The sequence below is a fragment of the Hemicordylus capensis genome, chromosome 3 (genome assembly GCF_027244095.1).
Source record: "Hemicordylus capensis ecotype Gifberg chromosome 3, rHemCap1.1.pri, whole genome shotgun sequence".
NCBI lineage: Eukaryota > Metazoa > Chordata > Lepidosauria > Squamata > Cordylidae > Hemicordylus > Hemicordylus capensis.
Genome location: NC_069659.1, coordinates 88,227,683 through 88,364,268, shown reverse-complemented (window position 1 = coordinate 88,364,268; position 136,586 = coordinate 88,227,683). Strand labels below are relative to the sequence as shown.

Sequence of the window (136,586 nt, the reverse complement as noted above, 5' to 3'; positions counted from 1 at the left end):
CAGCTTCAGTTTATTCTCCCTCATCCAGCCCATTACTGCTTCCAGGCAGGCATTTAGGGAGGATAGGCCATCACCTGAAGAAGATGACATGGAGAAGTAGATCTGGGTGTCATCAGCATACTGATAACACCCAGCTCCAAATCCCCTGATGATCTCTCCCAGCGGTTTCATGTAGATGTTAAAAAGCATTGGAGAGAGTATGGAGCCTTGAGGGACACCATACTTAAGCTCAGATTTTGAAGAGCAACAATCTTCAGTCGACACCATCTGGAACCTGTCCAAGAGGTAGGAGTAGAACCACTGTAAAACAGTGCCTCCCAACCCCAACCCCTCAGACGCTCCAGAAGGATACTATGGTCGATAGTATAGAAAGCCGCCAAGAGGTTCAAAAGGACCAACAGAGTCACACTCCCTCTATCAATTCCCAATTGGAGATCATCCATCAGGCCGACCAAGGTAGTCTCCACTCCATAGCCCGCCTGAAAACCAGTTTGAAATGAGTCTAGATAATCAGTTTCCTCCAAGATCATCTGGAGCTGAGAGGCCCCCTTGCCCAGCCACAGTTACCTTGCCCAGCCACAGGAGGTTGGAGACAGGCCTATAACTGCTCAGCTCTGAGGGATCTAGTGCAGGCTTCTTTAGAAGAGGTCTAATAATTGTTTCCTTAAGACAAGGAGGCATCCTGCCCTCCCTCAGAGGAGCATTTATGATTTCTACCAGGCCGCCTACAACAGCCTCCCTGCTAGATAGAATAAGCCATGTTGGACAAGGGTCAAGAGAAGAAGTGGTAGGCCTCACCGATCCAAGCAGCTTGTCCACATCCTCAGGAGTCACAAACTGAAGTTGATCTCGTTGAATCGTATAAGAGGAATTATTGGACACCTCCAGTTCAGACATCAAATTAATTGTGGAGTCTCCATCTAGGTCGGCCCGAATCCGAGAGATTTTGTTTGCAAAAAATTCATTAAACACATCACAGTGGGTGACTGATGCTTCCAAATTCTGGTTCGGGGGGGGGGGATACTAGCCCCCTCACAACCCTTGACAACTCCGCCGGACGTGAACTCGTAGAAGCAATATGGGCAGAGAAGAATTGCTTCATTGCCGCACGTATTGCCTGAGCATAGATCTTTAAGTGTGCTCTATGTCGTAATCTGTTGGATTCGAGTCGAGTCTTTCTCCACTTGCACTCCAATTGAACCTTGTCGCTTTAGCCCCCGTAGATCTTCTGTATACCAAGGGGCCAATTTTGAAGCAGGTCAGAGGGGACGCTTAGAAGCAATCGTGTCTACTGCCCTGGTGAGCAAGTTGTTCCAGTTCTCAACCAGGGCATCAACAAGATCACCGGCAAAACCAGCATTAAATCCTTCCAAGGCTTCCTGGAATCCTGCTGGATCCAATAACCTCTTCAGGCGGACCATTCTAATAGGTCCCTCACCCCTGCGGAGGTGGGAAGTGGTTGTAATCCCAACTTTAACCAGATGGTGGTCCATCCACGACAATGGGGAAATCACAGGAGTCCCTACCCACGGAACACCACCCTGATCAGAGTAAAAGACCAAATCAAGCGTGTGACCTGCGGTGTGCATCGGTCCAGAGACCACTTGGGATAGGCCCATAGTTGTCATGGCCGCTATGAACTCCTCAGCTGCCTTGGACGGATTGGTCCTGAAATGAACATTGAAGTCCCCCAGCACCAAAAGTCTGTGAGACTCCAACACAAGTCCTGCGACCAAGTCCATGAGCTCAGTAAGGGACTCAGTTGGGCAGTGGGGCGATCGGTACACCAACAAAAGTCCCAATCTATCCCTGGTCCCCAAACTCAAGTACACACATTCAATATGGTCCAATACCCTAACAGGGACTCTGGTGAGGGAGATGTTATAGACCACAGCTAATCCACCTCCCCGCCCATGTCCCTTCACCTGTTCCTCTACAGAATATCCTGGAGGGAGAAGCTGGGACCAAACTGGACCACTAGCTTCCCCCAGCCAAGTCTCAGTAATACATATCAGGTTGGCCCCTTCATCCATAATCAAATCTTGGATGAGCTCTGGCTTATTTTGGACCGACCTGGCATTGCAGAGAAGCAAGGTGAGGCTATATGGGTTGTTGGCAATGCTCCCCGAGGTCAAAGAGCACACAGGAGAGCCAGAAGGGGAGACAGCTATTAAATTTCTGACTACCCTTCCCCTGGAACGGCCTGCTGACCTGCCAGCTTCTATTCCCCACCACCACCGGAATAGCTTCCCCACGTTCAATGAAGGTGCCCCCTGTCTCCCCATCTCCAGGCAGACCCAAACACGTTACCCAATCTCAGTGACAAAGCTGGCACACTTACTGCTGCAACTCCTCAAACAGTTAAACTGAATAGAGTGCAGCCCAACCCTCAGCCCTACACCGAAGGCCGGCACCAAAGGCCAGCCCCCTTTGGCCCCAATTGGCATGGGAGCAGATGTTCCTTCAGGACCCAGATTCCAAGCTGCAAAGAAAAGTACCTGCACTTGCACTGTATGCTTTATAGTTGAGAAAATGGATGCAAGGACAAAGTGCCTCTAACATATGCAGTGGTGCACTATCTTTCTGTGAACACTCAACTGTGGAAGATGACCACTGCTCCTTAAGGTTGCCATTTTGCTTTTGGACAGAAGGTCTGTGCCCTTAAGAATGACATAACCGGCACAAGGAAAACTTGTTTTAACCCGCACCCCCCCATAAAATGCACCTGTTCTATCAGGCTTTTATTTAAATGTTAAATTGTCTTGCTTTACTGAGTGTGTCTTTAGCTGTTTCCTCTATTTTAAATGTTATGTAAATTGCCTAGAGATTTCTGTATTAGGTGGTGTAAAATGTGAGAAATAAACCAATTTCCCCCGATGATACATCCTCTTGCTGTTTCGCACAGGAGGTGATGTGACATATGGGTATCTTACCACTTCAGTATATCAATAACATAACAGGAAAAGAAACCTGCTACTGTGTTGAAATAGAAACTCAGACAATTCAAAAAGTCCCCCTGCAGTAGGTTGGGAGAAACTCACAAGATACAGATACACAAATACAGTACCCCCAGAGAAGCAGGGATGGAACATACAGTTAGATGATAAATTACCCTCTAGAAGATCTAAAATGGCCAGTCATCAGCACTTAACAATTTGGGTGCTTTCTAAGTGATTAAAACAATATGGTGTTTTAGCAAATCCCTAGGGGCAGTTGGTCCTCCAAAAACTGGGGGCTACAAGCCACCCATCTAAATATCCTTCTACCTGTTTTGTACCAACTCTTGTCAATGGAAGCACCTCCATTTAGCCCTGATAGAATGAACCTCTATGTTTAGAAGCAGCGTACCTCTAAGTATAAATGTCTGGGGATTAGAACATTTTTAAAAAACCCTCTGCTGGATCCAACAAAAGGTTCATCTGATTGAGCATCTCATTTCCTATACTGGCTAGTCAGGGACGGGGCCATAGCACAGTGGCAGAGCATCTGCTTAGCATGCGGAAAGTCCTAGGTTCAGTCCCTGGCATCTCCAGATAGGGCTGAATTCTTGCCTGAAGCCCTGCCAATCAGGGCAGACAATATTGAGCAAGATGGACCAATGGGTTGTTGGCAATGCTCCCTGAGGTCAAAGAGCTGGCAGGACAGCCAGAAGGGGAGACAGCTCTTAAATTTATTACTACCCTTCCCCTAGAATGGCCTGCTGACCTGCCAACGTTACTACTTCTATTCCCCATCACTGACTCAGACAGCAGCTTCCTATGTTCTTATAATCCAGGTTGCATTTAATGAATAGTTTCCTCTTCTCAGCTGCTGGGTGAGGACATTTCACATGGGTTATCCTCCCCAGCATGCTCCAAAGGGGTAGGACATATTTAAATTAGTCAAAGAGCCTTTAAGAGGCCTGGGAGGATAGCCCCTCCCAGTTTAGTTTGTCCTGCAGAGCTCCCGACGCTGCCTTGCTTCTATTCCACTCTACTTCTACTCTCCTTTTTTCTCTTCACCTCCACCCTTCCATACTTTGCCATTCTACACGTTTAATAACAACAAACAAAAACCTCCTCTGCCTTTTTCATTCTCTTCCCCACTCTCCCTCCTTCCCTGCCCATGGAGACTAAGAGATGGGGCATACTTCATGTGCTGATGCCAAAGGGGAAGAAATTAGTGGACTCATTCCAGCCCATTAAGCCCCATCACCACCATGTGATGGTGCACACTGTCCAAAACACTCCACCACGGACCACTGTGTCTTCGTCGGGTGTGATGGGGGAAGCAAAGGCCACAACCAACGGCCAGGACACCAGGGGCCCCACCTCATGGTGATCCGGCACGCCACTCGACCTCTCACCTCAACAGGCCTGTAAGCCCCAACCTCATGGTCTTAGAGGAGGCCATCTTCAGCATTCCGGAGACTTCGCAGTCTTTGCCGCTTCCGGCCAAAATCCTTGGTTCCCTAGGAATGGATGCTGGCGTGCCTACCCCAACAAAAGGGAAACCATCGCCAGGAAAAGTGTCGGGCGAGTTAGCCATGGGTTCCTTCCTGCCGGTGAACCCTGCAGGGTCCCCAGAATCTCTGGAGCAGAGAGAAACGCCTTCTCCCCAACCCGTTGAGGAGGGTATGGGCAGAGGAGCTCTGAATGCGATGCCACTCCACCAAACACCCACTTAACCGCAGAGTGCACAGACAGAGGTCCTGACATTGCCTGCCAGCCCTCTTCAGCTGGATCTGGTGAGTCCAGGGCCTTTTGGGCCAGTAGCCCCTAGCATCCCCAGCCTCCCGCAGGCCCCACCATTCCTGCCCCACCCCCCATGGGGGAAGTAGCTGAGCCCCGGCATCTTTGGTTTTCCTCCTTATTGAGCCAGATGCTTGAGAAGCATCGCCTTGATAAAAAGTGCAGCAAGTGCAGGGGTCAGTCTACCTCCTCCTCCTCCTCACAGGATTTGGACTCCTCTGTAGCATCCTCTGAACCCTCTCCTAAAAGGAGAAAAAGGAGCCATAAGCATAAATACTCCTGTAAGTCCAAGGGAAAGAAATATAAGGTGTCAAATCGAAAGCACAAGCAATCCTCCTCTGAGCATTCATCACGGATATCTGACTATGACTCCCCTGACCCTTACCCCAGGCAGGCCTACGGAACCCCTGCAGCCACATGGCTCATCGACTATCCCAGATGGGCCCTTGGATCAGGGCAGAACCCCATGGAACCAGACCCAGAACCTGAGTTCAGAGAACAGGGAGAATGATCAGATGGCCAACAGGTGGAGTCCTCCCTCCACTCCCGCAAGCTTTCCCCATCCAAAGACTTTTCTAACCTGATTGTGAAAGCCTTACAGACTCTAGGCCTGAATATTGATCACTTACAGGGTAATGCTGTTCCTTCCAGGGAATCTTTGGTCCTGCCTACCACATCTTCCCCGGATCTGTTGTTTCCACTACCAGAAATCTTTGCAGAAGTACTAAGACAGGAATGGCAGACTCCTTCCTGGCAGCAACAACTCTATTTCACCTCCTGTCGATGCTCATGTGGCCGTTCTCACATCTGGTGCCATACTGCCCCAAGACGGAGAATCCGTGCTCAAAGACCTCACTGAAAAGAAGCTTGAATTCAAACTCAAGAAAAACAATGAATGCATTTCATTGTCCATACGGGCCTCCATAGCAGCTTCTATCCTTTCTAGGGCATCACTACTTTGTACGGACGAACTCCTTCAATCGCCACCGCCTGATCCACCCAGACAGAGAGAGATTCTATTGAAAACTCAAAAGGCCTAAGCATTCATAGTGGATGCAACACTGGATTCAGTACATTTCGGGGCATGCGCCATGGCAAACAACATTGTGGCCAGACGCACCTTATGGCTTAAACATTTGCAGGTCAACACAGCCTCCCGCTCCAACCTGCCTTCAGTCACGTTTACAGCTAATACACTTTTTGGGGACAAAGCTTTACAAGATATCTTAGTGGAAACGAAGGATAAGAAAAAAATCACTCCCTTCGTCTACTCGCAAGGAGGACAAACGACCTAATAGAAGATTCAATCAGCTCTTTCGGCCCTCTTTTCGGCCCAGAGACAGGGATGCCAGACCACAGTGCACCAACTGGAACAGGCCTCACTTCAACCCCAGAGCTATGGCTGCAAAGCAACAATTTGGACAACAATCCAAACCTTGACAGTCATCCTGATTTGCCAAGCATGGGAGGCTGTCTGTCTCGCTATTTCCACTCCTGGGAGGCCTCCATCTCCAGCAAATGGGACCTGGACACAATCCTTCATGATTGCAAGATAGAGTTGATCTCCTGTCCCAGGGACAGATTCCTACCCACACCCTGCTCCAAATCTCACCTGAAACATATGGCACTGCAACAAGCAATCAACCACCTTCTTACCATTTCAGCAATAGAACCAGTTCCTCCTCATCAACTCCAGTGGGGCATCTACTCTATCTTGTTACCGTGCCCCCCCCAATGGTTCCTCCAGAGCCGTTTTAGATTTTGAATACCTCAACAAGTGGGTCAGACGCAGAAAATTCCGAATGGAAATGCTCTGCTCCATAGCAAGAGACCTTTTTACATTGATTGACCTCCCAGAGGCGTATCTTCATATACCAATCCACCAACACTCCCGCTGCCTCTTCCGCTTCTCCTACCAGGGATGCCATTACCAGTACACAGCGCTGTTATTCGGCCTCTCATTGTCCCCAAGGATCTTTACCAAAATGATGGCCCTCATGGTGGCCCACCTCAGACTCCAAAAGGTCAGACCTTTTGCCTCACTTGATGATGTTCTCATATAATACAGAGAATCTGCAACACAGGACGTGAACACCACCCTTGCCACACTATCCTCTCACGGTTTTCTAATAAACACTGCCAAGAGCCAGCTTGACCCCCTCAGGCAACTTCTACACCTAGCGGTGGTCATAGATACTTTGCAAAACAGACTCTTCCTCCCCAAGGAGAGAAGGGACAAGATAATGGTCTTAACCCAATCCGTATTGTCTCTCAGGAAGGTATTGGTCATGACCCTAGCCCAGCTACTGGGTCTCATGGTGTCGACTTTGGAAGCCATCCCCTGGGCACCGTTCCATCTCCGCCCTCTACAATGATTCCTCCTACCACACCAATTTGAGATCGCACAGAAGCGTCACATGAAGATCACTCTACCTTCTTCAGTCATGGAATCTCTATGTTGGTGGATAGAGCCTTCCCATCTGAGTCAGGGCAGACCACCCTTCCTGGAGTCCCCCCCAGGATAATTGTCATGACAGATGCCAGCCTCTATGGCTGGGGAGCACATTGTCTTTCGCACTCAGCACAGGACACCACAGGAAAAGTGCCACAAAATGAACTGGCTGGAACTGAGGGCCATTTGTTTAGCACTTCTGGCCTTCAAAGAACAGGTCCAAGTCAAGGCTGTCCTGATACGCACAGACAACATGACAGCAAAAGCTCACGTAAATCGCCAGGGAGGGACCCGCTCCCTCCACCAGGAATCGGCTCTACTAATGCACTGGGTGGAAACACACCTGTCCTCCATCATAGTGCACCACGTCAGCAGCTCCCTCAACACTCAAGCAGACTGGCTGAGTCATCAAGAGTTGCACTCAGTGGAATGGAAACTCAACTCTCAGGCCTTCCATCGCCTCACCAGAGCCTTGGGTCATCTTTCGGTGGACCTCTTCGCATCTCCCCTGACTGCCCAACTGTCTCATTTCTTCTCCCGCTTTCTGTGCCAGCAGGCAGAAGGGGTGGATGCCATGTCAGCTCCATGGCCCCGAGAACTACTGTACAGCTTCCTGCTAGTCCCACTCCTCAGCAGACTTCTACACCACATTCGCTTGCTGGGAGCACAGGTGATTCTAGTGGCCCCACACTGGCCTCACTGCCCGTGGTTCACATAAATTCTTCACTTGGCGGTGGATGGCCCGTGGTTCCTCCCAACATGCAGCGATCTCCTCAGTCAGGGTCTAGTCCTCCATCACGACCCAGCCTGGTTCAGGCTTGCCACCTGGCGACTGAATGCAACATACTCAGCCGTCTTGGATATGACAGACGAGTCCTATATACCCTCTTGATATCCAGAAGGTCCTCCACCAACCAAATCTATCAATCCACCTGCCGCATTTTTCTTCGATGGTGCTGGCAACACAAACTTTCAGCAATCACATGCGGATTTCCTGAACTTCTGCTGTTCCTCCAAGATGATCTAACAAAGGCCTACAGTAAGTGCCAACATTATCAAGTGACATGCAGCAGCCCTGGGATCGCTTCTCTCATCATTCAAAGGGAAAGTCCTGACCTCACACCCTCACCTGAAGCGCTTCCTGAGAGGGGCCACACAGTCATCCCCTCCGGTAGTTCACATGCACCTCCATTTGAACCATTGCATTCTGTCTCTCTCTGCATTCTGTCCATGAAGCTAGCCTTCCTGATAGCTATTACATCTGCTAGGTGAGTTTTCAAACTCAGGTCCCTATCTGCCAATCCCAGATTCTGCATCTTCTCCTCAGATTTGGTGACTCTGGTACTGGACCCCTCGGTACTACCAAAGGTGGCTTCAATATTCCACAGATCTCAGAACCTAGTTCTACCCTCCTTCTACCCTAACCCCTATCACCCAAGAGAGAAGGAGTGGCATAAACTAGATGTTTGCCGCTGCCTGAAAACCTACCTGCCTTGGACCTCTTCATTCCGTTCCACAGAAGCATTGTTCGTATCCTTCCTTCCATCCACAATGGGACAACAAGTCTCGTTCTCCACTCTGTCCAGATGGACCAAGGCCTGTATTTCCCTGGCTTATGAAGTCCAGCACCTTCCTACTCCACTGAAGCTTACGGCTCACTCCACCTGCTCAGCAGCCACCTCGGCGGCCTTCTCCACGAACGCTCCCTTGGAAGATCTCTGCAGAGTGGTAACGTGGTCATCTCCATCCACCTTTACGAGGCATTACAAGTTAGACTTAATGCAGTCATCTCAGGCTGCCTTTGGCAGGCGTGTACTTCAACACGTTCTTCCTCCCCAGTAGCCAGGGTCGCCCTCCCTCCCAGGGTCTTGTTAGCTGTGGCATGTCCCACGTGAGATGTCCTCACCCAGCAGCTGAGAAAGGTGCATTGGTCACTCACCTTGAAGGCTACTTCTTGCTGCTGGTGTTGAGGACATCTCGACCCACCTGGGGCGTTCGTGGCTACTGGTCTGTATCTTGTTTACCTGTGTTTTTCCCCCATTGCTAACATCTTTTATGGATTTTTTCCTTCCTTTCTAGAAGTTTGGCTTGACTAACTAAACTGGGAGGGGCTATCCTCCCGGGCCTCTTAAAGGCTCTTTGACTAATTTAAATATGTCCTGCCCCCCTGGAGCATGCTGGGGAGGATAACCCACATGAGATGTCCTCAACACCAGCAGCAAGAAGAAGAAGCCTTCACGGTGAGTGACCAATGCTCCTTTTCACTGCAATCAACATCTAATTAGATTGCAATTCACAGCAACTTATTGTTCAATTTGTTGTCGGCCACATGAACAAAGTTTGTTACATGTACTTAATGATAGTGTATATGAAAATTTGCCTTGCACTCTGTTCACACTAGTATAAACACATACTAGTTGCAAGAAAATGAGCAATTGAGAGGGAACACCTTAAACAACAGCAGCAGCAATCTTTTATATAACCAACACTTTTCAGTGTACTATTTTTTTCAAGGGCTCTTATTGCTCACTGAAGTAAATGACATACATCTAGATAAGGTTTAATCCTTTTTTTGTTTTTTGACGACGTCGATAAAGAGCCCTTGAAATGAAAGAAGTACACCAAAATGTGCTGGGCATATACAAGGGATTTTAAAAAATGGTTATTCCTATTTGTTCAATTCCTGTTTAATTACCCATTTTTTATTTTACTTTTGAGAAGAGCCTCCTCCATAATGGTTCCCAGCAGCTTCAACTGACAACAAGCTCATTGTGAGCATCTACCAACATCCTCAAAATCCAGCTTTTGGCAAGTGTATACAAATCCCATCACCGTCCCAGCGAATACTGTGCAGTCAGTGGCAGATATACACAACCAGTTTGTTACAGGTTGAAGCAGCAAGGAGCCAATACAGTCTACCTCAAATCAGCAGTTGGGTACAGCTGCTGGATATGACACACCTCTCATACTCAGTTGCTGCTTCCCACACAGTCACTTCCTCTGGTAATAGTATCTGTATCTGGTTAATCTTAATAACTTCTTTAGTAGTAATATTGCTTTAATCAAATCTCTTCTGCTGTACCCCTAAACCCTCAAATAAAACCTTATTTTATTGTGAACTTCAACCTTTCTGTCAGAGAGGTTCATTTTCCCAGGACCAGAACTTTACACAAAATTATTCTGACATGGGACTGCTCCACTCCAGCTTGCAAATTCCCTCACAGAAGCCCAAATGCATTTAGGGGTGTTCACCAATCACCCCGGAGGAGTTCCATTAACACATAGGACATAGGGCAAATGCATGTGGGGATTTACAGACAGTCCTTACAGACAGACAGACTACAGAACACAAACAGAGGTGCACCTAGGGAATTTTGGAGCCTGGACCTAAAGGCCTTTGGAGGCTCCCCTCCCTGCAAATTAAGCATCATCATGCTCTGCTGGGCAACCACACCACCCGGAACAGACTAAAGAGGATTTGGGGCCCCCCAGGGGCAGTGGAGGACCTGGACTTCGGCCCCGAAGTCCTGGGGTAAGAGCACCTATGAATAAAAATGTTCAAAAATAATAGCAACTGATAACCCTTCAGCATAATGAGCATTAGAAGCCATGCACTCACAATTCACAATATGAAAGGACCCAGAGTTCAACTCCCTATACTAAGACAACAATACTCTTCATATTCATCTTTTCCCCCTGTGTTGGAGCTCATCAGATAGGGTTGTGTACTGAGCATGCTTGAGACAGAACTGGATCACATGACATAATTTCCTGCTGTAAGCCACTTCCCAACCCCAGTTCCAGTTCTGTCTTGCTCGAGCTGGCATGTCTTTGAGAGAGCTCTTCTCTGGATAGCATTTTTTGCCTTCTTCCTCCAATTTGGCGCTCTATCTCCTCCTCTCACTATCTAGATTGTGCGAAAGTGGGAGGAGAGCTAGTTTCTTGAGTTACCCCTGCTAACTGGGCAAAGAGGCACCTTTTACCGTGGTGATTCTCCTTATTTAGCAGGGGGAGAGTAACTGGCCCTATCCACCCCCAGCACAGGACCTCCAGTGACTGTTGCTGATGTCTTTCTTATGTTTCTTTTTAGAATGTGAGCCCTTTGGGGACAGGGAGCCATCTTATTTGTTGTTTATCTGTGTAAACCGCCCTGAGCCATTTTTGGAAGGCTGGTATAGAAAATGAATTAATAATAATAATAATAATAATAATAATAATAATAATAATAATAAAAGCAACTTTACTGGGAACAGCTTATATTCTGCGACGATATCTATAATTACAGCAACAACATTGATAATAAAATTCATCCATCCCAGGTCCTTGGGAAGGACTCGATGTCTGGATAAAACAAACCAGTCAATAACACCTGTCTGACTGTGTAAACAAGAAATGATAATAATAATTGGCTATTCAAATTATCTCTGTTTTCAACAACGTTTTTTCTTTATAATTCAGCTAATTGGACCCTAAAAGACTTATTTTTCTTTGATTGATTGGTGGCAAATTCTGATGGAGCTGGCTCACGCCAAAGAGCTCCTGCAGGGCTCTCTTTCAGAGGGTTCCCAACTGCCTCAGGACCTGGGCAGCTTGGCACCTATGGCCACAGCTCCACTCCAACAGCCGGACTCGGCTTTTCTTGCACCTTCCATTTTAGTACAGGAAGCACAAACTTCAGAGCTGATTTTCTGCAAAGCTCTGAAGAAGACTAAACACAGTGGGGATCACCCCCCCTCCAAGAAAAAGAAGTGCCATAAATAGTGCCTCCAGAGGCGGATGACCAGTGCCCTTTGGGTGATCCCCTGGCGTCCTTGGCCTCACCCAGGATGGGCCCACTGGCTGAGGGGGAACCAGCTAGCCTGTGCATTCCCTCCGCACTGCCAACTGTTGGGGGCACCCCAACATATTAGACCTAGAGGTACCGGCCCAGAAGTATATGGAATTCAGGCCTGTGTCTGATTTCATTTTATATTAAGAGTTCAATTAAATGCCTGGACTCAGGGTGAACTGACACCCAGATCTCAAATGCTTTGTGAAGGAAGAGGCGATCCAGCATTGTATTGTGAAATGGGTACTCAAGGAAGCACAAAAGCCAGGCCAGAACAATCCAAATGCTAAAATGTAACTCACTAGCCGATAATGTCTGTGGAAGAGGCCAGGGGCTGATCTCCCCTTTCCTGTTGCAAGAAATCTATGTTAATCTTTGTCAATGATTGCTCTGCTATACTCAATTGCTCTCTATAGAAATTCAACATAGGTAAATGCACACAAAGAAAACACCTATAGACTTTAATTCTGACTTTACTAACACCTTAACACCTCATGGGATGAGGCTGGCAAATCTGGGACAAGAGAAGATGCCCATTTGCAGCTCGGACATGCAGATTTGCCTTGGGCAATGTCCCCTCCTCAAGATAGCAGGTAACAGAAGATGAGATTAAGATCTGTCTGGACTGGCCAATATCCCGAATAATTAAAAGACATTATCCAGAAGGTAACAGCATTGTCACCCTTTTGGGGACCCAGGAAAAGATGAGGAGATTTGAATAGACTCTATGAGAGATCAAAGGAAAATACAACTATAAAGAATGAGGCTTACTGGACAGAGAACTAGCAGTCTTGTGCCTACACGCAATCTTCTGCCTACAAGCAAGACTTGCTCATGAGCAATCCCAGAGTTTGCTGCTAAGCCACAGGGCAACAAGCAGGAACTCTGTCCATGGACAGGAGCTGTCTGTGACTTCCACTGCACAGTGAGAAGTCAAGACTTCCCCAGCCATGGTACCTTCACTCTCTGCCTCGCTCTGAGCAAACTGTCTGCTTGATCACCAGAAGCCAGACCACCGCTCCCAAGTTGCTGTTCCCAGCTACAGCCTCTCTCCTTCAGCTGAAAGCCCCTACCGCTCTCAAGCCTCTGATCCTGGTAATATGCTGCCTCCACAAGCCTTGGATCCCTCCATCCTTTCCCTTCCTTCTCCTCCCCCCCCACTAATCTCTGATATCCCCAACCCATGCCAGTCCTCAACCTTCCTCCCCCCCCCCGCCACTTTTCCCATCTATATCTGAATTATATTAGGCTCTAGGAAGATTTAACACACACACATATGTTAGTTAGGAACACTGGGTGAATATTGGTGCTGGCTAGTGTTGAAATACTGTTAGTAATATTGATAGAATGTTCTGCTTTCTGCTCAGCTAGATTGATGTTGTTATTCTTTTATACTCAATAAAGCCCATTGAATCATTTAGGATTGGTTTGATCTCCTTTCTTCCTTGCGTCCAGATCCTATATGGCCACTATATAAAAGAACTTGATCACTTGGTGACACTATGAGACAGGCCTAATTTTGTATGCTAGCTAATGAGCATATTTAGTATACAAATCAGGCCTGGACCACAACACAACACAGACTCCACTGGCCGCTGTTCCTTCGGACATATCACCAGCTGCACCACCGATCCCTCCAGTGCCTGTAAGTACCTCCATCCCTCCCTTCCCACTGAGGGTTATGCATTGGCTGAAGGAATTCTTTAGGAGCACGTATTTGACTGGCAATCTGCCTGTCGAGCCACCTGTGGCTCCAATTAATATGCCTCCAGCCCCTGCTCTGCCATTAGGGCTCCTGTCTCTAATGCACCCCGGCACACTCCTAGAAGGGACAGTGAGTGGCTATCATCCTCCTCCCCGGACTCTAGCCCCCACAGGTGCACCTTCCTTCTCTCTGAACGGGGTCTTTTCAGTCCCAGAGCCTTGCCCCTCAGGCGCAGAAGAAGATACAGACGCTGCTCCTCCTCTCAGAAGGAAATGAGACCAAAATGGCACCTCCCCCCCAGTGCCTATTGTTCTTGTCCTGCCTCCTCATGTCCCATCTCCTGTTCTGGCTCCACAGGTTTCCCCTTCTACCCCCTGACTGTTCCTCCACTTTCCCAAGCAGACCCTCCATCCCCGCTTCTGCCTCTGACTCCTCGCACTGAACCAGGAAACCTGCTGAACCTATTGACTCTTAACGAGGAGGATGGAGAATCGGTTGAGGTGGTGCCCCCCCCCCATCCCTAGCTCATCTAGACTTCTCTTCAGTGGATTTCGACCCTTCACAGTAAGCCAATGTTCTTCCCCCCCGTGTTGGAGCTCATCAGATAGGGACTTGCCCAAGCGGAGAGAAGTAGATACGAAGGGAAGAATGTATTAGACCACCTGTTGGAGGACCATGTGGCAGAAGGCAGCCTGGGGGGTGGAAAAGATCTTGTAGTGTCGAATGAAAGGTAACCGAGGACCCTATCTGATGAGCTCTGAACACAGAGAAAAAGAACCCTTCACAGTAAGTCAATGTCCTTTTCTCAATTGATTAGTTCCTGCCTTCCCCATTAAGTATTATGTGCCACCAGAAAAATGTAGAAATTATCAGAGTATTATGCCTTAAACCACCTTAAGTAGTGACGTGGGGAAATGCTTGACTAAAAAGCAGAAGGTTGTCAGTTCGAATCCCTGCTGGTATGTTTCCCAGACTATGGGAGACACCAGTATTGGGCAGTAGCAATACAGGAAAATGCTGAAAGACATCATCTCATACTGCGCAGGAGATGGCAATGGTAAACCCCTCCTGTATTCTACCAAAGACAACCACAGGGCTCTGTGGTCGCCAGGAGTCAACACCAACTCGACAGCACACTTTATTATGCCTTAGATGCCTATTTAGTAAAACACATCTGATGACAAATATGCAATCTGATGAGTGAGTAGTTCATACATTTATTGTGTTTTAAAGAGTACAAAATTCTGTACAGTTGATAAAAATGTAAAAAACCAAAAATACTGAGCAGTGAGAATCCTCACTGCTCACAAACATCATTTATCCTTAGTTCCACTATTGAAAATATGTTGACAGTACAGGAAGATTTCTTGTTTTGATTGGGAAGCTCCAGTCTGCCATTCCCAGTGGCAGGCTGGAAACCTTCCTGCCTTATTCCCAAGGAAGTGGGCAATTGTTCTTGCAGTGTCTATTCAGAAATCACATAGAATGGTGCAAGGAGGTGACTTCACCTACAATGAAGTCACTTCCCCACAATAAATTCAACAACAGAGCACTAATCAGCAATACTACTAGGATGACTAGTTTAAGCTAGTCTTTCACCTGTTGCAGGTGGGGTGGGAAATTTTTTTTTTACAATGCTTCACAAACATGTCATTGCTGGCTGTACCAATGGGAGCATCGAAATGTAGAAATGTGTGTGTACCATTCTAGAAACAATATATAAGGCTTAGAGAAATCTTATTTGGCAGTCCTAATGGCTCTACAAACTGTGTTACTCCAGTTTGTACAATTAAAGCAGACATAGAAGCCGTAAGAATGCTATTGTAAAAAGTGGTGGCTCTCTCAAATGGTACTCTTAGGAACTAACTTCACATTACATGCAAATACATTTACAGAAGCCCTTATGTTGTTTTTTAAATGAAAAATTAGACAAGTTTTTGGAATCTCATTAAGGGGCAATGGAAAATGACAGGCAACCAAAAAAAAAAAAAGTAATCCCGTTTCTGAAGTAGCTTTACATTTTTAAAAATAGTATTGGGGCTCAGTTATGCCAGTTTGTATGTAATGTGTAGTTATCCCATAAACAAAATAGCTCTCATATAATAGGTGTAATATGCTTCTAGGACCAAACAAGTGTAGCAGATGGACACAGCATTGATCAAGTGTTATTTCTGTGTGTAAAAAAAAAAATGGACTCAAAAAATATTGCTAAAATTCCAGATCATTGTTTCTCTAGAACGAGAAACTGATTATTCCACGGTTACGGGCAGAAAAGAGCTCACACTCATCTAATTTTAGCTTCTTCTCCAACTATTTCACCAGAGACTTTGTCACAAAAGGATGCCAAAGAAGTAATTTGAAGGCTGCCAGCAATATAAGGCAATCAGACAGACAATCAGACTGAAGGAAAAAAAAATAGACATAGGTTTGACTCGAGTCTAGGAGCACTGAAGTGCATTTACCTTGGCTAGTTCACATACAGTAGAGGTGATGTCACACTGAGTACTCCACTCTTCCAGAATAAAATGAGGTAGAGATAAGCAATAGGATAGGAAACATTTTCTGGCTGTAACTGGGTACAGAAAAGAGATACCATTCTAAAGCAATTCCAAAGTGCTTCAGGTTGTTTAAAAACATTTTATGATGAACTGTACTAGAAGTGGCAGAGATCCAACCTTGATAGGTTTTAAAACCTGAAGGGTTATTGGTATGCAGTTATACTTGGTCCAGTACACCAGTCTGTGGTCCACAGAACCACCCTGAAAACTGGCCTTCTATTGATGCATTCAGAACAGCACTGCATTTTCATGCCTACTTGAATAGTAATGGAAGAAAGCATATGCTACTCAGACATTCTTTAACATAGGAATAAATTGTCACATTGTACAGAATGAGTGGTAACTCATCTTCTCATGTAGTCACCAACACAGTCTGTTTCTGAATCGGATGACTCACTTTGTCCGGATCCATTAGAGTTTTGCCATGCACAGGAGAGGTTATGAACACTGGAGCTCTGCATATCTGTTGTGTCAGTGAAATGTTTTGGTTCAGATGTTTCAGAAATGCATGGCTCTTGTATGTCTGCTGCATCCTCTTGGTAGGGGGTTAGTGTTGCAGAGGCAACCCAGGTTTTTGTAGGTATTCCTAACGTCACAGTACTTAAATTTACATTTAAACAGTCACTGTTTTCTGGCTCAGGTATGGAAGTGGCGTTCGTTTCAGAAGCAATGCAAAGTACTTGACATGTTGTGGTTTCTTCTTTATTATCATATGGCAGGTTGTCTACTTCAGCATCTAAAGGCTCAATTATTTGACAGTCACTTTTAGTGGATGAACAATCTGTTGACAGCTGTATGTTGTCTCCATTGGAGCAGGACTTTGAAATCTTGCTCAAGAGACGGTGCTTAGTATATCCAACATCACCTTCACTACCATCATCTTCATCATCGTCATCTTCATCATCATCATCAATGCATTCCCACACTTTTTTTTTACGTTTCTGGAAAACCTGGATGGTGTTCACTTCTTCTGGACATGATTCAAACAATGAATAGTCTAACTGAGTTGTGATTTCCTGAAAAGAAAATAATTTTGAGATTTACAAACAGATACATAGAATACCATCAGAACATGACTGTATGTAATAAAAAAATATAATAGGTCACCTTTGGTATCAACAGTTTGATGGGCCCTAATCCCCAAACTTCAAACATGCATGAAAATCCCATGAATTTCAATGGGATCTGCTTGCCATTAAGGGTCTTGAAAACTGGGGTCTTAGTGAATAAGCCATGGCAATCCAGAATACTTTCTTCCTCATCCACTCAATCCTCTATTGCATTGTCTTTGTACACATATGGGTACATAGGGTTAAACTGGAAGTTGCAATGCAATGGTGAATAATCATAATTTATATTCAGAATCTTAAGCGGCACATTTAGACATCTTCAATACAAAACATAATTTAACGTTTAGCAGCCTCAGTTCAACTCATTATGAGACTTGATCCTGAACTCTTACGTCTGTTATGTCAAGGCTGTTGTGGATTGCTTCTAGTCACAGATACTGGGATAAAATCACCCCTCCTTTGCTTTATTTGTGGCAAGGCTACCCTCTCTCTCTCATCCCTTTCCCCTCCGCTTGCAACTATAATAGCAAGATGATCTGTGCACCCTCTCTCCTCCCCTGTCCGTTGTGCACTAGAATCCCAGGATGTGAATTTAGGAACCTTCATCAGGAAGGCCTGCATCTAAATCTCACTTCAGCCATTGACTTGCTGGGTGACCCTGGACAAGACCAGTCTCACAGGCTCAATGTGGGAATATTGTTGAGAGGATAAACTACTGCAAACATGCTACAGAAGTTAATTAGCAAAACAACTCTGCTATACAAAAGTGAAAAGAAAAGGAAGGCATGACTGACCCATTGCTCTGTGTCACTGTATTATACCACTATGTGAATAGACCTCTGGTCCACAATAGCATTGCTTACATGACATGACCCACTTGCACCACTGTACTTAGAGCTGCTCTTCAGGGTTTCAGACAAGGGTATTTCTCAGTCCTACAGAGATGCCAGGAATGGAACCCAAGACCTTTTGTATGCAAAGCACGTGCTCTTCCGCTGAGCTCTGATCCTTATTTGTCTGGTTAATTGCCCAGTTTTGTGAAATCCTAACTTGGTTGCTTGTGATGTCATTTGGTGAAGTGAATGAGTCTACTACCTATTGTGCAACTTCCAGCCCAGCTGGGAGAGTTGAGCTGATTCCTACAACTTCAAAAGACTCACTTCCTGTTGTTCTGGGCCCTTTCACAAACCCAACAGTTATTTCCTCTGTAAAGGCCATAATTAGTTTGACACCCCCAGGCTAAGGATTTTGCTTGGCCAGTGTATATTCTAGGAAAAGGCGACAGATTATATAATGCCTTTTTTTGGAGTGGCCATCATAAGAGAATTACTCCCTTTTACAGATTAGCCCCAGGGAAAAGGTTCAGTGCTTTTCATTAATAGGCCTATGTAATCCAAGATCTAACTTTTATTTATTTTATTTTATTTATTTATTTAAAACATTTTTACCCACCCCTCCAGTACATTACTGCTCGGGGCAGCTTACAACATTTATAAAACAGTTACAATATAAAATCAGACTAATAAAATTAACCAAATTAAATAAGTTAAAAATCCAAGTTAAAATCAAAATTACCTTTTATAATTCCAGATTAAAATCTTAAGAATTATAAAAACTAAAGACTAAAGACCCTACCAGATATACACAACAGGTGAAATATTAAAAAGCCTCTTTAAAAAGATGTGTTTATAGTTGTTTCTTAAAAACACAGAGCATGGCGAAGCTCTTCAGGGAGAGCGTTCCAAAGCCGAGGGGCCACAACCGAAAAGGCCCTGTCTCTAGTCCCCGCCAATCAGATCTCTGTTGGTAGCGGGGCCATGAGCAGGGCCTGAGATGATGAGCGGAGGGCCCTGGCAGGTTCATATGGGCACAGGTACCCCAGCCCCAAGCTGTTTAGGACTTTAAAGGTCAATACTAGCACCTTGAATCTAGCCCAGAAGTGGACCGGTAGCCAATGAAGCCTCTTTAAAAAGATGTGTTTATAGTTGTTTCTTAAAAACACAGAGCATGGCGAAGATCTTCAGGGAGAGCGTTCCAAAGCCGAGGGGCCACAACCGAAAAGGCCCTGTCTCTAGTCCCCGCCAATCAGATCTCTGTTGGTAGCGGGGCCATGAGCAGGGCCCGAGATGATGAGCGGAGGGCCCTGGCAGGTTCATATGGGCACAGGTACCCCAGCCCCAAGCTGTTTAGGACTTTAAAGGTCAATACTAGCACCTTGAATCTAGCCCGGAAGTGGACCGGTAGCCAATGAAGCTGACGCAGGATGGGTGTAATACTGATGAAGTGATTCGCACCCATGAGCATCCTTGCGGCAGCATTCTGAACCAGCTGAAGCTTCTGAACAGTCTTCAAGGGCAGCCCTACGTAGAGTGCATTGCAGTAGTCCAATCTGGATGTTACCAAAGCATGAGTGACTGAGGTCAGGTTTGATGTCTCCAAGTAGGGTCACAGCTGGTAAGAGGCACTTCTGCACACCGTTGCCACCTGTGCCTCCAAGGACAGAGTTGGGCCCAGAAGCACCCCCAAACTGCGGACTTTGTCTTTGAGGGAGTGTGATTCCGTCCAAGACCAGATTTACCTCACTACTTGGATAATCAGATTAGCTTTCCTGTCAAGTCATGATGTCATTACATCAGATTCCTAGATCAAATTTCTTTAACATGGTAAACCTAAAAGGGGGCAGGGAACAGGGTGGGACATTGCTCCTGTTTACAGTATACATTCTTCATTTCTGCTTCAGCAAATAATTGATCTAATACCAGAGGCATGGATTTTGTGGAGCTTGAAGGTAGCATGATGTGTTCAGTGTGGGGAAGTATTCTTAATGCTATGTAACTACTATGTGAATGTTTGGGTGAGAATAATAATAAGTGTAACAATTTGATATTTCTTTTATAATCCAATGTTGTTCTTATGTGCGCAATGTAACTATACAGGGACATAAGAAGCTGCCATATACCAAGTCAGACCACTGGTCCATCTAGCTCAGTATTGTATACACAGACTGGCAGCTTCTCCAAGGTTGCAGGCAGGCAATCTCTCTCAGCCCTATTTTGGAGATGCCAGGGAGGGAATTTGGAACCTTCTGCTCCTACCCAGAGTGGCCCCATCCCCTAAGCTGTTCAACTTCGGCCCTCCTGCAGATGTTGGCCTACAATTCCCATAATTCCTGGCTATTGGCCACTGTGGCTGGGGATTATGGGAGTTGTAGTCCAAAAATAGCTGGAGGCCCTAAGTTGAGCAGGCCTGCCCTAAGGGGTTAATCTTATAGTGTTCATATGTAGTTTCCCATTCAAATGCAAGCAGGGCAGACCTTGCTTAGAAGAGGGGACAATTCATGCTTGCTACCACAAGACCAGCTCTCTAATTTTTGTATGGACAGAATCTCAGCTCTCCATTCTAGATGAAAGATAAACTGCCCTGAGCCATTTTTGGAGGGCAGTATAGAAATCAAATGAATAATAAATATTTTGAACCTGGGCATTTTTCCACACTGGGCTTTTAGCTCACATTTCCTGTGGAATGGAGCGTGTGTGTCCACATATCAGCCAGACTTACTCCAAAGTCCCTGTGAGCTATCGGGGAGTACTTCACACACAATTCGGGTTTTTTTATTGCATGTTTTTATTGCATATAGCCTGATTTATATCCAGGGTAAAAAAAATCCACTTTTTGTGTCAGTTTCTTTGGGCAACTTCAAACTCACAGTAAACTCATGGTAAAGCCTGCTATGTGAAAGACACCCAAGTGGCTCCCAGAAAGACAGGAGCCAGTAACCTTTAGAAGTGGGGTGCCCAGTGCCCAGCTGCTGGAGCAGGTGGCTACTTCAGAGATTGTTTCTGGGGCCCTCATACACAAAGCCTGAGGAGACAGTCTCAGCAGTGCCTGCAACTGCTCTCACTGTGGGATAAGGAGGAAGAGTCCTGTTCCTGTATCGCTGCTCTTCCTCCTCTGCCACCCTCTCTTCCATCCTCTTCACCTCCATCACCGATGTGCTCTGAATCCCTGATAGCAGCAGGGGTGGTGGCAGCATCAAGCCTCTACTGCACTCTAAGAATGGAGAGAGCAGAGCAAGGGCTCAGTACTTCCACTGCTGCTCCTATAAGGGAGTTCGAGCACATCAGTGGTGGAAGCGAAGAAGATGGAGGAGGAGGTGGCAGAGGGTAGCGCAGGAGATGGTGGCAGGGACCCTTCCTCCTATAGAAGGAGCAGCAGCCACCACCACGACTGCCCCATTCAGCCTTGTGTGGGTTCCATAAGGGGGCACACCTTGAGGCTCCATGCTGCAGCTGGCACAGTGCCATAGGTTACTGATCCCTGGGGTAAGATAAACTTTTTTAAAAAGGGACTATATTGCCATGTACAGTCCAAGTCTTGAGGCTCCAAGTACAGTGCTGCAAGTGGGTGGCAGATTATCAGTTTTAAGGTGTTTCAAGGTCTTTATTTATATTGATAAACTGAACCCCTCTGAGTGGCTTGTGTTACACCTATTTCTTTCACTGGAAATTTGGTAGTGTGGGCATAAATGAGACTCCAAGACAAAATCCAAAGGCCAAGAAGTGAATTTCAGGAAAGAAAAGCCTTCTCCTTGTGTGCTGGTTCACACATTAAATCAATATGTGGAAGGGAGTGTGGTTGTGCCTGCTAGCCTTGCCTTGTGGTTGTGCCTGCTAGCCTTGCCTCCATGCATTAGGCAGAATGGGAGAACAGGTTCTGTGGGTGTGCAACAAAAGAATACCCCTTGCTGGTTATCTAGTTCAGTATCCTGCTTCCCACAGTGGCCCACTAGATGGTTCTGGAAGCAGGAGATGAAGGCATAACCCCCTCTCCTGCTGTTACTTCCCTGTGACTGGTATTCAAAAGGCATTATGCCTCTGAACCGGGCGGCAGATATAATGAGACTAGTAGCCACTGATAGACTAGTCCTCCATAAATTTATCTAATTCCCTCTTTAAAAGATCTAAGCTAGTGGCCATAGCCACATCTAGTAGCAATAAATTCCATAGATTAATTATGCACTGTATGAAGAAGCGCTTCAATTTGTCCATCCTAAATCTCCTGATCCGTTTCATTAGATGACCCCTGGTTCTTGTGTTGTGAGAGGAGGAAGGCAAAACTCTATCCACTTTCTCCACACTATGCATAATTTTATAAGCCTCGAACAAGTCTCTCCTTAGTTGCTTTTTTCCTAAAGTAAAAAGCTGCAAACACTGCAGTCTTTTCTGATAAAGAAGCACTCTGGTCGTTTTGGTTGCTCTCTATTGAAAATTTTTGAGCTCTGCAATATCCTTTGTGAGATGCAGCAAACAGAACTCTACACAGTATTCCAAATGTGGACACACTATAGATTTCTATAAGGCATAATATTATTAGAAGTTTTATTTTCAATCAATTTCCTAACGATCCCTGGCATGAAATTTGTCTTTTTCACAGCTGCCAAACACTAGGTCAACATTTCCATTGAATTATCCTTCATGACCTAAATATCTCTTTTTTGGTTGTCACTGACAACTCAGATCCCATCAGTAGATGGATGCAGACACTTGGGACTTTCTACCCCAATGTGCACCACTTTACACTGACTTGCATTTGCCATTTTGGTGCCCATTCACTCAGTTTGCTTTTGGAGCATTTTGCAATCTGTTATGTTTTTTGCCACTCTGAATAGCCTGGAATTACCCACAAACATGGCCACCTCACTGCTTAACCCTGGAGACCCCTCTTCTTACATAGTATATAGAGTCTGTGCTTATGAGTGGGAAGCTTAGTCAAGCCAGGGTTTCCAACTGCATATACAGGTCATATGTATAAACAGTTGAATGCCAAGTAGAGCCTTTTTACCAGTTTCTTCCAATGCGCAAAAGCTAGGTTGGGGCCAGCAGACCTAAATAAGAATGTGTGAAGCCAAACACAAGAAGAGTTAGTTACGTTAAAAGCAACAGGCACATTGGACACACACATACGTCAGGTGCCCACACAATGTGCATACCCCCCCAACGTGTGCACATGCACAGGCTACTTCTGGTCCAAGAAGAGGATTGGGGTGGCAGGGAAGTACACTGCCGCCCCTCTGGACCGCCCCTGCTGGTTCTATGCACATCCCTAATTCTAATTTGGATGAAGGAGGTTAGAAATGTGGAACTCAGCAGGGGGCTTTTTCATATGTGAAGGGAATGGTCAGTGGCAAGGGAATATTGGCTATAAATCAGGCACGCAATGGGAGTAGTAATATTGTAAAGTCAGAGATTGATCAATTGTTTGTGTATTATGTTGTATAAAAGTTCTGTCCAAGAGAACTGAAGGGATTAACATTGTATATAACTGTGGCATGAATATGTTATGCAAAACATTGTAGATTGAAAATACCACAAAAACTGTTATTAAAGCTATGGGAATATGCCTCTTTGGCTAAAGTTACTGTTTACTTACGGAATACTTCAGATGAAGCATTTGTTTCAATTTGGGAACCTTTCATAATTTACAATTTAGCACAGAGTCAACACCCTCATCCAAGATTTGGTTTTTCTTTCTAGAATAGACGGCCAATTAAAGTGTTATCTCTGGGGTTTTTTTTACAATTCTTGGCAAGGGTGGTTGTGTGTGTGTGTGTGTGTGTGTGTGTGTGTTTTGGAGGGTGGAGAACAGAGGACTGCTGAATCCCTGATTGATGTATGTAATTATGAGATGTCCAAGAGATGTTAATTGTAAAGTTACTTTTATCTTTCTTCTTTTTCTATGTTCCTTTCCTATTTCTGTTATCTTGTTGGAAAAATAATTAAAAGATATTTTAAAATTCCACAAAAACGTGATTGGGGAAAGGATTCAGTAATCAGGGGTGGAGCTACAATAAGCTGGATGGGTTGAAAGAACCTGCACCCTCCTGCCTCCGGAGCCAGCTCGCCCTGCCAAGGGGCTGCCTTGCTTGCCTTCCCCTCTCCCACTGGCCAGCATGCCAGCTGCCCTGCTGTTCTCTACAGTGCTGCCATGTTGCCCATCCTTAGCACAGCAGCAGCACTCCTGCAGCTTGCTGCTCGGGGTTAGAGCCAGCTGGAGTGTAGGCCGTAGAAGCATGGCTTTGCCTGGAGGCAGAGAGGCCACCCCACTGTGCCTACGCCATTGCCGAGGACCACCAGGGTAGAGAGCCCACCACTACTGCCACTGCCACTGCCACTGGTGGGCTGTGAGAACATTGGCTGCTCATGCCCTCCCTATATCACTGGCAGTAATGTCTAAAATAACAAACTGCATGCAGATTAGAGATGGAAGTCAATTAGTAGATAGGTTTGTAAATAAACAGTTGCCTTTTATAGTATATTGGAGAAATAAGCCAACTCCCTTTGGATAGAGGGTATATTTTTTAATATGTTGTGTCAGTCATAGAGTTCATATAGCTTGAAATATCTGATAAATTCAATATATTGTAATATTTAACAACGTATATGAACAGATTAATCATGGATAATAGGTGCATATATTGTTTGGTGGGATGTATTTTAAGTAAGATTGTAGAGAATAATGTGTGTGTATACACACACACACACACACACACACACACACACACACACACACACAGCAAGTCAGGATTATTTTGTCCCAGCCTTGCATCTGAAGGGAGAATGCAAGGAGAAGAGGGTATGCAGGTTCAGTGCTCATTCTGTATACATTCATGATCCAATAAACCATGGTTTGTTGGATTATCTGAAGCAGCCCAGAGACTAAACCAACTTAAGTCTATAAAAGCTGAAGGAATGAACTGGTTGGAGTCTTCAGTGGGATGTAGGGAGCATACATTTCTTTCTGAGGACTCTCCCTCACCATCACCATCACAGTGCTGAACATCTTCCTACACAGATAAAATTTTTGGATCAGTTGAGCTATCTATATTTGATGAAAAATTGATAGATTTTTTTCAGAGTACATACCAACACTTCTGGCCATTGTTCCTTTAGGCAAAACCCCCCTGCCATATATAGAAGAAGCAGAACAAGTGCCACTCCCAGTGATATAATTACGCCACCTAAAGCTGGAAATGTAACATGACCTGCAGGTTAAAAAGATACTTGATTAGACAATGCATGTGTTCTTAATAACTATAAGACAATATAGTAACAATGATATACACATTCTCTCTTACTCCAGATAAGATATTAAGATCACTTTAATGCATGAGTAAAACAATTTAAAAAACCAAAAAACAAAGATCTTAACAAGCTAGAGCAAACACATTTTTCAATGTTAAAACATCATTCTCAATGCTCTATCTCAAACAGCTGGAAACTCTTGAGCTTAAATACAGCAACTGAAACTAAATAACCAAGGAAAAAACAAGGAGTGGGGGAAGAGGTGATGACACTACAGAACTTTTTAACAAACCTTTTTATAGACCAATGAATTTCATTGCCTCTTTCATTTCCTCCCTAACATTAATAGTTGGTTGCAGCTGTTCAATATTAAAAAGGGAACCTCAATTCCCATACTCAAAAGGCGGTCCAGAAGGATATCATGGTTGATGGTATCGAATGCTCCTGAGAGGTCCAGCAGAACCAACAGGGACGCATTCCCGCTGTCTAGTTCCTAGCGAAGGTAATTCACTACAGCGATCAAGGCAGTTTCAGTCCCATATCCGGTGCGGAAGCCAGATTGAAAAGGGTGCAGATAATCCATATCATCCAAGACCCTCTGCAGCTGGAATGCCACCACACACTCTACCACCTTGCCCCCAAAGGGAAGGTTAGATAGAGGTCTATAGTTGTTTAGGTTGGAGGAATCAAGGGAGGGCTTACCACCGCCACCTTAAGACACTATGGCATCCTGCTGCCCTCCCTTAATGAAGCATTAATGATCACCTCCAACCAACTGCCTGTACCCTCCCTGGCAGCTTTAATTAGCCATGAAGGGCAAGGGTCAAGAGCGCACGATGTCACCCGCACACTTTGCAGGATCTTGTCCACATCCTCAGGCTGTACCAACTGAAAAGAATCCAACACAACAGGACGAGATGGTACCAGAGGCACATCTGCCGGAACTGCCAAAACTCTGGAGTCCTGGTCAGCACGGATGCGAGCGACTTTATCTGCAAAGTGGCAACCAACCTTATCACAATGGGCTGTAGATGTTTCCTCCTCCATTACCTGGGGCGATGCGTGGAGCAATGTCTTTGCTACATGAAACAGCTCCACTGGTCTGCACTGAGCAGATGCAATGGAAGCAGAGAAAAAACATTTCTTCATGGCCCCCACTGCCACAGAGTAGTCCCTAAAATGGGCTCTAGCCCATGTTCGGTCGGATTTGTCATGACTCTTCCTCCAGTGTTGTTCTAGCCGTCGCCCAAGTTGTTTCATCGCACTAAGCTCTGAGGAAAACCAGGGAGCCAAACGGGCTCCACCAAGCCGGAGAGGGCATTTAGGAGCAACTGTGTCAACAGCTCGGGCCGTCTCTCCATTCCAAAGATCAACCAGGGCCTCGACAGGATCAGGAGCTCTAGACACTGGACACTCCCTGAGGGCCATCTGGAATCCAAGTGGATCCATAAGCCTCCAGGGGTGGACCATTCTAATCGATCCACCACCCCTGCAGAGGGCAGACGGAGCAGTCAAACTAAACCCCACCAGATGATGATCTGTCCATGACAAGGGAGTTATCTCAAATCCCCACCTCCAGATCACTTATTCCCCGGTCGGCAAAAACCAGATCCAGAGTGTGTCCTGCCATGTGGGTAGGGCCCGATACCAACTGAGATAGGCCCATGGTTGCCATGGAGGCCATGAAATCCTGAGCTGCACCTACTAGGGGGGCCTCAGTGTGGGCATTGAAATCCCCCCAAACAATAAGTTTGGGGGAACCCAAGTCCACCTCTGAGACCACCCCACCAGCTCAGGTAGGGAGACTGAAGTGCAGCGGGGTGGTCAATACACCAACAGAATTCCCAGCCTATCTTGAAGGCCCACCCTCAAGGACAAACACTCAAAATTCTGAGATTGCCTGACTGGGTAGCTGCAAATGGGGAGTATCTCTTGATAGATGACCGCAACGCCCCTCCCCGACCCTCCAGGCGGGGCTGCTGCACACTCAGGAAACCTGGAGGACAGAGCTGAGAGAGACCAACCCCGCCCAGTTCATCCAACCAGGTCTCCGTCACACATACCAGGTCAGTATGCTCATCCACAATCAAATCGTGGATGAGAGATGTTTTAGCATTTACCGACCTGGCATTCAGCAGCAGCACCCTCAACCTCGAGGGAGTGTTCTCAGAGCTCCCTGGGGTCCCAGGGCTGGGAGAAGAGCTGGAAAAAGGAACAGGTCTCAGTTTGCCTGGACCGTTTCCCCCTGTAACTGTCAGTCTAACTCCCACCGCCATATCTCCCTCTGCCTGCTCCCTGCGATGTTGCTGCCCCCACACCAGCCCCATTGTAAAGCACTACAGTTGTGTCAGTCGTACAGCGCACAAACGACAAAATGCAAAGGAGAACTTATTACCTGAATTACTTTAAAAGAAAAGCCATTGTAGGACATCCTTTTTGGCAATTGATCCCCTTGCCCCACAAATCCCATCCTCTTCCCTTTCTTCTCTTTCCCATATAATTCATAGTACCTGATTTATCCTTGGAGCCAATGGTAATGCATTTTGGGGGAGATTGAGTACACTGTCCAACTGAAGCAGATGAAGTCACATCAACAGAGATGCAATAATTTGTATTCAGACTCATATTTTCAAGAACTTCGTAGAAACTATCAATTTTGGTTGAATTACGAATGCGCTGCAAATGACAGACAGTTTAACTTGAAAAATGCTTTGAAATGTACTGCAAAGGGCAGACATAAACTTTAGAGCTGGTGTAGTGCATAAGAGTATGAGTTGTGAACTAGAATGTCTTGCCATAAACTCAACAGATAGCCTCAAGCAAGCCACTCTTTCTCACCCTATCTGCAACATGGAGATAATACTAATCTACCACATAGGCAGCTGAAAGGATGACTGAGATGATGAATGAGAAGTGCATTGCATAAAAAAAGAATACTGTAAACATATATTTTATCATTACTACTCTGACTGTATTTCCATTCATTTGCTAAATATGTGTTGTCATTTCTGCCTGTGAGAACAAAATGTCATGCAGCGCTAGAGAAGCATCATCTTTTTTATATTCTGTTGAATTCGCAGCTGGTGTGCCTTATCTTATGCCTTCAGGTACAGGCGGTCCTCCTTTTTTGCAGGGGTTCTGTTTCTGCCTATTTCTGTTGATAATGAAATAATGAATAAAGAGTGGGGGGAGGTGTTTGGTTCCTAAGCATAATGAAGTGTGCTGAAAATCACAAGCAAGAAAGAAGGCGGGGGAGAGCAGAAATAAGCACAGTACCCTGGTCTCCAGCAATGCCCCCCAAACAAAAAAATGATTTCACCATTCATTTCAGCACCAATGAATTTATGTGTTGAGTTTCCCTCTTCTTTGAATGAGGGGCACCTGCCTTCATAGGAACGCCATGAATGTGCCAAAGCACAAACATAACTGTGGGTCAGGGAGCAATACTATTAAGTATAAGATATACTAGAGCTGAAAGGCTAGTGGCCTTCTTGACTATGAAGGAAGACCCAGCTAGAATATTAGATTAGGATCAGGGATATCCAAGTTCAAATCCCCATTCAGACATGAAACTCATTAGGTGACTCTGGACCACTAATCTCTCATCCTAACCTACCTCACAGACTTCTTGTGAGGATAAACATAACTATGTACAAAATCTTCAGAGGAGGAATGGGATATAAATGGAGGTAAAATAAAAAAACTTAAGCAAGTTTACTTTGATGCATTTTAAGATTTTATCTTTTAAATAATAATCTACTTACTTTTTCCAGGAAATTTGTTGTTGCCACTGATACTGTATAATCAAGTTCTTGGTATAATTTAAGTAGTGAGGATGAAAGTTTCACTGTCACATTTATGCAGTTTGAACAAGCAGAAATATTGAATTGAGGTGTTATGCATGCTGTTTAACAAAGAAAGAACAAATTACTTTTGCTACCAGATCCATTTCTGGCCTAGATCATGATATGCTGATTAATGAAGTTACAAGCCAAATAATAACTCAAAACCAAAGTCAAATGAAGTCAGTTTGACTTAAATAAGGGTACATTAGTAAAATGGGGATTAGTGATTGGCTTCAAAGCGGACCTTTATGCCCTTTTACTTCAGGACCTGGGAGTCTGGCGTACCTTGCTCTGATCTGCAATCTAAACTCCTATTCTGAAAGCCAACACTTAAGTTAAACTCCTGGTCCTGTGTGCTGGTTTTAACTTCTAACTTAACTGTTTGATCTTTGTGGCTGTGTGTCAGGACTCACCTGACTCTACCTGGAGAAAAGCCTCTTGAAGGAGGAGCACACCTCAGCTGACACCTCAGGCCCCTATGAAAGCCCCCTAGATCTGACAAACCCAGAGCTGTAGCCAGCCCCTCAGAGGGGCCCTGGAACTCTGGCAACCTGATGCTACTCTGCTAGGCTCCTGTGTCCTATCCCTGGAATCTCCTCTATTGCCCCCGGGACTCCAGGAGCAGAGGCAATGCTGTTCCAGAGCCGAATTTCAACACTCGAGGCAAAGTGCTTGCCTGGCTGCTCAGGGCCTCACTCCCAAATGGCCTGCTCAGAAGGAGATGGACACTGGCTCAGACAGGATCAGACTGAGCTCTAGGAAATGATGGGGTTCTTGGCTCCTCCATAACCCCTCCATATGTAGACTGGAACTTCTGTTGGTGTACCAATCAACTTGCTGCCCAAGAGTCCCTAACTGAGCTGAAGGACCTGGTTGCAGAGCTGGCATTGGAGTTTCCCAGGCTGCTGGTGGTGGTGGACTTCATTTTGGGACCGGTTATCAAGAGCGGCTCAGGACCAACACATGATGCTGGTCACATGCTCGATTTGGTCTTTTGCTCCGATCATAGTGGTGTTCCATGGGTAGGGACTGCTGTCATCTCCCCACTGTTATGGATAGACCACTATCTGGTTAAGGTGGGACTTGCAATCACAACCCAGGTCTGCAGGGGTGAAGGACCTATTAGGTTGATCCACCCAAGAATTATTGGATCCACTAGGAGCCTTGAAAGGGTTTAGTTGGGTTCCAAGGAGCCTTGAAAGGGTTTTGTTGGCTCTGCCAGTGATTCTCTTGATGCTCTGGTGCAAACATGTGTCACGTATCCTACTACGTGTCACAGCCCAGACTAAACCAGTCCTATGATTATTAAGTTTTAACCACTGCAGCCAAGTAAACGTTTAGGCTTTCTTTGGCTCAGTCTACTGCCACTTCTACTTCTACTTCTGTTGTACTGAAAACTAGGTAGTGTGATAAAGGCTTTAGGTGTAGGGTGGAGCAAACCGAAAGAAACTAAATATTTTAAATATAAATAAGAAATTCAATTTAAAACAATAGTTCCTTTGAAAAATGTAATACCAAAACAGCAACCCAGTGAGCATAAGGAAGAAATAAAATGTGATCCAAACGCATCCAAACTGAACTAACTCTGGACCCTAATTTCAGAGTCCTAACCCAGAGTCTTCTGCAATCGCTTCAACTTCTCCAGAAAACCTAGCTTGTCCCTTGTTCAGCCTTAGGTTCTCCTCTCTCTTAAGAGTTCTGGGGTTCAATCCCAGATTGTTCCTAGGATTGATCTATGATCCGTTTGGTTGTTTTTCTGGCTGTTGATGGTATCCTCAAAAGTCTTCTCCAGCACCAAGGTTCAAAAGTGACAATGCTTTTTCTGTCTTGCTTCTTCAAAGTCCAGCTTTTGCATCCATAGAGTGAAGGGAAAAACCATTGTCCAAACGATTCTAATCTTTGTAGGTATAGACACGTCACAGCATCTAAATATCCTTTCCAAGGCCTTCATTGCAACCCTACCAAGTGCTAGTCTGCGGCGTATTTCGATCCTAAAAGGTAGAAGCTATCCACCACTTCAATGTCTTCATTAACAATTCTGAGGCTGGTTGCTGTACCCATTGTCATTTGTTTAGTCTTCTTTACATTTAGTCATAGTCCCATTTTTTCACTGTGCTCCTTGTCTTTCATTACTAGAATGTGCAGATCATCCGCATTCATAGCTATCAGAGTGGTGTCATCAGCGTAGTGCAGGTTATTGATGTTTCTTCCTCCAACTTTAAAACCACGCTCATCTTCCAATCCAGCTTCTCTCAGTATATGTTCAGCATATAAATTGAATAAAGAAGGAGAGTATACGTACAGCCTTGTTTTACTCCTTTGCCGATATGGAACCAGTCTGTTTCACCTTGTTCTGTCTGGACTGTGGCTTCCTGTCCTGTGTGTCGGTTTCTCATGAGAACAATAAAGTATTCTGGGACGCCCACTTTCCTAAAGATATTCCACAACTTGACATGGTTGGCGCAATTGAAGGTTTTTCTGTAGTCAATAAAGCACAGATTGACTTCTTTCTGATATTCTTTGGCAGAGTTCGACAGCCACCTGAAGTGGCAAGATTTGAGTACCATTAAGGAACAATTATTTAATGTATTGTTGCCAATGATTTGGCTTAATATTTTTTATGGGAGGCACAATTTGTCTTTGGAGCCCAAAATGTCTTGGTCTGGCTATGGTGGTCTGGCAAAGGTTCCGTTGACTATCCTCCTCCTCCTCCCCAAGGGACTGTGTAGCAAGGGACTGAGTGTGTGTACATCACACACTGTCCATACCTAGATCTAGCAAAGCAGCAGCTGGAGGCAGAGCTTGAAGGGGCTGTATTATTTATTTATTTTATTTCTGTTTGTTTGTCTATCATATTTATATACTCCCTAATGTGTATCTCTAGGGTACACAATTTAACACACAAATACCTCAATCAATCAATTTAATTATTTCGGTCATAGACCAGTACAATAAAATAATAAACTAATAAAAACAGTAATAAAAATTCATTACACCATGTAAGTCCTCATTTGACATATTATATAGCAAAATTTAGCCACTGTATATACAAAATCAAAGTTTGGATTGGTAAGCAAATAATTTAAATAAAATTCATCTTGATGACCAGGGAAATTATTCACAAATATAAAATGGAGTAAAAACAATTAAAAACAATTTCACAGAATAAAGACAGTTAAACAGTTCAAAATTAATTTTAATTAAAAGCCTGAGAAAACTTGATTAAAAAGCAATCAGAAATGGAGATGCTCTTATTTTGACAGGGAGCATATTCCAAAGCCCTGCAACCGCCACAAGGAAAACCTGGTCCCGAGTCATCACCAAATGAGCAGGTGGCAACTGTAGCTGAACCTTCCCAGATGATCTTAATAGGCAGCAGGGTTCATGACAAAGTAGGTGCTTTCTTAAGTACCCTGGACCCAGGCTGTTGAGGGCTTTGTAGGTAATAACCAGCACTTTTGCTTGGAAACTTATCGGCAGCCAGTGCAGTTCTTTAAAATCACTGTTTTATGTATGTATGTAACATATTTTTATACCGCCCAAAACTTATGTCTCTGGGCGGTTTACAAAGATTAAAAAGTAAAACATTAATTAAAAACGAAAACAGAAAATTTAAAAGCAAGAAATTTAGAACACAGTTTAAAAATTTAAAACAATATTCTAAAAACAACACTAAAACAATCAAAACAATATCTGTTAAAAGCCTGCATGAACAGATGTGTCTTTAAAGACTTTTAAAAAGTTGTCAGAGATGGGGAGGCTCTTATTTCACTAGGGAGTGCATTCCAAAGCCTTGGGGCAGCAACAGAGAAGGCCTGTCTCTGAGTAGCCACCAGACGAGCCAGTGGCAAATGCAGACGGACCTCTCCTGATGATCTCAATGGGCGGTGGGGTTCATAACGAAGAACACGTTCTAGTAAATACCCAGGGCCCAAGCTGTTTAGGGCTTTATAGGTTATGACCAACACCTTGTATTTTGCCCGGAAACGTATTGGCAGCTAGTGTAACTCCTTCAATACGGGAGTAATATGGTCTCTCCTAGATGATCCAGAGACCAGCCTGGCTGCCACATTCTGAACCAACTGTAGTTTCTGGACTACATACAAGGGCAGCCCCACATAGAGCGCATTGCAGTAATCCAGTGTGGAGGTTACCAGCATATGTACCACTGTTTTAAGGTCGCCTATCTCAAGAAATGGACGCAGCTGACGTATCAGCCGAAGCTGATAGAAGGCACTTCTGGCCACTGCCTCAACCTGGGACACCAAGGAGAGACTTGGATCCAGAAGCACCCCATGACTGCGTACTCGTTCCTTCCGGGGAAGTGTGACCCCATCCAGAACAGGCAGATCAAAATTGTCTCGAGTTCCGACCCCGCACAATGAGTACCTCCGTCTTAGCTGGATTCAGTCTCAGTTTGTTATCCCTCATCCAGCCCATTACCGCCTCCAGGCAGGCATTTAGGGAGGTTATGCCTTCTCCCTATGATGCTGACATGGAGAAATAGATTTGGGTGTCATCAGCATACTGATAGCACCCTGTACCAAATCTCCTGATGATCTCTCCTAGCGGTTTCATGTAGCTGTTAAACAACATTGGAGACAATACGGAGCCCTGAGGGACACCATACAGAAGTTCAGATTTTGAAGAACAACAGTCTCCAAGGGACACCATCTGGAACCTGCCCAAGAGGTAGGAGCGGAACCACTGCAAAGCAGTGCCTCCCACCCCCAACCCCTTTAGACACTCCAGAAGGATACTACGGTCGATAGTATCGAAAGCCGCCGAGAGGTCCAAATGGACCAACAGAGTCACACTTCCACTGTCCATTCCCAATTGGAGATCATCCATCAGGCCGACCAAGGCAGTCTCCACCCCATAGCCAGCCCGGAAGCCAGTTTAAAATGTGGCTAGATCAGGGATTCTCAAACTTGGGTCCTCAGGTGTTATTGGACTTCAACTCCCATAATCCCCAGCCTCAGTGGCCTTTGGTTGGGGATTATGGGAGTTGAAGTCCAATAACACCTGAGGACCCAAGTTTGAGAATCACTGGTCTAGATAATCCGTTTCCTCCAAGACTGTCTGGAGCTGGGAGGCCACCACCCTCTCAATTACCTTGCTCAGCCACAGAAGGTTGGAGACAGGCCTGTAGTTACTCAGCTCTGAGGGATCCAAGGCAGGCTTCTTTAGAAGCAGTCTAATAATTGCCTCCTTAAGACTAGGAGGCATCCTACCTTCCTACCTAAATGGTCCCTTCAGGTTGTTCCAGAGACCAGTCTGGCTGCTGCATTCTGTACCAATTGTAGTTTCCGCACAATGTACAAAGGCAGCCCCATCTACAGTGCGTTACAGTAGCCAAGCCTGGAGGTTACCTGTATATGTACTACTGTTTTAAAGGTCATTTGCCTACAGAAATGGGCGTAGCTGACATATCAGCTGAAGCTGATGAGAAGTGCTCCTGGCCACTGCCTCAACTTGAGAAACCAGAGTTTTGGATCCAGGAGCACTCCCAAGCTATGTACATTTGGGGGCAGTATAACCCCATCCAGGACAGGCATATCTAAACCATCTCGCAGATCCTGACCACCGCCCCAGCCGCCCAATCAGTGTAGCCATCTTATTTGGATTAAACTTCAGTTTGTTATCCCTCATCCAGCCCATTACCATCTCAAGGCAGGCATTTAGGGAAGTTATGCCATTTCCTGGTGAGGTTGATATGGAGAAATACTGGGGAGACCCGAGTTCAAATCCCCATTCAGCCATGATACTAGCTTGGTGACTCTGGGCCAGTCACTTCTCTCTCAGCCTAACCTACTTCACAGGGCTGTTGTGAGGAGAAACTTAAGTATGTAGTATACCGTTCTGGGCTCCTTGGAGGAAGAGCGGGATATAAAATGTAAAAATGTAAAAATAATAAATAAATATTGATAACACCATGCATCAAATCTCCTGATGATCTCTCCCAGCAGTTTAATATAGAGCACTGGAGACAGTATGGAGCCTTGTGGAACTCCATGCATTAGTTCTCACTTCGCAGAGCAACAGTCTTCAAGTGACAATATATGGAATCTACCGGAGAGGTAAGAATGGAACCACTGTAAAATAGAGCCATCCAATCCCATTTCCCTCAGGTGACCCAGATGGATACTGTGATCGATCGTATTGAAAGCTGCTGAGAGATCCAAAAGTATCAGTAGAGTCACACTCCGTCTGTCAATACCTAGGTGCAGATAATCTATCAGGCTGACCAAGGCAGTCCCAAGCCCATAGTTTGCTCGAGAGTGGTTTGAAGTGGATCTAAATAATCTGTATCATCCAAAACTGCCTGGAGCCGAGAGGCCACCACCAATTCAGTCACCTTGCCCAAACATGGAAGATTGGAAACAAGATCTGTAATTGGCTATCTCTGAGGGAGCCAATGCAGGTTTCTTTAAGTAAGGTCTAATAATAGCCTCCTTAGGACAAGAATGCATTCTGCCCTACCTCAGAGAAGCAATATTTACCAGACCCTCTCTGTTATTGTAATTACCAGATGAAATAAGCAAAACTGGGCGTGGGCCAAGAAAACAGGTTGTAGGACATACAGTTCGAAGCAGTCTGACCACAACCTCAGGAGTCACAAACTGAAAGTGATTTAATCTAATCCTGTAAGAGGAGTTGGCTGGACACCTCCCTAGTAAACTCTGCAATAACCACGGAATCCATTTCAGCCAATATAAATAAGAGAGATTTTATCTGTAAAAAATGCCATTAAAAGATGTCACAGCAAGTGACTGATGGTTCCAAGTTTAAATTTGGTGGTGGTGGGGCATGTACTAGCCCACTCACAACCCTAGACAACTCTGCTGGATGTAATTTGTGGAAGCAATATTTGCAGGCAGAAAAGAACTGCTTCTTTGTTGCCCACACTGCCAGAACATAGATATTCAAATATGCTCAATGCTGTGCTGTGATCTGTCAGATTCTCAAGTCTTCTCTTGCTTGCACTCTTGTTGTCCACCTTACCACTTCAGCTCCCGTAGTTCTTTTGAACACTAGAGGCTAATTTTGAAACAGGTTGGAGAGAAAGCTTAGGAGCAATTGGGTCTACTGCTCTAGTGAGTTAATTGTTCCATGTTTTGAAGGAATGAGCCCTATTCTCTCTTGTGTACTGTATAAGATTTTATTTCCTAATAGCCTTGCATATTCCCTGTGTTAAGAAAGCTGTGCGGGGGACAAATGTTCACGGTTCCTGTTCCACAGCTTGGTTTTGGAGGGAGAAGAGTCTGGCAGATAAATTTTTTGAGTGAAGTGGTGGTTTGATTTAATTGGGCTTGTTTTGAAAAATGGAGGGAACTTAAGTTGTGTTGATTGGATGGTTTGGAAAAATGGGAGGGAAGCTAGAGTATAAGGAGACTGCCTTCCCCAGAGTTTTAGTGCTAGAAAAGAGTTCAAGGATTGCAATGCAAGTCAGAGTGAAAGTCAGTGGACCCTGAAAATGAAAATAATTGCAGAGCTGAAGTGGAAAAGAAGGACTGAAAAGAACTGCTGAGAATAAGGGCTGGAAAAAAATCACTAAGAAAGAGCAAATCTCTCTGGTTACATATCGGCAAAGGAGTAAAACAAGGCTGTATACTCTCTCCTTCTTTATTTAATTTATATGCTGAACATATACTGAACATACACTGAGAGAATCTGGATTGGAAGATGAGTGTGGTTTTAAAGTTGGAGGACAAAACATCAATAACCTGCACTACGCTGATGACACCACTCTGATAGCTAAGAATGCGGATGATCTGCACATTCGAGTAATGAAAGACAAGGAGCACAGTGAAAAAATGGGACTATGACTAAATGTAAAGAAGACTAAACAAATGACAATGGGTACAGCAACCAGCCTCAGAATTGTTAATGAAGACATTGAAGTGGTGGATAGCTTCTACCTTTTAGGATCGAAATACGCCGCAGACTAGCACTTGGTAGGGTTGCAATGAAGGCCTTGGAAAGGATATTTAGATGCTGTGACGTGTCTATACCTACAAAGATTAGAATCGTTTGGACAATGGTTTTTCCCTTCACTCCATGGATGCAAAAGCTGGACTTTGAAGAAGCAAGACAGAAAAAGCATTGTCACTTTTGAACCTTGGTGCTGGAGAAGACTTTTTGAGGATACCATCAACAGCCAGAAAAACAACCAAACGGATCACAGAACAAATCAATCCAGAATTTTCACTTGAGGCTCAAACTATCATACTTTGGACACATTATGCAAAGATCTAGCTCCTTTGAGAAGTTCATAATACTGGGGAAAGTTTAAAGCAAGTGAAGAAGAGGACGGCCAGCAGCAAGGTGGGTGGACTCGATTACAACAGCAATGAATGTACTAGTGAGAGACCTTAAAGGCCAAGTTGAAGACAGGTCATCCTGGAGAGAATCTATCTATGTGGTCGCTAAGAGTCTACACTGACTTGACGGTACTTAATCAATCAATCATCAATCTTACTCTTTCTAGTGGTAGGGCATTCCTTTGTAGTCTGTGTGACTGAATACAAAAGCAGGACTCTGCAAGTGCTTAACAAATGAATAAAGAAAAAAATTACTTACTATCGCCGTAGGGAGTGAACAATAATGTCTCATTTGTTCCATTTCTGGTGGACGGTTGAACTAGTATTATATACAAACTGCAGAAATCTAACTCCTCTGTCAGGTTGCAGAACAAACGTGTTATATTGGAGCATTCCTCAACCATCTTCCATTCTGAACTTTAAATAGAAATAAAAATTAAAGAAACATTTTCCAATTGCATCTAATGTGCTAGGCTCCAGGCTGGATGGCTGCCCCTTTAAGCTCTCTACTGCACAGCAAGTGGTAGGAGCCTGAGAGAAATAGCCATAGCCAGGGAGTATATTGGAGGTATGCATGAATGCTTTGTGTCAAACTGGTTTGCCTAGAACCAGAGACAATTTGGAAGTTCAATCATGGACCGAACCGTACCTGGCATGGTAAAGGGTGGCTGGGCAGGGGTGGTGAGAGAGGTAATAAGCTGCTTACCTAGCCGGCGTGGCTGCTGGCATGGCTCGCCCTCCCTGGCGTGGCCCCAAGTGCACTCCCCTCATCTTTACCAAGCTGCCAGCTTGGTGGTAGGTTCTGGCCTCCACGTATGTGCAGAGACCATTTGTGTGGCGTCCATGCATGCAGAAGCCATTTGCATGGTCACACAATTTGCATGGCTACGCAAATGGAGTCTGCGCATGCACAAAGGTGAGAACCAAGCTGCTGGTGGCTTAGTAAAGTAGTGGGAAGAACACTTGGGTTCCTGCTGTTGGAGAGTGAGCACCAGCACCCGCAGCTGCATCAGCTGGGTAAGCAGCTTTTCCCCTCTCTTGTTGCTCCCACCTGGTCACCCCTTACCTTTTTAGAGGATCCCTCCCTCACCAGATTCCCCTTTAAAAGCATATTGGCAGCACAAACTGCCTGAACCGGTTTGATCTAACTGACTGGCCAGTCGGTTCGACTGGACCGGTAAGGAGCAATGTGATGTGGTTCGAATTGGTTCAAATTCAAATCGAACCACATTTTTTGGTTTGTGCACACCCCTAGAATATATAAAACTCCAAGAAGTTGTAGGAAGAAGTCATCATCTGTCTCTGACCATGCTTGTTTTCTGATTCTGAGAAAAAAGTCACTTGACTTTTGAGTGACTATGCAGATAACTCTCCCTGTTGGTTTTTTGCTCCTACTGTCTGCTTCACTACTACCAGATCTGTTTCTTCCAAACCCCAAGGAGGTTTGAGTGGGCTAAGCCTTGCCAGGACTGGACACTTAGGGCTAGTTGTGGGGCTTGCCCAATGATTTGAGAGCCTAGGCACTAAGGGGGTATAGGTGACTTCTCGGTTGGAGAACTCTCTTCCCCTGAACACTCAACAAAGCACATGCATTTTAAATACATCCTGTAAGATTTTATATACTTGATCTAATCAGAGTGTAGAAATAGCATCATGCTTTGCATTGTAGAGGGCTGTCTCAAGCCCTCAAAATAGTGCAGGCTTCAAATCTAAACAAATAATATGAATCCCAACTTTCAAGTTCATGACGAATGCAGAAAATGGTCCACACAAATTTATTCATTCTAATATGCTTTATAAGCCCACCTTATCTTGAACGCTCAAGGCAGACAACAGTAATAATAAAGAAATTTATAATAAATAAATAAATAGTTTTTTTAAAATGATAGCGTGGAATAGATGGCTAAAAATTATCCACTGGATGCTCTGATTTGGAATAATACAAGGTCAGACACTAACATGTATTGGAACAGCAACTTCTGAAAGACCCCTGACTTACCTGGACTTGTCTAATGAAGCACTTTTTACTTGGTCTTTCTGACTTGATTTTGATTGTTGTATCTTTGGACTTGTCTGACAAACGGGGCTTTCAGAATAAAAAGAGGAAAAGGTATATTATTGATCCGCTTGTTCGAAAGAGTCGTATTACTTACTTTTAAAAAACCAAAAACCTTTGACTCTCCCCATCTGTATGCTTATACAAATTAGGCACTTCCTTACTCAGTCCCAAATCAACCACACAGCTAGCTGTTTGCTTCTTTCTTTGAAAATCTATGCTGATGCTGCCACTTCACCTAGCTCATCTCTATTATCCATCGGCTCCTTCTAGTATTACTTGCAGAACAGAATCCCTCCTATGTTTGCACCAGAGAGATGGATTTGGGCAAAACCTTGGGCAAAACCAGAAAGGTATTCTGTTGGGAGTTGGGATATCCTGTGCCATCTTAACCATTAGCACAAATACTTTAAAAGTCCAACACAGAGTTCTCAGTAGGTCATATTACCCCTGCAAGACTAATACATTGAAATTACATCCAATTCTGTTAGAGAGAATAAATAATAATAATATTAATAATAAAATTAATAAGCAACTTTGTTAGCCGCTCCATAACAAATTGTGTTCTAGTCAGCTCACAACAGTAAAAACATTCAATTAAAACATGTAACACAAAATAAGTTACAATAGAAAATACAAAACACAAAACATTTTCAATCTTATTTTTAAATTAGTTTTTAAAAGCCAAGAATGTGGCTGGATATAAGGAAATACTTTCATTTGTGGTGGGAGTTCCCAACCATACAGCAGATTTGGGAACCAACTTGAGTCAGGAGCTTATTCAGATTGGCCCTAATGTTACCCCTAAAGCCATGTTTTCTATTATTTTAATCAAGAAGATCTAGGTTTTTCTCCAAAGAAGACCTCTTAGACAACTATATACTATTCACACGACCTGCAGGAAGTCAGTAAGCTGGTAACATGTCAGGAGAATGTTAGGATGCGAGAATACACACTCCTGACAGGTGTGATGTCTGAACCCACCCAAGCCTGGCCATGTTGTCAGCATTTGCTACCCAACTGCAAATGTACCTTTGAAGTTAGTTATAGAATGTCAGGTGAATGTTGGTTCACCTGAACTGGGCGGTGTGAGAACTGGGCAGGTTCAGATGTTATACCCAGTGAAAGCATTCATTCTTGCATCCCTTCATTTTACTGACATGTTATCAGCTTAGTGACTCTCAATGGGTCATCATATGAGCCTGTCCTATGACAAAACTGTGCATTACCAGGAACTGGAGAGCTCACATATAGCCCTCCAAGCAACAATGGCTATATAAGATATGGGAAATGGTGATGATGTATAAATTCACATAACTAGGTGCTGCTTGCTAGAAATTCTGCTCCCCAAAAGAGATCTGGATCGGCTTTGTTTCATATGCTATGTCTTTACAAGCAGATGAGTGCTTTTTTGCTAAACACAGCTGTGTCTGTCTCATCTGGCTGATAATCATTATTCTTATTTGCTGTGGTGGCCAGTGAGAGCGGTGCAAGGGGGTCCACGAGATGTACCTTTTAAAAGTCATTACCGGGTGATGGTAATACCTGTCAATACCTGGAAGGCATGGGGAGCAGCAGTGGTATCTACCCATGATCCTGCGCAGCAGAGGTCCCACCTATGGCACTCACCTGGCCTCCGCATGTGCAGAAGCCATTTACGTGGCCAGCAACTTGCTGGTGAAGTCAGATGAACGCTGTAGGTGGGACTCCCCACATCTTCTAGGTCCCCATGTCCTCTCCAGAGGCTTTCCTCAGGGTCAAGGCACCAATCAACTGTATGAACTCAAGTGCTGTGATTGCAGGCCATTCTGGAAGGGGGCCAGATTCAGGAACTGTGTATTAATAAGTTGTCTCATTCTGAGTGCTACCATAGATGGCCAAGAAGTACTGAAACCAGGTCTCGGCTGGGATATGTGCATCTGAGATGGAATTAGACACCTGCACATTCCACAGCTTCAAGGAGTAAAAGGATGATGACAATGACAACGCCGGCAGCAGGTCTGCCTCTGCAAGGCCTGCTTCTGTTACCTGATCTGTACTCCAAGCAGGAGATGGAGTGCTGCAACTCCAGCAGTGGAGTGATGGAACGTCACTGCTTTTTCAGTTTGATTTTTGCTGGTGCAGGCCAGCGACTGGAGAGAGAGAGATGGAGCGATGCTAACTCCAGCAGTGGAATGAAGCAACTCTCTTGTGTGTGTTTACTTGAAGTGGATCGAATTCTACCTCTTTGGCCAACTTACCAACCAGTCAGGCCAGGGGGGTGGGGTGGGGAAATGTCACTATCATGGATTCCTGGAGGAGTTGGGGACCATTGCTGGAATACTTGAAGAGTGGGAGAGCTGAGGTGGCCAAGGTACAGTGCTGTGCTCTATCCTTATTTCTGCTTTCCCCCAGCTTTTTTTTGGGGGGGGGTGAGTTTTCAAAGTCATTTTCTGGGGCTCTGGAACCTAACCCCGAATTCCCTTAGACTCAGTGTCTCGTTATTCATGACTCCATTATCCTTGGTTGTGGGCTGGAACAGAACCCCCACGAATAATGAGGCCACCTGTATATAAATATTTAAATCATTATCTTCTGTCTTCCATGTAGCAATTTGTTTCTTGAATTTAAGTAGATATACTTAAATCAACTGTGATATTGTACCATATCAATCATTCATAATCATTTACAAAATACAAATATATATTAGGAAAAAACCAGAAACCCTTTGTTTGTATATCCCACGCGGTAGTATGTTGGCGTCTCTGTATTATTTCCAGCTTCCCATGATAAAATGTAGTGAAAATCCTGTGCATTCATTTTCAAGTTCTGTAGTGCCATCGATGTTTCTTATGAGAAAAAAGAGAAGTAATAATTTTAGCAAGAACTAGAAAGTACTTATCATTCATGATATAACTATCTGTGCATCCTGCCCTCAATGCCCAGCAAATTATAATACAAATGTGGCAGTAAATGTTGTTCTGTTTTAATTCTTACTAATTTAACTGGAAGCACAAATACAAGGAGCTGACCTACAAGACCTTTCATAAGTTAGTGTGAATAGACATATACATAAAACTCAGAGTCCAGTATGTTATTTCCTGCCCCCAATGCAGCTCTTCCTGCAGCTTCAGAATTAGTTTGACAGATATATGGGCCAGCTAATCCAATGCTGATTCAGTCTTCCATCTTGTGCCTCCCTCCATGCTTCAGGTAGACTCTCTGCTCTCTTTCAAAGTACTGCATTTACATTTTATTTATTTACAGACTTTTTATCCTGTCTCTGAAACAAAGCTTCACAAATCAAAATTTAAAAAAAAATTAAACAAAAAGTAACCATAAATAAAACCACAAAAACCAAAATATATTCAATTAAATGTACATTCACCACAGCCACTTCTTAAAAGGCAAAATCCATTTTTTTAAATCTTGAAAAACTGCTTCAGGAATGAGGGTGAAGTTGGTTACTGACTTTACTAGTCTGGTTCCCAGCCAATCGTTAGCTTTGTTCTGCTGCAAGTAGGAAGAACAAGATTTCCCTCTGTAGACCATTGTGAAGTTCACCTATATGTAATTCATATAGTACTACATGTTGGATGACTCATTTAAACAATAAGGCACAGTTACCAGGAACTGTTCCTTTATGTCAGCACTATGGCACAATTAATTTGTGTTAATGGTTTTTAGAAGATATTTTCTGATGGATAGTGCCTGTAGCATCTTGATAGTAAGGATACTGGTCCTAACACTACTTAGTTTGAAGTAGTTTAAAAACACTTACCAAATAAGCTGAACAAACCAGAAGTCATAATACTGATGTATGCTATAAATGGAAATCCAAATAACTTTTAGAAAAAGGTAAACATATCTTTGACTTATAGCACATTTGTATGAAAAGCTAGGAACACAAGAACATAGAAAGCTGTCATGTCGTGTCAGACCATTGGTCTATCTAGCTCAGTATAATTTACATTGACTGGCAGCAACTCTCCAAGGTTTCAGGCTGGAGTCTTTCCCAGCCCTACCTAGAAATGCCAGGGACCATACCTGGGACTTACTGTATGTGCTCTGCCTCTGAGCTATGCCCTGCCCCCACCATAACCTGTCTATATGGTTAAGCTAGGGGACGCTGGGTAGAGCATTCAGTGAGGTACGTCCATGTTACCTGTCCTTCTCCATGGCTCCTTGTCCTTCCCTAAGAGAAACAACATTACTCAATCCATCTGCTATTAGAAATGAGATTAGGAAGGAGCTGGTTCTGAATTATGAAGCTTACTCTCTTTTTTGAGACATTCAAAAACCTAGAAACATTCATGAGTTAAATGCTGCTCTATGACTTTGAAAGTTTAGGTTGTTTCAGTGTACCATAAAGCAGGGTTCACACACTATAAAATTGCTACAATGAGCACTGGTCATACTTCAAGTGACAAATGCTTTGTCGCTGCTCTCCTTGAGTATGCTTTTCTTCTACGCCCCCCCACCCCCACCTGCTTCTCCTTGTAGTTATTCTTTATCCCTCTTGTAACATATGTTTCCTAGTGCTGAGGCTCCCCAATGGAAGCAAACTACCATATATTATGATTGTCCCTTGCTGTTTAAATGCTCTAGTCCAGAGGTCCCCAACCTTGGGTCCCCAGATGCTGTTTGGACTACAACTCCCATCATTCCCAGCCACAATGGCTTTTGGCCAAGGTTGCGAATCCCTGGGCTAGTCTAACCCTTGCCATGCTTACAAGAAGTGTTTATCCATGACTAGTTCCATCAGAATGCAGACGGGGATGCACATTCAGATTATCAGCCAATTAAAAGCAATGCACAATGGATAGATGCCATCCACATGGAAGATTGCTTCTACAGGTGGATCTCCTCAACAGATCACTTAGTTTAGATGTGCAGACTTGTGTTAAAATTCAGACACGTTCTAACATGTGTTGGATCGTCTGGGATGCATACTCCCAGATGATCTGCGCTGCATGACGCAGTGTGGAGCTCCGGAAGCTGGGACGATGTGTCCCAGCCTCCCGATATCCCACAATGCACTGTGTAACAGGCACGGTGCATTGGGGGCTTCCCCCCGCCCCCGGGAGATGAGCGCTCTAGGCGCTCTGTCTCTGCTGGAGTTGAACACAGCCCCAGCAAACATACAGATCCCGGAGCCTTTAATCCTGGCTCAGTATAGTCTAGATCTCTTGCCTTTTAACAAAATCCGGGTCAAAAAACGGGACTAGATGGTGCTGCCCCACCAATCCCAGCAGTTCTCACACACAGCCTGGGATTGGTGCTGCCCCACCAATCCCAGCAGTTCTCACACACAGCCTTCCCTAGCCTAGCTTAGGGTGCGCGAGAAGCAACTCAGCATACTCAGTGTGGAAGCAACCCAGTACACTGACATGCTGGAAATCTGCAAGCCAAGACAATTGTGCCGATTGCTGTTCTGACTGTGGCTGGTCTGAATTTATCTGTACACTAAAAGCTGAGCAAAACCAGTCAGAGTAATCCTAGTTCCCTATCGTAACAACTATTTCTTGTTCTATTTTGGGAGCAGGTGTGTGAGTAATTTCATGTTCTGCTCAGTGGACGTTGACATCCGAAACCATGTTTTCTTCTGAACTGGCACTGATTTCAGTTGACATGTGCTTTTCTCTTTGCTCACTTTCTCCCCTGTTCTAAAATTCCCCTTCCTCTGCTTTCTCTTTCTATTCCCACACCCACCAAGAAATTCCTTTATGGTGTCTCATGATCAGAACCTGCTATCGGCACCCTTTCCATGTAGCTCTTTCTGTACCCAGTTCAGAACCCTCCCCTTCCTTCAGAGGATCTCAATCTTGGGTTGGCTGAAGGCTATTGTGGCTGGGAATAATGGCATTTGCAGTCCAACAACATCTGGGATTCAAGGTGGGGAGCCCCTGTTTTACCTGAATGGAAAGATACCAGGTAGGGTTGCAGAAGTTGGTAAAGTCAGGCTAGGATGTTGGAAATCTTGGCCCCCACCACGAGGAGGCCGCAGAATTGCCCATCGTAGTGTGGCGGCAGTAGCTCTAACTGCTGAACTGCTGGCATGGGGGTAGCTGGGTGGCTGAAGGGCTCAGGAGCATACGGGGGCAGGCGGGGAGTGACGCAGGGCTCTGAGCGAAACTACACTACCCAGCCTTCCTGCACTTCTTCCCAACTGCCTCGTGTGCTTTCCCAGGCTGCCCTGCATCACTGCCCACCCACCCACCCGCACACACTACTCCCTCCTAGGCGCAACTGTCCCGCATTCTGCTGCCTCCTTGTGATGGGGGCTAGAATTTCCAACATCCTAGCTTGACTTTACTGACTTGCACATCCCTAATGCCAGGCAGGCTCACAGCCCTAACTGAACAGAGATGGACTCTTTTACAGCCCAGTGTCTGTGCTGGCTCCGTACTTTCTGAAAAAATGATGGAGGTAACAAGATTCATCCCTTACACTGAAGGATCTGAACACAGTGCTGGGGTATATCCCAATTGAGTGGGGACTAAAATCGGGTCCTAAACAATGGCTACTGAGAAGCTTACTGGTAGCCAAGAGATTAATACTGTGGCAATGGAAATCTCCCAGTGTCCCTAGGAATAAGGAATGGGTACATGATCTGCTTGAGTTAATGGCACACAAAAAACGGGCCCTCATAAAAGTAAATAAACTGGATAAATGGTTGGAAATCTGGGATAACTTTCTTGAACTTTTCTTAGAATAATAATTTTTGAAAAACCCTTTCTGGTCTATTGGTGCAATGGTGTGCACTTCCTTCTCTTCTTCCCTCCTGCCCCGTCTGCTCCCCTTCCCCCTCTTTCCCTCTATCTCTCCTTTCTTTCCCCACCTCCCCACAGCTAGTGCAGCATGCAAAGTCTGGCTAGGGGAGAGAAGGACGGGTGGAGGGGTGGGGGGAAGGGATGGGGAAAACGGGGAAAGATGTATGTAAAGTACAAAATGTCAAAAAACATTAATTTTTTTTTTTAAGGAAGGAGAGGACAAGTACTATATATAATAGTATTGTTAATGAAATGTTCACCTTATTTATCCAAATAGAAAATGACTTTGAATTTAACACGACCTCTTTAAAAAATACAGGTTATACTGTATTTACCTGAAAGGAAGAGAACTCTGAATTTAAGACTATCCTGATTTCTAACATCAAAGCAATTTGGGGGGAAAACTGAGCAAAGAGGCACTTTTAAAAAAGCTCTTTATTTAGCAAGCGGAGAGCAACTGGCCCTATCCATCCCCAGCACAGCATCCCTCTAGTGGTTGTTGCTGGTGTCTCTCTTATGTTTCTTTTTTTTAGATTGTGAGTCCTTTGGAGACAGGGAGCTATTTTATTTATTTATTTATTTATTTATTTATTTATTTATTTATTTATTTATTTATTTCTATGTAAGCCACTTTGGGAACTTTTGTTGAAAAGCAGTATATAAATATCCATCGTATTTTTATTCTTACATTCAGGTAAATACTGCCAAATGTAGTATTGTGCCCTACAATAACAAAGGCATGGTTTTGTTTAAGCTGTAATATAAAAAATGCATTAGGAACAAAGAATTCTTACAAATCAACAAAGAAGTCTGAATGTAACCTACCAAATTTGCAGAAAGACGGTGACCCAATGAAAAGTGACATCATAGCTTAAAGACACACCCTATGGATGGTCAAGTGCTGGTATTACTTCTGCATCTGTAATTATAATAAATAAAACTGCTATCAATAATAATGATGCTCCTGGATGATTACACTCAATCACAGTATATCGTATGTAGAGAGGGAGGCGGGTGCTGATTTTTACGTCAAGCGATGTGCAAGTGAGCAGAGCTAAACTGTCCCCCTGCCTTTCCTTCCCACGCCTTGTCATTCCAGACATTCCCAGCCTGGCTTCAGATCTGAAATAAAAATCAGAGCCCACCCTCACTTTATATATGAATGGAAGAGACATGTGAGTAAACAAACAGGGCTGTTCCTGTCACAACTAGTTTGACCCCCCCAGTGAAGCCAATACAGAGCTGTAATGAAACATAAATGCCATAAGTTCCATCTGCACTGTGTAGGAAGTACTCTCAGGATCTCATTATCCTTATGCCGGCCTATTCAGGTGAAAAAAGAAAAGTCAAAGGCCAAGTGGACCACACTTGCAACCATCAAACTCAGTGACCAGCTTATTTAACCACAACAGAGGTTATTCATATGTCTAGTTCCCACTTTAAACAGCACTTTAAATCCCACTTTTTAAACAGTGGGTCCCCACTATATAAAGACAGGCTCTTTATATAGTGCACAGGCAGCCAACTATTGGTGGGGACTTTTGTAACCCCTTGGGAACTGAAGTAATTTTAAGGGCAGAGGCGTTACTAGGTACAGTCAAGATCTGGAGCCTGGGTCCCCTTTTGATAATTTAATCATCCCCACCCCCTGCAGGAACAATTACTTAAATTTTTTCAAGTCCCTTATATTACAACCTTGCTAATTGAGCAAAGAGGCACCTTCAAAGTGGTGGTTCTCTTATATTTAGCATGGAGAGAGCAAACTGGCCCTATCCAACCCCAGCACAGCATGGCCTTCAGAGGCTGTTTTTGGTGTCTACCTTGTGTTTCTTTTTAGATTGTGAGCCCTTTGGGGGACAGGGAACCATTTTATTTGTTGCTCGTTTGTTTTTTCTATGTAAGTGTTGTTTTTCTGCGAAAACTGCTCTGAAAACTTCTGTTGAAAAGCGGCATACAAATATCAGTAGTGCCATTCAGCATTTATAAGGTGGAAGCAGCAGAGAGGGCAAGTGAGGGCAGGATCTCTCCCATGCTCTGTGCAGGTGCCCTCACGGCTGCACTTCCTTTCTGGAAGAGGTCAAGGAGGAGGAAGGTGGCTGAGGAGATTTGCAGCCCTGGGCAAAGCATTGGGGGCCTGTGCCCCATGGGCCACCATCTAATCCGTAGAATGTGGGGGTGGGTGTCCTCAAAATCTTGGGCCACCCCTGGCCTGGAGTAGGGAATGAAGCTTTGTGATGTTAAGTAAACTTCAGCAGTGGTGCATAACATAACAGTGCTGGTAACATCCAGACTTGACTACTGCAATCCACTCTATGTTGGGCTGCCTTTGTACGTGGCTTGGAAACTTCAGTTAGTACAGAATGCAGCAGCCAGGTTGGTCTCCGGGGCTGCCTGAAGAGATCATATTACACCCATTTTGAAAGAACTATACTGGCTGCCAATAAGTTTCCGGGCAAAATACAAAATGATTGTCATTACCGTATTTTACGGACTATAAGACGCTACGGACTACGCACCTTAATTTTAATCCAGTTTTTCAGAGTTTTAACATATTAAACTGTTAAAACATATAAGACGCTTCTGAATTTTGGCAGATATTTTTCGAGGAAAAAAGTGAGTCTTATAGTCCATAAAATACGGTACCTATAAAGCCCTTAACTGCTTGGGCCAGAGGTATTTAAGATGATGCCTTCTTCGTCAACCCCACCGCCTCTCAAGAGCATCTGGGGAGGTCCAGTTGTGGTTGCCACCAGCTTGGTTGGTAGCAATTTGAAACCGGGCCTTTTCTAGAGTTGCCCCAGGACTCTAGAACTCACTTCCTAATGAAATTAGAGTTTCCCCTTCTTTTAATGTTTTTAAGAAGGAACTAAAAACATACCGGTTTAGCCAGGCTTTTAGTTTATTGTTTTAAAGTTTCGGTTTTTAGAGTTTCTACTGTATTTTAAATTGTTTTAATTATGTTAATGTTTTAATTGTTTTTATATTGTGAACCACCCAGGAACCTTTTGTATATGGCAGTATATAAATGCACTAAATAAATAATAAATAAATAAATAAATAATGACACCCCTGTTTAAGGGAGTGGAGCAGAGAACGGCCATCTCTTTCACTCGCAAGGCTGGCATGAGCTAGGGGTTTGTGAGACTGTAGGAGAACTGGGAGGCAGGCAGTCCGGCAATGTTCGCTTTGTGTGTGCTAAGTGCTAAAACACACATTATTTTAAATGTGTCATTTGGCCCTGGATTTGTTTGTTTGACTTACATACAGTCACGGAGAGGAGGAGAGGAGGATTCCCTCTAGTAGTCAAGGCCAGCTCTCTCATGAAGTCATGTGTACCAAAGGGAGCCTTGCCCTGCCCCGTCACGGGTGTCAGATGCTGCCTCACCAGCCCCCAATAACAAGCAGTAGTGCTCCACAGAAGGTGAGGCCAGCCAGGGGAAAGAGGGGCAGCAATGGGACCAGTGAAGCAGGCCAGCAAGGGACGTGGGGGCAGCGTGGCGCATTGCTCTTCACCTCAAGGGGTGAAAGGCAACAAACTGGTGCTGCCCAGTCACTGCCTCTACCCAAAGCCTGGGAGGGAAGCTCTAGTTGACAATGATGGCCGAGGTGGTGAAGTGGCCGGCTGGGAAGGTGGGGGTGGGGGGAGAGGTGGCTGGCCTGCCGCTGGCTGCAAAGACTGGCAAGCGGCGGCAGTGAGTACGGAAGGCTGCGGAGGCGGCACTTGGTTTGGCAGGCCCGCCGGCAGGACAGGCCACGGAGGTGGCTCTCGGCCAGGTGCGCTGGCCAGGCCAGGAGGAGCCCGTGGGAGACTGGGGTGGGAGGGAACCGGGCGGCGGGACTTTCCTGTTCGCCACCCGGGAGGAGGAGTGGTGGCGGCGGCCGGGTAAGTAGAACTTTTAAAAATGCAGAGGGAGTGCAAGGGGGAGGGGGAGGGGAGGGCAAGGGGCAGGGGAGGGCAAGGGGCAGGGGGAGGGCAAGAGGGAGAGTGGGGCAGGGGGAGGGCAAGAGGGAGTGGGGCATGGGGGAGAGAGGAGGGCAAGAGGGAGTGGGGCATGGGGGAGAGAGGAGGGCAAGAGGGAGTGAGATGGGGGAGGGCAAGAGGGAGTGGGGCAGGGGGAGGGCAGGAGAGAGGAGCAGGGTGAGTGGAGGGAAGGTAGGAGGGTGAGAGGGAGGGGAGGGGGGCAAGAGAGAGTGGGGTGGGAGGGAGGGGAAGGGAGGCAAGAGTGTGGGGCAGAAGGGAGGGAGGGAGAGTGGGGCAGGAGAGAGAAGGGAACAGCTAGCCCCAAAGAGCGCACAGATGCTCTGTGTGGGTTGGCTAGTTATTATTATTATTTATTCTATTTCTATACCGCCCTTCCAAAGATGGCTCAGGGCAGTTAAAGTATGAGAAGGGGGACTTAGGACTCAATTTTAATGATTTAAATCACAATTTAAATTACTAGTCAAGAAGATTCTATTTAATCATCATTTTCTAGTAAAAGTACATTCTTGTTGTGCTTATGGTTCTTAAAGATGGTTCTTAACGTATGAGAAGGGGGACTCCCAGTTAAAATCGATTTAAATCATTTCACAGGGCTCAATTTTAATAATTTAAATCACAATTTAAAGTACATTCTTGTTGTACTTGTGGTTCTTAAAGATGGGTCTTAAAGTATGAGAAGGGGGACTCCCAGGGTTGATTAAATCAAATCGATTTAAATCAAATCAACCCTGGGAGTCCCCCTTTGTGGAGAAAGTGGAGAGAGAGAAATTCTTTTCCCTCTCACACAACACGAGAACCAGGGGTCACTCCATGAAACTGATTGCCAGGAGGTCTAAGACCAACAAACGGAAGTACTTTTTCACACAACACGTGATCCACTTGTGGAACTCTCTGCCACAGGATGTGGTGACAGCCAACAACCTGGATGGCTTTAAGAGGGGTTTGGATGACTTCATAGAGGAGAGGTCTATCAATGGCTACTAGTCGGAGGGCTGTGGGCCACCTCCAGCCTCAAAGGCAGGATGCCTCTGAGTACCAGTTGCAGGGGAGAAATGGCAGGAGAGAGGGTACGCCCTCAACTCCTGTCTGTGGCTTCCAGCGGCATCTGGTGGGCCACTGTGCGAAACAGGATGCTGGACTAGATGGGCCTTGGGCCTGATCCAGCAGGGCTGTTCTTATGTTCTTATGAGTCCCCCTTCTCATACTTTAAGAACCATCTTTAAGAACCACAAGTACAACAAGAATGTACTTTAAACTGTGATTTAAATTATTAAAATTGAGCCCTGCGAAATGATTTAAATCAAATTGATTTAAATCATTTCACAGGGCTCAATTTTAATAATTTAAATCACAATTTAAATTACTAGTCAAGAAGGTTCTATTTAATCATAATTTTATAGTAAAAGTACATTCTTGTTTTCTAATAAACCTTAATACATATTCAGAGATGTAGATTTGGTTTTAGAATGTAGGTAAACATTATAATAGGTACACACTTCTTATAATATGGCTTCATTCAGGCAACCAGGCCTTGAATTTCTTTGTTGCACTTTTTGCATTTTGCACACATGCCCATCTTACCCACAAGAACAGGAACATCATTAAAATATTCCCAAGTGGGGTCTCTTTTTTGGCCTGCTGCCATGATAGGTGCTTCCCTTCTAAAATGGAGGATACACTCAGAAAAGGTTTCCTCAGGACTGGATGAATACATTATGTTCACTTTTGGTTTCACTTTCTATTCCCCTCCCCTATTCCTTGCATTTATATCCAGACTCCTCCTCCTTGCTCAGATCTATTCTATCTCCCCAAATCCTCTATTCATTCATCAGCTTTCTTTAGCCAGATTCAGACATTATGCTGCACAAGTGTACAGATATCAGTACACTTATACACGTTTGTGTGAATTAGTGTACCTGGGTTCATTTTAAAAGTGAACCTGAATACAGGCCCTTCAAATGCATGGTACAGATAGGAAGTGTACTGTGGTACCTGTGTGCAACATAATATATTAATCACTGTACTTGTGCAGAGATTTGTACCTGTGTACACTGTACATTCATTGTAGGAGTGTTGAACATAATGTGTGAATGTGCCTAATGTATTTGCACTTTTAGGGAGAGAGGGCTTGACTCTGTGTGCGTGCGTGCACACTGCATGTACACCATCAGCAGTACAGAATTGATCAGGTCTGTTATCTCTCATCCCCATATACTGCTGTTAAGAAATTCACATAACATAATTAGGAGTTATGATTAACATTCATTATTATATTGTAGCCTTAAAATGAACCAAGGTGATTCCATCTTTGTATGCTAACCCTTTTGAGATGATTATGTGGATTTTAAAGCTTGCCCAAACTCTCAGGGGAAAAAATAAAATTTTATAGAGAGAGAGAGAGAGAGAGAGAGAAAGAGAGAGAGATTGTGGTTTCCTGATGCTCAGTGTATGGTAAACCTTGCAGTTTCCTGCTATGCAAACTATAGCATGCAAGTATCAGCAGCCCAGCACCAAAGGGGAGCATGATGGAAAACTCCACTCATGTACTCTGTGTAACCCTAAAAGTATAAATACCCTTTTGTACCTGAATAAAGATGCCTCACTCTGCCTGAGGAGCTCTGAGCAGTACCAAAGGAGGGGTTGCCTTTTGAACTTGGCATCTTCGCTCTTGCTTTTCTACATGATTCAGAGACTGGGTCCCTCAACTCCACGTACCCCTGGGGAATATTGGCAACATTATCTTTGATCTGGGTTCTTTTTTTATCAGCCCTGGGAACTTTCATGCTCTTCTATATATGTGACCTGTGCTGTTTTCAGACTTGCACCCACTCCTGACACTGCAAATTCTCCCTCCACCAACCTGAAGCCAGTTTAAAATATGTAACAGGAGATCTATAACGGCACTGCATTCTTTTGCATGGTTTGGCATGCTCTCTGCTGGAATATTAGTTGAGACTACAACTTCGTTATGTATTTTGTGTTTTTTTCTAAGTTACTTTGGACTTTTTTTTTTGAAGGAGGGATAGAAATCTATTTAATAAAATAGATAAACATAAGGGAAATGTTCTGATTTTATTTTGACTATCAGATGTATAAATATCCCATTCTCAGACTTTTCTAGCAATCAGAGGGTGCTGGGTTATGTGTGCACCAGATTCCAAATATTTATCTGTTGTGGATAGGGATGTGCAAACCAGCTCGACGGTGAGCTAGTTAGATGTCAAACCGGTTCGGTTTGATGGTTCAGGGTCAAACTGAACCACCCCGTTTGGCCCAACCCCAGACCGAACACGCCCCCAATTTTTCGGGGGGTTCGCAAACATTTTTCTGTAGTTGTTTTTTAAAAAATACCTTACTCCCTTCCAGGAAGTTGCTGGAGGTGATGGGGGCAGGGTGTGTGTGTCTGTGGAGGTTCCCCTCCCCCCGCTGGCTTTCTATATGCCTCCTCCAGCTGGTTCGGCTGGCTCTTTGGTCGATTTTCGGCCTTCTCCCCTCGGTGTGGTGGCCATTTTGGAGGCCGCATGCCTGGCCTCTGCATGGTCCGGGCCACAAACAGGCCAATTGCACAGGCATGAAGCCTCCAAAATGGCCACTGCACTGAGCTCGAAGACGAGCACGCACGCTGCGAAGGGCGCATGTGCGCCACCAGCTCTTCCTGCTTTTAAGCTCTCAAGGACGACGACGGGGGCAGGGGCGGCAGGGAGGAACTCTGCCGCCCCAAGAACGTTTTGAAAATCACCAGCGCCGGAGGGGGAAGAGCGGCGGCGGGGGGGGGGTAAGTACTACCCCCCCCTTAAAGACACACACTCCCCCCCGGGACGAACTGAACCCCCAGAATTCCGGACTGGTTCGGAGGCCTTGACAATGGCCTCCGAACCAAACCATGCACACGACTAGTTCTAAACTGTCTGGAAAAACTGAAAGCTAACAAATCACCAGGACCGGATGGCATCCATCCAAGAGTCCTCAAAGAACTCAAATGTGAAATTGCCGACCTCCTTGCTAAAACATTTAACTTATCCCTGAAATCGGGCTCTGTACCAGAGGACTGGAGAGTAGCAAATGTAATACCGATTTTCAAAAAAGGATCCAGAGGCGATCTGGGAAATTACAGGCCGGTTAGCCTAATGTCCGTTCCAGGCAAATAGATGGAAAGCATCCTCAAGGATAAAATTGTAAAGCACCTAGAAGAACAGGCCCTGCTGGGAGTGAGCCAGCATGGCTTCTGCAAAGGTAAATCTTGCCTCACCAACCTTTTGGACTTCTTTGAGAGTGTCAACGAGTATGTGGATCAAGGTGATCCAGTTGACATAGTCTACCTAGACTTCCAAAAAGCTTTTGACAAAGTTCCTCATCAAAGACTCCTGAGGAAACTTAGCTGTCATGGGATAAGGGGACAAGTACATGTGTGGATTGCTAACTGGTTGAAAGACAGGAAACAGAGGTTAGGTATAAATGGAGAATTTTCACAATGGAGGGAAGTAAGAAGTGGGGTTCCCCAGGGATCTGTACTGGGACTGGTGCTTTTTAATTTATTCATAAATGATCTAGAAGCAGGGGTAAGCAGCGAGGTGGCCAAATTTGCAGATGATACCAAACTCTTCCGGGTAGTGAAATCCGAAACGGATTGTGAGCAGCTCCAAAAGGATCTCTACAAACTGGGGGAGTGGGCGACAAAATGGCAAATGCGGTTCAATGTTAGCAAGTGTAAAGTGATGCACATTGGGACGAAAAACCCCAACTTCAAGTATATGCTGATGGGATCTGAGCTGTCAGTGATGGACCAGGAGAGGGATCTTGGGGTCGTGGTGTACAGCTCGCTGAAAGTGTCGATTCAATGTGCGGCAGCTGTGAAAAAGGCCAATTCCATGCTAGGGATCATTAGGAAGCGGATTGAAAACAAAACGGCTAACATTATAATGCCCTTATACAAAACTACGGTGCGACCACACTTGGAGTACTGCGTACAATTCTGGTCACCACATCTTAAAAAGGACATTGTTGAACTGGAGAAGGTACAGAAGAGGGCAACCAAGATGATCAGGGGCCTAGAGCACCTTTCTTATGAGGCAAGACTTCAACACCTGGGGCTTTTTAGTTTAGAAAAAAGATGACTGCGGGGAGACATGATAGAGGTCTATAAAATCATGCATGGTGTGGAGAAAGTGGAGAGAGAGAGAGATTCTTTTCCCTCTCACACAACACTAGAACCAGGGGTCACTCCATGAAATTGATTGCTAGGAGGTCTAGGACCAACAAACGGAAGTACTTTTTCACACAATGCGTGATCCACTTGTGGAACTCTCTGCCACAGGATGTGGTGACAGCCAACAACCTAGATGGCTTTAAGAGGGGTTTGGATGACTTCATGGAGGAGAGGTCTATCAATGGCTACTAGTCGGAGGGCTGTGGGCCACCTCCAGCCTCAAAGGCAGGATGCCTCTGAGTACCAGTTGCAGGGGAGTAATGGCAGGAGAGAGGGCATGCCCTCAACTCCTGTCTGTGGCTTCCAGCGGCATTTGGTGGGCCACTGTGCGAAACAGGATGCTGGACTAGATGGGCCTTGGGCCTGATACAGCAGGCCTGTTCTTATGTTCTTATGTAAAGACTCAGTCATGGGATAAGGGGCAGGTTCATGTGTGGAATCCAGCCAGTGCTGCGTTTGCAGCGTGGCCAGGAGCAGCTCTTCCTGCTTTTAAAAGGAACACAGTGCTGGCCGATTTAGCTCCCAAACAGTGCCACACAGCCCCATTTGGGAGCTAAACCATGCCCTGGCATCTTACAATGGATGCAGGGTGTGTGTCAGGGGTTCAAGGCACACATACTGAGGGGCGGTGGCCCAGGTTCTTTGAACCCATTCGTTCAATGGTGGCTCCGCCCCTGGTGACAGCCGACAGCCTGGATGGCTTCAAGAGGGGTTAGACAAATTCATGGAGAACAGTTCTATCAATGGCTACTAGTCTGAGAGCTATGGTCCACCTCTAGCCTAAGATGCTCTAAATACCAGCTGCAGGGGAGTAGCAGTAGGAGAGAGGGCATGCCCTTAGCTCTTGCCTGTGGACTTCCCAGAGGCATCTGGTGGGCCATTGTGTGAAGCAAGATGCTGGACTAGATGGGCCTTGGGCCTGATCCAGCAAGGTTTTTCTTATGTTCTTATCGTGTTTCCCCAATGGCCCACTAGATGCCTCTGAGAAGCCCACAGGTGAGAGCTGAGGACAAACACTCTCTTCTGCTGTTGCTCCCCTGCAACTAGTATTTAGAGGCTTCTGGCCTCTGAGGCTGGAGGTGGCCTACAGCCATCGGACTAGTAGCCATTGAAACATCTGTCATCCATCTAAGCCCCTTTTAAAGCCATCCAAGCTAGTGGCCATCACCACATCCCATGGCAGAGAATTCCATAGATTAATTATGTGTTGTGTGAAAAAGTACTTCATTTTGATATGAATGATGAATACCTTTAGAGAACATCAAATTAAATGAACACCACATTTACTTTTAAAAACTACAATAATAGTTGTGGCTTGTCATGAAGTTAAATGTCAGGAAAACCCAACCGTTTGTACTAAAGGGGGCTTGTTTAGCTTGTACTAAAGGAGGCTTGCTTAGCTTAGGCATGGGAAGATAAGACAAATTAAAAGATGACTATTCCCTTTCACACCAAAACAGACACAGTAGAAATTTTTTAAAAAGTTTTTTAAAATGTGAGTAGCATTATTTAACATTTGACATGTTTGAGGAATGGGAGAGGCTTGAATACTCTCATGCCAGAATAAGTCAAGTTGCTGATGTTTACAGAAAGTAAAAAAGAGAAGCAGATGTTTAGTAATTTCACTTCCTTTCCCAGAAGAGGTTTCTGCACCTTTAGCAGCTGATAGGCGGTTCAGTCTCAACAGGAACTGGTGTTCTATGTCCTCCGCACTGGGGTGTGTACAAATCAAAATCTGCTATTTGATTCAAGGTCGAATCGAATTGCAGTTCCCTCAGACTGATTTGTCAAAAGCAGCTGGCTTGGCCAACTGCCTTGACGAATCATGCCTGAATCAATTTGGATGATTTGCATGCCATATTGAGGCCCATTTTGCTGGAAAAACGGGACTCAAAATGGTGCTTTTTTCTGGGGAGAGCTGGTCTACTAATTGGAACTGACGGGTAGATCAGCCCTCTGCTCTGGACTTCGTGCGTATATCCAGATAGATTAGTCCTCCGAGATGGGCTGACGCGTTAAGTCTGGAACAGCGGGCCAGTCTACATACCAATCCCAATTGGTAGACCAGCTGTCCCTAGAAAATGCCATTTTGAGCCCTGTTTTTCCAGAAAAATGGGCCTCAGAATGGCGTGCGAATCACCCAAATTGATTCAGGTCAAATCAGGGGTGATTCTCCTTCACCCCAAATCAGGCCCTCCATTTTGATGGTGATTTGATTCGGAGTAGAATCTGCAAATCACCCTCGATCTGATCCAAATCTATTCGAGGGCAAATTGATTTGCACACCCCTACTCCCCACCCCCACTCCTATGAGAAACTCTCCATAACAAGAGAAGCGGCACTCTGCACAGGATTTTCTGTCAGGAAAACAAGATCATTCCCAATCCCAACCTTTAGTCTATCAACAATCTGGGAGTCTATTAAAAATTCACTTCTGCTTCTGGTTCAGGATCATTAGTAATTTTTAAAATCTGATTCAGTCACTAATTTTAAAAAAGTGTTTCAGTAGATGACTGGTTCAGACACTGAACCATTTTAGATACATTGCATGCAAAATACTATATCAAACACTTTTGATTGTAATGAGCTCTATGAAACGAATACAGTGATAACATGAAACTACCATACTTAATAGTTAAACAGAAATATTTATCTATTTGTTTTTGAATCTTAAGGTGTTTATATACATACAATAGAATAAAAAGGAGGAAAAGAAAACATTACTCATGCAATAGAAAGCTGGGTGCCTTAATTTGAACGGGTAACCACATTTTGTGTTTAGAGGTTTGGTTCTGGATCAGGGCAACCAAGAGATTTTTGGTTTGGCTCAGTTCTGTTCACCAAAAGAATAAAACCAAACCCAAATAGGTTTTTGGGTTAGTATTCAGATTTGGTTTGACTCTTTGCTAGGACTGCATTTTTAAGGGTGTGCGTAGTTGGAGGATTAATTGATTAATCTGATAATTTCTAAAATAGTAGTTCTGTAACCATGTATGCCTGCAACCTACTAGAATCTCTGATAATGCATTATTCCTTCTAATGCCAAATAAGTGAGCTGGCCTGCGGTGAGGGCAATCCACTTTGCACATCTTCAAAGGCAGTCTTGCAGCCTAAATCATACAGAGTTACGGGCAACTGTTTTAGGACTGAGCCCTGCGCACCCTTGCTAGACCCTTGGTTCCATTTACGCCCCGTAATGGTGGGACACTACAAATCTCGCTCGAGTTCCAACTGCGCGTGCGACCTGCCACCGGAAGCGCTCCCCAGGAGTTGGGCCTGCGCTCCTCCCTTGCTCTTTTTTTCCATCCTGCTGCAAGCCGGAATTCTTTCCGAGCAGAATATTTATAAACCCGAAGAGAGTAGGCGGAATCTGCAAGCCCGGGTCCTGCCCCTGCAATGGCACCAAAAAAAAGCAGCTCCCGATTTACATACCCTCCGCAGGGCGCAGTCGCAACCTGTCTCTGGCATCTAAACAACACCCTCCTGCGAGCTTGGATCTCTCTCGCTCTCTCCCGCCCGCCCCTCACCCATCCCCTCCGTACCTGGAAGCGGCGCTCTCTCGTCTGCTTCCTCTCAGCCCCCGAGTGCGCTGCGGCCGGGAGAGCCTTCTTCCCTTCAAGGCGGACGCGACATCATTTGGCTGGGTGACTGCGTTGTGCTGCTCCCTTTCCCCCGAAAACGAAAGCACGAGAGGCGGAACTTGCGTCCGCTGCTGCACGGGGCCAGGCTCAGGGAGGGCGAAGAAGGGGGCCAGGCTGGGAATTCCCCGCCAAGGAGGCGATGCTTCAGTGCCTCGGTCAGAAGCCCCCTGCCTGTTGCTCTCACATCTCCGACGGAGACCTGCTTTGTTTAGTCAGAAGTTACATAACAGGTCTGGGGTGCTTGAGGAAGGAACCCACCGACTAGTTTTGTATGAACAAGGGGAGAGCTCGGGTAGGGAAGGGATGCCAAGTGCCAACATTCTTCTACTGCCCAAATAAGGGACTCGAGGCAGGGAGTACCCGGAGGGTGGTTGGGGGGTCTGAGTGCTGTATGTGTTTTTACCACTCTCGCTTTAAACAATGGTTTAAGTCACAGATTGCTTCTCCTCTGTATATTGATATAACCATGGTAACTTAGCCAAACTGGGTGTGATGTAATTTTGCTTTCTTCTATAAAAAGAAGCGTCAGCCACTAAAAATAGGTTTCACACATAGGCACTCTTGAATGGTTTTCATGATCCGGATACCTGGATAATGCCAAGTTAACCAGTCAGTGATGGCTGCTATTGTTAATGCGTGTGTTGGATATTAACAAATTGGATATTTGTTGGATATTATATTAATTGGTTAATATGGGACGGTTGGCAACCCTAAGCTTGCAGCCCACCAGAATCGCAGAGTACTCTGGTAGGGAAAGGAGTTGGAGCTCATTAATTATTCCATAATTAATGAAAATAACAGGTTTGATCTGGGCCATAGATTTTTCCCATGAGCTGAAAATAAGGGACAAATGGCATCCCATAGATTTGGGACCCCTGCTAACTGGGCAAAGAGGCACCTTTTACCATGGTGATTCTCTTTATTTAGCAGGGGGAGAGTAACTGGCCCTATCCACCCCCAGCACAGTACTTCCAGTGACTGTTGCTGGTGTGTGTCCTATGTTTCTTTTTAGAATGTGAGCCCTTTGGGGACAGGGAGCCATCTTATTTGTTTTATTTCTCTTTGTAAACCACCCTGAGCTATTTTTGGAAGGGTGGTATAGAAATTGAATTAATAATAATAATAATAATCCTCTATAATAAAGAGCTTGGTTGTAATCCCGTGTCCCTGCCCGTGTCTTTCTCGGCCATTCTGGGCATGCGCGGAGCGGAGCGCATGCCCAGAACGTCCGAGAAAGATACAGCCGCAGGGACACGGGCGGCCATGTTGGGTCCCGGTAAGCGGCGAGGGGAAGCAGCAGCAGGAGGCGGTGGCGACTGGAGCCGATGCCGGCTGTGGCGGGGCGGCAGGGACCAGCCCTGCCACTATAAAACAATATAGTGTTTTATAGTGGGAACCATCCCAGCCGCCTAAAAGCCGACGGAGTGGGAAGGAGCCGGCAGGGGAAGCAGAAAAGGGGAGGCCGACGGTGGCGGGGGGACCTTGCCCGGCCGGGGAGACCGGCCGTGGCATGGAGGCTGACGGCGGCGGGAGGGGGAATGGCTGCGCCGGGCCCGGAGCGCACAACTCCCCTGCCGGGAACGCAGTGGGCCCTGATACTTAGCGCAGAGCTGTCTTTGTTTGTGATATCCCTCCCTAAGCAGCAAGCGCACAGTGGGTTGTACTGGGAGGTCAGGAGGATTGGCCCAGGCCCCTCCCACCCCCACCCCCCCCTCTCAAAAGGATGCTTGCAAACAGGAGGGTCTGGGGAAAGGTTTAATGTTGGGGGGAGCGGTGGCTGTCCAGCAGCCGGCCGCAACAATGGACAAGAGGCGGCAGCGGCCACGGCAGGCCGCGTGGCGTGGTGGGCCTGCCGCTGCTGGCAAAGGAACCAGTCGTTGCCTCCTGCTGCTGCTTCGCCGCCGCTTCTGAAACTGATCACTTAACTGTTTGACGCCCGGGAGGAGGAGCGGGGGGCCGGTAAGAAAAAAAATCCAGGGGGGGGAGGGCAGGGGCAAGAGGGAGTGGGGGAGGGGGGAGGGGGAAGGGGGAAGGGCAAGAGGGAGGGGGAGGGGGAGGGGGAGGGGCAAAGGCAGGAAGGAGTGGGGCAGGGGGAGGGGCAAGGACAAGAGGGAGTGGGGCAGGGGGAAGGGCAAGAGGGAGTAGGGGAGGGGCAAGAGGGAGTAGGGCAGGGGGGAGGGGCAAGAGGGAGGGGGGAGGGGGAGGGCAAGAGGGAGGGGAGGGGCAAGGGCAGGAAGGAGTGGGGCAGGGGGAGGGGCAATGGCAGGGCGGAGGGGCAAGGGCAAGAGGGAGTGGGGCAGGGGGAGGGGCAAGGACAAGAGGGAGTGGGGCAGGGGGAGGGGCAAGGGAGTGTGGCAGGGAGGAGGGGCAAGGGCAGGAGGCAGTGGGGCAGGGGGAGGGGCAAGGGAAGGAGGGAGTGCGGCAGGGGGGAGGGGCAAGGGCAGGAGGGAGTGCGGCAGGGGGGAGGGGGAAGGGCAAGAGGAAGTGGGGCATGGGGGAGGAACTTTCCCCTACTAGCGCCCGTTATTTTAACGGGCTTGAAAACACTAGTAGTAATAATAATAATCCCATAAGGGATAGACAATTTTGTGCTGAAATAAGGGATGTCCCTGCTAATAAGAGACTGTTGGTAACCCTAAACTCAGCAGTGTCTCTCAATCCTATGCATGCTTACTTGGGAGAAAACTCCACTGAACGCAGTAGGACTTACTTCCAAGTAAGCATGCATAAGGTTGTATTGTGAGTTGCTTTGGCCTTTTCTAGTGGTATCCACATATTAATTTGGAATTAAGTCTCATCTGTTTGAGGAGATGCTTCCGGTTCTCTACACAGAGTCTATTTCCCTTCATGCATAAAGATGGACAAGGTCTTTATGCTTGAAGGTCTTTCACTATAAAGTGTTGTGAAAGTTGCTTGAATGCACATTCATTGCCTTGAAAACAAATGTCTCAGAATCAAAATGCAACAATTGTATGTTCAACTTCAAACCACTTTGAGCAGACTGGAGAATGAAGTCTTTACCCTATGTGTACTCCATATGATGACGGTCACTTCCGGAAACAGTTGTGTGTATGCATTTCACTCGCTGAACAGGAAATTGAAAGCTGAAGTTGACAGAAGCTTCCATCATGTGTACACTTGTTCACATGACGTATGTGTGGATATAAATAATAATACACTTTATTTGTTAGCCACCCCATAGCAAATTGTTCTCTGGGTGGCTCACAACACAGCATTAAAACATTTTAAAATTTTATTTTATTTATTTAAAATATGTATTTTAAATACTCTCCAGTACAGTACTGTTTGGGGCAGCTCACAACATTAATAAAATAAATACAATGTAAAATTAAAGACTAATAAAGTTAAACAAGTTAAAAGACCCAGGCTAAAACCAATTTATAATTACATTTTTAAAAAAAGTCTCAAATTAAAAGTTATTAATAAATATCTATAATTGCTCATAGCTTCAGATGAAGGGAGGACAGTAGGTATGATCCGGTTTTCCTTTGTAGCTATTCATATTCCTTCATCTGTTGTGTGACTAGAGTTTGTGTGTACCTACTGTCAGAAAACAATCAAAAATGTGTGAAATTACATCTGACAATTGGACTGCCATTTTTTAAAAAAAAAAATTAGAAGCCCTCCAATCAAAAACTTTTAAGGAATATCTTTCAGGCACTACAGTGCGTGCCCAGTGTGTCACTTCTTCTGGAGGCAGGGATTTCCAAAATCGAGACATGGCAATGGCTAAGTATCTTTGATCTATGGTTAATATTGAATTTCCATCCTTCTGGTCTGGCAGCACTGGTGCTCACAGATGGTTTTGAGTCTTATTGGAAACAAGCTGTGGAGAAGAAGTTGTACCATGGGCTATTCCCAGGTTATTTAAAATCTATGGGGTTTTAAAAGCCCAGTTAGTAGTTAAGCAATGTGAGTTAGATATGGAGAAACAGGTTTTGTTGCATGCCCAGAGGTGTTATCTTGGGAAACCAAGGTGTCAATAATAAAGCAGCTAGATATCTTGGTATAATAACTATTCCCAAGTATCACAAAGCTCTAACAGTAGCTTGTCTCAATGCGCTTCAAATGGCTGTCCTAGAAGGAAGGTACCATAAAAGATCTTATGCTGAGAGACTTTGCTACTGTAACTGGGAGTATAGAAAAAACAGTACACGTACTGCTATATTGTATTTTTTTATAGAGATATTCATGATTACTATTTGTTACCCTTCATAAAAGTATTTCCAGAGCATTCAGATTTTTTAAAATCTAAATTTACTTTTAGCTGATACATCTGATGAAATTTCTTTAAATTTTGACAAGTTTTGCTCAGTAGCTAGGAAGGTTTGTTGGAAGCTGGTAGCTTCATCAGTTTAAATGTGTAGTTTGAGTGGTGGCATTATTATTAGTTAAACCTTCATTATGTAAAATGATCCCCCCACCTTTTGTTTCTCCTTATTGGGATTTTGTATAATCTTGTTTTATGTTTGATTTTCTGTTTGCTGATCAAGGATCAAAATAAACCATCCATCCATCCATTCATTCATCTGACAATTCTATACATAATTAATTACATAGAAGCTACTTCTGTAAAGTATGAAAAACTCTTAAGTGAATAGGAATTGGAGTGTTATTAAGGTGAATATGAATGCTGTCAAGCAGGAGTTCCCAACATTTTAAAAACAAGTGTTCCCCATCTTTTGCAAACATTCATCTCAGGTACTCCATTGTGTGTGTGTATGTGTGTGTACTCCCTCTCCTGCAGTGGTCACATTGCTGAGGACACATTGGCTTCAAGCTGGCTATCTTCAGAAGGTGGAGAATAAATAGCACAGCTGCAGCATGGGAGGCAAGAGGGTTCCGAGTACCCCCTGGGCCCTGTCATCCCTTCAAGTATCCCTAAGGGCACTAGTACCCCCTGTTGGGAATCTTTACCATCAAGAATACATACTTGGAGTTCCTGCTAACCAGGCTTTTTATCAGAGAATAAGGTCTGCATCAGGGGCATAACTATAATAGGGCAAGGGGAGACCGTTGTCTGGGGGCCCACTGCCTTGGGGGGCCCCCCAGAGGCAAGTCACATGGCTGACTCCCCCAGTCGCACACCTGCCCAGGCTTCCTTCAGTTGTTTTCATCCTCCGAAATGGATGTGAGTGTTAAGACCTGGAGCTACCAGAACACCATGTCTTTCTCTAGTACCATTAAATGGCTTGCATCGCCCACAATTTACAAAACCTTTTAAAAAATAATTTAGGATGATGTTCTGTGGCACATAGGTGTGTCTTTCTTTACTTCATGAGCTTGTCTCTGGGCCCACTCCAACCTTGCTACACCCCTGGTCTGCATCACACATTACACAGCTCCCTGTTGTGTGTAGGTAGAAACACATGGCTCTTTATAACATGTTAAAATGTAACACATACACACAAGGTGTTTGAGATGTACCTTTAAAAAAATCACATTTAGTTGTGTGTCAAGAAAACTAGAAATGAATTTTGGAGTCATCTCTTCCTTTCCTGACAAAGCTCCTATGCTTTTAACAGCTTCCAGAAGGCAAATGTCTCAACAAGAGCTGTTTTGTTTTGTTATCTCCAGTGCAGCTATGTAAAAGTTGATTAATGCACAGTTGTCTGCCTGGAATAAGAGATTAATTTCTTGCTTTTAGCCTAAGTGGGCATGGGTGTTTTTTTAAGTGGCTGTCTGGAAGACTGGTGGTTAATCCTAAAATGAGAAGTACCCCTTTCTTTTACTTTGCCATCCAGCCTAATAGGGTTTGGAGAACTTGGAAGCATAAGAACATAAGAACAGCCCTGCTGGATCAGGCCCAAGGCCTATCTAGTCCAGCATCGTGTTTCACACAGTGGCCCACCAGATGCCTCTGGAAAGCCCATAGGCAAGAGAGAGCATGGCCTGCCGTTACTCCCCTGCAACTGGTATTTAGAGGCATCTTGGCTCTGAGGCTGGAGGTATCTTGACTCTGAGGCCTATAACCACCAGACTAGTGACCATTGGCAGACCTTTCCTCCATGAATATATCTAAACCCCTCTTAAAGCCATACAGGCTGTTGGCATTCCATCGGTTGGTTATGCGTTGGGTGAAAATGTTTTAGTTGGTCCTAAATTTCATGGCAATCAGTTTCATGGGATGACCCCTGATTCATGGGATGAACCCTGGTTCTAGTGTTATGAGAGAGGGAGAAAAATTCTCTCATTGCTGCTCATCATGCTGCTCACAACTTTGTCATTTTTGGTTCATCCTAATAAATATATTTTCACACTGTGGTGTTTGGATTGTAACATGGATTGGTTGCCTTTAATATGTTTAAACTAAATGTTTGAGTTCCTGTTTCATAATTCAACCTTAACCCTTATAATCTGTAGCTGTGGGTAAATTGGCATATGTATGTAATGATGTGCATGTGTGAATCAGCTATTGCAGATCAAAACTGCAGACAATATTGTTTATAACATTTCAGAAACAATATTTTTTTTGAGGAGGTAATTAATACATTGAGTTGAGATTGATGCGTCTTTCAGAGATAGCCATAATTATGTGTGTACTGCAAATCAGTACCTTTTCATCAACAGATTCTAAACTGAAACACAATTTATGTAACTTTAATATGTGAAATGCTCGAATTCATTAACCTTTATTCTGCAGATAACAAAGCATCTTCAGATAACTTAGAATGCCCAGAGAAAAGTGTTTAAGCACTGCATACCACTTTTATACACGCCCCCATCTTTATTTGAGGAATGGTGCCATCTGCTGTTTGTTTTGGGACACTTCATAAAGTACTGCTCTGCAAAAATGAGCTACAGGCATTGGACAATAGCAAACAGTGACATTTCAATATATGACAGCAAGGGGCTAGAGACAAAGTACCTTTTGTGGTCCAAAGGATAGCCATGGTAACTGAAATGTAGCAGGGAGTCTGCACTCTCTTGTGTTGATTTCACTTCTCATAGTTGTGTAGTCTTGCTGCATCACAGTCATTCTAGTTGCTCTTAATTTCTTTCCCCAGCTCTGCTTTATGTCTAGGTAGAATTGCACTGGAACAATTCTAAGTATGTGTTTGAGATAAACAAAGAAATATCTGTCGAACTGGATCAGTGCAGCTTATTTTATATTCAAGTCTGCATGCAGGCACTCCAGCTCAGAAGGTGGCCAACCTGAGCTCTCCATCTGATGTTGGAACTTCTATCATTTTTGCCACAGGGGTTGATGAGCATTGCAGTCCAACCACATCTGGAGAGCTTCAGGCTGGCCACCCCTGCTCTAGCTTCTTATGTATCCCACTATGTCTGAAGTCTTAAAGCAGTTGGGCGGTTTGCAATGGTGGCCCTTCAGTGTGGCAATCACTCCTTCCAGACGATTCATTCTTCTTACTCTCTCCTAATCTTTAAAAATCTTCATTTAAAAAAAAGAGAATCTACCGTTTGGTTCCCCTTATTATATCTTTCTTTGCTTCTCCCATTTCCCCCTTAAAATGGTTTTAAAGTAAGTTTGCTATATCCTTTGTATGTAAAGCGTTTCAAATACCAACTGGTGTGTGTATGTCATTATTTTTATTAACTTGCTTGGTTTCTCTTTTTATACACTCATTAAAAACAGATGACACTGACCCTCTTTGGAAAAATACGTTTGCATATCCCATCTAAAAACATAAGCTGTAATTGTTCTGCATTTTTGACCTCATTTTTTAAAACAACAATATTTTTTTAAGGTCATGTCCTGCAGAATTTTTTTTTTAATGAGGTTTAAGTTCAGGTTGCAAAATCTTGTGTGCATCCTCACCCCTACGGGTAAGGATATAAATTTGTACAAATATGTAAAATCAACATGAATAGTAAGCTTTCTCTGCTGTTTTTAAATTCAAGTTACAATATATGCATGTAATCAAATCCTGGCAGCCAATTTATCCCCACATAAAACCACTTCAGGAGGGGTTTATCTGATGAAGAAGCAGCAAGGATGAGGGGGGAAGTATTAAGCAATCCCTCCTTGCTGCTTCTTTGCTCAAAACTTGCCCCTCCTGGAAGAAATAAAGGCTACTGTGGTCAGTTACACACATTTGAAAGTAATGTGTAGTGTTAGACCATAAGAGTTCGGAAAATTGATTTCCAAATCATGCCTGAAAATACTGTGGCCTGTAGGTGATGCTGTTTCTCTAGGAAAAAGTCACTGAAGAAGACTAGACAATGAAAGAACAAAGTTCAAAATATTGATATTTTTATTTATACTTTTAGACATCTTTTTAGGCCCCAGATAGTTTGGGTCTGAGATACCTGTGGGAGCATCTTCTCCCATACATATACTCTACCCTCATATATCAGGTGATGTTGCTTCAGTTGCCACTACCATTTGAGGTCAGATTGTCTTCCACTAAAAATAGGTTAAAAAAAATTTTTTTTTTTTTTAAAAATGGAAGGATCTGTCTCTTGAAACTTCTCTCAAAGGAAATCTTTCAGGCCCATCCCATGAATTTTTTTTTTTTTTTGCAATGATTTCTATCTCTGTTTTAGAGCATATCATTGATTAAGCTGCTATTTTAGCTTTTATAAAATGATCAATTACTTTTAAATACTTTATAATGCCCTTGATGTTTTTAATTGTCTTGTAAGCCACTGAGGACCTTTTGGTGAAAAAACAGTATTTGAATATAATAAAGAGCTCCTTCTCTTGGGATCTTTCAGAGGGTGTGTAAAACACTCTTCCATTTGTCTTTTGATTCGGTTGGGCAGCTTTATTAACTGGTTTTATTGCATTTTTCCCTGTTCTGTTTAATTTTAATTTTTTAATTTGAAAAAGCAAGTTGATAAAAAGACAAGGTTTCCTTTGTTTATTTCATGTATTAAGAAAATTTCTACTGTATTCTTCTCCCTCAGAATCAAAGCATCTAACAATAATTCAGAAAAACAATCCATGAAACAATGTCAAGCAATATCACTAGCTTGGGGAAAAGAGCAAATACATTTTTTGTAAATAATAATAAAAGGTTTTAACAACAACAAATAAATACAGCTAGAATTTTAAGACTGATGTTTGCTGGCCAAACCTCTATTAATATATAAAAGAGAAAACCTAACGCCTTTTCTGTCTTTGAAGTTGAGTTGAGAGTTCAATAGACATATTAATTGTTCAAATTTATTTCACTGTTATATCTTTTCTCACATGAAAACATTTAGAAGGGGAACTCAAAGAGGAAGAAAATTGCCAGTTTCATAATTATTAATGCCAAAAGTTTCTCTAAGGCCACAGAAATGCTGCTTATAACAGGACAACTCAGTAATGTATTGGCATGCAAAGTACATGTGTATATGCACATAGCACATGCATTACATAAGAACATAAGAACAGCCCTGCTGGATCAGGCTCAAGGCCCATCTAGTCCAGCATCCTGTTTTGCACAGTGGCCCACCAGATGCCGCTGGAAGCCACAGGCAGGAGTTGAGGGCGTGCCCTCTCTCCTGCCATTACTCCCCTGCAACTGGTACTCAGAGGCACACCCTTGAGGCTGGAGGTGGCCCACAGCCCTCTGACTAGTAGCCATTGATAGACCTCTCCTCCATGAAGTCATCCAAACCCCTCTTAAAGCCATCCAGGTTGTCAGCTGTCACCACATCCTGTGGCAGAGAGTTCCACAAGTGGATCACGCATTGTGTGAAAAAGTACTTCCGTTTGTTGGTCCTAGACCTCCTGGCAATCAATTTCATGGAGTGACCCCTGGTTCTAGTGTTGTGTGAGAGGGAAAAGAATCTCTCTCGCTCCACTTTCTCCATGCCATGCATGATTTTATAGACCTCTATCATGTCTCCCCGCAGTCATCTTTTTTCTAAACTAAAAAGCCCCAGGTGTTGTAGTCTTGCCTCGTAAGAAAGGTGCTCTAGGCCCCTGATCATCTTGGTTGCCCTCTTCTGTACCTTCTCCAGTTCAACAATGTCCTTTTTAAGATGTGGTGACCAGAATTGTACGCAGTACTCCAAGTGTGGTCGCACCATAGTTTTGTATAAGGGCATTATAATGTTAGCCGTTTTATTTTCAATCCCCTTCCTAATGATCCCTAGCATGGAATTTGCCTTTTTCACAGCTGCTGCACATTGAACAGACACTTTCAACGAGCTGTCAACCACAATCCCAAGATCCCTTTCCTGGTCCGTCACCGACAGCTCAGATCCCATCAGCATATACAGGTGAAACTCGGAAAATTAGAATATCGTGCAAAAGTCCATTAATTTCAGTTATGCAAATTAAAAGGTGAAACTGATATATGAGACAGACGCATTACATGCAAAGCGAGAGAAGTCAAGCCTTAATTTGTTATAATTGTGATGATCATGGGGTACAGATGAAAACCCCAAATCCACAATCTCAGAAAATTAGAATATTACATGGAACCAAAAAGACAAGGATTGAAGAATAGAACAATATCGGACGTCTGAAAAGTATACAGTGTACTGTGCTTGATTGGACAGCAAACTCGCCTGACCTGACCCCATAGAGAATCTATGGGGCATTGCCAAGAGAAGGATGAGAGACATGAGACCAAACAATGCAGAATTGCTGAAGGTCGCTAATGAAGCATCCTGGTCTTCCATAATACCTCATCAGTGCCACAGGCTGATAGCATCCATGCCACGCCGCACTGAGGCAGTAATTGCTGCAAAAGCGGCCCAAACCAAGTACTGAATACATATGCATGCTTATACTTTTCAGAGGTCCGATATTGTTCTATTCTTCAATCCTTGTCTTCTTGGTTCCATGTAATATTCTAATTTTCTGAGATTGTGGATTTGGGGTTTTCATGAGCTGTACGCCATGATCATCACAATTATAACAAATTAAGGCTTGATTTATCTCGCTTTGCATGTAATGCGTCTATCTCATATATCAGTTTCACCTTTTAATTTGCATTACTGAAATTAATGGACTTTTGCACGATATTCTAATTTTCTGAGTTTCACCTGTACTTGAAGTTGGGGTTTTTCGTCCCAATGTGCATCACTTTACACTTGCTAACATTGAACCGCATTTGCCATTTTGTCGCCCACTCCCCCAGTTTGGAGAGATCCTTTTGGAGCTGCTCACAATCCGTTTTGGATTTCACTACCCGGAAGAGTTTGGTATCATCTGCAAATTTGGCCACATCGCTGCTTACCCCTGCTTCTAGATCATTTATGAATAAATTAAAAAGCACCGGTCCCAGTACAGATCCCTGGGGGACCCCACTTCTTACTTCCCTCCATTGTGAAAACTCTCCATTTATACCTACCCTCTGTTTTCTGTCTTTCAACCAGTTAGCAATCCACATATGTACTTGTCCCTTTATTCCATGACAGCTAAGTTTCCTCAGGAGTCTTTGATGAGGAACTTTGTCAAAAGCTTTTTGGAAGTCCAGGTAGACTATGTCAACTGGATCACCTTTATCCACATACTTGCTGACACTCTCAAAGAAGTCCAAAAGGTTGGTGAGGCAAGATTTACCTTTGCGGAAGCCATGCTGGCTCACTCCCAGCAGGGCCTGTTCTTCTAGGTGCTTTACAATTTTATCCTTGAGGATGCTTTCCATCAATTTGCCCGGAACGGACGTTAGGCTAACTGGCCTGTAATTTCCCGGATTGCCCCTGGATCCCTTTTTGAAAATCGGTGTTACATTTGCTACTCTCCAGTCCTCTGGTACAGAGCCCGATTTCAGGGATAAGTTAAATATTTTAGCAAGGAGGTCGGCAATTTCACAATTTCACATTCTTTGATTTGCTGGTTCATCCTCCAGGGACTTCTGATCTTGGGTATGGCATGATAATATCTGCACAGATCCAAGACACAGCCTCTATACTAGCATAAATATTTACTCCAATGTGGCAGATTTAAAGGGATAGAGAGCAGGAGGACTAGTCTGTGGTGGGGTTGCAACTGGTGTATTTTGCCTGCCTTAGAGGGAGGCAGGGTCAATCGTAACAGTGATAAAAGATAGGAATCATCCCAAAAGAGGAACAGAAGAGGAATGTGATCTTGCTTCCAGTCTAGACCATAGATGGGGCTGATGAAAGTGATGGACAATTCTCTGTACAAGAAGAGAATTCACCAACAGCTCCTGTGCCAAGGAATTAGGAGAAGTGTGCATGATAGGAGACCACTTAAAAAGACTTCAAGACTTCGTGATTAAATTTTAGGTCAGTTCAATTCTGGTTGTTATAAAGGGGAGGGATGTGTTGTTTTGTTGTTTAGAAGTCTGTCCCAGTGGGATGGGGATCCTGTAGAGCAGTGATCTTCACTATTTTTCAAGTGGGGGCCACTTTGGCAAAAAGCCTTTCCTGTGAGAGCCATTTCCCACTGTGCTGACCTCAGCATGCTGTTGCAGTTTTCTCAGTGCTGGGAGGGTCCTTTTAAGAAAGATGTTGCGTTCTCTTAAGAGCCCCAGGAGGCATGCAGTGGGAAATGCATGCCTTCCAAGGTGATGTGGGGGCTCAAGAGGACTCTGTTTCCTATGAACCAGCACAGTGGTAATAGTCATCTCCACCACATGGTGCCAGGGGGACTGTGCAAAGTATTCAGCTTGAGCCAAAGGTTCACACAGGTCCAATAAACGATTAGTCAGGAAGCTGCACTTAGGATTGATGCGGGCCACCACTGGTCCCCAGGCCTTATAATGAAGAACACTGCTGTAGAGAGTGTGGGGGATAGAGTCAGGGGAGAGAGGGAAAGGAGGAGGAAAGGAGAGAAGGAAACTGAGTTGTTTCTTAATAAAGTTCCTAGTTAAACCAACATAAAATACTTTGGGTTTATGCTTTTTGTGAAGAGGGGAAGGGACGCTTACCTGTTCCCCACTGGCTGTTTTTCCATGACCACTCATGCCCCCATCTGCTTCTTCCTTGCTGGATCTCAGTCTAGGAAACTCTGGTTTGGACATCATAGCAAATCCCAGAACAGAAGCAGAAAACTTTCTTCCTTTGCACATATGGAGGAATGGAGAGAGCAATAGGCCAAGGTCAGAGGTCCACCTAGGTAATTTTGGAGCCTGGACCTAAAGGCCCTTGGACGGCCCCCACCCCTGCCCCCCACTGCAAGTTAAGAATTATCCCCCTACACACACACCTTGTGATATACGCAGTATTTTTAACACATGGGTTTTTGAGGGCACAAACAACAACTGAACTCACAAGAATGTAAGAATATAAAACGGGTATGTTTTTGTAAATATGCAGTAGCAGAAACATTTCAACACACAACTTAACATATCCCCATCCGACATGTTTCATGCCATGCTCCCCCCTCTGTTTCTAATGTACCTGGCACAGGTCACAATCACACTCAGCCACCTGGCACAGTGTGGGCTGGTGGTGCAGCATAGTGATCACACCACCCAGGACAGACTTGGGACAGACCGGGGGCCCCAAGGGTGTGTGGAGGCCCTGGATTTGACCCCAAAGCATGCTGAGGTCAGGGGTAAGAGCGCCTCTGGCCAAAGTTCATGAATGTTGTGCTGAACCAACAATATGTGATAACTGAATGAAATTGAGCCTTAATTGGCATGAGCTGAGCGTTGTCTGTGCCTTTTGGCAGCAGTGGCAATGGTACACAACTAATGGTGGCTGGGTAATTAGTTCATTGTTGCTCCGCGTTCCTCTTTTTGTACTTCTTATACTTGCACAACACCATCAATTGCAGATAGCAAATGTATCTCAAGGGGCCAAGGTTCTTCGCAATAAGCAGAAAAGATTACTCTTTCCAGATCATCATTTCCATGCATATGGTGAGAAAGCTTTCCTTTAAAATGTGTGCACACCATTCATAGTTGGCAGTACCATGTATCTTTTTTGTCATTTAAAGTCATATATTTTTTCTATTTGACTTTAGAATGTAAAGGGCAAATTGGCTTTTAAGTGTCATTAAAACTGAGGCCCACCGAACTCTGATTGCACCACATTTCATAATGTATTGTGTTTGTTTTAGCTTTGTTCGTGAAAACTGCAGTTTCTTTGCCATGCCCATTCCTATGTAACAGAAAGTTGGACTGTGTGCCTAAAGGCAGCCTCTATGGGGGCGTGTGCATGTAGAGAGGCTGACTCACACCTGAGAGTCTGTGTGAAGGTGGGAAAGTTGTCGTGAGAACAAGGCCTATGATAAGAGAGAGGGAATAGCCTGACATCTCTGCATTGCTCCTCTGATAGATAAAATGCCTGTTCACAAATGGAATCACTGCCATCTCTGCAGAATAATTTGCATGGCTAGGCTGCTGAAACAGACCGCAAAGCTATATATAGTTCCCAACTTTCCTGGCCACTTCATGTGTCTCTGATGAAGTAGGTTCTACCTGATAGAAGCTCATGCCACAATAACAGAGGCGAATTTAGGGAAAATAGCGCCTAGGGCAAGCACTGAAATTGCGCCCCTTGTCCAAACATCTGACACCCATCTTTCGGATAACTTTACTATAATATCAGCTGAAAAATATAAGTCAAGCGCTCATTCAAAAACTATTTATCAGTAGACGTAGCCAGACCAAAAAATGCTGGAAAACTACAAATTTCAGTATGCTGGGGCTCATGAAATACCCAAATACTATGTGGAAGTGTACTTGGGAAACTCAACAGAAGTGCCTGTCTAATTCTCTACTATGCATTGTAGCATCACTATTACAGAAGTTTTAAAAATAAATGGGGAATTTGACTTTTCCCAGATACTCTAAATTAAAGGATATGCAGAGTAAACTGCATCACTGCTTGGAATATATTCTAGTATTTCAGAAAGACAGTTGAGTTGTTAATAGACATGTTCAAATTTATTTCACGGTTATATCTTTTCTCACATGAAAACATTTAGAAGGGAAACTCAAAGAGGAAGAAAATTGCCAATTTCATAATTATTAATGTCATGCACAGTGGCCATTTTGTTTTTGGCAGCCATATTTTTTTTTAATTTTTTTTTAAAATGGCGCCCCTCTTCAAGTGGTGCCTGGGGCACGTGCCCTGCCTACCCAACCCTAGATACGCCCCTGCACAATAAACTATTAAGTCTTCAAAATACAGCAGGATTCTTTTTGTTTTATTTTGCTTTATATTCTTATATAGACAAGCATGGTTACCCTGCTGGAATTTGATAATAGGTGGAAAGGTTAAGCAAGCAAGCAAGTAAGCAGTAGCAGGAGGAAAACACATTATACCCAATGTGAGGCCATTAGTTTCACATTTTTCTGAGGTGTTTAAACATAGGAACCATAATAAGTGGTGCATGCATCAGCTGGGATTTCACTGTCTGCAGTTTTCAAATTCAACTTGGTCCCTAAGGACTAATCAATATTGATGGCAATTATTCTTAGTACACAGACCAAATGAAATGGCTGGTGGTTTTCCCCTGTCCCTTTTCAGTTCTGTTTTTTCCCAAAGAGTAACAAAGGGCTGGTGAATTTTAAAAACCGCCAACAAATCCCTTATATCCAACAGCAGAGCTACCTAATAGCTGCATCTATTTTACACTGGGTCTTCTTTACCCCTTCTGGGAAATAGCCCACTAATGATGCTATTACAGAAGCTTTTCAATAGGAATAAGGCGTGGGAGGAATCTAGGCAGAAACTGCTTTGGACTGTAGACAAGAGAATTAAAAATCCTCCCAAGGTCACTGTGAAACAAAATTGTCTTGAGCACTGCATAATTTTCACCGTTCTGGGGTTTCTGTGTACATTTTTGTTTCTGCGTGTCAGCCTCTGGAGGGCTATGCAGTTGGAACTGGGGGAGGTTCTCTAAGCATATAATAGATCAACAAGGTCACAGTAGCTAAAACCAACATTTTTTTCAGATTCAGAATTGCATCTATCAACCTTAATAAGGCCTAAGCCTGCAAACCATATACATATACATTATTTTTTCATGTGACTAGTATAAATGTGGCAGTAAATCTGCAGTTAAAAATTAGGAGGCTCAAATATTGCTTCAAAGTAGGTTGTCTCTAGCCATCTAATGGCTCAGCGGGAAATGACTTGACTAGCGAGCCAGGGGTTGCCAGTTTGAATCCCCGCTGGTATGTTTCCTAGACTATGGTAAACACCTATATTGGGCAGCAGCATTATAGGAAGGTGCTAAAAGGCATCATGTAATACTGCGCGGGAGATGGCAATGGTAAACCCCTCCTGTATTCTACCAAAGACAATCACAGGGCTCTGTGGTCACCAGGAGTCAACACCGACTCAATGGCACACTTTACCTTTACTTTAGGTTGACTCTGCCATTGCCAAATAGTGAACAAACTAATGAGATTAGGATTGTGTTAAATAATCACTGATTTCAATTTTTGAATATGAACATAGGAGCTAAAGGATCAGACATTTTCACAAGTATGGTTGAGCATTGAAATATCCAGCATCTTTGAACTTAAACCCCCCCAATATATATGTATTTAAAAGAAAATCACATTTTTCTGCAAGACCTGGGATTTTGAAAATTGTTTTGATGTTTATTTTTCCACCTTAAAAATAAAAATAAAAATTGAACCTACATTCAGGGTCCACCTTTCCTGATCTTTAGAGACCAGATCCAGTATGTTGTTACTTCTCCTCATCTCACAACAGTGGCTGTTATAGAGCACTGTAGCATTTGACACTTCTAGTGACTGCTTAAAAATGTTTGGAAGTGGTCAGACATCTGCTGGAAAATCAGCACTGTTGATAAAAATTATAGCTGGGGTGATGGGAGTTGTAGTTCAGCAACATCTAGAGTAACTCAGGTTGGGAACGCTTGCTGTAGAGCATGAATGGCTTCGCAAGCAAGTATGATTTCAGTTTCTCCCAGTGTTGGAGTTGTCTTATGGATTCACAGCAGCCCTGACATGCTGCACGCTGGCTCTATACTGCTGCGCATCATGTCAGCCACTACCAGGAACTTGGGAGGATTGTCGCTCTGATAGAGGAACTAATAGGAAAAATGAGAAGGACTAGTAGGTAAAAATGTAGAGTCATAGATAGTCAATGGAAAGTGTCAATGGAAAGAGGGCTCAAGTGGAGATCACATCTGTTCTCGCGACTGCATTGGAGTTATGAGAAAATCCTGTCTGTTGATTTCTTGCCACTCTTAGCCAGTCAGGTCACTCCCAACCATCCATGCATACAATTTTGCTTTGGTATGTCACCATTAATCCACGTTTAAGGAGACACACAGAGCTTCTCTACCACACACTAGCTTTATTTGGCATCCATTTATTTGGACAAATACCATGCTATGGCTACAAGATCAAACCTAGAGGCATGGAGAAAATTGTTGCCCTTATTTTTTTCTTTTAAAAAGTAGCCTATACAAATAATATTAGTCTGAAGAATTACATTCCTCTGGTCCCCAAAATTAGGCCACTACTTTGTGTTCCTTATGGATAATCACTTAATGGCAAGTCAGCATTCTGCAACAAATTCCTAATATTATAATAATGTAATTTACAGCTCAACTGGCAGATCATCACAGCCATTCAATACATGACAATAATTTTCAGCTTCCTGAAAAAAATGTATTTTTTTACTTCAATGCAAAGCTAAAGGAGAGAACCTTAAAACACTTCAAATGAAAGTGTACATTTTTAAAAGATCAGACCAAATTTTAAAATAATGACTTTTGTAGCACAGAATATAACAAAGTTAGGGCAGAATATATACCTGAACAAATTGTTTAAGATTGATTTGCTAGAAAAACACCATTTGATTACATACCAAAGAAATATTCACCAGAAGCCACAACTATGTGAGCTTAATCTAACCAATGTTCTTTTAAGTGTCCTTGGTTGACATCCAGTGCAGCATTAGGAGGGCGGAGCAGGAGCTGTGCCCTCACAGCAAGGGCTGCTCCAAGCTCAGCTGAAGGCTTGTCAAACAAGAGAGTATGCAGTGGGAGAAGGGAGTCATTTTTTAGGATCTTGCCTCCCCCCAAAAGTGTTATTTGGCTTTTGGGAATATGTCCCTGAGGGTCACGAAGCCTGGAAGCCAAGGAGCACTTTTGGAGGAAGGGGAGAGCAGTGAAAATTGCTCCACACCTCCCCTGCATTTTCTCAGTGCCGGATTTAGGCACAGGCTAAGTAAGCTAAAGCTTAGGGCCTCATGTTATGAGGAGCCTCTGAATACCACAAAATGACTATATTTCAAGTTTTAAATAATTGGTTGGAAAATAAAGGAAAAAGGGGGAAAGAGTCTAAAATAGAGATTATTCTTCTGATAAGACAAAACTACACTTGTATATGGCTATACAACCAATTATAATATTGAATTTATACATCTGTGTCGAAATAACTGTAAGTTACATTGAAACTTTATTAGACCAGGACTTGGTTCATGCCAACTCCCACTATCATGGTTATGGGCAGTGTTAGTCTCTTCAGATGAATGCTGCTGTAACAATGAGCAGTGCAGTGGGGGGTGGAGTCTCTGAAGTCTGACACAGTGTTGGGCCTTAGCGTGTCATAATCCAACCCTGCATGTTCTGCTGCTCAACAAGGTTTGGAATAGTCCTTGCTGTGAGGGCAAAGCTTCTGCTCTGCCTTCCTAATGCTGTGCTGGATGTCAGCCATTGATTTAATGGGACAGACTTAGGCACACATGTGACTCTAACTGAAAACAATAAATTGTATCCTAACTCTTTGCAGAGTGTTATTCTTATCATTGGAAGCTAGGGGTGTGCACAGAACTGGTTTGGAGGGTTTGGTTTGAATTCAGACTGGATTCGAACAGGCCTGGCGTGGCCTGGTCTCGATTTTGGCCAAACTGGGTCTGGTCAGGACACTGAACCAGGCTGGTTTGGGTGTATACTTGTAAAGGGGGCATTCCCTGTTCTAAAGGCCGGGGAGTAGGGAGTGAGAGGCGAGAGAAAGGGTACTCTGTACCTTTAGGAGGCCACTGTGGAGGCCGTGGAGAAACATCGGCTGTGGCAAGGAGCAGTGGCGGAAGCTCCTCCAAGTCCCCTGCCAGCCTCCTGAATGACACCCTGGGCCAGCTGCGGCCCAGTTCGGGCCTTTGTGCATGCAATTTGCATGGTGATGCAAATGGGCTCTGTCCGTGCGCAGAAGTCACAAAAATGGCCTCCACATGTGTGCCAGATTCCCCTTTACAAGTATACCCCTGAACTGGCCCACAAAACGGTTCTTAGAACCAGGGCCAGTCCAGTTTGAACTCAGACCGGTTTGAACTCAGTCTGGTTTGAATTCAGACCACCCAAAATTGGACACTTTGATTCGAACTGTGGTTTGGATTGAGCCAGATTGCACATCCCTATTGGAAGCTCCTTCAGGAACAGAAGGAAAATTGCAGTCACATAAGAGGTCCTTCCAGAGTGGAAAGGGTCCTTGCATAATAATTGCAACTATCCTTCTGTTCCCAGAGAGAGCTTCCAATGATGGAGCAGGACTCTACAGAAACTTTGAAACAACCCAATGAAACTTACAACCCATCCTTGTTTTTTAGTCATTTACCTGTTCTTGAAATAATCTATATTATATATCATATTTGGTCCCATCAGTGTTCATTTCATTTATAGCTAATTTGTAGTTTTGTCACGAATTGATTATTAACAGGGGTTGTTATGATACTTACAGTAATATGTGCATCTTATATAATAAAGGGACTGGATTATGGTAACGATACATGATTAATTATTATTAGACTTCTGCTTTTGATTAATGCTGCTCCAATTAAGGGAGAGATGGCTTGATGCTAAACACCTGGGCAGATTGCCTAATTAGCTGAAAGAAACGTGAACATTGTTTTCCGGTAATTATTTTAATTTTTAGCAGTTGTTTTGTATCAAACTGGGCAATTTCCTTCTGCTGCTTCGATGCAAGGTGTGAGCAGTCTCAGTGGACCTCATCTATAACCAGATACGTGCATGATGGTGATAGTAGACACCATTGTCTCATTTGGGTTTTGAGTGCCAAATAGTGGGCTGGAACAGAAAGTATTAAAATAATTTCTAGGAGATCTCTAAGAAAATATGATAATGAATCACACAGCAAGGATGCTTGAAAGTCTAAGTGCAGTCCCATCCATGTTCATTCAGTAAGTCCCACTGGCTGACATCCAGGCTAATGATTTTAGCCTTTTAAAAGAGCTGTTAATGATTTAAATGTTTAAATGATTTTGATTGCTTAATTGATTTCATGTTTAAATGTTTTTAACTGTAAACCTCCCAGGGACACAGGTTGTGTGCGGTATTAAATCTGTTAAATAAATAAATAAAAATAATGCTGCACTAGTGCAAACATCAAGGATATTGGACTCGCTAGTTTTGCTAATTTGGAAGCTTGTGTTCCAGACTGACTGACTAAATGAATGAATAGCTTTATTACGATCATAGATCAGATTTAGTGTTGCGCTGGTGCAACAGGGTGGGCTTGCTCAACCTCCTACTGAGATGCAAGTTTTGGGCGGTATAGAAATATTTCGAATAAATAAAAATAAATACTGTGAAACATCCCACTGTGAAACCTCTTCCTCAATCCAAATATATTGCAGGGAATGCAAAACTATCTGCTCTCCTTGTTGCACAGGTGCAACATTTGCACAAGCAAGAGCACAAGAGCTTGTGCAACTTTGATCATCTGTGCAACTATGTAACCTTGTGTGGGTGCATCTTTGTTTGATGCACTAGTGCACTGTTAGTCTGGAGGTCAGTTACTGTGTTCAGTGGGGCACAAATATTCATAGGAGTCTGATCCTATACACGTTTATTTGGAGATAAGTTCCACTGAATTCAATGGGGCTTACCCCATAAATGTGAATATGATTGCAACTTAAAGGTATTTTCACAGGTGATATAGACATTACTGGGCAGCATCCAGATTAAGTTAGTCATTATGTAGTCCCAATGAAATGAATGGGCCTTAAATTAGTCATGGCTAACTTGTCTCATTGATTTCAATGGTGCTTAGTCATGACTAAACAGTCTGGATGTTGTCCAGTGTTTATTACTCTGATGGTTTGGGCACTATGCAAATATTTATTTATTTATTTATTTATCATATTTTATACTGCCTGATATATACATCTCTAGGCATAATATATGCATCTCTTTACATATATGCAAATTATGTTTAATGAATTGAACAGTTGGTTAAATTATAAAAGTATTCAGCTAAAAATGCTTTAATTGGATGATAACCTTGCTATTTACATTCCATGAATTTTTGTGATGATATCCAAGGCACCTCCATTATGAATGTGCACAATACAGACTTTTTGTACTTTTATCTCCATAAGGAGACTCCAGGTTTTTCAAAATTTTAATGGTTCTAATGATCAGAACAAGGTCTGTTTAAGCAAATGGAAAACCATACATCAATGGGACTATTCTAATTTGACTGGGACTTTCATTTGGCTGGAAAAGGTCTGTTTCCCAGATGGCGGGGATATTCATAAGTGCAAAATCAGCTGCATAATATGTATTATTTCCTACACAGAAATAAATATTGTAGATAGGTATGCACACACTCACATACAAATTACAGTGTGACACTGTCTAACTGTCCTAACTAGGACCGGGGAGACCCGAGTTCAAATCCCCATTCAGCCATGATACTAGCTGGGTGACTAGCTGGCTGGGCCAGTCGCTTCTCTGTCAGCCTAACCTACTTCACAGGGTTGTTGTGAGGAGAAATTCAGGTATGTAGTACACCGCTCTGGGCTCCTTGGAGGAAGAGTGGGATATAAATGAAAAACAACAAACTGTGTAAGGCTACATGATTTGGCATGTGACATCTTGTGCATGCAAGTCATGTAACTGCACAAATTACACAGATGTGAAATTGTGCAAATGATGTTACACAAAAGTAAGCCTGTTTGTTCTGGTTGCCTTTCTTTTGTGTAACATCATTTGCACAATTGCACACCTTGCATGCACACAATGTTACTGGACTGATGTACCCTTGTGTGGTATGTCAGCCAATATATTTATGCCACGAAGACACAAATTAGGCAGCAACCCAACACATCTTTATGTGAGAGAAAACGTGGATGACACAGTCCTCAGCAGAATATAGTCTCTGGGTCACTTATGAAAAATAAATATTCTTAGGACACTTTAATGAGAATTGAATGTCCTGTGTCAGCATCATGATGTTATGGATGAAAGTCAACCAGAACTAACTAACTGTGAGGGGTGGGTGGGTTGTGGAGATATTAATCTATCTTTTACCATGGTGTGCTTAGGTGGGCCGGCTCAACTTGTGAGCACACAGTCCATTGATTGACCAGCACCCTCACAGCCACATGGTCTCCCCAGAAGACTGGTCCTCTCATGAGAGGGTGAGCCCACCGGCAGCAAGCTGCCAGTGGCACAGGATGTTCATTGGGTCTGGATGGACTGCTTTGGCAGGGTTACCCCTTGAAACATCATCTTAGGTTATGGTGGGACAGACCCGCCAGGATCCTTTCCCCTCCTCATCTACATATCCCCTCTTAGGAAGTCTTAATGTTCCCCTCTCCTCCCAGAGTAACAGGGAAATATCCCCCCCGGACCCCCGACCACCCACCCCCATTTGTGCCTGGCAGGCAGGGGGACAGGAGTAAGGGACAGAGAGGGAAGAGGGAAGGCCCCTGTGTGTCTGGGCCACTTGAGAGAATGACAAGCCTGCAATGGGATGTGGTGGCATCCCTGTTGCCAGGCAACTCTATAGCTGCATGGGTGACAAGAGGGGTGGAGCTATTTCTCTGAGAGGTGGCCAGCAAAAGCTGCAGTATGCAAAGAGCAGCCACATCTCTGGGCAGGTCTGCACTGCCAATTCTATGATTTGAGGTTTGAAAATCAGCACAAAAATTGGGTTGTGGCTTTGTCCAGAGCTGGACATAATGCTTAAGTGACCAAACTGGAGGTCTCGGCACAGTAGCAAAGCCAGGCCAGTGGTGGCCTGTGTCTAGCCACCGCCATGGCCCTGCTCACCCCACCCCCTACATCTGATGTCAGATGTGGGGGTTAGCCACGCCCCCGCGTCTGACATCAGACGCGGGAGGGGGCATGGTCTGGCTTCCAAATGGGGCACTGCAGCCCCATTCAGGAATTAGATCCAGGCAGCCAGGAGTGGCTCTCTCCTGCCTTAAAGGCAAGGAGAGCCTCTCCTGGCCGCGCTGCGAATGCAGCACTGGCCATTTAACTCCTAGACAGGGCTGCCGCCCCCCACTCGGGAGCTAAACCAGCCCCCTCACATTTGACGTCAGACAAAGGGTGTGTGTTGGGGCTACGAGGTGCAGCCCCTGAGGGGTGGTAGCCCAGATTCTTTGAACCCAGTCACCCAATGGTGGCTACACCCCTGTCTTGGCAGCAAACCTTTGTGCTAACCAAAGGTTTAAATTGGAGTTTGTCGAGACAGACCACAGGTTGCTTTCATCTCAAAACTGCAGTTTCATGCATTCAAACGTAATGGAGTTCCCACCTCTGCCTCATTTAACTCCGGTTGGGCGTTACGTATGAACCAGGCCTTTGATTTGATTGATGATGATGAAATATTCCTGAAACAGAAGTATTCCTCAAGGGAAGACACCTGGAAACCTTTTGTGTCAATGATGCTGGATTAAACTGAACATCTGGAATGTCCCAAATTAACCTCCTATCTAGCAAGGCATGATCATAAGAATAGCCCTGTTGGATCAGACCAAAGGCCTGGTGAGGCAAGCAGCCTGCTTCCCACAGGGGGCAACCAGATGTCTTTGGGAAACCCACAAGCATGAAATGGAGGCAAATCCCTCTACCCACCATTGCTCCCTAAAAATTGGTATTAAGAGGCTGGAAGGCAGCATAGAACCTTCAGGCTAGTAGCCATTGGTAGACCTTTCCTCTATGAATTTGTCTAATGCCTCTTTTTGAAGCCATCTAAACTGGTGTTCATCACCTCACCTTGTGGAAGCGTTCATGTATCACTGTCCTAAAAGGCGAAGGGGGGGGAAGTACAGGTCAAATCAATCCCCCACCCTTGACACCTTGAAAGTATGTAAAGGACATATATGTGAACATGGACTCAGTTCATGTTGCTCTCCCATTTCACATCACTACTTTCACTTGCATTGAATATATTCTTACCATTCCAACCCCTTGTATGATCAAGGAAGATGCATGTTTAGATGTAATTACCCGGAAAAATTGAAAGCACTCTGTTATCTGGTTAAAAATTGAAAGCACTCTGTTATCTTGTGATAAGATGAATGGAAACAATTTATCTATAGTGTTAACAAAATGACTCCAGAGTCAGAAGCAGTGAAGCTGTTGCCCAGAGAATGCCATCAGTGCTCTGTGCAAACACAATGCTAGCTAGTTGCAGAGTAACAGAAGCCCTCCTATCCAGCCCACAGCAGACACCTACTCAAGCAATACATCTCTCGGTTGCAAACAGGCTGCAGAACTCACTGGCAGTTCTCCAGCCATGAAATTATTGTTTGGTGAACAAAAGAAACAAGTGTTTCTTAATTCTGAAAAGAAACAGCAAACAAGTATCCTGTTGTTTCTCTTGGAAAGATGGTGAAAAAGAAGCAGATGTATATCAAATCTCTGCTTGATTGAAGGCACATAAGCTGGCAGTAACGAATGGTGCATGTGGACCTTAAATAAGACAACCCTTAATTGTTGTCTTTCTTTATATAATCCATGGAGCTATTTGGGAACATCTGTAAAGTTACAGCATGCAGAGAACCACAGGGGAGTACTACACAATTAGATGCTGATTTGCATACAAGTCAGCATTTATTACAAAGCATGCATTTTTTTTGAATAATTGAAATTACAAAGTGTTGACATTAGGTTTACATTGGTTAAATACAGTATATTTAACTAAAAGCAGCTGAGATGACTGCGGGAGCGAATTTTCCTAACTGATCCAGCAATCTAATCTTGAAAAGCAAAGATGGTAATGACTTGAAAGCTGTTTAAGAGCCTCCCTTGGAAGGCACTGTAGATAGAATCACTGAGCATTATCATATTAATAGTGGAGCCATAGCAGAATGCCATGAATGGTTCTGCATATGAGATTGGAGAACTATGCATTACATTGTGTGAATAAACAACTATTTTGTTAAGGATCTGACTGTGAACAGACTTGGGAATGAATGAGCAGATCTCAACAAACCTTTAAGGCTCTATTATAGATGAAACAGGAGAGTTAACAAACAGAGCACAGGTGGCACTGAGCTTGCACTGGAGCTGACTCATTCTGGCAAATATTTTACTTCATGGCAGCACTGATGACATTTTTCTTTGACACTATCATTGCTCTGCAGTGCTGTTGAAGAGGATGTTGATGGTACAGAGAACTCTACATCATGTTTTCATCCAATCACAGGTCCTGAATTCTTGATATTAATCTAGTTTTGGTCTATCGTAAGGGAATTATTTGTCCTACCATTCTCCTACACTGGATTGGACTGGGAACCTGGGTCTTCAGTCTCTTCTTCCCCACTCAGGACTAATTCACAATTTCTGGGTGTGCTGTATACATAAGTGTTTCTATGAACATATAAGAGATAAGAAAGTTACCAAACATATAGGGCCAAACTAGATGTTACGTTAAAGATGTCATTGAGAGATGAGCTTAAAATCAGAAAAAAACCAAAAATATCCTTGGATGTAGAGAAGCAACTGTAAAATGTACTGTATATACATGTAATGCAAAGTAGGATTCTGGTGCAGGGAAAGTGGGAATTGCAATTTCTCTCTCCATTACACCTTATAAGAGCCACCTAATAGCACAGCGAGGAAGTAACTTGACTAGCAAGCCAGAGGTTGCCGGTTTGAATCCCTAATGGTATGTTTCCCAGACTGTGGGAAACACCTATATTGGGCAGCAGCGATATAGGAAGATGCTGAGAGGCATCATCTCATACTGTGCAGGAGATGGCAATGGTAAACCCCTCCTGTATTCTTCCAAAGAAAACCACATGGCTCTATAGTCACCAGGAGTCGAGACCGACTTAACGGTAAAACTTTACTTTACCTCAGGCCATATATACAGCTAGCGGAGGGAGTGTGGATGCTGTCTGGACTGCTAGAGGAAGTGGCAGGTGAGACCAGCAAGGGAGTGGGAGGAGAGTTGGTCAAGCATGGAACAAGCAAGCATGACTTATTCCACTTGCTAAGCAGGATCTGCCCTGGTTTACATTTGAATGGGAGCCTATGTGTGAGCACTATAAGATTACTCTTAGGGGATAGGGCCGCTCTGGGAAGAGCACCTGCCTGCTTGCATGCAGAAGATTCCAAATTCCCTCCCTGGCATCTCCAAGATAGGGTTGAGAGGGACTCCTGCCTGAAACCTTGGAGAAGCCACTGCCAGTCTGTGTAGACAATACTGAGCTAGATGGACCAATGGTCTGACTTGGTATAAGGCAGCTTCCTATGTTCCTGCGAGTGCAAGGCAGCTCAATACTGTTTACCTCATGTTGCAAAAGGCAGAAAACCAGCACTCAATATGCCCTGTGAAGAACTAATATGCTTGACAAGTGTTCAGAAGCTGCAGCTGGGACAATAATGCAGGGGCAGCCCAAAATGATATTTGTACACCTGAGGTGAGGCATCAGCTTGCATTTTGGGTGGCATACAAATGTGTTAAATAAAGAAATAAACAAACAAATAAACAAACAAACAAACTTACTTCATTTCATTACTTCCAAAATGGCCAACATGCCAGGGAAAAGGCCCGAAAAGGCCAAAGAACTCCTGAATGGGGCTGTTTTTGAGAGAAGGAAGGTCGGTGGAGGGAGGGGGAACCTCCGCGGACCCTGCTGCAGCCTCAGAGAAACCCCTCAGAGGGAATAAGTTTAACATTTCACCTCCTAAAAAAATTCTTTTAGTAAAAGTTCCATGAACCCCCCGAATGGGCGGGGGGCGGGGCGGCATTCAGTCAGGGGTCAAGCCCAACCAAGGGTGGTTCAGCTCGACCCCGAGCCTTCAAACCAAGCCAGTTTGGCTTCGAACTGGTTTGGTTCCGAACCTGCTTGGACATCCCTAGAAAAGGGCTGGGCCCCCTTCCCCAACTTTTTTGTGAAAAGAATAGGACTTGGCTGCTCTGGAATCCATGCTGGGTTGCTTTTAAACTGTCCAAGAGTGCACCTCCCAAACCATTTGCGAGGACAGTGGAGACATCGGGTTCAGGCATGGATCTTTAAACCCATTCAAAATTCCCAGGTGCGGTCCAGCATAGTGGCCTATGCAGCTTTCCTGGCACGGGATTAGCGGGAGAAGGGAACCCTTGTTTCCAGCTGCCCCAAGACAGTGGTAGCAGCCTTCGGGGGTGTGGGCAAGGGTGCACATGTCCTCATTGGTGGATGGGCTAGCAGGGGGCACGGTTTCTCAGCAGCTTGTCCGCAGTCCTCAAGACAAGGAAGCAGTCTCTGGGGTACCCCTCCCCACAGCTTCCCTCCACACACAAACCTGGCTCTATTTAGAGACCCAATGGCCAATTCCCCCACTCTCGTGAGGGAACTGTCCATAGGATAAGGGGATGTTTCGCCATCAGGCATCATGACTGAACTTGCTTGCTCATTCCTTTCTCCTTCTCTTGGATGGTTCTTCTCATGAGTTGTGTGTATGTGTGTGTGGGGGGGCGCCGTGAGGGTTCCCCTACCACCCGTCGGTCTCTGAAGTCACCGCCACGGCCCGGGAGACTGATCCTTTTTGGCCCGTTCGGGGCCTCTGTAGTAAGCGGCGGTGGCCATTTTGGCTGCCACCGCACATGCGTAAATGGCCTCTGTGAGGCCACGGTGGCCATTTTGGAAAAGTGCACTACAGAGGCCCGAACAGGCCAAAAACGGATCAGTCTCCTGGCCCGCGGCAGTGATTTCAGAGGCTGGCAGGGGGTAGGGGAATCCTCACAACCCCCCCATGGCATACAGGAAGCCCCCCGAAGGGGCTAAAGGTACTTTTACATTCATTAATTTTTCAAAAAAAATAAAAATCAGTGAACTGTCTGGACCCGGACCAGACTAGGGGGGGTGGGGGGTTTGATGGGGGGCCGGAACGGACTTGGCCAGTCTGGTCTGGACTCAAACTGAACCGGGCCTACCGGTTCCATGCACACCCCTACCTCTTAACCCGGGACAGGAACAGCCCCCCCTGCATACCCCTACCTCTTAACCCCGGACAGGAACACCCCCCCAACTACTTGCTCCCCACCTGGAGAGGGGATGCCCTGCTCATTTTGACTATCCCTCTCATGAGGGGGCCATGTGTCATAGCATGCCCATGTGCATGGACAGTGGAGTCACTGGGTTCTGGGCTGGACCTAAATCCATTCAAAATTCCCAGCTTTGATCTGGCACTGCACTGTGTGCAGATCTCCCAGCATAGGGATTTCCAGGAGTAGGGAGCCCCAGTTTTCAGCAGACCCAGGACAGTGGGGTCACTGTTCCATGGTGCTGGCAAGGATGGACTGACAAAGCACAGGGCTTGATAGCAGCTTGGCGGCAGTTGCCGGGACCGGAACAGCATTCACCCAAGTGCCCATCCTCACAGCTTTCCTCCATAGAGCACCCTGGCTTGGTGTTGAGTCCCCAAAGTCTGCCACTCATGAGAGAGCAGTCCGCGGGAGTATGGGGCCAGAGTACCCTCTTCTTTCTCCTCACAGATGGTTCTTCTCATGAGCAAGCCTAGGGGCCAATAACCCCCAAGGGGAAGAGGCCGGGCCCCCTTTCCCCAACCTTTCTGTGAAAAAACTAGAACTTGGCTGCTCAAGGATCCGTGCCTGCGGCTGCTTTTTGGAGGTGACCCCCGGCATCTCCTGCCCTGTGCTGTGTTATGCTCCCCTCCCAGTGCTGTGATGAGATGCCTTGCTTATGTAGCCAACTGGAGTGCTTGTTCTTGTGAACATACATTGTAGTTGCTTCCTTCTCTGGGAGCAAAGCACTTAGTGCCCATCCTGTCATCCCTTTCCCATTCCCTCCTGAGTGCTTGGTGGGGGGAGCAAGGGACAGAGTGGGAAGAGGTAATGCCCCTGAGTGACCATGCAGCTGGACAGGCTGACAAGTCCAGGATGGGGCGTGGCAGCATTCCTGTTGCCTGGCAACTCCTTAGCTGCATAGCTCACAGGAGGGGTGGGGTAGGTTCTCTGAGAGGTGGCCAGTGAGAAGTACCAAAGGCATGGGGCAGCCACCTCCTCAGGTGGGTCTGCACCACCAGCTCTATGATTGTGATTTGAAAATCGGTGTGAAACTGTGGTTATGGCTACATCTGAAGTTGTACGTAATACCTTGGTGGCCAAACCTCAGGTCTTGGCGGCGAACCTTTGTGCTAACTGAAGGTTCAAATTGGAGTTTGGTGAGGCCAACTGCAGGTCGCTTTTGGCTCAAAATCACAGTTTCACACATTCAAATGTAATGGAGTCCCAACCTCTGTCCCGTTTAACTCCAGTTTGATGTTCCATGTGAACCTGCTCATAGTCTCCTATTCAAATGCATACCAGGGTAGACCCTGCTTAGAAAAGGGGACAATTTATGCTTGCTATCATAAGGCCAGCTCTCCTTGCTTAGACAATGTGGTGGTCTGCCTTGCATGGTATGATTAGTGGTGACCTAGTGGTAGCTGTATGATCTTTATCTGTGGCTTGAGTTGAACTAGATTACTCTTTTATTCCACTGTAATGTATGATTCTATATTACTATACTTCTATGGCAAGTCTGTGTCTGCAGGGGCTTAAGTGGATCTGAGGCCCCAGGAATTGCTAATCCTCTGGCAACATCCTAGATAAGCATAAATGAACTGCAAAGTATCTTAAAGTTATTGGGTATCAACTGTAACAATGCTTTGCCTACCATGCTTTCATTATTATACATGTGGCATTAATTTTCAAAGAGGTTCAAATACAACACTGTGTCTAAATCCCAGGAGCATTATTGGGATTTGTGAGGCACTCTGAAAGTGTTCCTTTATATGATGAATGCATTGTTGATTCTTAGTAAACAGGCCTTTTAAAGACTTTACAAAGAATACTCACAGCTCCCTCTGAAGCATTAACTGGTTAGATCAAATCAGTATGTAAAATTCACTCCACACCCCCTCCCGCCACTCTGCTTCTTGGCCCTTGTTGCCCTTGGGTTGCCAAGTTACAATGCTGCAATGACAACAGAAAGCATAACTGGCAGAATTTGCCTTCTGTGCAACCCTTAAAGGTGCAGTATCTCTGCTAGATTCTAGGCTCTAGACCTAGCCACTCTTCTGTGTCCCTGGCTCTCTGACTGGTTCCAGTGCCCAGACCTCCAAACCTCTCCCTTCTCCCCTCAGCCATATCCGTCAAGTCGCCTTCTACTTTACTGAGTTAGATGGACCAATTACCTGACTCAGTATAAGGCAGTTGCGTATTAGGGGTGTGCACGGAACCATCTGGTTCGAGGCTGGACCAACCTCGAATGGAACTGGGCCATTTTGGTCCGGCCCCTATTGAACCCCCCTGTCCCGGTCCGGCCCAGCCCGGCACAGGTCCGCAAACTTTTAAAAATTTTTTAAAAAAATTAAAAGTAACTACTTGTAGCTCCTTCTGGGGGCTTGCTGTAGCCATGGGGGATCTGCGAGGGGGAAGGCGGGGGGAGAAGGAACCCTCGTGGACCCCCCTCCCCCGCGGCTATTGCAAGCCTCCCGAAGGGGCTACAGGTAGTTACTTTTACTTTTACTTTTTTTAAAAAAAAAGTAAGTTCGTGGAGCTGCCAGACCGGACTGGTGGTTCGGTTCCAGTCCTGACGGAACCGGGGTGTGTGTGTGTGTGTGTTTGGTTCGCTCACGAACCCACGAACCGTCAGACCGCAGACCGCCAGACTGCCAGACCGGTTCTGCACATCCCTATTACATATGTCTATATGATCAGAACTTTTTTCCACTCAAGTTGAATTTAGACACATCCATTTATTTCACTTGCCACTTCCTTTGCCATTGGAGTCCATTCCATTTCAAGATATTCTAAAGGGGATTTTGTGCATATCCATCCATACACTCATTGTCTACTTGGACCACCAATTGATAGTATACTAACACTACACAAATGGGTTGAAGCCTGTGATAAGTGCATGAGATGTTTACCCAGGTAAGCAGTTTTCCTCCTGACCCAGGTAACACATCAACCAGACCTAATTCACAATCTTGTGGAGCTATATCAAGGCCCTTGTTATGCATATAAATAAAATTATATAATGCATGTTTTAGTGCATGTATGGATATGCTAACTAGAAGTACTATTTTAAACATACTAAGCTCACACTCCTGAGATGAGAAAATATGTATGTTCAGGAAACTCATGACGCTTACAGAGAAAGGAAAAGAAATGGGACTAGGGAGTGGCTATATTATATGTGCATTATACTCACTGTAATGGCTGTTTAACACATAACACATACTCTAAAGAGAAAGAGAAAGGCATGTGTGGGCTTGAGATTGAAGAGCAAATTATTAACTGGTCCAATTAAAAAGGCTGTCACATGCATTTGAAAATGCAAGGAAACCTTTTGTTTTCCTTTGATCAGTTTCCGATTAACTCTGTTGCTTTGACTTCTAGAGAACTGAAGAAAAAGATAGACACTGCGGGTGACCCATTTTTGGCTAGGCAGAGAGGGGGCGTTAGTTGACAGCATTTGAGGTTGGGGGACATTGTTTGTTCATCTTCCATCTCATATTCTGAAGGATAATGTCCTTGGCCTGTTGCAAAGATATCTCTTTTGCTGACTGGACTTTTTCTTGTCAGCAGCCTAAAGTGGAAAAATAGCAGTGGGAAGCTGAAAGAAATATCTGAATTGTTCGATGTGCCCTATGCTCATCTGAGTCCAGGGATCCTCTTTGCTGAATATTTGAGTGCTAAGGCTGCAGTCATTTCAGGAATGGGATGGTGAGGCCTTCACAGCATCCCTCAGTTTAGAGCAGGCCTGCTCAACTTAGGCCTCCCAGCTGTTTTTGGACTACAACTCCCATAATCCCCAGCAACAGTGGCCAATAGCCAGGGATGATGGGAGTTGTAGGCCAACATCTGCAGGAGGCCCAAAGTTGAGCAGCCCTGGTTTGGAGCTTTCGAGTTGTCCTTTTAGTTAATTAAGGCCACTTGTCAAGCAAGAGCCATCTGTTCACATGTTAAATTTGCTCTCCTTATCCACACTAAGATCTAGAAGTACAAACTTTCTTCAATATTATTTTGTCATATTTTTGCTCCACAGAAGAATACATGTGAGAAATCCAGCCAATATGTTGGGATGAAAATCTCCATGGAAATTTCTCAAACAGGATATTAGATTCCTGCCAGCTTTCGCTCATTTCACCAAAATCAATGTTAATTCTTCTGTGGAGGAGAATGCTATATATACACTGATTCTCAGTTCTCCAAAGGCCTGACCAGTAGAAGCTTGCTTCATATTCAATGTCTACCATGAAGGCTGGCTGACATTTCAAACATGTGTCAGCCATTTCACATGGCTCACCATAGCAATCTGCCAGAAGCATGTGGTTTTTCTATGCTCTCAGGGGTCTACAGTTCTGCTTACCATCTCATCATCCCCTGGCAACGGTAGTGAAAGGAATCCCAGCCTTCCTCTGTAGCTTGGAAATAGCAAGGGGTGGCAACAGGGGCATAGCTAGGGGAGGAGAGGGGGCCCATGTTCACCCCTCTCCCCGGTGGCCCCTCTGAGTGAGGGAGATAATGAAGAAAATAGGGGAGGGTCCAGCTGGGGGCCCTCAGGAGCTGGAGGGTCCAGGTTCTTTGAACCCATCCACTCAATTATAGCTATAACCCTGGGTGAAGATCTTCCCTGTGCAGCTGGAGAAGATCCCTGTTCTCCTCTTCAGATTTATTTATTTATTTATTTGATTTCTATACCACCCTTCCAAAATGGCTCAGGGCGGTTTACATTAAAACAAAACAAAACAAAACAATTAAAATCAATTAGCAGTTAAAAACAGAGGTTGTGAAACTCCATAAAACAATATCAGTTAAAACATTCATAAAAGATTAAAACACCACGAAAAACCAGGTTACAACGTTAAAACCATTTACAACAATTAAAAAACCCTGGAAGGCCAGGCCAAACAGATAGGTTTTCAGGGCTCTCCTGGAGGCCAATAAAGAATTCAGATTACGGATTTCTTCAGGGAGTGCATTCCACAGCCCAGGAGCAGCTACAGAGAAGGCCCACCTCTGAGATGCAACCAGACACACTGGTGGTAGCTGGAGATGGACCTCCTCAGATGACCTTAACATGCGGTGAGAATCATGCAGAAGAAGGAGCTCTCTAAGGTATAGGCTGGAAAAGAAGTAAAAAAACCTCATTGGATGACTCTGGGCCAGTCATTTTTCTCTCAATCTAACCTATGTTACAGAGTCGTTGTGAGGGTGAACATTGTTTGAGATGACATTCTAGTGCATCAGCCTTTTGCACAGGCTATCCTAATGACCATTAGGGGCATTGGGAGTAGTGAGGGTCTCCTTACTTGTCCCTGCTTGCCTCTAACCTATGACCCCTGCCTTGACTGCTCTGGTACTTCCTGCAGTGAGTCAATCCTCTTCCTTTTCTCCTAGAGAGAAGATGGAGACGTCTCTCTCTCCCTAACTATTCATTATGTATCTGATAGATATGATTAGAACTTTCCTAGCTGAATGTATTTCACCAATAAACTAGTTACATAGCTTAGATGCTACAATAATCTCCATGTGTGTTCTTTAAATAGCCGCAACAACTAAACTCCACACTCTGTAACTGGAGTGGTGGCTTCCTTGGCATTTGGCTAAATAATCCTAAATCCCAACAAACATAACCATGTACTGTACACTACTCTGGGCTCCTTGGAGAAAGAAAGGATATAAATCTAAATACAAAGCTAGCCATTTTGGTGGTGAATGACAGCAGTGCTTGGAATACAATAGCTACTTACCACCAATAAACAAACATGTGTTTCCCACTGCTCTAGAGTGGAAGGTTGGAATTGGCCATTTTGTAGGTGGGTGGGCTGCAAGGCACTTTGAGTGCCGTGCTGCCCACCACCAAAATATGCTCCAGCTTTCCCATCTACCTCCAAGTTTAGAGCTGGAGGGGCAGGATGGATCCCACAGTTGCACTGGACGTTGAAGCCTCTGTGCATTTGCAGGGACCGAGAGCAGGACGATTTCCACTTCCTTTGCCCCGAGGGTAGCTGCAGGGCATTGTCTCTGATCTTGAGCAGAGGCATAGTGTGAGGTCCGGGAATGAGCCCCATAGAACACAGCGGGGCTTGCTCCTGAGTAATCATGCTTAGGACTGCACGGAAGAGGAGGGGCAGTGTCCTAGCAGCCATGCATTTGGTTTGGTTACCAATACCAACTTTTGCAGAACCCTGTATATGCCACTGCAAAATGCTGACAGAATCCTCTTCAGTAATGTGGAGATAAATTATGAGGTGGTGACCCATCCATCATGTGACTAGCTGTGCCCCACAAATGACTCACAAGAGGTCTGTTCCACTTGGATGCAATTTAAAGAATCCTACACATTGTGGCCATGTTGTTTGAAGAGGCTTCATCCTTGTTCCTTTTAAGTTAATTCTTCAATTTACAACATTCTCAAGGCCACTTTCTATGCGGCATTTAAGTCTTACATCTAGTTTATTGCTGGCAAATGCCAAGCTGAAATTGATTTAGGCCACAACCAGTCTGCGACATCTACATCTACATCTACCTCACTGTCTAGCTAATTGAATGTCTGTTTGTCTGTTCTCTATACATTCTCACACACCCCACGACCTATACAATAGCTCAGTGGTAGAACATCTGGTTTGGATGCAGAAGCTCTCAAGTTGTCTCTGGCATTTCCAGGTAGGGCTGGGAGACAGTCCTGCCTGCAACCTTGGAGAGCCACTGCCAGTCAGTGTAGAGCAGTGATTCTCAAACTTGGGTCCTCAGGTGTTATTGGACTTCAACTCCCATAATCCCCAACCAAAGGCCACTGAGGCTGGGGATTATGGGAGTTGAAGTCCAATAACACCTGAGGACCCAAGTTTGAGAATCCCTGGTGTAGAGAATACTGAGCTAGATGGACCAATGACCGGCTTGGTATAAGGCAGCCTCCTATGTTCCTACGTAAACACTGAACCCACCCAATTCTGTCTAATTCAGTTAAAAGAGTAGATGATCTATCTATCTATCTATCTATCTATCTATCTATCTATCTATCTATCTATCTATCTATCTATCTATCTTTATACCATCTGATATGTACATCTCTAGGTGGTCTAATATCCGTGAGGTTCAGGCTACATACTAAGAACCAATTTGTCACATTTATGCTTTGAATTATTATTATAGCAAGGGTAAACTTTATAGTTGATGATTCACGAAGAGATGTGTGCGGGAAGTCCACCTTTTTGTGTGTTTTTGTAATGAATGACAATATTACTATTGTTAAAATTAATAAAAATTGAATTTGAAAAGGAAAAAAAAGAACCAATTTGTCACAAGTCTGCCTGAAGCTATTTTTGGAGATCCCGCCCCCCACTTGTATTTTTTCCATTTCCCCCACATCAGGTCATTAAAATCTTCAAGGTTGCTTTCAACAGTCACCTGAAGATTGATGTAAATTCCTGGAGAATCCAGTCTTGGGGGACTGGCAATCCTATTGACATGGTCAGGGCTGCCTGACGTGGGGGGAAGGGGTGGTCACCAAGGGCCCCATACTTACAGGAACTCTGTCCTGCAGCACAGCACTAAAGATTCATCTAGTTCCAGCAGAACCTGAACAATATTGATTCAGGGGTGGGAGTACACAAGCTAGAGACAGCCCTGGCTAAATGTTGTCTAGACTGGCTGGCATAAGCTTAAAACATAAATAAATAGTGATTCATCATAAGGGGCCCTGCAAACTATTCTTACCCTGGGGCCCGTAAAAACTAGAGATAGCCCTGGATGTGGTATGCTATGATTTACATACCAGTAAAAGAACATGGGTGCATCTGCATTTTAAGACATAGTATGAAAATGGGTGGTGGGAGGGAATAGTACAGGAAGTCCCCGACTTACAAGCAGGTTGTGTTTCAAAAGTTCATTTGTAAGTTGGATATCCATAACTCGGAACGCATATAGTTTCCAAGAGTTACGACTTGTTTGTATGTGTGCATTGACATTTGTAAGTTGGAGGCTTCCTTAATGTCATTGTTATGGAACTTTGTATGTACAGATGTCTGTCAGCCAGATGTTTGTAACTCGGGGTGTGCCTGTATACCAGTCAATGAGGCTGTTCTAACTGCTCTAACCCCTGCTAACTTGGCAAAGAGGCACCTTTTAAATGTGGTGATTCTCTTTATTTAGCAGGGGGAGAATAACTGGCCCTATCCACCCCCAGCACAGGACCTCCAGTGACTGTTGCTGGTGTCTATCTTATGTTTCTTTTTTGATTGTGAGGCCTTTGGGGACAGGGATCCATCTTATTTATCTATTATTTCTCTATGTAAACTGCCCTGAGCCATTTTTTGGAAGGGCGGTATAGAAATCGAATGAATGAATGAATGAATGAATGAATGTTCTCATGTGCACCCTAACCCAGACTAGGGAAGCCCTGCCTGGGTTAGGGTGCATGTGAGAACTGCTGAGATGGGGCCCAATCCCAGCAGGGCAGCACCATCTAGCCCAGCTTTTTAGCCTGGATGTTAGCCTGGGTTGACAGTGCCAGTATACTGTTAACCCAGGTTCCGAGACTGTTTAGCCCAAGGAGGCACAGCAGACACACCCAAGGAGACACACGTTGCTCAGTGTGCGATACTGAGGCCAGGACGTGTCATCCTGGTCTTCGGAGCTCTGTGAAGCTGCGGATCATCTGAGAGTGCAGTTCATGCTCCCAAGAATGTGCCATGGCTCATCTGCGGGGAAGGTAAGCTTCATGGAGCCTTCCTTGAACCCACACAGTCATGTGAATGGCCCCAATATCTGATAAAAGACATTACTAGGTCAAAACTACAGGAGCAAATCTGGAAATCATATATTGCCTTCAAAATAAGGTGCTGGTTCTCACATGTTCCTTTAAGCAGCTGCAGCAGCAGCAGCAACAAAAAATCTTTTATTTATTTCTAGTGCTTGCATACTTTATAGGCTAAGTCTTTAAATGTAGTTTAAACAAAGCTGTTTTTAACAACAATCAACCAATAAAAAGTACAATACAGATAATAAAACAGGATATCAGAACAGTAGGAGAAGTCAGATAAAAATGGGACAGAAATGGCAATCAAGGGCTGGAATAATGGATGTGCACACATATGTCTTCCAGAATTTTACTGTGGTCCTTACATGTGTAGAAAGATAGTGAGCAGCATTCAGACTAACACTGCCCTTACATTAGAAGAATGTTTTGTATGTGCAGGGATTTTTCTGGATCTCCCCTTCCCTCTCCTGCCCCTGATTATCCATCAGAAACATGTCCTTGCTGATGGCTAGGGGAATCCTCAGGACCATATTTCAGGGACAGGAGAGCAAAGTTGCCAGTAGGGGTGGTGGTTTGTGGGGGTAGTGGTTTGAGAAAAATATTGGCAAGTGCAAAACCTTTTAATGCAAGGGTAGTGTTTGTCTGGATGCTTTTCAGTATTTACCGTACCTAGGAGGTAAATACTCCTCCTTACCTAGGAGGAGAGCTGGTGTTGTGGTAGCAAACATGGCTTGTCCCCTTAGCTAAGCAGGGTCTGCCCTGATTGCATTTGAATGGGAGACTTGATGTGTGAGCACTACAAGATATTCCCCTCAGGGGATGGAGCCGCTCTGGGAAGAGCAAAAGGTTTCAAAGTTCCCTCCCTGGCTTCTCCAAGATAGGTCTGAGAGAGATTCCTGCCTGCAACCTTGGAGAAGCCGCTGCCTGTCTGTGCAGACAATACTGAGCTAGATAGACCAATGGTCTGACTTGGTATATGGCAGCTTCCTATGTTGTTCCTATTTATTTCAAACATTATTGTCAAAGACTCACAGAAAATATTCCTAAACCTCTTCTTTGGAACACTCTTCCCCCCCAGATTCGTTCAGCCCCCTCCCTGGCTGCTTTTAAGACCCACCTGTTTCACGAGGTGTTTGCCCTTTTATTATTAATTATATTATTATTTCTTGTTTACACAGTCAGACAGGTGCTATTGACTGGTTTGCTTTATCCAGACATCGATTCCTTCCCAAGGACCTGGGATGGCTGAATAATAATAATAATAATAATAATAATAATAATAATAATAATAATAATCCATCCCAGGTCCTTGGGAAGGACTCGATGTCTGGATAAAACAAACCAGTCAATAACACCTGTCTGACTGTGTAAACAAGAAATAATAATAATAATAATAATAATAATAATAATAATAATAATAATAATAATTGTTATTGTTATTAGTATTAGTATTAGTATTAGTATTGTTGTTGTTTACCACCTAGAGTCTTTGGAGGAGGTGGTATGTAAGAAAATTTTAATAAAATAAATAAATAAATAAACCTTTGAAGACAATCTTTATATTGTCATTATATTATATTATATATTCCCCTCTTGTTCAGAGGGAAACTTGGTAACCTAGCTATGTTGCCCTCTTGATTTTCCCTAGGAATATTGCCAGATGAATATTTCCAAATTAAGGGACGCTCTGGAGCAGTGATGTCTGGAATAAGGACATTTCCTAAAAAGTGGGACATCTGGCAACCAGTCAGTCCAATCATTCAGAAAACTGGCGACAGTTAAACTTTTTTCAAGGGCAAACAATGAAGCTGAAGTCTTTAGCCAAGCGGTGGTGGTGTTAACTGTTTCCACAAAGCCATTTTCTTTTCTTTTTTAAAAGACTATTCAGTTCATCAACTATTTGAGACTAAAACAAAACACAGCAAATGCCATGCACTGATAAAGGGCACAATCCACTGAGAAGTTCTCTTGCATAAGCACCATTGAAATAAATTCATTTTTGTGGTGCTTGTGCAGGAGACCTTCTGGGTGGATTGTTCCCTAAAGTCTTATTTTGAAAAAGGTATTCTTATCTGTGCGTACAGATATACATACCCCTACATAGAAGTTGTTGCTGATCACGAGAACCTTTGCTGCTTCACTGGTTTTCTTAAACAGAGCTTTGCATATAATACACATGTATTATATGTATTTTAAAAACATGTATTAAAAAACCCACCTTGCCTCAGAAACATGTTTATAATGATGTGCATTTTATTTCAGTTTGCTAGCATTGTGAAATCCACATAATTAAGGAACAACTGCTTTTATAAAAGGTTAAGCAATATCATCCAAATACTTCAGCTACGTATACGTGTGTGTGTGTGTGTGTGTGTGTGTGTGTGTGAGAGAGAGAGAGAGAGAGAGAGAGAGAGAGAGAAATGAAATTACACACACACACACTTAGGTTTTTGGGATGCACATTGCAGCTCAAAAGTGACTGTCGGTTTAAGGCACAAATTGACTTTACTTCATTGTACTACTGGAGCAATAGAAGTGGCATTTTCTTTAGGGAGGCATATGAAGACCAGTGATGGAATATGAGGCTGTGGCTTGCTGTAGCCCAGCCAGAAGGCTGCAATGAGTCTAGCATAAACAGAAGCAGCTGGCTGCACAGCATGGAGTGGCGGGACCACGAAACATGGCAGATGCAGCTTCAGCTGTTAATGGGTACAGAGCATCAGCGTCCCAGCCTGGGTCACATGAAGGACCCATTTTAACGGTGACAGGACACTGTCAAACTGCCATCCTCACTGCTCCCCCCCCCCCAATTTTAAACCTGTCATATCTTTGTAACAGCAAACCTCTAGCCTCAAGTTCGCAGGACAAGGGACAAAACGAGCACATATTTTCATTCCATTTTCCTCTGTTTTAAATAGAGTGGTTTTATTTTTAGAAGAGAAACACTTGGCTGTATGCATCTTAAACCCAATAACATCCAGCATACAAAACATTACTTTAACTCCCAAAAGAAAATCGTATGACTCAGTTAGAGGCCATATATGTGGAACGCTAAGCAACCAGTCCTAAACTCATCTAATTGGCACTGAGGGCCATTGAAATCTAGGGGGCATACGCATTCAAATAATACATTTAAAAGTCTGTTTCTAAATATTGTTTTACTATTCCAAATCCTTTCACTTCACAGACAATGGCAGTTCTGAAATGTGATCAGTGTCAACTGCCACAGAATGATCAAGTTCTGAAAAACCTGGTTTTCAGCAATGATCATCATTAGCCTGTCCTGTTTACATAACAAGCCGATCATCATTAGCAATATGATAGATTGATAATGTTGAGTGCAAACACACTATACACAAACTGATCTATTAACCAACTATTTGATTTTATTGCTTACCTAATTAAGATAACTTTATTAAAAATGTACTTGAGATTTGTACTTACGATTTTTAAGCTCCAGGCAGAAAAGTGCTAAACTTTGTGAATTCTTTTATATTTGGCTAAAAATCCAAATGTGACGTGCTTCTATGGAATTCTTTAATTTGTGAATGATGGTGTTAAAGGAATGGGTTAATGTTAGAAGGTTTGAATGCTGCATGTGCATGAATGTCTTGTGTGTATGGTATGTGTACATAACTGCGCGACACTATAAGTTCTCTAAAATGTCATTATATAGGCTTCTGACAATGAAATCTCAATTTTTTTCTTTGTCATGGTAATCTTTAAGCAATTAAGCAAACACACAAATGCACACAAAAGGAAAATAAAGAGACACACTAAGCAAAGAGATCAAGGGAAATTATTGCAATGAGTAAGCAATAGCTCTGCAACTTGAAGGGCATTTTCTATGGATCTTTTTCATTCAAGACTGTGATTCTGTTTGCTGAGGGATCAGTTGCAGGCATTTGTGAACCAATATAAACTGAAACTTGCAGCAGCATTGCTTCATGGCTGGTGTGAGTGTCTATAGAAACAGGCGTAAAAGGCTAACTTGGTAAGACGTGGAGAGAAGCACATATTAAAACCACTCAGTTGTTTTAGGAACCTAGGAAGCTGCCATATACTGAGTCAGAACATAGATCCACCTTGCTCAGTATTGTCTACACAGCCTAGCAGCAGCTTCTCCAAGGTTTTAAAAAGCCATGAGCAAAACGAAATGATAAATGCATGTGCCGATCCCAATTCAGTCAGTCCTCAGAAAATGTTGTTATCAGGGATGGCTAATTTTTGTGTTCTTGGGAGGTGTCCATGCCAGGTCTGAAGGAACCTTGGCTAGATAGCAGAGTGATCATGCAGCAAGCCAGTGGCTGGAGCCAGAGCCAATAAAGGCTTGAGAAGAGAGCTGTTGCACCTGTGAAGGGCAGGCTCCACCTTATGGGCGTCTTTGAAAGCCAGAAATCCTGCTCCTGACTGGAGCTTTAAAAAGGCCCTCATCTAAAGTAAGTGCCTGAGCTGGCTTCTCCCTCCTCAAAAGTAAGCTCAGTGGAAGACTGGCCAAGATAGGCAGAAGCCCACCAGATGGGCACTTGCATCTGGTGCTGGAGTTCCGCCCTGGCCCCATGTCACCTCGACTCCTTGAGTTCTGAGGATGATGGAAGGAATTCCAGCAATGGGACTAGAGTCTCAGTGTGGTCATGGGTCCTCAGCATCTCTGGGTTCTGTTGGTGGAGGGAGATATCAAAGAGTCAGCTCTGGGGGGTTTGAGTTCATGAGTGAATTTACAGTCATTCATGAGATCTGGGGGGCTCCCACTAGGACTAGTGTTTTTGGCTGAGGCTTTCTTCCTCTTCCAAGAAGGCCTCACCCAGGTGGGTCTTGATGGGAGCCACACACATGCACAGGGGCCGTGGCCAAGCACCAAAAGCACCCAATGTGGTGCTCAAAAACCCACTCCTCTCTTGGGATCACAGTGGCGGAGAGGATCCCTAGTGAGGAGTGGGTTTCTGAACACAGTGTTGGGTGTTTTGGAGCTTGGCCACACACCCTGTCCATTGCACACACAGGGGGCATGGCCAACCTCCAGAAGTGCCCAATGTGGCATTCATAAACCCACAACCCACCTGGAATTACAGCAGAAGGGAGGACATTACTGTTGTTCCAATCAGGGAAGGAAGGCAAAGCCCTCCCTCTGGCTGCAATCATCAGTGCGGCACTCAGAACCCCACACCCCGCTTGGGATTGCAACGGCGTGGAGGACTTTGTCTTTATTTACTGCAGGGGATGATGACAAAGCCCTCCCCGCTGCTGTGATCCCCTGCAGAGAGTGAGTTTCCAAGCACGCCATTGGGTGTTTTGGGAGCTTGTCCACACCCCCTGAGCGTTCCATGGGTAGGGGTCATGGCCAAGTGCCAAAAGTGCCAGAACCACACTCAAAAACCACACTCAAAAACTCACTCTCCACCTGAGATCACAGTGGTGGGAGGCTTTTGCCTTTGTTCCCTGCAAGGAATTAAGGCAAATCCCTCCCCACCGCAGCAATCCCAGGTGGGACAAGGCACTGATAGGTGCTGGTACGTAGTACCGGTGTGTACCATCACAAAAAAGGTGCTGACCTTACCTAGCAATAAGAGTGTCGCCGTGCACTCAGATGGTATAAGACAGAACTGAGAAATGAATGTTCTTCCTGAAAGATACCTCCAAGAAGCAGGTTGGCAGTGAAATACACTTGCGGATTCATTCATTTCCTCTTTACAAGTGAAATGGTGAATAACAGTTTTGTATCTTGCTTAATATTTGATCAGACCTCCAGGGGTCACTTCAGGCACTGCAAATTGATCACTTGTGGTCTAGGTAATGAGCTCTGGCTTTATATGGTACCAGGGGTGGCCCTTCCAAGAGGAAAGGTTAGGCAGTTGCTTCAAGTAGCAGATTATTGGGGCACTAGTGAAATGGCAAGATGTCCTCCTGCCCCTCCATTTAAAAAGGTGGGGGGAAAGGGGAAGGAGGATGTGCACCCTGCCTCAGGACCTTGTGTATACCATACAGTATGCCACTGTATGGTACTAAGGACAAATCTAGGTGTATAGGTCTGAAAACAATGCTTTTCAAAATCCACAGAACTCTAGCAGACTAAGGCCTTAAGCCAGACATCCTCTTGCAACCACTGTGTATTCATGATAATTTTTGAGTAAGTCTTAGGCTTTAAAGAGTTGCAGTTGGTTTTTCCCCATGCGTTATATTGGTAAAACACTTTCTAGAAATCAGTTCCACTATAACAAATGTGCAACTTCTAAATGTCAAGGATAATGTCAAGGAATAACTGTGATCCCATTTGTATGTAATGTGAAACTGGAGTTGAAGGGGACTCAGGTTGAAATATTTGTATGTCCAAATGCGTGCAACTCCAGATCAGACCCAAAAGATACCGAGGTTTCCCTCCCGAGAGTCTGATTTGAACCTTCAGTTTGTAGTGGGTTTGTGATTATTTAGCAAAGCACCAAGGAAGCTACCACACTCCAGTTGCAGAGTGCAGAGTTTAGTTGTTGCAGCTATTTAAGTAACACGCGTGGAGATCACTGCAGAGTCTAAACTAAATTGATTTACTGGTGAAGTATATTTGGGATAGGAAAGACCTATCCTATCTATCAGCTACATAATGAATAGATAGGGAGAGAGAGATTTTTCCATCTTCACTCTAGGAGGAAAGGGAGTACCTCTACTCCCAGTGCCCCTAGTGGCCATTAGGATAGTTGATCCAAAAGGTTGATGCACTGGAACTCCATTTCCAAGAGGTTTCACTGCTCCTACCTGTGGTTTCACGATACCAGTGTTAGGTCCAAATGCTGCACTGGAATTACACTGTGCTGCAACTGGAGTTGAGGGAGGAAGTTCCTCCCTCACTCTGGCTGTGATTGGCTGCCAGGGCTGTCCTTTGGTCCAGAAGGAAGCCCATGCAGCCAGTTCCCCCTCCTGTCATACTGACTGCAGAGATCCTCCTGTCCCTTATGTCTGGATGTGGGCAGGATTGCATGGGGATGAGAGGAAGTGGAACTGCAGATCCATTTGACCTGTGGGTCCGCTTTATGTGTGAATGCAGCCTGCATATCATTTCAAAAGTGTAACTACTAGTGCTTCAATGGAAATCACAGCCAGATTTCTTATACTAAATATAAACAGGATGGTTATTGGAAGTGGAGTAGAGTTTGAGTAACCCTTTGTACATAAGAGGTAATATAAAGTATAGTTTCTTTAATCAGAAAATACTAGTAATGGTCAAGATGATCTGGAACAGAAGGCTTGACCTTAGCTTAGATATAATCAGATATATGACTGATTGACATCAAAGATCAAAGCCAAGCCAAGCCAATATATAAATAATTAAAAGGCATGGATTATTATCCTTGACAGACATCTTCTTTTATGTTCAGTTCTAGAAATGGATTGACAGTAAAGAAGGAGTTTAAAAGATAAATATGAATTGTTTATCAGGCAAATTAGCAATGTTAAGGTACACCGAAGTACACAAAGCTCTGTGCCCAAGTCACTCATCATTGTAGACAATTCCCTTATATTAAAAAAGGAGCCCTCTGTAAACTAGCAAAAATTTAAAGGAAAGTTATCATCACTCTTGTGGCAGTGAAAGGCAATGGCCCAAAAGTACCTGCAGCAAGATTTGAAAGGGTACTGGAAAGAGCTTGGTAGCTGGCAACTGACAGCTCTTGAGAGAAATCTGACTTACTGATAGTTCATTTGTTTGTCTATCAATGTGGTCTCCTAATGGTAAAAAGAAGCCTCTTAGTCCCAGTTACAGCTGATTTCAGGTAAAAGTGTGAATTGCCAGAACTCCCCTCATCTGAGTTACTCACAAGTTTTCTGCCATCTCTGCACATATGGTATTGCAGGAGAGGCAATGCTGAAATTACTTATCTCCTTGGCAGTGCAGCATTTTGCTGACTGCACAAATAAGTTTGTATTTTCAGAATCTGTTTTGCCCTTTCTTTCTCCCCACGGCATCTTTTTTTATTTTTTAGTGCCACCACTGAAAATTGGTCTGAAAAACAGAAAGATTCCAAATGGGTATACTTCAGAAGGCTTTTGTCTTTGATTATAAAATGATCAGAAGTTTTACCTCAAAATCTATTTATATAAAACTGATGGTATTTTGAAGATGTACAAGTACGAAGGTCCTGGACCATAACTTGATGACACTGGGGTCAAATGAACAAGCTCTGTGTTGTCAGGTAAGAAGATGCTTCAAAGTGAAAAGAAGCAAAAAAATTATAACATGCACCTGATGAGATAATCTAAGGGGAGGGAAACCCACAGGATTAGAAGGAAGAGAGAGGTATGAGTAATCTTCAGGGACTGGCAGAGTTTCAGTATCAGACAATTGAACTGAAGAAGCTTAAGAGCAAAGGGACACCGCTATGGGCAAACTTTGTGGAACACTGCTATCTATGTTCCTTTCAAAAGGCTATGTAAGTAAACTATGCTCTTGCCTGTAATTATGTAAGTTACAGGCAAGAGATACCTGTAAGAGTGGCTTTCAAGATGCCAGATCTGAAGACACTGTTCTTCCCAGAGCAGTGTATGCTCTTTGGTTCTGCAGGATATCCCTTTCTAGTTAAAACAAAACAAAACAACAACACCTTCCATGAGTATTTTGGCTCTTCTCTTGGTTATACATTCTGTAGAGTTCTACCCTAGAATGCATGTAGGCAGTACCTGGGGTGTTGGAATGAAGAACAGTAACAACAATTGTCATTATTAACGGAAACAGAGAAAGTAACACATCTCTGTTAGGGCCAATTAACTATCACAAAGCAATGAGGCTTGATTAAGAAGAAGAAGAAGAAGAGAGGGGTGGGGTGGGAACAAAGAGAGAGAGAAAGTTGTTGGTGCCAGAAGAGTGCAGTGTGTTTATTTAGGACTCTTTGAAGGCTAATTAGGTTAGATTGTGCCCACTACAAAAGAACCCAACAGGTATATTAGGACAAAGAAGCAATGGCAATACTGGGACAAAACACCTTGGTACCTTGTTATTGTCATTTTTAAAGCACCTAAAGATATATTAGATGCTTTATATCTCTTAACTCTGCATTCTTAAAGAAATATTCTTTCTCCTTGTCTCACTGTCATCTTTTTGTACTCTAAGGTAAAATATAGTATATGTTTTATATTTTCTTGAAAATATAAGTTATCTTAGAGATTTATCTTAGAGAGCACCTTCTTCTGCATGATCCCCACCACAAATTAAGGTAATCTGAGGAGGTCCATCTCCAGTTACCACTGGTTCGTCTGGTGGCAACTCAGAGGTGGGCCTTCTCTGTAGCTGCGCCTGGGCTATGGAACGCACTCCCGGCACAAATCCGTAATTTGAGTTCATTACTGTCTTTCAGGAGAGCCCTTAAAACCTATCTGTTTGGCCTGGACTTCCAGGGTTTTTAAACTACTGTAAACTGCTTTAAATTGTTTTAAATGGTTGCCCTGGTTTTCCAAGGTTTTTAGCTGTTTGAATGTTTAATTGGTTTTATTCTGTTTTCATAGTTTTTGATTTTAATTGTTAACTGGTTTTAATTGTTTTTATCCTGCTGTAAACCGCCCTGAGCCATTTTGGAAGGGCGGCATATAAACTGAATAAATACATTAATAATTAATAAATAATAAATATACAGTAGTGTTGGTTTTTATGGCAAACATTATTTAAGGTCCAAATGGAGTTGTGTGACCCCTTGCCAGCACTGACTTTCCCCCTCTAGAGCATTGTTTTAGCAGTGTGATTCTGGCTGTAAATGTTGCCAGTGGTTGCCAGTGACTCCCCCTGAGCTTTTGAACTGTAGACTAATGAGCTGCAGAACTTCACTTAGGCTTAAATCACTGTACTCAGTTCCCATGTTTGTCAGTGAGAGAGCAAAGGGTCTGCAACATCAGTTCATTTGGCGTCTTGGCAACCCTCGATAGTACTAGATTTCTATATTAACATCTGACATGGTAATAAACATCAAGGCCTCCGTGCCTGATGTTAGCACAGGGTGCCTTTCTGCTCAAAACATCTGGTCCCTTGACAAATTGTTACAGTTATCATTCCTTGCCACACCGTTGGTCCCTAGAAGATTGCAGAGCCCTACGGCACACGTACTGCTAGGGATCTGTTCTCAAGTTGTTGCCATGAGCTGGCCGTATGATGACAATTAGAGGCAGTTAGTGTGCAGATGAGACTTGCGAGTGGCAGGTGGTGAGAATGGGACTCAATTAACTAACATGCACAAAATCCCTTCCTAATGAGGCTGGCCAGCCCAGATGAGCTGGAAAGCATGTGTCACTGACAGCAACAGAAGATTTGAAACTGAGAGGGAGAGAAACTGGTCAACAGGTAGCATCAGTACCGTGAAAAGAATAATCCTCTCTATCTCTTAGAAGTCAGGAAGGACAAGGGATTTAAATAGATGCACTAGAAGTCAGCTGGACAGAGCATGCCATTTGGTTGAATGCAAAGAAGTAATGTTGCTCTTTCCCTTTCAAATATTTTGTTGTTGATTCTTCCTTTGGATAGCCTGGTTACATTTTCTCCTCAAAAACAACATTGCCATTTCAGTGCAAGGAAATGCAGGTTCCTTGCCTCAGAATAGCTCTGCTGAGAAAAGATGTCAGAATCTCATGCTACATCTGAAAAATAACAGCTGCATATTCTACTAACAGCATTGGATCCAGTCCAGCTAAAATTAGTCATGCTTAAGTCTCTTTGAAATCAACAGGGCTTAAGCTGGTTGTAATCAACTGGTCCCATTGTTTTCAACTGATCTAAGCATGGCTGACTTTGGATGGACTGGGGCCACTGGCTGACATGAGGAAAATTACTCAAAGTAATCCCATTGAAATTAATAGGGCAAGCTGGGCATTGCCTAATTTATGCGTTTTAATTTCAATGGCACTACTTTGAGTAGAGTTGCCATATTCAAGCTTCCCAAATCTGGGTGGCCTAATCTGCATATAATGCATTTTATTTATTTATTTATTTGACAGATTTGTATACTTTCCCCTCCTTCTCTGCCATCCCATGTGATCGGATCCAGAGTAAAATCCGGGCAATCCGGGCAGTGTATTTGAAATCTATGTAAATCTGGGTGGAATTTAGCAGGCGGGTGGAGGAGCCAAAATCCGGTGGGGACCTTAGATTCTGGGAGACCCAGCAAGACTAACTTTGAGTAATTTTCCTCATGTCAGCTATTGTCTGGAAATGCCTTTGAGGGTCAGTGAACTGAAGTGTCGAATTTTCTTTCTCCTTTGGAGCTGGTATCAACACCAGAAAGATCACACCACCAAAGCATCGACCACTTCATGTTTCAGGTTGATTGAGCATTATATGTGCGACTGAGAAACTGAAATTCATATAGTCTCAACTATAGGCTGCAATTTCTTAGGCTGCAATCCTTTGCACACTTACATTCTTGTGAGTTGCTGTTTGTGCCCTCAAGAGCCCACGTGTTAAAAGTTGTGTGTGTGTGTGTGTGTCACGGTGTGCGTGTATGTAGGAGGAGGATGCTTTACTTGCAAAGGTGGGGGAAGGGTCCTCCAAAGGCCTTTAGATCTAGGCTCCAAAATTACCTAGATACACCTCTGCATAGTAGGAACTACTTCTGAGTAAACATTCATAGGACTACGCTGCATGTCCTTTTACACTGATTATATAAACTAAATCTTCAAATATTAAGGGAAATAGGTGAAAAAACATTCCCTTTGTTGTCCAGAGGGACACTGATGTAGATGGACTTAAGTGCACTTAACTCTCTGTTGGATTGTGGCCAAAATGTTTTGCTGTGTCTGGGTATTATGAAACTCTCTGATCAGTGTCACGTTACACCCTGAATCTACCAGATGTCAATACTGAGAAATAACAAGTTAAATTAAAGGCAAAGCAGTCTACACCCTATATTATAATTCTGATCTATGGGTTTTCACGTAATTCATGTTAGAAGAACAGAACAGTGGGGGGATCTGTGTATATATACACACACACACACAAACAGTACTTTATGCACTGTGTGTTACTTTAAAAATAAAAATAATATAAAGTACTAAATAAATATGCACAGACTGAAAACAACAACCCACATCATTCTGTTCTCACATTTGATTAAACTAAAATAATCACCCCTTTAAGAAATGTTAAAATAATATATTTTAAGTATTTTAAAGAAGTGGCTATTTTAATTTAATCAAACCTAAAATGTCAGACATGTTTCCAGTTTCCATTTTATTTACTTCCATATCACTAGAAGTATTTCTGCACTATTATTGATAACAATAGTTTGCAGCAGTTTGCAGGTTAAAACAAATCCAACAATAAAACAACACAGTAGACAAATTAAGATCCAATAACAGTAGTAGAAACCAATATCATTTTGTCTTGCTTCTCTTGCTCCATGGATAATTTGAATTAGGTGGAGCAACACCACATGGAAAACACAGGATGGAGCATCTATAGTGGAGCATTGTCAGGCAGCAGAATATTCTCAACCCATGCCATACTTGCTGATTGTCCCCTGCCAGTGTTCCAAGCTGGGGTTTGAAAATAGAAGTAAGCTTGACTAGAATCAAAATGAGATCGTGGAGGCTTGTAGAGGAGGATCACGGATAATCAGTAGGTTTGAGACAGGTTAAACCCTATAATGCTCCCCAACCTCTGTGTTTTCTCATGGGTTTGGGAACATGTCTTTGAGATAACATGTTTTTGATTTTTGTGATGGTTACATACACAAAGAATTCAGATGTATTTAAACTGTAGTTTGAAACCTCTTTGCTAGACATCAGTGGCTGATATACTGTACAATGGTACATCAGCCTAGTAACACTGCATGCATGCAAGTTATGCAAATATGAAATATATGCAAAAGATGTTGCAGAAGAATAAGCCCATTACTCTTTATTGCACATAGTGCAATAAACCATGATATGACATTACCACTTCAGGGATGTGATGTCTGCAGAGTATAGTATGAACTTTGATCCCATGTATTAGGTCTGTGCACTGCCAACAATATTGTATCGTATCGAATCCAATCTGATAAGTATTGTTCTTGGGTTTTTGAAGCCCTTCCAATATTGTTATCAGTATCATTATCGGGTTTCCAATCAGAAATCCGATTAAAAATATCAGTAAAAATCCCGATATATATCTATGGGGAAATAGAAAAAAATTGGCAATCAGGAATGGCATATTTCAGAGAGCTCTGAAATATGGTGCACATGTAGCCCAGGATGGCAGGACTCTGTGTTCATTTTTATCTGTTGATTTTTGGTGATTTTTTTTCAAAAGAAAGCCAAATTTCTATTCACATCAAAGAGTTGCTAGAAAAGTGATGGAACAGCAGTTAATCTACCACTTGCTTTTTAAAACTGCCCTGAGCCATTTTGGAAGGGCGGTATATAAATCAAATAAATAAATAAATAAAGTGGTAAGTACATTAAATCAGGTGGCTAAATAAATGAATGAATAAATGCATAGGCAGGCAGATAGTTAGATGGCAGAAGATGGCAGCCCTTTTTCTAACTGCAATTGGTGGGGGCAATGCTTAAATTGCCAAAAGCAGGCTGCACCATTTTGTATTGCCGACACCATTTTGTCTCCCAATATCTGAATGATATTTTTTACCAATTTTATGTTAGCTATTCTGATAATTACAATTCAGTATAGACTTCCCTATATTGGATCAGAATTATTTCAGCTTATATCCAATATTGCCAATATCTTTCCAATATCAGATATATCTAATGCATAGGCCTACCATATATGCCACCCCCCCCCCCGGATATTTTAAAAATATGTGTACTGGCTATCCTAGTCAAACAACAATTAAGCATTGTTAGAAGGTTGACTGAGGTACAACCTGATAGAGGTCTATAAAATCATGCATGGTGTGGAGAAGTTGATAGAAACTTTTCTCCCTCTTGTTTAACACTAGAATCAGGGGTCATCCCGTGAAACTGATTGCTAAGAAATTTAGGACCAACAAAAGGAAGTACATTTTCACACTACACATAATTAATCTATGGAATTTTCTGCCATGGAAATTGGATGGATTTAAAAGGGGCTTAGACAAATTCATGGAGGACAGGCCTATCAATGGCTTCTAGTGGCTATAAGCCACCTCCAGCCTCAGTGGCAGGATGTCTCTAAATACCAGTTGCAGGGGAGCAACAGCAGGAGAGAGGGCATGCCCTCACCTCTTGCCTGTGGGCTTGTCAGAGACATCTGGTGGGCCACTGTGTGAAATGGGGTGCTGGACTGGATGGGCCTTGGGCCTAATCCAGCAGGGCTGTCCTTATGTTCATTAGATCCAGAGAATCATAACATTTTCAGAACATAAAAAGCCCTCAACATTTGGAAGTGCCCTTAAAAGGTTTAGGCTAACCATGTTTTTTTGCCTGTGACTGAACTGTTAAATTCACTTTGTCTGAAACTGCATGGAGGCATTGTGATTGTATTTATCAATAATTAAAACATGTTTTCTACAACACTGACTAGTAAGTTGTTACTTTTCAGCATCCCCAGCTAATTAGACAAAAGAAGTTGAAGTTAATTTGATGGAAAACATTTCTTGACTTAATGACATTTATGGGTAATTAGGCATGTTGTAAGAAAGGAACACACATTTACATTTCAGCTTATTTCCAGCGCTTATTCCCACCTCTTTCTCCACTGGAGGTTTTGTATTCTCTAAGGAATGGCTTCAACACAGACAGCACTGGTCCTCTTGTTATTCTTGAAACCAACCATTGTTCGCATGAAACAAGCTACCACACAGTAATGAGGCACAGATAGCTAAAATTAGACTCTGTGTGTGTGTATAGATATAGATATAGATATAGATATAGATATAGATATAGATATAGATATAGATATAGATATAGATATAGATATAGATATATCCTGCTTCTCCATTGTTGTCCTGACAAGAGCTTTCTCCTGCTCTTACTAGTTCCTCTGCATTCGTTCCTTAACAGAACAGGAAAACTGTATACATGTGCTTATGTGTGTTTCATGTTTTTACTAAAATTCTGACAGTGCTTATACGTATTATTATTATTATTATTATTATTATTATTACATTTATATCCTGCTCTTCCTCCAAGGAGCCCAGAGCGGTGTACTACATACTTAAGTTTCTCTTTCACAACAACCGTGTGAAGTAGGCTAGGCTGAGAGAGAAGTGACTGGCCCAGAGTCACCCAGCTAGTATTATGGCTGAATGGGGATTTTAACTCGGGTCTCCCCGGTCCTAGTCTAACCTCGGGTCTCCCTCGGGTCTCCCCGGTCGTACTCTAACCACTACACCACACTGGCTCTGTAGTGTCAGATTTTCTTATTTAAATGATAGCTTTATTTCTGTATCATCACAAGCTACTGTAAATGTAACCCAACTTGATCTATGTGAAAATAACGGATTTCGGTGGCTGTATGCAGCACCAATCTTTCCTCAGTTTTTGTGCGTTACTCCAGTATTTACTCCAGTATCCAGTATGAGACAGTTACTCCAGCATTTCATGAGGAATTATCCTTGTGCCAGCATTGTATAGAGCTTCTAGGTAGTGCCTTGAAGCTGGAAAGTGAAGGCACAGAGGATGGATCAGAAAGAAAAAAGAGGTCTATGTCAATAAAATTAGTTTCTGTGTGTGTCTTGAGGAAGTAGTCAACGAATGTAGCAGGCTCTAGAGGATGTGTTACTACTACTCTGCAAGTCCGCATTGCCTCTCAGTGCCAGTCTTCCAGGGATACTCTGCTGTAGAGTATTTGGAACATAGGAAGCTGCCTTATACCAAGTCAGAACCATGGGTCCATTTAGATCAGTATTGTCTGCACAGACTGGTGGCAGCTTCTCTAAGGTTGCAGGCAGGAGTATCTCTCAGCCCTATCTTGGAGATGCCAGGGAGGGAACCTGGAACCTTCAGCATGCAAGCATGCAAGCATGCAGATGCTCTTCCCAGAGCTGCGGTGGCCCTATCCCCTGAGGGGAATATCTTACAATGCTCACACATGTCCTATTCAAAGGCAAACCAGGGCATACCCTGCTTAACAAAGGGGACAATTCATGCTTGCTTCCACAAGACCAGCTCTCCTCCTATTTTGAGGATCAGTGTAAGTATACCATTTGACATCTTCCTTTTTTAACATGTATACTAGCTGGACAAATGCACTAGCACTCTTTTTGCAGTGCTGTTTACATATTGTGTTAAAGCCTAATGGTAGTGCTTAAAGATTGACATTATTGTCCTGTGTTTCCATTTTAATTTAGTAGTGTGAAGAGTAGCTTGTGGTACTTCAGTTCAAGCCACATTCTATCCAAGGTAAGAGGACTTACTAATCGAACATTCATTAAAACTTCTTATTATGAGACCATGCAGGGATGTGTCAGTCTCCATGACTCTAATGGGTCCAAAGAGTCCCTAGACCTGCCTTAGTCCATCTCCATCAAGGCAGCCACCAGTGGGATTTAAATTAAGACTGGTGTGGCCAGGGGCAGCTGTCCCATGAGGCAAGCTGAGATGATGGCTTTTGATGGCAAGTGCTCCACAGGGTGGCAAGCATGGGCATCCCTCCACAGGTATCACTCACCTGTCTGCTGCCCCAGCCTTGCCTCTGCTGCCACCCCTGCATTCGCCACCCTACTCCCCGCCTTCCTCTTCACCTTCCAAGTATGCACTTATCCTGGGGCCTGCACATGCCTCCAGTTTTGCCAGTCTCTGTCTCTTGCTGCTGCAGCACTTTTGCCTCCAGCACCAGATGCACTGATAGCAGACAAGCATGAAAAGGAGAGGGCAGTGGCAGAGAGAGAGAGACAGGGGCTAATGAACCTAGAGGCTGTGCACACTGCCTGATATACAAAGAGCAAGCAGCAGGGTGCGCCTACCCCAGGAGATGGACAGAGCATGCACTCCTTGCTGCATATTTTGGTGGGCTGGGGGAGAAGGGAGGCACCGGCACCAGCTTCTGGCTTGGCAGGCAGAGCTGGGGAGGGGAGGGAGGGACTACATCAATGCCAGAGGCTCTCCCAGGAGGAAAGGCCAGTGAGGGGGCCAAGGTCGTGTGTCACAACTTGCCTCAAGAGACAACGAGAGACCTCTGGGTGCAGTTGCAGGGCACCAGTTTTGTTCTTGTGCTAGAACAAAGTCTGTTAAACCAAATCCTCTGGGCTCTGGCAGTCCTCTGTCCGGATCATAGCATTGGGCACTCAGCACATTCCTTCCTAACACACACATGCAATGATTTGCCACTCCATTTTAACAGGGGGCTAGAAAGGCTACAAATAAATGTATGACTAGCCAAAGTCTTACAGTGTATGCTAACAATTATCAATTGGCCTGCCAATGAACACACGGGCATATTTTTTTAAAAACAGACTTCATGAGATTGTATCGTTTTCTAGGAAACAAAACAGAGCCTGGCTTGGTACTCACCAATAATTGATGGGATTCCAAGTACTGTATGATCACACAGATGTATTTGTTATTATGCTCCATATTCTTTTTAGCTACCGTCCTGACACTTCTGCTAAATATGATTGCTACTTTATATCTGGCAGAGTTCTTGTGCCTTGAAAATCCAACAGATGAAACTTTCCCCGTCACTACAGGTCCATGCTAGGGAACGTTAACCAGTTGAAATGCTGCCTGTGAGGCAGGGCCAGACTGGGGGCACTGAGAGGGTGGTGGAATGTATGTGGGGACGGGCCAGGTTTTGAGCAGGATGGGTACTTAAGGGTGGGAGTTGGGGTGCAGGGGTGGGGTGGGGCACACCAGGTGGGGTGGGGTGCAGCAGGTGGGGTGGGGTGGGTGGGGCACACCGGGAATATGCTCTGTTGCCCTAAGGGCAGTCTGAGCCTACTTCTCACGACCAATCGGAAGGAGAGGAGGTGGGGCTCTCCGGACAGGGAGAGGGGGAAAGGGGAGCCGGGCAGCTGGTGCGGGGAGAGCCCAGCGAGCACAGCAGGGCGCACCAGGTGAGGCTGCACCGGGAAAATGCCCTGCTGCTCGGTGAGGCAGTGTGAGGCAGCTATCAAAGGCATAGATGCCCCATCAATAAAACAGAAGTGGTAGTAATCCTGCACTAACTCATATTCAGTTAAGATTACGTTTATTTTAAGATGATGCCTTTTTGCTGTGGTGAAGTCTGTTAAGTGGATCTCAGTGATGCAAATTTTACAGAGGTTATCTGGATATAATTTTTTTGTCTTTGGCCTGAAACTGGAAGAGCAAGGGCAGGCAGGTTTCACTGGTGCCAATTGCTTCTTGATTCGTCTGTCCTAGGGGGTTTGCTCTGGCACAGCTGCATTGGCTGTTGGCCACAGATGGCTAAAATCAGGGCAAAGTCTCTGCGTAAACAAGGCCTAAGATCACAGGGCTGGGATTTGCCTCTGCCAGGGAGCAGTGCAGCCTGAATTGCCATCCGTCATCTTTGGCATACCAAAATGGCATGTTTCAATCTGAATTCTTCTGGGGCAGAGAAAGGATTGAGAGTTACCAGGGCAGAAGGAAGGAAATACTTGCCCTTGTTTCAATTTTCCCTTAGCAGTTTTTTGATTGAGAACATCTATATTATAATTGCACACTAGGCTTCAGAGTTTGACTTATTGGACATTTCTGTAAATTACAAACTCTCTGTAGCAAAGGCTGCAATATTTTCCTTTGTAAATGAAAAGTGACGAACAGTAGTCTTGGAAAGGAAAAATTATCAGAATCAGCAAAATGCTGGAACCAAATAAAATAAGAGGAGCAGCATTTTTTATGAGGTGTCCAAACATAGGAACATAGGAAGCTGCCATGTACTGAGTCAGACCATTGATCTATCTAGCTCAGTATTGTAATGTCTACACAGACTGGCAGCAGCTTCTCCAAGGTTGCAGGCAGGAATCTCTTTCATCCCTATCTTGGAGATGGCAGGGAGGGAACTTGGAACCTAGATTAGAAACAATCAATGCTTGTTTCAGTTAGCTAAGAGAAGCCTGAATCTCTTAAGATCAACTAAGGCTGCTGAATGCTGAAAATGTCAACTCTTCAACATTTAACAAATAATGCTCTCAGTCCAGCACAGAATTAGGTATTCTTTATCTAATTGGTTACAACAGGCTTATAAAAAGTGCCTAGTTTTATGATAAATTGTAAGTCTTCTGATATTCAGGTTCAGATCTGTGTGAGTGTACAGTTGTTTACTGAAAATGAAAAAGACTTGGGCTTTGTAGTTTCTTACAGACAAACTTGTTTTATTGTTAAAAGTATGAGAATATAGTCTTCATAGACTGCACTTAGGGCCAAAATATGTATGGCAAAGTCATATTTGGCCCTGCCACACAATTTTTCATCTGGTCCAGTGTTCGTCATTGCATATAATCCCTTGACTGCAAGGCCTGGGAGCCAATGATGGCTCCTATTGCACCTAAGTGTGGCTCCCTGACTAGTGGTTTACTGTGTGACGCTGCAATCAAAACCGAATGCACTGCATGGAGACAACCATCCCCACTGCACAATGCAAGCACATTCTGGCCAGTGTCGCGTTTGCGGTGTGGCCGGGAGTGGCTCTCCCTGCTTTAAAAGGCAGGGAGATGCGTTCCTGGCCAGGCTGGAAAGCCGGTGCTGGCTAAGCTTTTGAAACACGGTCCCAATTGTCTTCCTGACCTTGCCACTGCTATTGATTGCTAAAGGACAACTAAACTATTCCCTGCTAAAGAACAACTAAACATATACTTTGACCCTCAGATGTGGCTACAGAAACTACTGCTCAGAAAATAAATGAATCTTTAAGATGCTACCAAAATTGTAGCCCTATCCAGACATTATGTTGCATGTGTGTATAGGTGTCTGTACATTAGGCATGTGTGAGCTGGCTCATCTTTGAGCCGGGCTCTGGCTCAGGTGTCCTTGTAAAGGTAGTACTGTTACATTCCTGAGCAGGTTCACAGGGGAGGGTCAAGCAGTTCTTTCCTGGGACCCTGGAGTATCTTGTGGCGTCTCATCATCACAACTGTCATCACTCAATCCTGTCAGGTATGCTTTAAAATTATGGAGACTGACGGAAGCTGCTTTCTCTCTCTACCCCATCCCCCGCACCTTTATTTATTTATTTATTTATTTATTTATTCATTCATTCATTCATTCATTCATTCATTTAACATATTTTTATACCGCCCAAAACTTCTGTCTCTGGGTGGTTTACAACAGATAAAAACAACATTAAAACATTAGTTAAAAACAAAACAAGAAATTTAAAACACAACAATTAAAATTTTTTAAAATAATGTTCTAAAACAACATTAAAAGCAATCAAAACAGTATCAGTTAAAAGTGAACAGATGAACAGATGCATCTTTAAAGACTTTTTAAAAACTGTCAGAGATGAGGAGGTTCTTATTTAACTAGGGAGCGCATTCCAAAGCCTCGGGACAGCAAAGGAGAAGGCCCATCCCTGAGTAGCCACCAGACGAGCCGGTGGCAAATGCAGACGGACCTCTCTTGATGATCTCAATGGGCGGTGGGGGTCATAAGGGTGGGGTTCATAAGGGTACCCATAAGGGTTAGCATAAGGGTTAGGAATGCCCCCTTTAATTGTAAAGGGGAATCCTCAAGGATCTCCCTTTACAAGTATATCCAGGCTCGCCTGCAAACCGGTTTGGCCTGGTTCGATGTCTGGACTGGACCGGACCCAGTTTGGCTGAGCCCGAAGCCAGGCCGGTTCAAATTCAGTCCGGATTAGAACCGAACTGGCCAAACCGGTTCCATGCACATCCCTATTGTATATATGTACTTGTGTTTGTGTGAGTAACTGTACATGTATTCATTTTAAGAGTGAACCTGGGTAAAGGCTCCCTCAAATGTGGGTTACAGATAAGAAGTAAACTATTGTGTAATTCTTTTTGGACATTATTCCAAAGACATCATGTGCAAGTACAACCATTGAAAGTGGGGCTGGAAGTCCCACCCTGGCCTGTCACTCACAATTGTAGTGTTTGCAAATAAAGACTAGCAGCCATTTTAGAAGAACACAAACTGAGGTCATTCACACAAGTGGAAACTGCTCTACCTGTGTGTGCTTCCAATTTTTGATTGTGTGGAAGCAAGTTGAAAGGAAAACCTGGGTAGAAGTTATGGTGTGGAAGCAGGGCAGGAGAAAAAGCTACCCAGATTTTCCTCCTAACTTGCTTCCACATAACCAAAAATTGGGAGCACACACAGCTCCCAAACCTGGGTAGAACACAGTTTTTGATTGTGTTAATAACCTCACTGAAGAAAAAGCCTCCCAGGGGAGCTAGTCCTTCCTTTATTTAACTCCACCTCTTAACAGGTTAAACCTTTAACCCTTTAAGTGCTAAACACTATTATGCTACAACCCCAGCAGCACACTATTCATGGTTACAGAGTAATTCATCTGAAGAGGCAAACACTGTATCTGTGATGGCAGCCATTTCCATGATTGGCTACCTGGAGCGCTCTCTCTCTCTCTCTCTCTCTGGAGTGATATCTGACAAAACTATTTTGTAAGGGAGTCTGGTATTTGGGAATTTATTGTTCATGTAACTTTGGAAGAGTTTCTAGCTTTTTTGCCATCACTGCAGCACAATTTCCTTAATTATACATTTAACTTCAGAAAGGTTGATAGAAATCTACAAGGACTGGAATATTTTAAAAGACTGTGAAAATACGAACCCATGAATGCAGACTCTAGAGTTTGTTATTCCTTCATTTAGTCAAAGTGGTATTGACACATTTGTTGAGAATGTTTCTGTAAAGGAGGGGGGCGGTATTTGAAGATAAAATAGATCTCTTTCAGCTGTCTGACCAGTAAGGGGCACTGTTGATTGAGATAAATATGATAACCATTCAGTAACCAAAGGGCCAGTTTTTAATCATGGGCTGACTGATTCACAAAACAATAATGCTTACATTACAAAATGGCATTTAGACTTCGTTGATTCTAATAACGGCAAGCATCTATCTGAAAGTCACTGACCTCTCTCTAAGTTGTGGTGGGATGTTCTTAAGATGATTTATCACTAAGTATTAATGCTGATAAAATTTATTTTCTTCCACAGTTTCACATTTCTTTCCCAAACAAGGTTTTTCCTATGTCCAAGATATTCTAAATTAACAGGATCTGTACAATACAAACCTGATAGTTTGTGTGCTGAATCATTTCTGAACTGGCAACACACACAAGCAAATGTTCCAAAAGGTAACAGCTACCATCTTGAAGCCACTTCTAAGAAATTAAACTAAATTATAGGAGTTATTCCAGACAAACTGATTTCAGGATTCTTGCAGCCTCTGAGTTAGTAGAAGCCACTGTTATTGATTTGTTTGTGGTTACAAATATTGGGGGACTTTGAAATCTCACTGGTTTCAGTGTGTGTGAGAGAGAAATCAGTGGGACTTCAAAGTGCTTAACTTTGGGTGTTTGGACTCTACTTCACTGGCCCAGGTGATTAGAAGGGGGACACGAAGAGAGTGCACAGATCAGGGCATCTTCTGCAGATGTCCCAGTGCCCTCCCAGCATGTCCTTTTATTGCATGGGCATGGGCTGTTCACCCAAATGGTCAGCCATTGGATGAACAGCCCACCCCAATGCAATAATGGGCACAGCCCCTTTCTAGTCACATGGGCCAGTAAGGCATCAACCTTTTGGGTGTGTAATCATGCATAGTATTGGAATGCCTCTCATTCTACTAGATCGTGTGACAGGAAGTGAAAGAGAAGGGAGGGAGATAGGGAGATGGTTGGACCATTAGAAAGTGAGGGAGTGAAAGGGATTATTAAGGAGGATATGGAGGTTGCAGAGAAGCTATATGAGTTATTTGTGTCTGTCTTCACGGCAGAGGATACTGAGCATATACCTATTCCTGAAACAGGCTTTTTAGGGATGGAGGCTAAAGAACTGAGTCAGATAGAAGTGATGAGAGATAATGTTCTAAACTGTCTGGAAAAACTGAAAACTAACAAATCACCAGGGCTGGATGGCATCCATCCAAGAGTCCTCAAAGAACTCAAATGTCAAATTGCCGACCGCCTTGCTAAAATATATAACGTATCCCTGAAATCGGGCTCTGTACCACAGGACTGTAGAGTAGCAAATGTAACACCAATTTTCAAAAAGGGATCCAGGGGTGATCTGGGAAATTACAGGCCGGTTAGCCTAACGTCCGTTCCAGGCAAATTGATGGAAAGCATCCTCAAGGATAAAATTATAAAGCACATAGAAGAACAGGCCCTGCTGGGAGTGAACCAGCATGGTTTCTGCAAAGGTAAATCTGTCATTGGATAAGGGACAAGTACATGTGTGGCTAGCTAACTGGTTGAAAAACAGGAAACATAGGGTAGGTATAAATAGAGAGTTTTCACAATGGAGGGAAGTAAGAAGTGGGGTCCCCCAGGGATCTGTACTGGCCCCAGTGCTTTTTAATTTATCCATAAATGATCTAGAAGCAGGGGTAAGCAGAGAGGTGGCCAAATTTGCCGATGATACCGTTTTGGGTAGTGAAATCCAAAACAGATTGTGAGGAGCTCCAAAAGGATCTCTCCAAACTGGGTGAGTGGGCGACAAATTGGCAAGTGCAGTTCAATGTTGACAAGTGTAAAGTGATGCACATTGGTACAAAAAACCCCGACTTCATGTATACATTGATGGGATCTGAGCTGTCGGTGACTGACCAGGAGAGAGATCTTGGGGTCGTGGTGGACAGCTCATTGAAAGTGTCAACTCAATGTGCAGTAGCTGTGAAAAAGGCCAATTCCATGCTAGGAATCATTAGGAAGCAGATTGAAAATAAAACGGCTAATATTGTAATGCCCTTATACAAAACTATGGTGCGACCACACTTGGAATACTGCATAAAATTCTGGTCACCACATCTTAAAAAGGACATTGTTGAACTGGAAAAGGTACAGAAGAGGGCAACCAAGATGATCAGGGGCTTAGAACACCTTTCTTATGAGGCAAGACTACAATACCTGGGGCTATTTAGTTTAGAAAAAAGACGACTGCAGGGAGACATGATAGAGGTCTATAAAATCATGCATGGTGTGGAGGAAGTGGATAGAGAGAAATTCTTGTCGCTCTCCCATAACACTAGAACCAGGGGTCATCCCATGAAATTGATTGCCGGGAAATCTAGGACCAAAAAATGGAAGTACTTTTTCACACAACGCATAATCCACTTGTGGAATTCTCTGCCACAAGATGTGGTGACAGCCAACAACCTGGATGGCTTTAAGGATTTGGATAACTTCATGGAGGAGAGGTCTATCAACGGCTACTAGTTGGAGGGCTGTGGGCCACCTCCTGCCTCAAAGGCAGGGTGCCTCTGAGTACCAGTTGCAGGGGAGTAACAGCAGGAGAGAGGGCATGCCCTCAACTCCTGCCTGTGGCTCCCAGCGGCCTCTGGTGCGCCACTGTACGAAACAGGAGGCTGTTCTTATGTTCTTAGAAATAGCTAGTTGACCAGCACAGAGAGGCTTTTAACGGTAATTATAGCCTGGGGTCCTTGTTTGTCAAGCAGCAGTAGAAAAAAAAGTGACAAAATGAGTGACAATAATTCACAAAAAATGGCACCATTAAAAAAAAACCCACACACAACCCCTAAATGTCATTAAACTCTAGAAATCTCCCCCCTCCAAACCCTGTTAGAGACATCCCATCTTCCTTAAAATAGGGCTTCCTTTGCGTTTTTCCCTCCTATGGAGATGGAACATGTGTGGTTTTTGCAGGGTGGGCACACACAGATGTTACACTGCATTTGACAGATGTATTAGCCAATGAATCAAATGATGGCTCAAAGTTATATCTGGCACCAACAAAAATGCTTCAGGTGTGTGTGTGGGGGGGTGGTTCCTCCCCACCTCCAAAACCTTGTTCATGGGAGGGGGAGGCAGCTTCATTATGTCAGAAGTGGCAACCAATCAGCATTGTACACAAGTACCTTCTGCTGCAGAATCAGTTTTCCTGATTCAGATTTCCTGATTTTCTCTGGAGAGAAAATAGAGTGAATAAAACACTGTAGCTGAAATCCAGACTAATGAAGCACATTGTCATGAACCCAAACCAACCAGCATACCTGACAGGGTTGAGTGATGACAATGATGAGGCACCACAAGATACTTCAGGGTCCCAGGAAGGAACTGCTTAACCCTCCCCTGTGAATCTGTTCAGGAATTTGACAATACTACTAGCAGAATCAGGACTGAGCGATGAAGGAACAGAGGGCAAGGCACCTGAAAGGTTAGCTGATGCTGGGGAACTTCTGCCTGTACCTTGCCGGTAGGATACTCCTCTGCCTATATCCTTCGACTCTGAGGATGCCCTGGACTCCCCACCCATAGCAAAGGACTCTCCTTCTTCACATGTGTACTGAACATGCAGCATGTACTATGGGGGAGGTGCAATTTTGATTAGAGGTGTGCATGAATCAGATTCTGCTATTCCATTTGAACTCAAATTAAATAGCAGAATCATTGAATCACTTGAATCAATTTGGGTGATTCGAGCATTTTTCCAGGGATAGCTAGAAAAACAGGCTTCAATATAGTGTTTTTTTTTCTGGGGAGAGACAGCATGTCCGTCTGCCTCAGAGGGATGGTCTACCCAGACTGGTAGACAAGTTTTCCAAGGCAGGCTGACACACCAAGTTTGGAGCAGAGGACTAGTGTATCTCCTGACCCCAATTGGTAGACCAGCTCACCTCGGGGGTGGGCAGTGGTGGTGGGGGGCAAACCATTTTGTGGCCCGTTTTTCCAACTCTCCCTGGAAAAACAGGTCGCAAAATAGTACTTGAATCACCCAAATCAATTCTGGTCAAATCAGGGGTGATTCTCTTTGACCCTGAATTGGGTCTTTTATTTTAAGGGTGATTTGATTCAAGGATGAATCACCAAATTGCCTTTGATTTGACCTGAATAGATTCAGGGTTGAATTGAATTGCACACCCCCTAATTATTATGTTCTCCCTTTCCCTCTGATGTCCATTGGGATTCCAAAAAATATGTCCCTGGGGGCTGCACAATCCTCAGGGAATATTTCCAGGAGTCACAGTTGCCCTGAGTACACTTCCACAGAAACCCTACCATCCAGCTTACATACATCTGTATGGTTGTGGTTACTGCTCATATATTGCTATGCTGAAGGACTAAACATAGAAGACTAAACATACTTATGTGGAGATATATTCTACTGAGGCAAGTGGGGCTTATTTCCATGTCTACATAAATGTAGAATCTGGGTAAAAATAGACTTTGAACTCAATTTGTATCAGCTTGTGAGTAAAGAGGGACATATGTTTATTTTACTGTAACTCCTCTACAGATTCCCAAGTATGTTGGTATTTAGGGTTTCCTTTATGAATAAATGTTAATTTAAGATGTAGTTTGGGTGCAGAGGCGTATCTAGGGAAAATGGCTCCTAGGGTAAGCACTGAAATTGCATCCCCTGTCCAAACATCTGACACCCATCTTTCAGATAACTTTACCATAATATCAGCTGAAAAATACAAGTCAAGCTTGTTAATCTTTTAATATTTCAAAAACTATTTAGCAGTGGACATAGCCAGACCAAAAAATGCTGGAAAACTACAAATTTCAGTGTGCTGGGGCTCATGAAATAACCAAATACTATGTGGAGGTGTACTTGGAAAACTAAACAGTCTAATTCTCTACTATGCATTGTAGCATCACTATTACATGAGTTTTAAAAATAAATGGAGAATTTGACTTTTCCCAGATACTCTGAAAATAATTAAAGGATATGCAGAGTAAACTGTGTCACTGCTTGGAATATATTCTAGTCTTTCAGAAAGACAGTTAAAATGAGAGAAAGAGAGCAAGAAACTGCCAGTGGGTCTTAATACTAAGAATTTCACATTGATTCAAAGACAAACTCACCATTAATAGCCATATTATTAAGACATCACATTTAACTCACTTATCACAAGAAGCAAGGTAAGAGCAAATGAATACAATCTTAGCTCATAAGCTTCAGCTCAGTATTCACAAGCCCTGATTCTCTGCACATAGTGCCAAAGTGAATATGTGTACAGTGACTTATATTATATATATGTATTTTAAAAAATTAACTGTTGCCCCTTCGGGGGGCCTCCTAAAGGCTGTGGGGGGTTTGCAAAGGTTTTCCCTCCCCCCACTGGCCTCTAGGGCCTTGCAGGGAACATTTGAGCATGTGCGGTGGCCATTTTTTAAAACAATCTTTTTAAAAAAAAATGGCTGCTGAAAACAAAATGGCCACCACACATGCTCTAATGGCCTCTGCAAGGCCTGGCATGGCCTAGGGCCTCACAAAGGCCATTTGAGCATGCACAGTGGCCATTTTGTTTTTGGCAGCCATTTTTTTAAAAAAAATTTTTTTTAAATGTCGCCCCCTTCAAGTCATGCCCGGGACACGTGCCCTGCCTGCCCCACCATAGATACACCCCTGTTTGGGTGTTGTTGTTGTTGTTTTGCTGTAGGTGGAGATTGCGCAGCAAGATTATATTAAGTTTTCAGCTTTGTGAGGTCATTCTCTTTCTCCTGACAGATCTTCCCAGAGCCATTGCCCTTTACCTCCCTGCCATTTACCCACTGTTCTTCCAGCTTAAACTTTTCATCAACAGTATAGTGTTATCTCCCCATCCTGATTCAATTTAGAACTGATGAGCCTCCATTCTGCTTACGTTCCATGACAACCACTATGCAAAACTCTTAATTTGAGTAGGAAGATGGGTTGTCTTTAACAAGGGGAAAGATTTCAAGGGCCAGAGGTGCACCTAGATAATTTTGGAGCCTGGACCTAAAGGCCTCTGGAGCCCCCCCACCCCCTGCTCCCCTGCAAATTAAGCATCATCATACTTGGCCGGGTGACCACACCACCTGGGACAGACTAAAGAGGATTTGAGGGCTCCCAGGAGCTATGGAAGCCCTGGACTTCAGCCCCAAAGTGCAGGGGTTAAGACTGCCTCTGTCTAGGGCTATAGATTTCTATAGAAATCTATATAAATAGATTTCTATTCTATTATTAATCATTCATATTCATTAACATCCCAGGCCAGATAACATTACTGGTGGCATAATCAGAGGCGTAACTAGGGAAAACGGCGCCCGGGGCAAGCACTGAAATGTCACCCCCCCACCATGCCCCCCGCCCCCCCCAACATACTACATTATACTTAGGTTTTTCCTCACAAGCGCCCACCGCCGCTGCCAAGCCAGGCCACTGACTGGCCGCCAGGTGCCAGCAAAGCAATGCGGGGGGGTGCAGGTGGCGCTGAAGGGACCGCTTGTGGGGAAGGGGGCACCAACGCGCTCCCTTGACTGCTGCAGCACTGCTGCACTGAGCAGGAAACATTTGTATTAACAAAAAATTTAAAAATTTTTTTAAAAATTTGGTCATGACGGCGCCCCCCATGTGACCAGGAAAGATGGCGCCCGGGGCACGTGCCCCCCCTGCCCCCCCTATAGTTATGCCTCTGGGCATAATTCCTGAGGACATCTCAAGTGTTCTAAAAGTGCAGCCTGCAAATCAGTAAAAGGAAATTTTATTATAGGAGTAAGAAGTTTCCACTACAGGAACAGATTGTACCTTTAGTGTGCAATGTGCTCTTTATTGTCAAAACAGTCCTATGAAGTGGTTCATTATTCCTTCCATTTCACAGTTCAGGAAGTTGAAAGCTAGGTGACAGTGATTTTCTGAAAGTTACTTGTGAATTCATGCCTGAGGCGTGATCTGAACCTAAATATTCAGCCTAACACTTTGGCCCAATTATTTTTAAACAGGGGAGCACACTATGTGTTCAGATGGTCTTCAAGACTACCATGAAAATAACAGGGGGAAGTCTAAAGACCTCTTCCAGAGCAAAAAGTGATAAGTAAACCAAAATTAAAATTCAGGCCCTTCTGATGCAGCTAAGCTGAACCTGTAGAATGGGAGTACACTGAGAAGGTGGAGCTGATTTGCACATGCTTTGTGTCCTGGGGTATTTTTCATTCATCCATGACTATTCAGGGCTGAACTGAAGTCCCTTGGTGTTTCCCTTCACACCATGGATCTTTTGGACCTCCAGCTATTGTTGCACTACAACTCACATTATCCTTGACTATTGTACACCATGGTTAGGGATGATGGGAGTTGTATTCAACAACAGCTGCAGGCCCAAAGTTGTGCAGCCCTGATCTAGTACATTGGTGTTTGTCATGTTCCTGGAGTCAGTACCTCCCCAACAATCGGGAGACAAGGCAGAGGTTTCAGAGGATGTTGGAGAAGGAAGCCCCCATGGTCCATACTTCAGAAGCCCCCACTCTAGAACCCCTTGCACAATATAAATTAGTGGTGTTGGATCCATCATCCCCTCCACAGACCAAGGATATGGCTCTGTCGTCATCTTCTGATTCAGAAAAATGTGCTGAAAACCCAACAGATGAAGCCGAGGTCCCCAGCACCAGAAGCATCAGTCAGACAAGGCCTCTCTAAGCCACAGAAGCTTTTCCTTGAGAGGGTTGGACAAGCCACCCTGATTAGCCAGCAGCCTATAAAAACCTACAGTAGATGCCAGACCTTTGTTGAAACAGCATTTTGCATGCTCTGGTTTACTTTCCAACTCAATGAAGCTATGCACACTACCAGGAGAAACTGGGCTAAGAGAGCCTAGCCCGATTTCTCCTGGTTGTCTGCTGCCACGGTAGCCATGTGGCTCCCGGCAGCAAGCCACCTAACGTACCCCTCCCCTTAAACAAGGTTAGCAGAGCTAGCACTCCGCTAACCCCATTTGGTTGCTCGTGTGCTGCCGCGCTGCGGCTCTGCGCAGCGTCAACACATGAGGAGACCCCCACTGGGAGGCCGCAAGCAGCCTCCCAGGGTCGGGGGTCTCTCCAGGATGCCCCGCGCACTTGCGTGGGGCATCTTGGGACTCCCAGGGGCTGCGCGGCCCCCAATCCCCGCAACCCCCGCCGGCTCTGTAACGGAGCCGGCAGCCATGTGGGTGGTCGATGCGGCTGCCCAGCTACGAGTGGCTGCTCGGCTGTGGGAAGAGCTGGCTAAGCCCGCTCTGCCCACAAGCCCAACAGAAGCTCTTCTCACAGATTGTGAGAAGAGCTTCAGTCTCACTTGCTCAGTGCTGTCCGAGGTCCTGACCCTTCTTGCCTGACTCTTGCTTTTTCTCATATTTGTCTGAGGTCTGAATTCTTCTGGGACTCTTGCTGGTCCAGAACTCTGCCACAGAAGAAACTCCAGCTTTCTTGCTTGCTTAATATATGTATATACATATTTATTAGCTTGACTAACAACTCTGCCGGCAACTGGATAGTGTTGGAGCACAGAAGGAAAAGAGTTTTAATTTATAAGCCTTTCAGGTATAACTGCCTGTGATGGCTGTAGCACAAGAAAATGTGGTTTTCTGCAAGGAATCGACTTACTAGATGATATTCAACAGTTTAAGGCTGCAATCCAGAACACACTGGCTCCTTCCATTGTGGAAGTTGTGCTTCATGACTGCCCAGAGAAGAAGCAGTTTTAAGTTGTTCCACAACTGTTCTGTTAATGTTGCCTTTCAGGTTGTGCAGCAGCCCTGGAAAGTCCCTAATGTCTATGTAGTGGCCGGTTATGTTGCCCAGTAGAGGATAAGCCCCATCAAGCACAGAGGGGCTTAGGTCTGACTCAAAATGCATTAGCCTGTGCTGTAAAGATCTCTGATCTAGCCACTAGACTTCACTGATAGTGCTGAGGTTTCTTCTTTCTACTTAGGTTTTATGAGTTTCAAAAGGCCAGACTGAAGCATTTGAACTGCTAAATCAATTAGTAAACTGCTGCTCAGTCATGAAACCGCCTCGGGTGGCTTTGGGCAAGTCACAATTTATGTGCCCAAACTCCCTCAAGGACTAGGATAAAATGGGATAACTCCATACTCCCCTAAATTATTTGGAGGAATACAAAGTTTAGATAGAGTTACTGTTATTTTATAAAGTTTCTAGTGTTGCTTTTTTGACTAGGACTTTCTGCGTGTATTTATTTGTTTTTATACCCTCACAATTCTCATTTAGGACCAAACTACACATTTATCTAAACACATATTTAAAGGCAGACTTATAACTGGAAGGGTCTCTTCTGTTACAAAAAACAACTACAGGTTTGTTTGTTTTTTAACATTTCAGTAAGCCTAGGAATAAAACCATGCTACACACACACACACACACACACACACACACACACCCTGTAAATATAGAAGATGGATGGATATAGATCTAGTTTTTATCCATCCAAGTATGAATTTTTAACTGGTTTTGATGTGTAACTGGCAATGAAAAAGTTAAAACTGGTAAGGTTATTCATGAATTCTCCCTTTTAAAAGAAGTGTCCTATTAAAATGCAGATGTAGCTCACCATTTGCAAAGGACGTGGTTATTTCAGGTTTTGTATGGGAATTCTTTCTGTATTTATATCTAGTGGGTAGAAAGTCCAGCTGCCTCTTGTGGGATTGCACATATCTCTTCAGATGTCAACAAATCATTGAAAAGTGTCAGAAAGCAGGAAATGGAAGATAATTATTCAAACTGGAATGAGCTACTTTGAAAGTGAATAGGATCTGTCAGACAGTCCTTTGAAAGCAGTAGCTAGCGGCTTGTTTTGGACATATTAAATGGATATATCGGGAGGCAAGTCATGTTGCCTTAGGTCTGATAATCAGCTTGTGCTAGTGGAAGAAAACCACAGAATGCTAAGAAATATCTAGAGGAAGATATTTAGCTGTACAAAGATGGTGATTTCATTAAAATGATAGTACTGTGTAAAGATTTTTGCACTTTACCTGTACGAATAAGGTAATTATTGTTTTATTTACCAGTTGCTGAGTATAGCAATATCAATTTTTACTTCTAATGAGATGCCGTACTATATTGTAAACTCAATGGCCTTCATCCAGACTAGTGTTGAGCTAACATCATGTTGTTGTGCTAGCGTAAGGACATAGCACTATGTCACTGCACAAAGAAAGGAACCTCTGTTCCAGATTAGTACTTGAGCTAGTGGAAGATGTTGACATGTTGCATGACACATTGCACAGCCTTGCATATCTCCCAGAGAAGGTCTTCTGCCAGCAATTGTACAACATTATGGAACACCACAAGCCATGTAGTTTGGATGTAGACCAACCTTTCCAATAGTTTCCCCAATTTATCTTTATTGCCTCTTACAACATTACTTTCCTCCCAAATATCAAACATCATGGGGTCAGCTTAGATGATGTGGTCTCCGGAACACTTGCTTAGGAAGGGAACTGCCAAGAGCACACCCTTTGTGACATCCTCTGTGGACATCCCAACATCCTTCTGGGGTGTCCCTTTATCACATGGGGGGTATTCATGAAAAGGGGCCCTCTACATGTGCTTCAGTGTCAGTGTCCCCTGCTAACTGAGCAAAGAGGCACCTTTTAAAAGTGGGGATTCTCTTTATTGAGCAGGGTGCGAGGAAATGGCCCTCTCCAGCCCCAGCACAGCATCCCTCCAGTGGCTGTTGCTGGTGTCTATCTTTTGTTTCTTTTTAGATTGTGAGCCCTTTGGGGACAGGGATCCATCTTTATTTATTTTTATTTCTCTGTGTGAACTGCTTTGGGAACTTTTGTTGAAAAGCAGTATATAGATATTTGTCATTGTGGTCGTATCACATGCCCAGTTCTTACATGGGAGGTAGAGGACATGTTGGCCCTGGGACCATTGAGACCTCCTTCTGCCCATGCCAGAGCCTCCCTGTTCATGGTCCCTAAGCCTGATGTGTCCACAAAGGTCTGTATTGATTTTCACAGCCTAAATGTGGTGTCCAAATCTGACACCTACCCCATGTTCACAGTGAATGAACTGCTTGATTGACTGGGCAGGAGGCTTACCTCACCACACTAGAGTTGTCAAGGGTTATTAGCAGATCCCCCTGTCTCCTGCTTCTTGAAAATAAATTGCCTTCCCTGACCCCCAGGGTTTGTTGAAGATGCCCTTTGGGTTCCATGGTGCTGCAGCAACATTTCAGTGACTGATGGGCCAAGTTCTGGTGGGCTTGGGGGTACTTTGCTGCTACCTCTCTGGATGACATAGTCATGCACAGTCCAACGTAGGAGGACCGCTCCTACCATCTACAACAGGTGCTGCTAAGCTTTGCTCCAGGCTGGGCTAACAGCCAGCCCCACCAAGTGCAAGGTAGCCTGGATCCAAATTCAGTACTTCCACTATGTCATGGGGGGAGAATGAACCCCAACCTGTAATTGGCAAGATACATATCCTACAGCAGTTCAAAACCAACCGTTCCTAGGGCTATTATAAATTTTTTGTCCCCCACTTTGCAGTCTGAGTGACTGCTTTAAGTGAGCTAACCTGGAAGAGACTTCAATACAAGTACAGCAGACACCCACTTACGAGACTACTTTCCAGAACCTGAAGGCCACCCTGTGTCAGTATCCTGTTCTCCACAACTCAAACATTCAGCAACCCTTTATCTTGCAGATTGATGCCTCTACCCTCTGGGGCTGGCACAGTGTTTTGGTTCAGTGTTCCTGTGATGAGAAATACTTGTTCATGTACCTGAGTCATAGACTGACTGCTACCAAGGCTGCTAACTGGTAAGTGGATGACAGCGATGAGAAATCTATGTAAACTGCTTTTCAACAAAAATTGCCAAAGCGGTTTACATAGATATAAATAAATAAAATGGCTTCCTGTCCTCAGGGGCTCACAATTTAAAAAAGAAACATAAGATAGACATCAGCAACAGCCACTGGAGGTATGCTGTGCTGGGCATGGATAGGGTCATTTGCTCTCCCCTTGATAAATAAAGACTTTGTGGCCAGGCATTACTACTCGTGGCCCACTCCTTTTACCCTGGTCACTGGCCCCTGCTGTGGCTCCAATGGGTCAAAGTCACAAACTTCTACTTGATGTGGTAGAATCTCTACCTGCTGTGGTCCTTACAACCATACTGGTTTAAGGAAAAATACTGGAAAATCACCTGGCACACTAATGCTGATCTCGATCTCGATCTCGATCTCGATCTCTCTCTCTCTCTCTCTCTCTCTCTCTCTCTCTCTCTCTCTCTCAATCCATGGCCCTTCTTAGAATGGGCATCTCTCTTGCAACAGGGTGTGTTGAAGGAAGCATCTGGAGGCTTAGCAGTCTGGGATCAGTACTTCCCACCTCAAGTGAGCACACCCTAGAACCCAGAGGAAGCCTTCAGAGGACCAACTGAACTGCAGTACATGGAGCCTGTGAGGAGTGGGGGTGGAGCCCAAGAGGGAGGGGCTGGTGCACCTTTTTAGGCCCCTGGCAGGTGATTTCCTGATGCTGGTAGACCCAGAAGAGTGGGTTCAGTGAGAGATATGAAGGAGATTCTGGGCTGCTGCCTGCCATGGTCATGCCCCTGCCCCCACACCAGGCCAGAGGACATCAAAATAGAGCTTCCTGGAAAGGGAGGGAGATACTTAAGGCAAAGTGGAAGAGAAACCACCATGAAAGGAATGAACCATACACCCTTCCCTACCTATTCAGCCAGTGGTAGTGTAGCGCTGTGCGGAGCCCAATTGTATCCCAATAAAGGATTATCGGAAGTAGACTATGAATCATCCCCAGTCATTCAGGTATGGCCAACACAGACTCCTTTGATGTGGATCTCCCGGGCAATGATAACCCCCACAGATAGCTATCTAGACTGAGCCCTCTGCACACAAAAGGGTGCTGCACTGAAGAGAAAAAACACCTGCATCTTGTACATGGGCTGTGTTCATGATGTCCCTTGTTTAATGAAGACTCTCAGTCAAACCTCTAGATGGTCAATGCTGCCCACTCTCATGGTGCTTATTACTGTTCAGGATGGAGGGACTGATATTGGACTTTTTATTGCTCTTATCCCCAACAGGTGAACTACATGGTGAAAACTCTGTGGTCAAGGCCTACTGCTCCCCACCCCACAAATCTATGTTCTGTAAAAAGATATAGGATATTGTTATCCTATTTTGTTAGTTTTGGGTTCACTGCCTAAAATGAAGTTATTGCTTAATCTTGTCATATAAAGGTAGAAGGAAACATACTGCATTTCAATGAACTGACTTTTTGGGAAGTTTGATTTACGTTTTTTAAAAGACCAACAAAAGTGGAGAGTGTGTGAAAATGAGTGAAGTTTTACAAGGAGAAAAGATCCTTGTCACTGGGGAGATGTGTAGCTTCTCCAGGGAATTTGGTTACTGCATAATCTCTGTGACCAGGAAACAAGGGCTAAATCTGCATCTACACAGAAGGAAGTGAACAGCAGGAAAAAGGAAAACAAAACAGACAGTGAAGCAAAAATCTTTAATATTGCATCCTACTTGATAAGTACGCCATTTGCAGCTAGGTTTTCAATGTCATGTTTAGTTATCAATCTAGCTCTGTTTCACTTCCACCTTTTCCACTCTTACTTATCTATTACTTTTTACTCTAATGATCAAAGTGGTTTACAAGGCAATGAAAACTGAACATCAAAAAACACCACAAAACCAACATAAAACAATTTTAAACAAGTAGCTTCAGTTTAAAAAACAATTTAAAACAGCAGAATGAACAGGCCTTGTGGAGCAGAAGCATCCTAGCATGCAATACTGTAACCTCTTTCTCATGAGCCGAGAAAGGGCTCCGATGGGGCAAGAGGAGGCAGCCTCGAAAAGCTTGCCTCCCCTGCAGATGAGTAGGTCCTTGCCTCTGGCCCTGGCGGATTGCCTGCCCATGCGATCACCGGCTGCTGCCAGTTGGTTCAAGGGTTGGGGTGTTGGGATGCACCGCCCCATGTCACCCGGCTCCTGGAGCTCCCCCGAGTGCACAGTGAATTATGGGATACCCCCACCCCTCTCTGAGTCTGCTAGCTGCAACTACTTGCAAAAAACGCCGGTAAGACGAGGCTAAGGGAGCACTCTCTCCCTTAACCTGGTTTTAAAGGGAGGCGTCATAGGTGGCTTTGCTGCTGTGGTGCCGATCAGCCTGATCCTGGCGGTTCACACAGACATGCAAAACTGGGCTGGGCTCCCTTAACCCAGTTTTGCACATGTGTGTGAATAGCCTCTGTATATACTTTTTCCATCTGTCAATGCTGAATGTTTAAAAATGGATATATTTTAGCAATAAAATTCTTATGGATATTAATGGTACTTAGCCACAACTAAAAGTCTGGCTCCTGCCCAGAGCCTGAAGTATTTGTTTTATTGGGAAAATATGCCTATTTTCAGTAACTATAGCTTTGATAACATAGCTTTGGTATGAGCATAGAATCACAGGGTAGGAAGAGATGCAGACCCTACAGGGATCTGTGGCTACCTTCAGTTAGTGGGTCACAAGGTGATGCCCAGAGTTAGAAAGAATGTGGAAGCCCCCTGCTCTGATCTCTAAAAGTCTTAGTGAATCCCCATTTCAATTAGTTTAGACATCTTTTAGTTTAGACATCTTACCGGGCATTTCCCACATCCTTTCAAGGCTATCTAAGCAGCTATTTTTAAATACTGTAAAAGAAACCAAACTCAAAGCCCAATACCAAGGTCAGCATTTGTTTGTTTGGGTGGAATCATGGCATTTCTAGAAGCATGCCTATTGTACAGATGGAACCCTCTCCTGCTTTATGGTTGAGCCATAGGGAGCTGTAGTCACAAGCAGGAAAGACTACTTTTCACCCAGATCTAGCCTAAACAGGAAGTCTTTATAATCCTTTCTGTTACTGATGAACCAATCATCATTCTGGATAGGCAGAACCCAGGGGCTCACCTAGGTCCAAAAGCAGCCTGGATCTGAAGAGCTTTGGAGCCCCTGCCGCCATCGCCCCTGCCACGAGGACAACCTTAATTAAAAAAAAACACCCTACTGCTGCCCTGCCACTGATCCTGTCTCTGTGGAGGGGGGCTCCAAATGATGGGGGGCCTCCCCAGAGCCCTGCCACAGCCCTGCGTCTGTCCTGCCACTGCCCTGCCACCGCACCACCAGCCTGTGTCGATATTTGCCGTCTTCACCGCCGGGGGTGGGGGGCGAGTGGCGAGCAGAGCAGATCTCCCGCCCCCCTGGTGGCGGACTGTCCAGCAGGCGCACCTGCATAGAGTGGATATGGCATGTTGCATGCCGGTATGCGACATTCTATATTCACACTGCACAGGCACACCCACCGGACAGGCTGTCGCCATTGTGGGAGGGAGGTCTGCTCCGCTCACCACTCGCCACTCACCTCATAGGAACATAGGAACATAGGAAACTGCCATATACTGAGTCAGACCATTGGTCTATCTAGCTCAGTATTGTCTTCACAGACTGGCAGCGACTTCTCCAAGGTTGCGGGCAAGAATCTCTCTCAGCCCTATCTTGGAGAAGCCAGGGAGGGAACTTGAAACCTTCTGCTCTCCCCAGAGCAGCTCCATCCCCTGAGGGGAATATCTTGCAGTGCTCACACATCAAGTCTCCCATTCAGATGCAACCAGGGCCGACCCTGCTTAGCTATGGGGACAAGTCATGCTTGCTACCACAAGACCAGCTCTCCTCTCCAACCTTCCCCTCCCCCGGCAGTGAAGATGGCAAATATCGGCACGGTGCGGTGGTGGGGCAGCTGCAGGCAGGACAACAGAGGTCTGGGAGGCCCCCTGATCATTCGGAGGCCCCCCAGGACTCAGGAGGCCATGGACCTGGTCTCCGAGGTCCATGGCTAAATCCGCCTCTGGTGGAATCAGTCTATTCTACAAGTTGGAGGATACTCCAACTTGAAGCCGACTTGTAGATTCACCTAGGGCAATTATAAATACAATAATTCCTAATTCTAGTTAGGGTGCCAACCCTCAAAGATTGGCCTGGAGCCGAAGGAATAAGCATTCATCTCCAGGCTGCTTTCCAGATTACACCCTAGAACAGCAGTGAAATGCTTCGGCTTGACAGGATGGTATTGAAAATGACCCCCAGAATCTCAAATGCCTACAATGGGAAAATACTGCTATTTTTCTACAATGGACTTGCAGTGTTGTAGCACTAAATCACAAAGACAAAAATCTGAAGTAAGGCATCAGAAATGTGAACAGCACCTTGCTGTCAGCACAGGGACTGCGGTGTCACAACACAGGAAGTATGGAAGCACACTTTGCAGATCCGTAGTGACACTGTGGTAAGGATTAATCTGGAAAGAGCCCAGATGAAAGCAATGTTTTTTTATTGAAAGCAACCCTGGAGACCGAAATGGTTTGATATTGTGAAAAATAATGGGGGAAAGATCTCCAGGAACAGCTTCAGTCAGAGCTGGCAACCCTAGCTTCTAGCCCTAGTGGCTCCTATCTTATGGAAATAGCTTCTGGCTGTATTCTCAGTATGTAAGTTGCTAGCTCCAAATCCAGATGGAAATTTTGTACCCTTAGGGCTGTGATCTGTGTATGTGTTCCTGAGAATTTGCCCCATTGAACACAGTGGGATTTGCTTTTGAGCCTTTGTAGAACAGATAAAGTTCCAGAAGAAACTTCCAGGATTAACTGGGGAGGGGGGAATACTTCCCAAATTTTGCAATGAACTCATTGTAAAATGTAAAAAAATAAAAAAGTTAGACCTGGAACATGGAAGCAAAGCTCATCTGCTGTGTACTGAACATAAGATTTATTTTTTAAAAACCCAAAGAACAAGGTCCAAGCCCTCCTATCTATCATCCTATTTGTGGGGACTTCAAAGGAAAGGATAACTCCAAAAAGGCCATTAGTGATGTCTTAGATTAAAATTAATAATATAATAACTTGAGCTCAGGTTTAAAACTAATGAGGTATTTTGATGTAATGAATGGAAATAATTAGCATTTATATAATGTTCATCTTTTGAGAATGAAACTAGTTACATAGATATTTTTAAAACCATGGGATTGAAAGCCCTAATAAACTTTCAGCAAACTGGAGATTTGTTGTCTTAAAAGAGATGCAACTTTACCTTGAACAATTAATACAGGTAGTATTCCCACAAGTCAGTCAGGATTCACATTAGCAGCACTGCCTTCGCTACAAGGATTAATCTTTAATTAGAGTGGTAATTCCTCTTAACTAAACTTTTCTTTAAAAGCTAGCATAAGCCAAGCACTGTATCTGCAAAAATAAATTGACCTTATTTAGAAGGCTACATTTCTTGCAGTGAGATGGGCCTTGTGCGGGGGAGGTCCTCCCTCCTCCCTCCCTCCCTCCCCCCATTCCCTCATGAAACAGCCATTCAGGTAGAGGAGCATTGTGAGCAACTTCTGAAGCTGAGAAACTATTTGCAAGACTGTGGCAGACTTTGGACATCCCAGTTGGCAATGAAGAGAAAGGGCTTCTTGTTTCTGAGATGGCAAGAATAAAGGCTGGTGCAGGTGGTGCACCATCAGTAAAACATTGTTGGAAGCAAAACTTGCAGGTGCTAATTCTGCCAATGGATGGGTACTTCCTGGACCTCGTACAAGCTAAAGACGGCTGCCAATACCCAACAGAACTGCACTGTTGCCTTAAGAGTGAATAAAAAAAGATGTTTCAATGCTGTCGTCAGATCGAGATGATTTGCCACAGAGGACAAAAAGTCTCCTATAAAATTTTATTTAAATAGTCCTATCTCACTTGTGCCCGTGGTGACCAGATTCAATTGTGCTGGCGTCTCCTATGTGGTATGATATCATAGCTTCAGAGGAAGCCTTTCTTTGGGGGTCACATTAGTTTGTCCTGTGGATGCAATCATTTTTTGTGTCATGGACAATGTTTTACTGTGAAGATATGGGCCAGATGGCTCAGTCACTTGCAGTCCAGAGCTAAACAGAGTCTTTACTGTTGGGGAATAAACAGAACCTATTGTCTCTCACTCATGAAACTCCAGTGCCCGTCACTGTTTAAACATGAACCATTAAATTTTCGTGTTTTGGAAAGAATATGCAAACTAGCAGGGAAGAGCCATGGGCTTTGAAAATATTTAATTAGAAATGCGGTATACAATCATTTCTAGTTCCCTCACTTTGTGGTTAAAATCTACCAAATGAACCATCATCTGGTGGCTGTTTCAAAGACCCCTCCTTTTACCTATAGCAGGAGGAGGAGGTTGCCACCTCCTCGGCATTTGCTCCCAAACCAGCTTAAATACATGCAAAAGCTTCTACTCATGTGGTCCTTCTGGATGCCATGTTTGTGTAAAATGTAGGCAGTGCATCTCCCAGAGGACTCTGATTAACTGTGGAAGGCAGCAGCAAACATGCACATATAGGCATATAGTGCTTCTAGTCTCTTGAGCCCACAAGGATTCCAGCAACTAGGCAGGCATCTCTTAGACTCAAACTAAAGCTATTCACATTGTCATCTTTGTTCAAGCTGTGTGTGCTGGTGCCTCTATCACGTCTCTGAAGAAAAATATTTAAAAAAAAAACACGTTTGACTGCAGACCTTTCAATAGAAACATGGCCTACTACGATGATGACAAAGACAAAGACAGATATAAATATCCTGTTCTTCAACCAATGTTCTCAAAGTGGTTTACATAGAAAAATAAATACATAAATAAGATGATCCCCTGTCCTCAAAGGGCTCACATTCTTTTAAAAACCAT

The 136,586-nt window shown here is 44.1% G+C and overlaps 1 protein-coding gene and 2 long non-coding RNA genes across 5 annotated transcripts; 1 reads left to right on the top strand and 2 right to left on the bottom strand.

Moving 5' to 3' along the window:
- Positions 1 to 14,912: 14,912 nt before the first annotated feature.
- Positions 14,913 to 59,441, bottom strand: IFNAR2 (interferon alpha and beta receptor subunit 2). Of its 3 annotated transcripts, none has more exons than XM_053307918.1 (10): positions 59,132 to 59,440; positions 47,227 to 47,320; positions 43,410 to 43,451; positions 42,354 to 42,477; positions 39,593 to 39,679; positions 37,853 to 38,010; positions 29,189 to 29,328; positions 27,935 to 28,100; positions 25,266 to 25,384; positions 14,913 to 17,289 (listed from the first exon to the last, which is right to left on the bottom strand). In XM_053307918.1, the coding sequence occupies exons 2-10, from the start codon at positions 47,267 to 47,269 to the stop codon at positions 16,618 to 16,620; spliced, it is 1,551 nt and encodes a 516-aa protein (XP_053163893.1). In that variant the 5' UTR covers positions 47,270 to 47,320; positions 59,132 to 59,440; the 3' UTR covers positions 14,913 to 16,617. The 3 variants fall into 3 exon arrangements, with proteins under 3 accessions (XP_053163893.1, XP_053163894.1, XP_053163895.1); XM_053307919.1 differs by lacking the exon at positions 59,132 to 59,440 and adding an exon at positions 59,022 to 59,097; XM_053307920.1 differs by lacking the exon at positions 43,410 to 43,451 and having other exon boundaries at positions 59,132 to 59,441.
- A 6,736-nt stretch (positions 59,442 to 66,177) lies between these two features.
- LOC128351941 (uncharacterized) lies at positions 66,178 to 89,259 on the bottom strand. Its single transcript, XR_008320126.1, has 4 exons — positions 89,161 to 89,259; positions 84,580 to 84,683; positions 72,052 to 72,182; positions 66,178 to 66,297 (listed from the first exon to the last, which is right to left on the bottom strand). It is a non-coding gene; the product is annotated as an uncharacterized LOC128351941 (long non-coding RNA).
- LOC128351942 (uncharacterized) lies at positions 86,975 to 131,035 on the top strand. The gene is made up of 4 exons (XR_008320127.1): positions 86,975 to 87,087; positions 112,309 to 112,360; positions 129,516 to 129,631; positions 130,921 to 131,035. It is a non-coding gene; the product is annotated as an uncharacterized LOC128351942 (long non-coding RNA).
- Positions 131,036 to 136,586: the final 5,551 nt, after the last annotated feature.

Excerpts from the sequence above, each read along its gene's own strand:
- IFNAR2 (XM_053307918.1), bottom strand. The coding sequence starts at position 47,269 with ATGATGTCACTTTTCATTGGGTCACCGTCTTTCTGCAAATTTG. Across the intron at positions 43,452-47,226 it reads ACCGTCTTTCTGCAAATTTG|CATACATCAGTATTATGACT; the intron begins GTAGGTTACATT and ends TTCCATTTATAG. Across the intron at positions 29,329-37,852 it reads GTTCACTCCCTACGGCGATA|CATGCATAACACCTCAATTC; the intron begins GTAAGTAATTTT and ends TTTGTTAAACAG.